Below are 144,179 nucleotides of genomic sequence, written 5' to 3'. Positions count from 1 at the left end.
AGCCAATTTTAAGCTGACATCTAAAATTGAAATATTGCAACAGGAAATTGAAAAGGCAGAGAGACAACTTGTTATGACAAATTATAAAAAGACTGCGTTTGCAATAAGAGTTAGGGGATTGCGTGAAAACGAACAGGAGAATTTGAAGCAGACCTTTTTTGAGGCTCTCAGTCATGTGGTGGGAGGTCCGGGACTCAACTTCGATTGGCAGATCCCAAAAATTTACCTCCATAATTCGTGGACAGCAAAACAGAGACAGCTTCCGAGAGATGTGGTTATATATTTTGCTACAAAAGAATCCAGAAACGCGACACTACAAGAGTTCTACAACAACAGGCTGCGAATTGATGGACAGGATTTGATCGTTTTTAAAGAGGTGCCACCCCAGATGTTAAAAGTCAGGAGAGACTATGCTTTCTTAACTAAAGAACTTAGAGACAATCAGATACAGTACAGATGGGAGGCACCATTTGGTATTACAGTCACACTTGACGATCAGAAACATCGCCTCAATTCAGCTTGTGAAGCCCGAGACTTTTACCATAAGATTTTAAAGGCGGGACTTCCTGAATTACCCGGACTTGGACAAATACAAGGAGAAGTACAAGAGAAGCAACCAATCACATAACTACAAAGCGGGAGCTACCTTTTTTCTCCTTCGGAAGGGCAGCAGAGCGGAGAACAAGGATTTAGTTATGCTTCCAAGACATTTGCTTAACCTTAACTTGAATAATACTCTGTGACTATATCTTGTAGAAAATGGCATAGTGGTATACCGATCAAGAGATATTAAGGCTGTAAGAAATGACGCTGATCTTCTCGGAAATTATATTGTATTGTAAAAAAAAGAAAAAAGACTTGATGGACAACGTGGAACTTTTATATAAACTGTTTATGTTTTATTCTCTAGGGTGAGGAAGGCGGAGATTGTGATGCTTCCGGATTGTGGTTTAGGTTGAATTGAGTTGGGAAGGGTGGCGCAGATGGGAGGGTAGTGAAGGTTTAATTAGAGCTTATTTTGAGCCAGAAAGTAAGTTGACTTTTATAGTAATTTTTATTTGAACATAATGTTTGGAAGAATATACTCAGGGAGCTTGAAGGAAGGCGGAGCAAATATGGGAGGTGTACGAATGATAATAAAATATATATATGGACACGGGTAGAGGCAGGATGAGAGGAGTTGGAACAGAAACCGAGAGAAATATTTGAGGTGTTTAAGTTGCTTTATAGAGAAAGAGGTAAAAGGGATATATTAAAGGTTTGGAAATGGATATATATTTAGATAAAGAGATAAGGTCCCTAGCTAGAGTAGAATTTTATTTGACTAACTCACTTGGTCTCAACATAGTTTGAAATCCTGCAAGTAACAAATTAATTGAGATTAGGAATGAGGCACATTGCTTAAGTGTTAATAATGATGGGAAGCTGAGCTTAAGGTAGAGAGTTTATTGATTTCTCTTTTTGGGGGGGGGGGTCTTTTTCCCCTTTACCTTTTTTTCTTTTTTTTCATTTATCATTTCTTTCTTTTTTTTCTTCTTTTATTTTTTATTTTTTATTTTTTTTAGCTTCTAATCTATTTGGTTTCAATATACTCCAGACTTTGCTTGATAAAGAACGATGTCAGGAATGGGATCTGGGAAGTCGGAAGGAGGTCTGGGAGGGGGGTTCATGCGGGGAAGGGGGGGAGGGTGGAAATATAGATTCAATTCTTAAAACAATGAATGCACTTGGATACTGTTGCTTTTTTTTTCCTTTCTTTTTTTTCCTTTCCTTTTATTTTTTTTTCTTATAATTTTAGTGTTAATTACAAAATGAATAGACCAATGAATAGTAAAAATACACCGAAGTGAGGAGTAGAGGGAAAGAAGAGGGAGGAACTAAGAGGGAGTGAGAAGGGAATGTAAGGAGGGTGAGATGGTGGGAAGGGGAGAAAGGAATGGTTGAGGGGGAGGGGAAGTAGAAGAGGGGATTGTTGGAGGGGAGAAATGGAAGTTGGAGGGGTAGAAGAAAGGGTGTGTGAAGGATAGAAGTGTGAAGGATAGAGCCAAGGTGGCGCAGTGGTTAAATGCAGCACTGCAGGCTACTGCTAGATCAGCAGGTCAGCGGTTCAAATCTCACCGGCTCAGGGTTGACTCAGCCTTCCATCCTTCCGAGGTGGGTAAAATGAGGACCCAGATTGTTGGGGGCAATATGCTGACTCTCTGTAAACCGCTTAGAGAGGCCTGAAAGGCCTATGAAGCAGTATATAAGTCTACTGCTATTGCTATTGCTATTGCTATTATGAGTTGTGTTTATTGCCCTTTTTTTAACTGCACAGTATTTAAGTGATTGTATAAAGAAAAATGAAAATGAAATAAAAGATGTTAATGGTAAAAATATATTATTTGAAGGTACAGGTTACAGACAATTTTTGGAAGAGATTAACACCTTACTATTTTTTTTTCATGGTTCTGTAGAGAAAATTGTAATGGTTTTCCTGAGGTGTCATGCAAATTATGTCTTCTATGCAGCATATAATCAAATATATCCTTGTTCTGAATGTTGATATTGCACAGTCATAACCTCCATATGGGAGCTGCTTCCTCAGACAGATTCAACATTTGTGTCTTAGATAGATAGATAGATAGATAGATAGATAGATAGATAGATAGATAGATGGATGGATGGATGGATGGATGGATGGATGGATGGATGGATGGATGGATGGATGGATGGATGGATGGATGGATGATAGATAGATAGATAGATAGATAGATAGATAGATAGATAGATAGATAGACAGACAGACAGACAGACAGACAGACAGACATACTTTTCTAATTTTTTGGTGTTTTGAGACTTTAATTAATTTTCCTGAATCAGATATTTTATTTCATTTCATCCTATTGCTTTGTTTTTGTTTGGTTTTTTGGGTTAATGAGATGTATTTTATCAGCTTTCTTATTGATTCTTTTATGTACTGTCAAGTCCCTGAAGGATTGCTTAGGAATATCTGATGATGGGATATAAATGTCAAAAATAAGCAGAACCTCCCAAATGGGAATAGATGAATAATTTGAATTCACAAAAAAATCTTTTGCATTTATATGTGCATAATACGACTAAGTAGCATTCCGTAGATATTTTATTAACCACAGTTAATTGCAGGGAGGGTTTTCTCTCTATCATGCTGTCTTTTGTTTTGATTCAAAGATTTTCTTTGACTAGCTTAAAGTTCTGTTCCACTTAACTCTTTATTTAAAAATAACAATTTCAATTTATAAATAGTATTTGTCCTTGCATCTTCTCCTTTTCTCCATTTAGTTTGAAATTTTGCTGTAAAGAGCGGGATCTTGATTTATTTGAACTAAATACCTAAAGATGATTAGTATAATCATAGATAGTAAGGTACACTTACATTCCTAAAATCCAAATGTATGCACCTAGAGAAATAATTTCCAAATGAATAATCATTTTAAATCCTTTCAGTGACACGAGAGAAGCTTTCAATTGTTCTTATGTTGTCTTATGTTCCATTATTAGTACCATACAATGTGAAAGTGTTAGTGACTCTTAACTAATTCAGAGGTCTTTATTGAACCATATATAGTACATTAAATATTGTTTCACTAAGCACATTATAATTATTAAGGCTGACCATTAAAATGTTCATTTTCTGAAGTTCAATAAAAGGTTTATGCTTATTTTTCTCTTCCTTTCACTACGAAAGTGCAACACGCAAGATCAAATCTTTCCTGAAGATAAAACTATACCTAACATTTAATCTGACAGAGATGTAGGATCTGTTTACTAGAATAAGATTTTCAGATTGGTAAAGAGGGACACCTTTGACCGGGGGGGGGGGGGGACTTGATTAAAAATTTTATACGGAGCAAAATTTTCATATAACGCAAAAATAGTATTGTAATATTTTTTTATTTCAACATAACTACAATTTACAAATATAAATTGTAACTGTTGCCAAACATCAAAATTTTGATCACATGACCATGAGGATGCTGCAACAGTCGCTAAGTGTGAAAATGGTCGCTAAGTGTGAAAAATGGTCATCAGTCACTTTTTTCAATGCCATTGTAACTTTGGGCACTATACCACCTTTCTTGCCACAGTTCTTAAGTGAATACCTGCAGCTGATAAGTTAGTAACAAGTAAATCTGGTTTCCCCATTTGACTTTGTCAAAAGGTCACAAAAAGCAATTACATGACCCCAGGACACCGAAACCATCATAAATACGAATCTATTGCCAAACATCAAAATGTTGATCGCATGACCATGAGGATGCTGCAGCGGTCGCTAAGTGTGAAAATGGTTGCTAAGTGTGAAAAATGGTCATCAGTCACTTTTTTTCAATGCCATTGTAACTTTGGGCACTATACCACCTTTCTTGCCACAGTTCTTAAGTGAATAACTGCAGCTGGTATTTTGTATTTTGGATAGAATCTTTTTTTAAATAGTCTAAGACAATTTAAAAAAAGAATCCACACAGAATAAATTGAAGTAAAACATTTCATTCTATTCCACACATAATAAATTGAAGTAAAATTATTTTTAAAAATTCTATGCACAATATATTTCAAAGTATTGTGCATAGAATTTTTAAAAATGGTTTCACTTCAATTTATTTTGGATAGAATCTTTTTAAAGACAATTTAAAAAAAGAATCCACACAGAATAAAACTATTTTAAAAAATCCTATGCACAATAAATAAAATATTATTTTAAAATACATTTAAAAAATAAAAGAAAAAAATCCAGCTTACTTACCAGCAGGCAGGCATTCCAAGTCAATCCAGAATGATGTAGCTGTTAATACAAAGAACTGAGCAAATTAAAATGGTGAAATTATTAGTCCCAGGGAAATATTTTTCAAAGAAACTTTGCCACCATTTTTTCCACACGAGCCAACCTCCAACCTCCGTGCCCCTCCCCTCTGGGAAATCCAGGAAGAAACAGTCCTTACTTCTCTAGCCAAGTATTTCCTGCAGCTCTATGGTATTGGGTCATCTTTTCTTATAAAATGAGGTAAAAGGGGTGCGGGGGGGTTCCGTTTTCTTGCTTTAACGTTTTAATATCTTCAATGAAATTACTGAGACAGAGACAGAGAGGGATTAGACAGGGTGTCTTTTGTCTTGCCCCGGTTAGGATTTCTTAAGCAAATCCACTGGGCTTTCAACATGAAGCCAGAAAATCGGGACTTTTTAAAAACGCCCTGGGACACGGGACAAATTGTTATAAATTGTGACTGTCCTGCCGAAATCAGGACGTCTGGTCACCTTATACTAGAATAAAAACCTTGAAAGCAATTTTTTTCAGAAGTACCATTTGTGGTAAAATGAAACCACACAAACCAACAAAATTCTTACGAAGACGGATATTCTACAGATTTAAATTCAAAACACTCTTCTATAATACAAACAAAATGAGAGGAGTCCTAGGCAAAGATACATATCAGATTGATATCTAAAACAATTTTTTTTCAAAAGGAGGCCAATATGTATTTAGCAATTGGCCACTTGATTTAAAATAAAATATAGTGGCATTTCTTGACTCCTGGTCCACCAAGTGACAGTGTCAAGGAATTGTCCTGGAGCCTGGAGGTTGTGGAGGGGAGAAACAGACTTGGGTTCAACCATAGTATTTGGAAAGCTAGTCTCAAGATTTTTCATCTTTAATCTTAAATGGAGTTGTACTTTCCTATTCGGGACTAGGTAGCAGCTGTGGACAAGAAAACCTTTGCACAGATTCATTTTCTGCAGTAGTTGTGCCCATTCCTGATCCTGGAAGTTTTTCAGACGATCATTCAGGATTGGTCACCTTCACATGTGCTATACATGTGGAGGCATGGGCAGTTAGGTCCATGCCACAATATGTTCATATAACCCCTTTGTTTTGTGAACTGCAATGGTTATCGAATGCTTCTGAGTACAGTTGAAGGTGTTGGTTATGATTGCTAAATTCCTCATCTCATAGGGCATGGCTCTCTGAAAGATTGTCTCTTATACTTACACTGCCAATCTCATACAATCAGACCTGCATTGGCTTCCTTTGCTTCAATTAATTAAACAGTGTCATCTGATCAGATCCAGGAAGAGGGGCTTGTCTGGCATAGCACCTGCCCTCTGGAACAACATCGCCCCAGAGAGCCATATAGCCCCCGCCTTGACTTCTCATTTAAACAGGCCCTAAAATTTCCAAAGCAGCATATTATTTGGCAAAGGAGATTTCACTATATTAGCTTCACACCCAGTCCAGGGTCTATTGGTAGATCAAGGGGAGAACATTTTTAGTTTAGCACAGGGATGGCAAACTCAAGGCCCCTGGGCCAAATCCGGCCCACAGGGTGCTTAGATCTGGCCCATGGGAAACAAAGGACCGGACCACAGTTCTTCTGCTAGTAAAAATGGAGCTCAGGAGGGCTACATGTGGCCCTCCCAAACTCCATTTTTGCTGGCAGAGGGTTACAGAAGGCTGTTGCACCTGAAAACAGAGCCCAGGAGCCCGTTTTCACTGACAGAGCACTCAGGCCACCACCGGTGCCCCTGACACGAGTGACGTTGAGCTGGCCACACCCACCCTGTCCCCTCAAGGTCAAATGTGATGCGGCCCTCAATGCAATTGAGTTGGACACCCCTGGTTTAGCACATCAGTCTATTCTACCCTAAATGCTTTATTTAGGATTTGCCCCATTGGAAAATTGCCAGTGATCGACTGACTCCCGCAGAGCCTTCTGTATTTGTTTAGTAGGGAACACTCACGACAGATGTGCCATCCTGCACTGATTTCTGTCCTCCTAGTCCTGGTTTCAGACTGTAGTGGATTGAAATTCTTCTATTTTTTACCTAATATACAAAAACACAATCCATCAAAACAGGAAATCCTGGTCTCAAACAAATATTGTATCCTATGAAGATGCCTAAATGCCAGAGGCATTGATGCCATTTACTAAAGGTTAGCCATCTATTCCTTATTCTGAGTAGTGGTTTCAAACTGAGTATGACTACACAAAGAACCATTCATTCCAATAAACAGGTGATATAGGGCCTAAAATGTTGGGCCATTTTTTTGTTACTGAGCTATCTCTTTGATTTGATGGCTCACCAACTTATCAGCCTTGAAATGAAATCTTTGTTTACTGTAATAAATAATGAACCTTTGACAAGTGGTATATAAACAATAATTTTATGTAGCATTCATTAGAGATTTGGGATATACAGGTAGTCTTTGCTTACCAATGGTAACTGGGACTGGGAATTCTGTCATTAAGCAACATGATGCATCACATGATTGCCCTGTTTAAACAGTTCTGGCAGTCCCTGTTTGTGGCAGTTCTGGCAGTCCCTGTTTGCCATCATTAGGTGAATTCCACACAGTTGCACCATCCCATGATCTTGTGATTGCAATTTGTCACCTTCTGCCAGTTTCTCCATTAACTTTGCTTGTCAGAACTCAGCAGCAAAAGTCACAAATGGTGATCACATAATTTCAGGACTCTGTAATGTCATATTTGTGAGCCACTCACCAGACACCTAAATCAGAATCATGTGTCCATGGGAATAGCAATAGCACTTAGACATATACCATTTCACAGTGCTTTACAGCCCTCTCTAAGCAGTTTACAGAGTCAGCATATTGCCCCCAACAATCTGAGTCCTCATTTTACTGACCTTGGAAGAATGGAAGGCTGAGTCAACCTTGAGCTGCTCAGAATTGAACTCCTGGAGTGAGCAGTGAGTTAGCTCTGCAATACTGCATTTTAACCTCTGAGCCACCATAGATGCTGCAACATTTGTCATTACAAGGACCTATTATAAGTACTCCTCATTCAGCACCATCATAATTTCAAACAATTACTGAACAGTCATATGTTAAACAAGTAATACATGTTTTAAATATCTGATTTGTAAAGAAATGCATATAACAAAAGCTAATTCTGTTTTATCACTGCAATTTGATGAGACTTAGTTCAAGTTGTGATTGCAGAAACTGGCACAAAACATCAGAAATCATGGCCTCATGACTGTAGGGATGCTGCAACCGGTCAAGTGGGGTGGGTGATATCTTACAATAACTATAATTGGTTTACAGGCTGTAAAATACCCTTTTAAGGCTGATCTAATTTCAAACGTCCATTAAGCAGTCAGTTGTAAGTTGAGGACTACCTGCAAAAGATTTTTGCCAGCTCCTAAACCTGGCAAGAAACATAAGCAGCCACTGAGTAAGCTATTCCTGGTGGTATATATTTTGGATAGCTCTAGGACACAAAATCCAATGTTCTGTTGAAGGATACTTGAAACTGCCTTGCTAAGGTGTACTATAATTTAAAATATGACTCAAGAAAATGGGGAAAACAGTTTCATCTATTGCTTTGTTGGAAACAAGCCGACAGCAAAAAGAAAATAATATCATCACTTTGACTGTGTTCTGCTTTGTGTCTGATTATTGGCAACCTTATGGGCAACCTTGTCAGACATTTGGAGCTGTAAAAGGAATGACAATTGTCTCAGTTACAGAGACAAACTATAATAGGGGCCACTTGGTGCCACTAAAGTATTATGGTTCCAGTTTTTCCTACTCCCGATGACTTTCAGATGTGCCTGAACTGTAATGTCTAAAATTCCTTGGCTAAATAGATTCCCGATTCCAGATAAATGAACTAAATATTGTTACATATTTATAGTTTTCTGTTGCTTCCCCTATCACACCTTATTATTAAAGTTCAATTTCTGCAGGTAAAGTGAATTACTAAGAGCCCCAGGTGGTGGAGTGATTAGAATGCAGTATTGCAGGCTGATTCTACCGACTGCCAGCAGTTTGATCCTGACCGGCTCAAGGTTGACTCAGCCTTCCAGTCTACCAAGGCTGGAAAAACAAGGACCCAGATTGTTGGAGCAGGGGGGGGGGGGGCGGCAATATGCTAACACTGTAAACCACTTAGCTTTAAAGCACTAGGTCAGTGATGGGCAACCTTTTTGGCGTGGTGTGTCAAAAATCGGCAAAAAATCGAGCATAACTCGCGTTGTGTGTCATTTCGACAAAAACATAATTTTGCACAATTTATAGTTTAAACTACAAAAATATATAATTGCAATATAATTGTATTTAATAAACCAAAAACAAATTATTTAACATACCTGCTTAGTAACTTCTTTGTTCATCAGTCACTTTTTTTCAATGCCATTGTAACTCTGGTCACTAAATGTTTTCCCCCTCCTCGAGACTCCTCACTTCTTCCTTCATTCCTCTTGCTTATCTACCTTCACCTTATCTGTCTTCTGCTCTTTCCCTCTCTTCCTTCCTTTCTCCTTCCATCCTCTCTTCTTTCCTCACTCACTCCCTTCCTCCTTTCCTCTTCCTTCCTCCTTCCATTCTTTCAGCTTCATTTCTTTTGCCTATCTACCTTCTCTGTCTTTCTGCTCTTTCCATTTCTCTCTTCCTCTTCGCTTCTGTTCCTTCCTCCTTCCCTCCTTCCCTATTTCTTCCTTCTTCCTTCCTTCTGCCTATCTACCTTCACCTTCTCTGTCTTTCTGCTCTTTCCCTGTCTTCCCCTTTCCTCCCTCCCTCCCTTCTTTCCTTTCTAGTTCCATCTTTTCTTCTTTCCTCTCTCCCTCCCTTTTTCTTTTTTCCTTCCTTCCTCTTTCCTCTTGCCTATCAACTTCATCCTCTTTGTCTTTCTGCTCTTTCCCTCTCTTCCCCTTTTCTTCCTACCTCCTTCCCTCTTTTCTCCCTCCCTTCTTCTTTTTCTTCTTTTTTTCTTCCATCTTCCTCCTTCTCCTCCCATTCTTTCTCCTTCCATCCATCTTTTCTCCTTCCATCTTCTCCCCCCTCCCTTCTTCTTTTCCTTCCCCCCTCCCTCCTTCCTTCCTCTCCTTCCCTTTCTCGCACAAAGGAAGGGGAGGGGCGGCTTTCTAGTCGCTTTCACAGCATAATTTCTTTATCTAACTTTTAAAAAACAGTGTGCAAATCAAACTTGAGATTTTCGTAACCTGCGAAGCACCAAGTTATTATCTTCTGTTGTTACAAATTCGCAGCTACTCCATTCTTTCCGATAGGGAACTGCATTTCCCAAGATGCCTCAGGTCCTCAAAGCGCTGAACGCGGTTTTGCAATTGACTCCAGCGAGGCCCGGTAGCCGCTGGCTGGGGTGGCTGTCAAGGCGCTGACAGCAGAGCAGACGCGCCGTTTGTTACTGCTTCCAGCAATCGAGACGGACGAGGGAAGCAGCGGTGGCGGACATCAGCAGCGACTGTAACGACCGCGCGGGCGAGGTGTGGAGGAAGAACAGAAGGTCCCTCCCGCCCGCGACGATGGCTCCAGCCATGGACGAGCAGGCTGGCCCCGGCGTCTTCTTCAACAACAACAACAACGCGCTGCTCTTGCCGCCACCTCCGGGTGGGAAGCAACCACGCCTTGCCGACTCGCTTCCCACCTCAGCACAGGGGCCGCACAGGCGTGGTTGCTTCCCATCCGGAGGTGGCGGCAAGAGCAGTGCGTTGTTGTTGTGGTGGCGCAGTGGTTAAATGCAGCACTGCAGGCTACTGCTAGATCAGCAGGTCAGCGGTTCAAATCTCACCGGCTCAGGGTTGACTCAGCCTTCCATCCTTCCGAGGTGGGTAAAATGAGGACCCAGATTGTTGGGGGCAATATGCTGACTCTCTGTAAACCGCTTAGAGAGGCCTGAAAGGCCTATGAAGCGGTATATAAGTCTACTGCTATTGCTATTGTTGTTGGGGCCAGCCTGGTCGTCCATGGCTGGAGCCGTCATCGCGGGCGGGAGGGACCTTCCGTTCTTCCTCCGCACCTCACCCGAGCAGTCGTTACAGTCGCTGCCGACGTCCGCCACCGCCGCTTCTAATTAATATAATTCTCCCTCTCTTTTTCACTCTCTCTCCAGCACACAAACGCAAATGCATAGGGCAGCCCACCTCACACACAGGTAACTCCGGGCAGCTTACAACATTATGATGCACGTCTCCCCATAGGAGAGGAGATGGGGAAGCCGGGGGCCCGGAGATCACCCGGGGGATGCCGAGGATGCCTTACCAATCGAAAGCCGGCGTACCTCGTCATAATGGGGGATGGATTTCTTGCCAGGAAACGCGAGGGTTGGACAACGGCGGAGGCTCGGGTTTGTTTTTTTCCCCGGGAATAAAAGTGAACATAAGACTTCTAAATCCCCAGCAAGAAAAGAAATGCAACTGTAGTGATCTCTCCCCCCCTTCCTCTAAAGAACAAATGTTATCCTGCCGCAGAAGCGAAGAAATCTCAGATTTCGCCCTTCTGCAACAGCCTCCCTCGGGATCCCGCTCCTCCGCTACAGATGCATCGCGTCCCAACAGCGGAACGTCTGGTCACCTTAGGGATGAATCCTGTGCGTGTCACCCCAAATGGCTACGCGTGTCAGCACTGACACGCGTGTCATAGGTTCGCCATCACTGCACTAGGTAGTGATTTATATAAATTTAAATACTATTGCTATTAGATAAAATCTTTAGAGTCAAGGAGAATTCAACCAAATATTTCATTGTTTAGCCTGATGATGACTTTTTACACACCGCTTTAAAAACAAAAACAGAAAATAATTACTTTATAGTAAAAGAAACATGTTGCAGAGCATATCGCTATAATATCACATGATCATTTTTTTCTGGATTAATCCAACAACCTCCTTATCTAATCTCAACCTAGTAATGGCACAGACTAGCAACCTATTTTCTATGCTAGCAGTTTATTCTTTCCTAACAAAAAATCTAATAAAGACAATTCTATGACACAAAACTCCTGGAACCAATTAGACAAATGTTCATGATTAATACGGATGTTAAGAATTCAGCAAGGTACTTATAGTTCTTAAAAATGATACAATCATGCTGCCCTTTATAAGATGTAGAGAGTGATGTCCCCATTAAATCATTGATGATACACTCTCACTAATCACACTGTCATACTTCAACTTGATTACATGTGGCATGAAAGTTATGGATTCACAATCTAGCTCCTTCACAAAAAGGCTAGGTTTGATTAGTCCAAGAACAAAATACCACAGCATATGGATCTATCAAGGGAGAGCAGGAGCATCAGACATAGGGAAAGAGGATAAATTTCTCCAGCAACTTTACTTACTTACTGTATTTTCACGACTATAAGCCGCACTGAAAATCCTAAAATTTGATCCAAAATCGGCAGTGCGGCTTATAACCCGGTGCGCTTTATATGTGGAAAAAGATCTCCCAGCTGCTTTGCTCCTCGCAACTGCAATAGATGTCCAGAAGCGGCTTTTGGGGCTAATGGGGATTGGATTTCCAGCTCGATAGCCCCTGCCGCTTCTGGACGTCTATTGCAGTTGTGAGGAGCCGAGGAGAGTGTGGAGAAGAGCGCGCGATGGTTCTTGGCACTCCGGGAAGCGGGAGAGGCGCGCGGTTTGGTTTCTCCTCCCTGGACGTCGCAGCAGCAGCCCCAAGCGCACCGATCCCTGTGTTTTTCGCATCGGGGCATGCTCTTGCAGCACACCCCGATGCGAAAAACACAGAGATCGGTGCGCTTGGGGCTGCTGCTGCGACGTCCAGGGAGGAGAAACCAAACCGCGTGCCTCTCCCGCTTCCCGGAGCGCCAAGAACCGTCGTGCGCTCTTCTCCACACTCTCCTCGGCTCCTCACAACTGCAATAGACGTCCAGAAGCGGCAGGGGCTATTGAGCTGGAAATCCAATCCCCATTAGCCCCAAAAGCCGCTTCTGGACATCTGTTGCAATCGCGAGGAGCGGCACGAAGGTTCTTGGCGCTCCAGGAAGCCCCGAAAGCAGCTGGGAGAGGCGCACGGCTTGGTTTCTCCTCCCTGGACGTCGCAGCAGCAGCCCCAAGCACACCGATCTCTGTGTTTTTCGCATCGGGGCATGCTCTTGCAGCACACCCCGATGCGAAAAACACTGAGATCGGTGAGTTTGGGGCTGCTACTGCGACATCCAGGGAGGAGAAACCAAACCGCGCGCCTCTCCCAGCTGCTTTCGGGGCTTCCTGGAGCGCCAAGAACCTTCGTGCCGCTCCTCACGACTGCAACAGATGTCCAGAAGCGTCGGGAAACGTGCGGCTTATAACCCGGTGCGCTTTATATGTGGAAAAAGTTTGAAAAATTAATGTTAATTGATACTGCGGCTTATAATCCGGTGCGGCTTTTGGTCGTGAAAATACGGTACTTACTTATTTAATAGTAGCAAGTAAAAAAATTATATTTCCCCCTACTGCAATCTAGCATTCCCAACAGCTTACAAATACAAAGGAGCCCCAATGCAAGCAAATAATAAAACTACAAAGGTACAGAAAAAATAGAAATGTTATAAAGCATAAAATGCCAAATACAAAAGCATCACGATCTAAATGCCCTCCAGAACAACTTGATCATCAGCCTCTTCCCAAAGGTGGCCAAGGTAGGAATACATCTAACATCAATTCCAAAGAATTGCCACCCATACCAAACCCCAAAAATTTAATACTCCTACAATGCTTTAAGTGATGGCCCCCCTAACTTCCCAAATGTCAGTTTCTCCTGTTGGATGAAAAATCTGGTCCAGTTCCAAGCCGGGAGAAAGGCACTGTAAACAAAATGGAGGTTGACTGGCTGCAAGAAAAGAAAGTGTATTTATGAGCAGAACCAACAACAGCATGTAGTTCTAGGACAGCTGACAAATTGGTTTGATGAGTACATGGATTTGTATAGGTTTCTGAGATGCTGTTAGGGGATTGTGCAATGTCTGAAATACTCCTAGTGGGTTGTGCAATGTATTGAGCCTTAATGATGGTGGGATAATCCTATGATGTCCTAAAAGTCATGTCCTGACTTTCTTAATCCCATCAGCTGGAGCTGAAGGTGTTTTGTTTGTGAATAGATTGGTCCAGTCTTTCTTAATGAGCACAAAATATCCATCTTCACACATCTGCTGGAAGCTGTTTCACTATGCAGGAAGACTGGGGCTGCTTTCTGCCTTTAAGAACATGTTTCTCCATTTCTTCTTTGGGGAAATATAATATTCCATCTCTTTTAATATATTCCACAAAATATTTCATTCGGGGGGGGGGGGCTTCCTACCCTCCTGACACATATAATGGCAGGGTTGACTTCCCTGGGGAAATTAAATTTATAGGTAGCCTGGCATTAAGCCATAAACACCTGTTTACAGTAGAGCTTGCTTATTTAAGTTAACTTTCTCTTTTGAGGTTAATATTCAAATGATCTAGTAAATAAATGGCAAACTTACACATTCTGTAGAAAACCAATTTTCCACATTTCTATAGAAAACCAAGGTTTTACCTGCAAAGAATCAGGAAGGAATAATCAGAGCAGAGAAAAGAAAGTAGTTACTTAATAATTGGAACACAGAATTTGTACTTAATTAATAATATAACATCTGAAAGTCCTTCTTGCAGCTTTGCCGGCTGGGTCTTTGACAAATAATATATTTCTATGAAAGGAAAAATGGGAAGGGAGACTGGAGGGAGAAGGGTCCCTCTAAAAAAGATGAGACTTTTTTATGATGAGAAAATTTTCTTACTCAAAATTGCCCTCCTTTGGGGTAATTGGGATATTTACTCTCAGGAAAGCAGACTGAGGGGACCGCAAATAGGTTAAGCAACGTTTTTCCTTTGTAGTTGTTATATTTGGACAGCTGTAGCTTGCGTTAAAAACAAAGGCCTACATTCAGTAACTAGAGCTTTCATCCACCATTCCAGTTTTGTTCACAAGATATGTTCAAAGGACCTCACCTTGGCATCAGATGGGAGAGTACATAGTATGAAAAGAGACTCTTTTCTTAGGGAAAAAAGGTAAATTCACTCTTACAACACAAATGCAAGTATTTGTTACAGCAGACATGAAATGTGTAGAATCTTTGCCACATCTTCTATCCAAAGGATTGGATGGGACTCCATCCTTCCCAGAGGTTGCTTCTGAATGTTTGGTATGATAGAGCAGAAAAATAAGTATGTTCATGCTGAGCAAGAAAGAGTTGTGTTATTTAAATTTAAATCTACTTTAAATTTAAAGTAGTTTACTGATGCCCTTATTCCATCCTAACCTGTTTCTAATAGTGAAAAACATTTCCCAATATGTCTTCTTGATAGAGGCCTCTGCCTGAAAAATGTGTATCCCTGAGATAAAATGGATGTAAGTATCCCTTTAGTGGTTGCATGACATACTTTACTGGGATGGGAGCAGTATAGAAAATTGATGTAATGGGTGAAAGGATGTTGAAAAGTAGTTGAGGGAATTACACATTTAGATATACCCAAGATTTCAAATGAGAAAGGATGAAATTACCTCATTCAAGAATGCCTTTAAGTGGAGAAAAATAACAAGTTCTAGGAAGATCAGAGTAATCTTAGGAAAATTTTAGTTATACCAATATAATCATGAAAGAAATATAATACAGGAAAATGAGCTTTTAAAAAATGGACAGCATATATGGAAAGGAGATGCAAGATCAAATGCATTTCATTGAATCAGTACGCAAATTTTTCACTTAGAAAAGTTTGGCTTAACATTTTTGACTCTGTAGACCAAGGATCTCCAACCTTGACAGCCAGCAGGAAAATTCTGGGAGTTGAAGTCCACCAGGCTTACAGTTGCCAAAGTTGGAGATCCCTGCTAAAGTCCATGTCAGAATATGGAATGTATTAAGATTCGATTTGATTTGATTTATTCAGTTTGTATGCCGCCCTATTCCCGAGAGACTCGGGGTGGCTAACAATCAAAAAGGGAGGGGATACAGAATAAAAATAAAAAGACAAACACATTTAAAAAACCACAATAGTCATAACCTCGGATGGGGCTGGAAAATTCAACAGCCCCAGGCCTGCCGGAACAGGCAGGTCTTAAGTGCTTTGCAGAAAGCTGGAAGGGTGGTGAGGGTCCGGATATCAACGGGGAGATCGTTCCAGAGGGCTGGAGCTGCCACAGAGAAGGGCCTCCCCCGGGGAGTTGCCAGTCGACATTGGCCGGCAGATGGAATTCGGAGGAGGCCTAGTCTGTGGGATCTAATAGGTCTTTGGGAGCTAATTGGCAGGAGGCGGTCTCTCAAGTACCCAGGTCCGATACCATGTAGGGCTTTAAAAGTAATGACTAGCATCTTGAAGCGTGTCCGGAGACCAATGGGCAGCCAGTGCAGCTCGCAGAGGATAGGTGTGACGTGGGTGTACCGAGGTGCACCCACAATCGCTCGCGCGGCTGCATTCTGGACAAGCTGAAGTCTCCGAATACTCTTCAAGGGCAACCCCATGTAGAGCGCGTTAGAGGAGTCCAGTCTTGAGGTGACGAGGGCATGAGTGACTATCCAAAGGGCCTCCCAGTCCAGATAGGGTCGCAATTGGTGCACCAGGCGAACCTGAGGCAAAGGCCCGTCACAGCCGACAAATGGTGTTCTAAAGTCAGCTGCGGGTCCAGGAGGACTCCCAAATTGAGAACCCTTTCTGAGGGGCATATAATTTCGGCCCCCAGGCTGAGAGATGGAATAGCTGGACCATCTCTGGGAGGGAGCATCAATAGCCACTCGGTCTTGTCGGGATTGAGCGCAAGCTTGTTCGTTCTCATCCAGACCCTGACAGCCTCCAGGCACTGGCACATCACTTCAACCACTTCACTGAGTTGGCACGGAGCGGACAGATACAATTGTGTATCGTCCGCGTATTGGTGGTATTTGATCCCGTGCCGTCATATGATCTCACCCAGTGGCTTCATGTAGATGTTAAATAGGAGGGGGGACAGGACCGAACCCTGCAGCACCCCATACTTGAGGGGCCTAGGGGTCGATCTCTGCCCTCCGACCAACACCGAGAGGTAGGAGGAGAACCACCGAAGAACAGTGCCTCCCACTCCCACCTCCCGTAACCGTCGCAGAAGGATACCATGGTCGATGGTATCGAAGGCCTCTGAGAGGTCAAGGAGCACTAGGATAGAGGTGTGGCCCCTATCCCTGGCTCTCCAGAGATCATTGATCTGCACAACCAAAGCAGTTTCCATGCTGTAGCCAGGCCTGAATCCGGACTGAAAGGAATCCAGATAATCGGTTTCATCCAAGGACCACCGGAGTTGAAAGGCCACCACTTTCTCAACAACTTTCCCTACAAAGGGGAGTTTGGAGACTGGACGATAGTTACTCAAGATGGTTGGATCCAGAGATGGTTTCTTCAGGAGGGGTCTCACCACCGCTTCCTTTAGGAGGAGCGGGAAGGACCCCTCCCGGAGAGAGGTGTTAACTATCATCTGGATCCAGCCGCGTGTCACCTCCCTCCTGGTCGAGGCCAGCCAGGAGGGGCATGGGTCCAGTATACAAGTGGAGGCACTCACCGCTCCCATGGCCTTGTCCACTTCCTCAGGAGCGACAAGTTGAAACTAAGTCCATAAACTCCGCTCAAGACCTTCCCCCGGTACCTCGGCTGGCACCGAGCAATTGGAGTTCAGGTCCGTCCGAATCCGAGCGACTTTATCCGCTAAAAACTGAACAAATTCCTCAGCTCTACCTTGTAAAGGGTCATCCGCTTCCCTCCCTTTCAAGAGGGAGCAGGTTATTCTAAACAAGGCAGCTGGGCGCGATTCAGCGGACGCAATAAGAGCGGCAAAATGTGCACATTTCGCCGCCCATATTGCCACGAGATAGGCTCTGACATAAGCTCTCATCTGGCTCAGAGTTAGAATATGGAATATGTGGTTAGACTACAATAGGAGAGATTTAAGTTCAAATCTATCCTCAGCTATAAAATATGTTTCTCATCTTGATCTTTAATCTCTTGTAATGGTGTTCTAGAGCTTGATTCTATGACGTTAGAAGGACATGAAAGATTCCTGCTTCAGGGACATCTAGTTTGCCTTGAATGCACAACAGAAGATAACTTTTCTTTCTAAACAGTCTGCAAAACTTCTCTTCTCAGAACAAAGGTCCGAGGGTAGATTCAGCCTAACCCTGCCAAGTCCTCAATTATTCAGGGAGCAAAACTGACAAACATTGACTGAGTCTCATATTTATTTCTGAACCTATTTGATAAAGGCATCATTTGCAATAATTCAAATCCTCCACTCTGAATCAAGAAAAAAGGGAAGGGAAGGTGGAAGTGTCAAGAACAATTTCTAATAAGCAGCTTCTTCACACTAAGTTGTCCTCGCTTACTTCCTTCATATGAAAGAGATTTTTTTTTAAAAAAAGTTGCATTAACAAAATTACATTTATGTTAGAATTATCCTTGCATTATTAAAAATATATCTGCTGCATCACTCAGACTTAAAATGTTGCTGGCATAGAAATGGAAAATACCAGTCTTTCAAACCTTGCCAAGAAATCCTTGCAATTTAGATCTGTTCTAAACTGTTCACTATTTATTCATCCAATAGAAAAAGTTGTCCTATTCCCCCATTAATTACTTATTTGCTCAGTATCCAATTAAAATAGAATTTGGCAACTTCCAAAGCCTAAACCACATACAGCCCTTAAACAAATCCACCGTGGCCTAAAACTGACTCAAATAAAAATCAAGGCAGGATAAAGGCAACATCATCTTTGCTCAAGCCAGAAGAGAAGAGCTCCCTAAAAATGAAGGCTTTTTTCATGCTTCCCAAAAAATTTCCTGCCCAAAAGGGAAATATTGATCATGTATACTTCCCCACTAAAATGGCATCCAAGTGGATGTTATATAAATATGTGTACAAACTTTCAATCTAAAGTGATTTTGTATATACTTGTAATGGGCAAAAAATGAAAATTGTTTTTGTTTTAATTGATTAGAAAGTTTGTGGTTAAAGAAATGGCTAATTAGTATATGCTACTGTATAAAAGTAAAAAAAAATGAGGTTGTAATGTTACTATCTTCTATTGTTTTTTTTCTTGGTATCTTATATTTTGTTAAAACTAATAAAACTGGTTTCTTGCCTGAGCAGGAGGTTGGACTAGAAGACCTCCGAGGTTCCTTCCAACTCTGTTATTCTGTTCTGTTCTAAAATTTGATTTTAAAAAAATGATTCTGTATATTTGAATGGATGAATGTAAAGTGCACAGGGGTGAACTTTATTCTTTATCTACAATAAAGAATTGTAAATTCTAAATGCGAATCAAGGCATAGGCTTTTTTCCTCTACTCACCACTGCCTATACTAGACTTTTATGCTCCGCTTATTCATGCTAAATAAGGTGGGTTTTTTTAAGGTAAAGTTTTCTCCCATCTGACCCTAGGAGGCAGTGTTCATCTCCATTTCCTGGTGGAGGGAGCCAACATTGTCCAAAGATGCTTCTGTGGTCAGGTGATCAGCATGGCTATACACTAGGTGCACAGAACATTGTTACCTTCCCAACAAAGTGATACCTATTTATCTACTTGTAGTTGCATGCTTTAAAACTGCTAGGTTGACATGAGTTGGGCCAAGAATGGAAGCTCCTCCTGTCACAGGGTACTTCGGTCTCAAACTGCCAATTTTCCTCTCAACAAGCCCAGTGTTTTAGGCCACCATGTCCTCTCTTATACATGCTACCATTCCATTAATGTTTCAGAAATCCTCATAATTCAAGTAAAAATTTCCCAAACCAATTTTAAAACTAATTTTAAAAAGTAGAAAAGGCCATCTTGAACATATGCTGTACTTCTGCATCAGTTTAAATAAAAAAGGGAGTGCCCTATTAAATCAGTCATTAAATCAATTGTATCAATTCAACACATAAAACTTTGAGGAAATCCAAAATAAATACAACTCACCGTAAAAAAAATTTTTATAAACTTTTCTCCACATTCAGAGAAAGAAAATGTCAGAAAAACATGCTGTAATCTATTAGCCCCCGTAGCTAGTAAAGCCTTGGAATCCAGCTATGTCAAAGAAATAGGCTTGTAATTAGAACACAGAAGTATCCATTCTAAGCCCAGCTTAGAAATATTTATCATGGAAGAAGGATCTGAGCTCAGCACTTTATTGAATAAAGTATTGTTGGATTCCAAATTACAGAGAAAGTGAAATATTATTACAGAAAAGAGTAAGTTTAAATTGAAAATGAGAGTACAATGTGAAGTAGCAGGATATCTATTAGCTGCTATATTTAGGAGTTCCAGGGCTTGCTAATACACTAACTGGTTCCTGTTTATAGCTGGTTTGGGATTGCCCTGATTTGATCAGGAAAGGAAAAAATAGCAGTAGAAATTATTTGCCTTGATCCAATCTAAGATGCAAGGACGTGAATAGAAAATAATGTCTCTCTTCTGCCTTTTGGCTCATGTTTCAATGTTGCGCTCTTTTGCATTGTACTATTTCCCTAGTGCCTGGGGAAGCAAGGTGATAAAAAAATTACAAAACAAGTTTAAGACGGTTGTTCCATCTGACTACCTCCTTAAAGATGAAGTTATTTATTGCTAAAGCTCCTGAAAAATATGAAAAAGTAACTGTCAATAAAATATATCTGCAGGGAAAAGCTGGTGGAAACAAGAACTTTAAAAAATATGATTGCTCAGCAGACAGAGCACAGCAACAGTTGACACAGCCATTGTCTGGCAGGAGTTTTCCTTTCTCAAAGAAAGAAGTTTTAAAAAAGGGAAACAATTCTAAACATCAGAGAACAATATGAAATGGGCCCATCCCCTTCCTCTTTGCCCACTTGCCCCTTCTCCAAAATGGCAGGCAACTGTTTTTTGCTAAAGGTTAACCTGTGAACTTCAACTCCCAGAATTCTATGAATTTTTATCACAAAGTCTTAATTACTTGATGGAAAATCTGATCATGATCTTTGGAAATATTTGCAGCAATAACAGCTTGTGTGTGTGTGTGTGTGTGTGTGTGTGTGAGAGAGAGAGAGAGAGAGAGAGAGAGAGAGAGAGAGAGAGAGAGAGAGAGATCCCATTTATATGGCCAAATGTTTCCTCATTTTGTTGTTTTTGTTGAAATACTTCACTAGAAGACTAGCTCAAATGGAAGATGGTGGAAACAAAACCTTCCCCAAGGAGGTATTAATATGCATAGCCATTAGGTCTCTTCATCTAATTTTACCTGCCAATATCTATCCTTCTTATCAAGGATAAATATCTCTCCTGCCAAATGACCCCAACTTGTAGAAATAAGACTGTCTATATACAGTCTTATTTAGATTATGAGAATCCAAACATGATACTAACCTAATCTGGGAGTCCTATGATATTATTCCCGCTTTTTCAATGTAAGATAGTCTTTTACTCTATCCAGTATAAGAAATGGAGCCTTTCTACAAATGTATATGACTATCTGCCAGATCAATGTGAATTCAGTGAGACCCTTCAAGTTCACCCAAGACCTTAGAAATAGGAGTTTAATCTGTTTGATAATGTGATAAAAATAGTGGACCAGAGGAATGCCGTCAATATAGTTTATTTAGACTTCAGTAAGGCATTTGATAAGGTAGACCATAACCTACTACTAGATAAAGTAGAAGAATGTGGGTCAGACAGCATCACCACCAGATGGATTAGTAACTTGCTGACTAACCGCACTCAAGATGTAATCCTCAATGGAACTGCATCTTCATGGAGGGAAGTATGCAGTGGAGTACTCCAGGGCTCTGTTTTGGGCCCAGTACTCTTCAACATCTTCATCAATGATTTGGATGAGGGAAATGGGGAACTCGCCAAATTTGCAGATGACACCAAGCTGGCAGGAATAACCAACACTCCAGAAGATAGGCTTAAGATACAGAAGGATCTTCACAAACTTGAACATTGGGCACTTTCTAACAAAATGAAATTCAATGGTGAAAAAAATAAGGTTCTACATTAGGCAAGAAAAACAAAATGCACAGGTAGAGTATATATGGTATCTTCCCCAATAGTAGTAACTGTGAGAGGGATCTTGGAGTTGTAGTGGACAACCATTTAAATATGAGCCAGCAGTGTGCAGCAGCTGCCAAAAAAGCCAACACTAGGCTACATAAACAGAGGAATAGAATCAAGATCACATGAAGTGTTAATACCACTTATAATGCCTTAGTAAGGCACACTTGGAATACTGCATTCAGTTTTGGTTGCTAGATATAGAAAAGATGTGGAGACTCTAGAAAGAGTGCAGAGAAGAGCAACAAAGATGATTAGGGGACTGGAGACTAAAACATATGAAGAACGGTTGCAGGAACTGGGTATGTCTAGTTTAAGAGAAAGAAGGACTAGGGGAGACATGATAGCAGTGTTCCAATATCTCAGGGGCTGCCACAAAGAAGAGGGAGTCAAGCTATTCTCCAAAGCACCTGAGGGTAGAACAAGAAGCAATGGGTGGAAACTAATCAAGGAGAGAAGGAACTTAGAACTGAGGAGAAATTTCCTGACAGTTAGAACAATTAATCAGTGGAACAACTTGCCTCCAGAAGTTGTGAATGCCTAAGGTGACCAGATGTCCCGATTCTTGCGGGACAATCACGCTTTCAGACAATTTGTCCCTTGTCCCGGGGTGTTCTTAAAAAGACCTGATTTTTGTGACCGGACCCGGAAGTAAGCCTGCCCCCAGCCCTGTATACCCGTCCAAGCCGGCCAGTATTTTGTCCCTTCTGTCTCCCCGTTGCTCAGAAAAGCAACTCTGGGAAGGTCCTTTGCTAGCAGGCAGGTTCTAGGATGCCTGCCACCACCAAAGGACCTTCCCGGAGTTGCTTTTCTGAGCAACGGGGAGACAGAAGGGACACAATCTCCTTTCATTCTCCCTCTGCCTCATTCACTCGTTCGGGCAGCAGAGAACAAAAGAAAATTGCATAGCCAAGGACAAAGGAGCCTGCAGCCTCCTTCATTCAAACGTTCAGGCAGCGGGGATAGGGGGGGGGGCTTTCTCGCACGCCTTCATTCTCTGAAGCCACGCCGGATTCAGCAAACCGGGCAGCGCGTGCCCTTGGGATTGTGCAACAGCTGAAGATTGCCTGGTTAAAAAGGAGGAAGAGGAGGCTCTGCTAGTCCGGAGCCCATCCACGGGGGCAGGGATCCACACACACACACACATACAGGGAGGGAGGAGAGACACAGAGAGAGACAGACACACAGAGAATGACAGAGAGAGAGACAGAGGGAGGGAGGGAGGGGGGAGTGTGTGAGGAGGGGGGATTTTCTAAACCCCATTGAATCCAGAGGAGGGGAGAGAGAGAGAGAAAGAGGGAGTGTGTGCACAGGAGTGGGGATTTTCTAAAAGTCCCATTGAATCCAGAGGAGGGGAGAGAGAGAGAGAGAGAGAGGGAGTGTGTGCACAGGAGTGGGGATTTTCTAAAAGTCCCATTGAATCCAGAGGAGGGGAGAGAGAGAGAGAAAGAGGGAGTGTATGCACAGGAGTGGGGATTTTCTAAAAGTCCCATTGAATCCAGAGGAGGGGAGAGAGAGAGAGAGAGAGAGAGAGAGAGGGAGTGTGTGCACAGGAGTGGGGATTTTCTAAAAGTCCCATTGAATCCAGAGGAGGGGGGAGAGAGAGAGAGAAAGAGGGAGTGTATGCACAGGAGTGGGGATTTTCTAAAAGTCCCATTGAATCCAGTGGAGGGGAGAGAGAGAGAGAGAGAGAGAGGGAGTGTATGCACAGGAGTGGGGATTTTCTAAAAGTCCCATTGAATCCAGAGGAGGGGAGAGAGAGAGAGAGAGAGAGAGGGAGTGTGTGCACAGGAGTGGGGATTTTCTAAAAGTCCCATTGAATCCAGAGGAGGGGAGAGAGAGAGAGAAAGAGGGAGTGTATGCACAGGAGTGGGGATTTTCTAAAAGTCCCATTGAATCCAGTGGAGGGGAGAGAGAGAGGGAGAGAAAGAGGGAGTGTGTGCACAGGAGTGGGGATTTTCTAAAAGTCCCATTGAATCCAGAGGAGGGGAGAGAGAGAGAGAGAGAGAGAGAGAGAGAGAGGGAGAGAGAGAGAGAGAGTGAGAGAGAAAGAGGGAGTGTGTGCACAGGAGTGGGGATTTTCTAAAAGTCCCATTGAATCCAGAGGAGGGGAGAGAGAGAGAGAGAAAGAGGGAGTGTGTGCACAGGAGTGGGGATTTTCTAAAAGTCCCATTGAATCCAGAGGAGGGGAGAGAGAGAGAGAGAGAGAAAGAGGGAGTGTGTGCACAGGAGTGATTTTCTAAAAGTCCCATTGAATCCAGAGGAGGTGTGTGTGTGTGTGTGTGTGTGTGTGAGAGAGAGAGAGAGAGAGAGAGAGAGAGAGAGAGAGAGAGAGACTATCACTAAGTGTTGTAGCTTATGATTCTTGATGAATGTATTCTATTTTTTTTTATGTACACCAAAGACAAATTCTTTGTATGTCCAATCACACTTGGCTAATAAACTATTCTACTCTACTCTACTCTACTCTACTCTACTCTACTCATTTCTATTTCAATTCTAATAAGGAGTTTAGCTTCTCTCTCTTGAAAATGTAAGCTAGCATAATGCAAGCTAGCTTTAGCTTTCAAACAGTTCATTTAGTGGCCAAAGTTACAATGGCATTGAAAAAAGTGACTGATGACCATTTTTCACACTTAGCGACCATTTTTCACACTTAGCTACCATTTTTCACACTTAGCGACCGTTGAAGCATCCTCATGGTCACGTGATCAAAATTTTGATGTTTGGCAACAGATTCATATTTATGATGCTTTCAGTGTCCTGGGGTCATGTAATCGCCTTGTGTGACCTTTTGACAAAATATAAATTTTTTAATCAAGCCGCCCCCCCTGCGTCCCCCCCGGTCAATGGTGTCCCTCTTTACCAATCTGAAAATCTGGTCACCTTATGAATGCCCCAACACTGGAAGTCTTTAAGAAGATGTTGGATAGCCATTTGTCTGGAACAGTATATGGTTTCCTGCCTAGGCAGGGGGTTGAACTAGAAGACCTCCAAGGTCCCTTCCAACTCTGCTATTGTATTGTATATAATATCAAAATAAACAACAATTAATTGATGTTGATTAATGGTTTGGCTATATTCATTATATCAATCTTCTGAATAAGATGTAAAAGTTTTCAGGCTGCAATATTTTCAATATTGGAATTGATGAATAATCTGTTACATGAAATAACAATTTTGTTTTTTGCAACCTGACATTCTGAAAGAATCCTTCTTAAGAAGTAAATAGGGGTTCTTCCATACCAATAAGACACTGCTCTTGGTTAGTATGTTCTTTCCTGGAAATTCACAAAATGTTTTAAATAGCGAGACATTTATCTCAATGTCCCAATCTCCAATTTAAATTTCACTCCTAGGGCTTTTTTAATCACATCAGCACAAATGTCCTACAGCGTGAATAGGGGTGTTGCACCAATTCTGAAAAGAATCAACTCAGTCATGAATTTGATGTTTCTTTTGTTATTTATGCACAGTTGAAATCTGGTTTCCACACATTTTAACAAAACAATTTCTCATGCTACAAGACTTTCCAAATGAAGGACGGCATCAAGGCTGATGCACTGTTCCATCAAAAGAGCACGAGTTTTATTTCCTCTTAGATGTTAAATTCAGTTTCAGACACACATACTGAGGCTTTATGATATCCCTTTTTTTGCAGCATCTACTGTATTCAAGTCATGAAGTAATTGTCATGGCCTGTAGTTGTGCTTTAGTTAGTTCTGCTGCGGGACATATATCAATGGGATTTTTTTTTTCAAAATAAGGTCAAGTTTCCTTAAAAGTTTTTCCTTTATTTGATGATCTAGTATCCTAAATACAGTCTGCTCTCTTACATGAGTCATTAACACAAGCCAAGCTCTCAACACTATGCCCAAAAGTCTTAAATAGTAATAATAAACAACAGAAAGGCCACAAGAGCGAACTGATCTGGGAATTTAGGTGAGGAGCCCTTGAAATAGCTGTACAGTTACTGAATGGCTGTGCTTTCCTGGTGATTGTACTGTATAACTTTTAATAATATAACTCTTTTTAAGGCTTAATATTGTCTGTGGGTCTGTTTTATTTTTTTATTCTTGTTCCTGTTTATATTTTAATTGCAAGCTACCCAGAGTCACAAAGGTGAGATGGACACCTAGGGTGTGTCAAATTTTTCAACCTTTAATTTCCAAACATTAGGGTTACTCAAAGGTTGTGGCATGCCTTGGAGATTGTAAAGATATTTTGGTTAGTTTAATATCATTTAGATGGGCTTGGTAAGTAACTACATCAATATCATAACTTTTTAACGTTTTGTTTGTTTCAGTTGGGCGGCTAGATAAATTAACTGAAGAAATAAATAATAAAAGGTTCAAACACAGCATTTCAGTGGGGAGTGCAATATATCCTAAACTTCAAAAAAACATATTTAATATCTTCAGGGCCTGCAACATAAATATCTGAAGCCTCTTCCCCCGTGTACTGTAGCAAAATGGCATTTTGACATTTCTTAGAAGCGTTGTCTGCTCCAAATGCACCTAAGTACAATCAAAAACTATTCTGAGGTAAAGTTCCCTGTAGTATCGATGGAGCACGGTCCCTAAGAAAATCCATACTCACAAAATCTGACATCATCTTGGGTCCATCACTTGCAGGAACCAACAAAGGCTGAATGACTGTAGAAGATTCTGTAGGCCTGGCACAGAAATAGGTACAATGGTTTCGATTGGATGGGCTGGCAGAATTGCACTAATATATTGGTGAATCTGAATTGCTAATACTTCCGCATGACTATAGCTAAAGGAACAAAAACTTAGTTTACATATCTGGACAACAGACACACAGACCATTTGCAAGGAAGCATTAGCAGCTTCAGGTCACGTTGGGTAATTGAGGAGTAAATGATTATTTAAAGCAAGTTTTCCCTGTTTCTCTAAAAAGAAGCTCTCCTCTTGCATTTCTCTTTGGACCGGATGATTATTTAACTATAGAAATTCAAGGTAATAAACATTCTGGCAGAATAAGCAAGGCAGTAATTTTGAGAAATTGAGGTTTCAGGATGCTGGCCCTTGCTTTTTGGATTCCCATTAATGAATCTTAATGCACTGTGAACCTCATTAGCAAAAAACAGGTTTAAAAGCTCCCTTGGATTGTCATCGTTCAGTCTGTGTGCCCTAGAGTCAGAGATGCCAGCTTTTGAGCTGTTGCTCTTTCAAAAAGGGAAGCTGCCAGTCTTTTTCCTCAATCTTGTTGGCTGGATGTCTTCTGAAGGCTTTCAGATCAACTGCTTCTGGGAATAGGTTACATCCAGAACAATTCTATTTTTATCAGGATTATTACTCTCTCCTTAAGAAGCATGACACATATCCCCAACTGATGGAGTAGCTTTGAGGTAGTAATTATTCATTTCCCCTTCACTTAAGTAAGAAAATGGAATAGACAGTTAAATATGTACAGATGTTTTCACTTAAAAATAAATAAAGGTATCTATACAGACGTATCTATATCTATGTTATTTATATCTATATCTTCAGTATCTCTGTCTATCTCTAGATATAGGAATAGGGGTAGGGGTAGGGGTAGGGGTAGGATAGGATAGGATAGGATAGGATAGGAGGTAGGTAGGTAGGTAGGTAGGTAGGTAGGTAGGTAGGTAGGTAGGTAGGTAGGTATTTATCGACTTTTAATTTAGGATGGCAAACCTATGAAACCTACTAGACATTAGGACTCATTCTGCTTTTGGGACAAAAGATCATTCATTCATTCATTTATGTTGAGAATTCAAAGTGAAATGAATCTATCTCTTTTCTCTATATTTTTTCCATGATATCTCCCTCATTTTGTTTTTCTTCTTTTCCCTTCCTCTTTTCTTCATTGTGTGTGTGTGTGTGTAACAAAATGTGTTTTTTGTTCTTTAATTTATTCACCATTAATTTAAAGAATGTCTGAATGAGAAGAATCGCTTCCTTTTTCTCCAAAGAGATCTCTCCTTCCATAACTTAGTAGGATTATATACTATGTACTCCAAGGTTGATGAATGTATATTGCATTTTTTTTAATTCAAAGGAGTATTTTTTAGTTATTGTTCAGCTTTGCCTTCTCCCCTTGCTAGCTTTCATTCTGCTGTGATCTTCTTGTCAGCTACTTTATTCAATAGCTTCTCTTTTAACTGATACCATGTTTACAATGCTAAAACTATTAGTTATCTTTATGCAAGGATCAATCTTACATTCCACATGTACTTATATTGTAAAGAGTCACAAGGATGATTTTAAGGAACTATGCAGTGATAATTGCTAAAATATGATTAAGCCTAGGAATGAAAAATGAGGCAAACTTGAAAAGAAGCTCAAACTGACTTAACCCTATTAGGCATTAGAGGGAGGGAATAGAAAAAAAATAGGATTTCAAAATTCTATTACTATCAGTGACGTGCAGTCACTAGAGGCAAGGGAGGCGGGGCCTCAACAGTCTCCTGAGGAAAAGGAAACTATTTTTAAAATAATTAAAAAGGCCAAGGTAGTTGCTCCCAGACTCTAAGTCACAGTGACTCTGAGTCTCCTTAGTGCAGTTAGTAGGAGGAGGCTAGAGAACTATGGGCCTCCTTTGCATAAGGAATTTTTCGCCTTTTAAGAGTCAGCCAAGGGTTAAAATGCAAAAAATTATATATGCAAATGAGGCACATGATACTCCCGCCTCTTCCTGCAAAGGGCACTTTGTTTAGAGCCTATTTTAAAACGTTTAAAGCAGAGTCATCCACGTGGTGACTCTAGCAGCAACTAGCCTAGCCTGCCTGGCCCTGGCTAGACCAAATCTAGCATTTTCGACGCAGCTGGAAAGTATGTGGGTCAGAGCGAGGGGGCAGGGGAGAGGAATTCAATTTATTTGTAATGTAAGTAATTGTAATTTGTTTTTATTATGTGTGTATGGCTATTGGTGGTATCTTGTTTACTTTAAACCACTTGCGGGTGAAAACTGATGTGTGTGTGTGCGCGTATCATATGAGTGAGTGTTAAACTTTACAAGGCATCCCAGGTTTAAAAACAGGTGCGCTGATTATCCGCTTGGTACACTTCACAACAGTGACGTGCGGTGAAGCTTCTGCCTGGTGAGGCAAAAAGAAAGAAAGCGGCTCCCCCCCCCCCCCCGCAGCAGGCTGGAGCGAGAGCCGCGGTCTCCCAGCCAGCAGCCCCAGGAGGATACGGCGAAGAGGGGTGGGGGGTGTTCCAAGAATCCCCCTCCCTTTTTGGCACTCCGCAAGGTCTGCCTTGCGGAGTGCCAAAAAGGGGAGGGGGATTCTTGGAACACCCCCCCACACCCCTCTTTGCCCTTTCCTCCTGGGGCTGCTGGCTGGGAGATGGAACCAGGGCTGCAAACACCCTCCCCACCCCTCTTCGCCTTTCGCCTCCACGGTTCCTCCTCGCCCCCCACCTCCTCCATCCCCAAGTCTGTGTCCGCCAGGCGTCTATGCCTGCCATAAACGTGAGACGCCTGGCGGACACAGCTGCTCCTTCCCTCTCTTCTCAAGCAAACTCTCTCGCAAATTGAGAGAGAGTTTGTTTGAGTGAAGTTAAAACACACACACACACACACACAGAGACAATAAAAACAAATGACAATTACTTAAATTACAAATAAATTGAATTCCTCCCCCCTGCCCCCTCCCTCTGACCAACATACCTTCCAGCTACGCCAAAATTCCAGATTCGGTCTAGCTAGGCTCCAGGGCCAGGCAGGCTAGGATAGTGGCTCCTAGAGCCACCACGTGCCCTCTGCAGGAAGAGGCCCGAGAACTATGGGCCTCATTTGCATACTAATTTTTTGGCTTTTAACCCTTGGTTAACCCTTAAAAGGCAAAAAAACCCTTATGCAAAGGAAGCCCCGAGTTCTCTGGCCTCCTCCTATACTTAAACACTATGTACACTTCAAATCACTGTGAGTTGAAGTCTGGTAGCAACTAGCTTGGCCTTAATTATTTTAGAAAAAATCTTTAAAATTCCTTCCTTTTCCTAAGGAGACTGGTGAGGCCCAGCCTCCCCTGCCTCTAGTGAGTGCACGTCCCTGCTTCACAATTAGTTCATGGGGAAAGGAATCGCTATTAAACAAAAGGCTGTGGGGGGGGATGTCAGAAGGAGCCCGTGAGGTACTCTGGATTTGAGTCGTTTGACTGGCTTCCTCGATGGTGCAAAAAGAGCCTTTTGTCTTTAACTTTCTTTGGGGAACCACTGAAATTCCTCTTTGAAAGGACAATCTGCAGGTGGGGGGGGAGATTTCCTGCACTTCGGCAGCAGCATCTCCTCGCGGGGCTTTTTCCAATGTCCCAAGTGTATGGATTTTCATGCCTATAAGAGGTGGCTTCTCATCTGCATATTCACACTGAAGGCTCGAAATGGGGCGTTTTCAATCCTGCAATCCTGGATAATGTGAAGGATCGGAATGGGGCGTTTTTGCAAACCACTTGAAAATGGGGAGGGGGGATTTTAATAGCAATAGCAATAGCAATAGCAATAGCAGTAGACTTATATACCGCTTCATAGGCCTTTCAGGCCTCTCTAAGCGGTTTACAGAGAGTCAGCATATTGCCCCCAACAATCTGGGTCCTCATTTTACCCACCTCGGAAGGATGGAAGGCTGAGTCAACCCTGAGCCGGTGAGATTTGAACCGCTGACCTGCTGATCTAGCAGTAGCCTGCAGTGCTGCATTTAACCACTGCGCCACCTTGGCTCTTCGAGATTTTGTCTCTTATCCTGTTTTCAGTCTGTGCTGACCTTCAGATCAGGGAGAGGAAGGAATATCTCCCTCCACATTTTCAAGCCGTTCGCAAAAATGCCCCATTTCGAGCCTTCCACATATTCCAGGATTGCAGCATTTGAAGGGTCGGAATGGGGCATTTTTGCGAATGGCTTGAAAATGTGGAGGGGAGATTTTACTTTACATTGTGATGTCACCAAGGCCAGCCCTTTTCAATCTCCCTCCCGGTGCCTGTTTTCAAGAAACAGGCTTTTGGCCGCTCCGGTGCTTTGTCCGACTCCATGTCGGAGTTGGACAAAGCGCCGGAGTGGCCAAAAGCCTCTTTCTTTCTTTTTGCCTCACCAGCAATAAACCTCACCACACGTCACTGATTACTATAAACTTTAACAGATGTCAGTCCCTCTAAATAACCAGATCCTGAAATTAACTCCACAGGAAAGTTAAAACTGTGTGTTTATTGAGACTGTCTATAGATATTGTAAATCTGACTGTGTATCTCCTCCTCCTTATAATGTAGTGAATTTGGGAAGTTTCTATCAGTTTCTAAATTTTATCTACATATTTGGACCTAAAAATGTATGCCACATAGAGACCCATATTGTTCTAATGACAAATCTTGCTTGTCTCCATTAAGATTATCTTCTTTACTCTTTACAATATGGCATAATTCCAAACAAATTTGTAGAGCTTATTTCCTGACCTGGACAATCTTGAAGGGTTGACATATATCTCAACTTACAACGGTATCAGGAGAATATCAAAATGATTGAAGAACCATCTAAAGAATTAATGCTGAGGGTTTAAGTAGACTAATCACAAAATTCAGACAAAAAATGTTGACTGATACTTTCTTCACTTTTACTTGTAACCTTTTTTCCCCTTTTTCACTATTGTTATTCAGTGTTATTCAGATTTTCTACTGATCATTTAATTTGTTGTAAAATCCCCATATATATAAAATACCAAAATACAAAAAGGGAAAAAAGAATTTCTAAGCAAACTTGAATTTTAAAAATCACAAAAAGAAAAAAAAACCTATATGAAATAAAACAAGTAAACTATTGACCTATAGAATGATATTGCTTGATTTTTCTATTATGTCAATAAAGGTCAATTAATATATTGGAATAAATCTAATATATTGCAAAAATAAATATTGATAGTTGAAAAGAAATAGGAACAAGGAATTGAAGCAGCCAATTTTAGCAAATCAATAGTCTCATACGGTATTAAAATGTTTCTTATAATCTCAAGATAAATCCAACTCATAAAAAAAATATTTTTCAGTTATACTGGATTTTGCTAAATCAACATTTTTATTATTTTTTTATGATTTGATTATTTTTCATTATTTTTACTATTACTCTGCTACATCTTGTGCGAAGAAGATTGGCCAACTATTCCATCTCTCAGGCTGGGGGGTGAAATTATATGCCCCTCAGAGAGGGTCCGCAATTTGGGAGTCCTCCTGGATCCCCAGCTGACTTTAGAACACCATTTGTCGGCTGTGACCAGGGGGACCTTTGCCCAGGTTCGCCTGGTGCACCAATTGCGACCCTACCTAGATCGGGAGGCCCTTCAGACAGTCACGCACGCCCTTGTGACCTCAAGACTGGACTACTGTAACGCGCTCTACATGGGGCTGCCCTTGAAGAGTGTTCGAAGACTTCAGTTAGTCCAGAATGCAGCTGCGCGAGCAATTGTGGGTACACCCAGGTACACCCATGTCACACCTATCCTCTGTGAGCTGCACTGGCTACCCATTAGTCTCCGGACCCGCTTCAAGGTGCTGGTCGTTACCTATAAAGCTCTACATGGCATTGGACCTGGGTACCTGAGAGACCGCCTCCTGCCGATTATCTCCCTTAGACCGATTAGATCTCACAGGTTAGGTCTCCTCCAGATTCCATCTGTCAGCTAATGCCGGCTGGCGACTCCCTGGGGGAGAGCCTTCTCTGTTGCAGCTCCAGCCCTCTGGAATGACCTCCCCATGGAGATCCGGACCCTTACTACCCTCCCAGCCTTCCACAAAGCCACCGAGTCCTGGCTGCTCCAGCAGGCCGGGGGGGCTTGTGAAACATCCTGCCCCACGGAAATTGTGAATGTTGTGTCTTTTTTTTTAAAGTGTTGTCTTTGTCTATTTATTCCCCTTCCCTTGTCTGTTGTGAGCCGCCCGGAGTCTTCCGGGAGTGGGCGGCATACAAGACAAATAAAATGAAAAAAAAATGAAAAAAAAAAGAAATGGAATGGCAGCCAGGGCTTTTCCGTTTTAGGACAATCCAGCGAAAGAGCGCTGGGAGCCCTTGAAACCGGCTTCTTACCACCTTTGTCGAGGTCCCCCGGGATGATGGATATTCAGGGGACATGTGCAGAACGAGGATTGAGGGGGGGGGGGCAATGCCTCCCACCAGCCTAGGACTCCAGAATCTCCAGCACAGCTTGGCGTCCTTGGCGGTGGGAATGGCGGCCCCGTAGCGACAACAGAGGTGATCGAGGGCATTTTGCGGCGGCTCCAGCGACCATGGGGTTTTTTAACCCTTTTCATACAGCTTTTACAACTTGGTGAGCTTGCAGTGACTGTGTTGGTCAAGCATTGCCATCCTTTAGAACGGGGGAGTTCGAACAGGGCTTCTGTTCGGAGCAGGCGAATCGGGTGGCTGGCTGAGTGCGCCGAGGCCGTAGCCTTTTCCGGATGCCCCCCCTCCATATTTGGCTCAGTTTCTCCATCGATGTTACCTTCTCCAACAGCGCTGTTTCTTCCACCAACGCTGTTTCCTTTACCAACTCTGCCTCTTTTACCAATTCTGCTTTTTCCAACAATATAGCCCCCTCCATCAGCACTATTTCTCTTACCAATGCTGCCTTCTCCCCCAACGCTGCCTTTTCCATCAACATTGGTCTCCTGCCTTTCTGGACTTTGACCATCTGACTGTCCTCAACTATATGTTTAGGGCTTTTGGACTTGTTTTCTTAGCCCTAATTGCTGCCACCATTACTATCTTCCACGGCCTGTGGACTACCAGTATTGCCATCTTTATTACCTCCCACTACGACCCTTGGACTGCCAACTGGGATAGCGCCTATTTATTCCATCTAAGTCTCTTTATTATGACGCTATGGACTGTGGTCGCTTGGAGGTATTTACGGCACGTGAGAAGGCTTACACACTTGTTAAGGACATTCAAACCCTCCCCTTTTCCTCTTGATCCATCCCTGCTACTTGGTACCTTTGGACCTTTGGACCTGGCTTATAGGAGAAGAGAAGTCGGATTTTCTCCTACTTACCACTCATTGCAATTGCCGGTTCTCAATTGTTCCGCCTATTTCCGGACTCTTAGACTTATATTGCACACTATTTAAGATCTGACATCTGTGCAACTGTTTTTGTATGAGGAGTGTGTATGTGCATATGTTAATGAATAAAAAGTGGGCACTTTTTATTAATTTTTAACTTACTCCCTGTTTTTATTGTACCTATTGTTTTTATTGTCATAGTGGGGCATGTATGTTAGTATGGTTGCTAGTATGGTTGCATATGAGGGGATTGAGTGTGCGGCCTAGGCCCCCCCTCTGCTGAGTGCAGAAGCAGAAGTGGACGGGGGTCCAAACCTGCCTCTCATCCCAGAGTGTTTGGGGTGAATGGCCTGCCGAGTAATGTGGGGGCAATGGGTTGGGTAGAGGGGTCTACGGATAGGGGGATGAGCCGGAGCATCCCGGATGAGCCGGAGCATCCATTTGGGAGAGGGAGGTATGACGGGAGCTTCAGGGCTGGCCATTACTGGGGAAGGAGGGTTCGCTATGTCACAGTGATCCCTCATTCCGGCCCCGATAGCTCATCTGAAAGACCATGTGGCAAGAATGATCAGGGCCCTGGTCTCAGGTTGTTGTTGCTAAATGCCAGATCTGTGATTCACAAAGCTCCCCTTGTCCGGGACCTCATATTAGATGAGGGGGCAGATCTGGCATGTATTACTGAAACCTGGTTGGGCCATGAGGGAGGAGTCCCCCTCTCCGAAATGTGCCCTGAAGGGTTTCAGGTGCTCCACCAACCACGACACCAGAGAAGGGGTGGAGGAGTGGCTGCTATCATCCGAAGGTCACTAGCTCCTCGTGGGATCCCTGCTCCGGAGATTGTCAGATGTGAGTCCCTTCTGGTGAAGTTGGACATTGGGGGTCAAGTGGGCTTGTTGTTAACGTACCTACCTCCCAGCTGCATTGCAACAGCCCTGCCTGCGCTCCTGGAGTCAGTAGCCAGACTGGTGGTTGAGTTCCCCAAACTTATAGTATTGGGGGATTTCAACCTACCATCTCTTGGCGAACGCTCTGATGGGGCGCAGGAGTTCATGACTTCCATGACAACCATGGACTTGACCCAGGTAATTTCGGGCCCAACTCATACAGCGGGACACACGCTCGACCTCGTGTTTCTCTCGGGGCAGTGGAGACGTGATCTGAAATTAGAGGGCATTGAGATCTCGCCCCTGTCATGGTCAGATCATTCCCTTCTGAGGCTGGACTTTCGAAAACCACTCCCCCACTCAGGGAGGTGGAACCAATTAGGTGGTTCCACCCCAGGCGCCTGATGGACCCTCTGGGATTTCAAACAGAGCTTGGGGATATACCTGACTCTCTTGCCCGCAGCCCGACAGAGTCCTTGGTTGCTGCTTGGAATATAGCGGTGGCTGGGGCTCTTGATCGGATTGCGCCTTTGCGGCCTCTCCATGGCAGTGGATCCAGGAGGGCTCCTTGGTTTACCGAGGAACTCCGGGAGATGAAGCACCAAAAGAGACGCCTAGAGCGACGTTGGAGGACTAGTAACTCTGAATCTGAACGAGCACTGCTAAGAGCCTATATTAGGACCTATCTCGTGGCGATACAGGTGGCAAAATGTGCGCATTTTTCCACTCTTATTGCATCCGCAGAATCTCGCCCAGCTGCCCTGCTTAGGATTACTCGCTCCCTTCTGAAGAGGAGGGATGCAGAGGAACCCTTGCAGGGCAGAGCGGAGGAATTTGTCCAGTTTCTGTCAGATAAAGTCGCCCATATTCGGACGGACCTGGTTTCCACTTGGGCAGTTCCTGCCGAGATGCCGCAGGTAGGCCTTGAGCGGATTCCTTGGATTGAGTTCCAACCTGTTACTCCTGAGGAAGTGGACAAGGCCATGGGAGCGGTAAGTGCCTCCACCTGCTTATTGGACCCATGTCCCTCCTGGCTGGTTTCTCCCAGCAAGGAGTTTACATGAGGCTGGTTCCAGAGAATCATTAACACCGCTCTACAGGAGTGATCCCCCTCCTTAAGAAACGTTCTCTGGATCCAGCTATTCTTAACAACTATCATCCAGTCTCCAACCTACCCTTCGTTGGGAAGGTTGTTGAGAAGGTGGTGGCCTTTCAACTCCGACAGTCCTTGGATGAAGCTGACTATCTCGATCCCTTCCAGTCGGGTTTCAGACCTGGTTACTCCACCAAAACTGCTTTGGTCACGCTGACCGATGATCTCTGGTGGGCCCGAGATAGAGGATTGTCCTCTATCTCGGTGCTTTTTGACCTCTCGGTGGCCTTCGATACCATCAACCATGGTATCCTTCTGCGAAGACTGGGGGAGGTGGGAGTGGGAGGCACCGTTTTACGGTGTTTCTCCTCTTACCTCTCTGACAGGTCGCAGTCAGTGTTGGTTGGTGGGCAGAGGTCGATCCCGAGGCCCCTCAAATATGGGGTGCCACAGGGTTCGGTCCTGTCCCCCCTCCTATTTAACATCTACATGAAGCCACTGGGTGAGATCATTCGCTGGCATGGGATCAAGTACCACCAATACGCAGACGATACTCAACTGTATCTGTCCGCCCCGTGCCAACTCAGCGAAGCAGTGGAAGTGATGTGCCAGTGTCTGGAGGCTGTTAGGGTCTGGATGGGAGTGAACAAGTTGGCCCTCAATCCAGACAAGACCAAGTGGCTTTTGATGTTTCCTCTCAAGGATAATCCGGATTTTCCATCTATTAGCCTGGGGGGTAAAAGTTTACACCCCTCAGAGAGGGCTCGCAACTTGGGTGTCCTCCTGGATCCGCAGCTGACTTTAGAACATCATCTGTCAGCTGTGACCAGGGGGGCCTTTGCCCAGGTTCGCCTGGTGCACCAGTTGCGACCCTATCTGGACCGGGAGGCACTTCAAATGGTCACTCATGCCCTCGTCACCTCAAGGCTCGACTACTGCAATGCACTCTACATGGGGCTGCCCTTGAAGAGTATTCGGAGACTGCAGTTGGTCCAGAATGCAGCCGCACGAGCGATATCAGGGGTACCTCGGTACACCCGTGTTACACCTATCCTCCGCAAGCTGCACTGGCTCCCTATTAGTCTCCGGACACGCTACAAAGTGCTGGTGATTACCTTTAAAGCCCTACATGGCACTGGACCTGGATATCTGAGAGACCATCTCCTGCTACACACCTCCCAATGTCCGATAAGAACTCACAGGTTAGGCCTCCTACGGGTGCCGTCTGCCGGACAATGCCGGCTGGCGACCACTCGGGGGAGAGCCTTTTCTGTTGCTGCTCCGGCTCTGTGGAACGAGTTACCAACAGAGATCCGGACCCTCCTCACCGTTGCAGCCTTCCAAAAAGCCACTAAAACCTGGCTGTTCCGGCAGGCCTGGAGTTGCTGACTCAAACCAGGTCAACCCCCAATTAATCCGGATGTATGTTGTGTTTTAAAATGTTTGTATTGTTTTATGTTCTTCCCCTGTATGTTATTTTATTTTATTCATACTTGTAAGCTGCCCTGAGTCCCCCCTGGGATTGGGCGGCATATAAACCCATTAAATTGACAATTGAAATTGACAATTGATCTTTACCCAGTTCGTGAGAATGTACAATTCCACCGGCAATCTGACCTCATTAATCTGCTTGTAGACTCATATCTGATTTTTCATTTGTCACCTTGAAAGATACTTCATTATTTCATACTTAACAGGTAACATATCAAAATCCTTTAGCATTCTTTTCATTAAATTGTCATAATATTACAGGAGCTTGGATGCTCATTTTTGAAGTTCCATCCAGGTTGCTCTAAGAATCTTTGTTGAAGCATCCTGGTTACATTACTATTTGCTAGTTTTCTTGCCAAGTTCAGTCTGTGATGTCATCTTTTCTGTTATCCTTGTAAGAATTTATGGAAGTAGCATTTTAGCCTAAACTTTGAAAGAGAGAAAGCAGAATCACACTAAAAGTGTAAGCTCCAGAATGGAATTTGATAATGTGTTAACTTGCTAGCTCAGCTTTGTATTATGTGTGGCTCCTTGTTAAAATTATATTCAAGGTCTGAAGGATGATATTTTTTGCATGTTGCAGATTATCACTGATCTCATCTCATAAATAATGACAACCTTTTTAACCTCTCCAGTAAGAAAAGGCCATTTCATGGATGATAACTGTTCCAATTCTAAATATATTTTAAGTCTTGCTAGGTTGATTATTATATAAAGATATTAAAGAGAACCCTTCCCATAATCTAATTCAGCTGAAACTTTTGATTTACAGTACATGGATGTAAGGTTCACAAGAGTCATGTATTCCAGCTTTATGAAACTCTTCAATGTTTTATTTATTAGCAGTCCTCAATGGAACTGCATCTACATGGAGGGAAGTATGCAGTGGGGTATCCCAAGACTCTGTTTTAGGCCCAGTACTCTTCAACATCATCAATGGTTTAGATGAGGAGATAGATGGGGAACTCATCAAATTTGAAAAGATGTAAAGAACAGTTACTGGAATTGGATATGTCTAATTTGATGAAAAGAAGGATTAGGCATGACATGATAGCAGTGTTCCAATATTTTAGGGGCTGCCACAAAGAAGAGGGAGTTAAGCTATTCTCCAAAGAACCTGAGGATAGGTCAATGGGTGGAAACTAATCAAGGAGAGAAGCAATCTAGAAATAAGGAGAAATTTCATGACAGTTAGAACAATTAATCAGTGGAATAACTTGCCCTCTAGAAGTTGTAAATGCTCTAACACTGGAAGTTTTTAGAAAGAGATTGGATAACCATTTGTCTGAAATGGTATAGGGTTTCCTGCCTAAGCAGGGGGTTGGATTAGAAGACCTCCAATGTCACTTCCAACTCGGTTTTGGTATTCTATTATTCCAATTGTGAATTTTAGACATTTATCTTCCCAATAGGAGATACTTTCTACCAGTTTAGCTTTTTTTCTGCTATGATTTTATCTTGGCATTCTGTGAGATAGGTTTCCTACCTGAACCAAACAAAAAAAAGGCCATTTTAATTTTTAATGTATATTATTTCCCTGGTGCACATATACAGCTTAGCATATTAGAATCTAAAACAGAGGAGGCAGACAACAAGACTAGAAAAATACAGGCTTCAACCTATTAATATGTCTGCTTTCCCTGTAAGTCCAGAAATGCTGGCAGAATAGGATTCCATTAAAATATCACCAAAATAATTTCTCACTAAATCCATCCATACCCTATTTTGTCACAGTTCACTCATTTTAATTCTTTTTCTTAGAAAGCTCCATCCATGACAATCACACCTAGAAACAATCAAATTCACAGTTGTAGGTTGTATGAAATAACACATTACTATGCTGTTATGTTTTGCACAAAAATATAATGAAACACATTTTGGCATTCTACGCTTAAGTGCATACAATGTGTTCTGATTATAACATGACAGTTCTGTGTCATATGCCACAGATTTCATAGATTCGCAAGTATTAAATAGATTTAAAGCTATTTTAAATCAGTGTGGAAGAACAACATAGGAAAAAACTTGCACTTGAACTAAAATTGCACTTGGTGTGATGTATGATTTTTTAAAAAAAAGCAAGTTAGAGGTTGTGGTTAAGGTGATGGCCTAGAAACCAGGAAACAGAGTTCTAGTCCCATTTTAGGCAGGGAAAAAACAGCAGGTTGACTTTGGCCATCTCATCTCACAGGGTTTCAGATCTCACCTGTCTGTAGTAAGCAACTTTCTCTTCCGTTATTAACCTGTAATTATCTTTATCATCTCTCTCATCTTCTCATTTCTCATCTTTTGTCTTTTTCTCACCTTTCCTACTATCTTATCCAAATTATCACTTGTTGTTTATATCTTATGATTGATGTTTATAGCTATGATTTATGATCACTTTGTTGTCCCATGTGTATGGAGGTACACCTAGAACTTATGCACTGGAGACTCACACTTGGCCAATAAAGAATTCTATGCTATTCTGCTCTGCTCTGCTCTGCTCTGCTCTGCTCTATGAGGTAATAATACCACTCTATAAAGTCTTAGTAAGATCACACCTAGAATACTGCATCCAGTTTTGGTCAAGACACTATAAAAAGATGTTGACAATCAAGAAAAAGTGCAGAGAAAAGCAACCAGGATGATTAGGGGACTGGAGACTAAACGAATGGTTACAGGAACTGAGCATGGCTAGTGTAGTGAAGAGAAGGACGACTGCTATCATGTCAGAGGGGACATGATAGCAGTGTTCCAATATTTGAGGGACCGCCACAGAGAGGAAGGGGTCAAGCTATTTTCTAAGGTACCTGACAAGGAATATTGGATGGAAACTGATCAAGGAGAGATTCAACCTAGAAATGATAAGTTTTCAACAGTGAGAACAATCAACCAATGGAACAGCTTGCCTTCGGAAGTTGTGGGAGATTCATCACTGGAGGCTTTCAAGAAGAGACTGGACTGCCATTTCTCAAAGATAGTGTAGGGCAGTGATGGCTAACCTTTTTATTGTTGAGTGCAAAAAATGTGAGGGCCCACGCGTGTGTGCTGGCACCCATAATGCAAAGCACCCCCCATGTGCATGCACACACACACACATGTACCACTATTCGCCTCCAAGCTGAGCTTGGTATTTCCTCTGGGGGGCCATGGGAGGCCGTTTTCGCCCTCCCCCAGCTTCATGAGAGCCTCCAGAGCCCGGGGAGGGCAAAAAACAGGCCCTACAGACCAACCAGAGGTTTTGTTGGCCTGTCCCATGGCCCTCTTGAAGGGTGATAATCAGTTGGCTGGTGTGTGCATGTGTGCTGGAGATTACGGCTCACGTGCCAGCAGCTATGGATCCACGGGCCACCTGTGGCATCCGTGCTATAGGTTCACCATCATGGATGTAAGGTCTCCTGCTTGGGTGGGAGGGTTGGACTAGATGACTTACAAGGTCCCTTCCAACTCTGTTAATCTATTCTATTCTGTATGATTATTAAGGTCTGCAGACAAGTAAGCAATCCCATTTTTAGGATTTACAAAATCTGTAAGGATGCATCGTTTTCACCAAGATTTAATTTTTAAAAGCTTTTAGTAACCATTTCTTCTTAATTTGAAACTGCTTAACATTTCATATTATTTCTTCTTTTCTTTTTTTTAATTGCTTAGCTATGTTGAATATTTACTAGCTGAGAAGAACATAATATAAATCAAGTAAAAAAAAGTACCAAGATCCTAAGCCAATGCATATGGTATGTACTGTAGGTTTTTCCTTTCTAACATTCACATGTAGTTATGGATGGCTTTTTCCACCTTCCTCTAATGTAACCAAAATACCTTTTCACCCCAAGAAGAATGAACAATCAGTCGAGGCTAACAGGTGTCAGTTCTTCTGCACAGAATTTAACATAATATTTGACAAGGACACGTGTATTTAAAAGCTCTGACAAACATCAGTCTCTTTTTGCTTTCTTTTAAATGTATGAAAGGAAAAGGATTAGGCTGAAAGAATGAGTGATAGATTGGAGGGGGGGGGTTCAAATGAACCAGAAAGAATGTTTGGTCACCCTTTCTCTGGTCTTTGGCCGTAAGCAGGCACCAAGCTGTCTGTTGACTGACAGCCTTTGCCCATTTTGCTAAATTAAACTAGCTAAATGGAAATGCATATCTTTCCCCAGCACATGGAGAAAACAGTTTTTGACCGTAATACTTGACTTTATGAAGTGCTTATGCAGATAACTTTTAAGCACCCAAGAAATCCAATACAACAGTTTATCTTGTGGAGTTCACAAGACAAAACAACCAACATTGGGAACAGACTTTGGCTGATGCAGATAATTTTCTAATGCCCTAATTGTGCTCTTTTAAAAAAGGCAATGTCAATTTGTTAATCCCAAACCAGAATGATTAAAGCTGACATGCCATCATTGATTTTGTTCATTTTTGGTTCCTTTTTTAGCAGGCTAATTACAGAAGTCCTGATCTCTTAAGAAGTATGACTCTGCCTATCAATTTCTAAAGAACATTCTAGTTATCGGTTGGCTATGATGAAATGAAGCATGCATGAAGAGTCACTCTGCATAACAGAAAGCCAGAGAAAAAAATTAATTACAGTGGAAACTCAGTATTTTTGTAGTTGATGTTTTCTCATCAGTGTATAAAAAAGGCCCTGTTGCACTAGTCAAGATTGGATACTTGTGGAACTGCTTTTCTCTTTGAAAAACTTCCAAAGTTCATCCAAGGCTTTATAAATTCTAAACTAGTTCATAACTAACATTTATGAAGATGAAGGTGAATGTTGAAATATGGCACCTCAATCTTATTCAAGAAACAGCATGCAAAGTATTAATTTAAAAAAAAACTCATAATACATGAATAAAGTAAATGTTAAAAGTATGGACTGTACATGTTGTCCTTTAATTAAATGACCCACAGCTTTGGGGATTTGGTTTAGATTGCTGAAGGGTTTGACCACTCATAAAATGTTTGCTATAAGATTCCAATAATGCCAATTTAAGAGAATGCTTCCTGATATCATGGTTATAACCTCCTCTGCACTACAATGGACTCTCAGTATCACACTTCCTTATATTTATACCTTTCTTGGTCATAAAAAGACAGGTCTAAGCTGCAGTGTAGATGAGCTGAGTTGAGCTGAGCTGAGCTGGGTTTAGTTTAGTTTAATTTAGCTCAGTTTAGTTTAGCTTATGGTAATTCCAAGAAAGCTTATACACCTTTGTGCTGCTATTGGAGAAGATGCTTCATTTTGAAACATGACACTTTCCCAGTTTAAAATCTAAAGGTGAGTCTGTCTGTCTATATGTACTTATCCAGTTGCTGGATAGGAAATACTTTCTGGAGAATAGAAACAGACATTGTTGTCCTGTATTAGTCCTTTTGAAGCAATCTTAGCAGTGTTTTAATCCTAATTCCAGACAAATCTATGGGCTAGCTAGGACAATAACAAAAAAAAATGTTAAAAAAACCCCACAGCCATAGGAAGAAAGCAATTAGAAAGAAAGGAAGGAAAATAAGCAGGAACTATTCAATGGGAGGACATAGTAGTTTACAATCCAGATTAAATCTCTCCCAGTGTCTCAATCTGGACATGATTTTTTATCAAGCTAGTTTAGAGTCAAGCTGACATGAACATGGGGCAGGAGCAGTTTAAATAATAAAGATTCTCTCCTCCCCTCCCCTCCCCCCCTTAAACTTAATCCAATATCTGAAACCCGACTGTCTTTACAGCAATGGTAGATATCTCAATAACTGTAGTGGATTGGCAAAGATTATCAATTTTTCAATTGTTATAATAAATACTTGCTGATGACTATATTTGTTTGTGTGATTTTTCTCAGTTGAGGATTCCAATTTTAATCAGTAGCTCATTATTTGAAGAGGGGGATACCCAGGTTCCCACCCTGAAGGCTGATTTACTCAATTTTTTATGTTCTAGCTCTAGATTTGCCCATGATGTTGTTTTGCTTCATTCTTTGTAAAAGTTTTATGTGTTGAGGATGACCTCTGGAAAAAGAGCTAATTGAGATACATTCTGTAATATTTCTGGGAGAAAGAAGATAGTGTCTAAATGGCATTTCTCTGCCTATCAAGCTGAGAAAAAGGCCCTGTCAAATCAAATAATTTGGATAGGCATATAGTCTGACTTGTAATCGCTTGAGTTGGAGTAGCAAATAATATATATTGAACTCTGTCAGAAGACATTTTGCCTCAGGTGGCTTGGCAAGAAAGTTTTTAAAAGACAATGTACATGAATATCAAAATATGAAGGTATATTATGCTAAACCTTAATGCGTACTACAGTATAACACTACAGAAAAAAATTGACTGAACACTGCCTCCAGATTCAACTGCAATTTAGATGGCCATACATCATTTACCTATGTATTTATTGCACATCAAACCAAGGACAGCCTTGTTATAACTTCCAGGATCCCTTTAATGGTGTGATAATTCATACAAGTATGGAGAAACTATGTGTGTTTGGAGGAAGGAGACAAATGTCACAGAAGGAAATTACAACCCATTCAGAAAAGGGTCATATTCGTTTGAGGCATCATTACCAGGAAACCATTGTCCTTTTTTTTCATAAGTATTATGATAGTTTTGTCATGATTGTTCTTCTTTCCACCAAGGTCAGTTTTCACTGTTCTTTATTTCATTCTGAAAAGATACTTTTGAAAACCAAGGGGAACATTTTTGTCACCCTATCACAATTTGTCACTTTTGGGACAACAATAAATAAAAATAATTTTAAGTCTGGGAAATTCACAATAGTGTTAGGAAATAAAGACAGACATGCTTAACACGTCCAAGTTCAATTACTTGAAAAGATTGATAGTAAATCAAAGGACCACACATAGTCAGAAATTCAGTACTGTTGGGCAACTGAAATGTAGGCACTTAAAGGATAAGTACAGGTAGTCCTTGACTTAAAATAGTATATTTAGTGACCGTTCAAAGTTACAACGTCATTGAAAAAAGTGACTTATGGTGAATCATTTTTTTTCCAGAAACTGCCTGAGGACCACCTACGTGGCACCCAAAGGTGTCTCGGAAATAAAGATGAGGCCAAAAGTTGGTACTTGATCTTGCAGCATGCTTTGTCCCATATTATTTGTTTTAATTGAAAGACTGTTAACCCCCCAAAATTAAGGTCCGTCAGGGCAAGGGAGCATAAACCAACTTTAGAGAACAATAGGAAAGAAATCAGGTATTTCTTTCTATAACTAACAATATCCAATTTACAGCAGCTTAAATAGATCTACAGCTCCAAAGTTCTAAACTCTTTCCAAACCAAAGGTCATATTATGTTCTGTGTGTACTTTCCACTTTCTCTAAGTGTTGGATGGTGGTGGTAATGTGTGTGTGTGTGTGTGTGTGTGTGTGTGTGTGTGTGTGTGCACGTGCGCGTGCGTGCCTCGCAGTTCAGAAAGTTTCTGAAATCACTCAGCCATAATGGCAATAGCCAGGTTATCTATCACTTTCTGAAAGGCCTTTAATTTCTTGTTAGCAGCTTCTTCCAAGTTTTATTTTATTTCATTGCCTCCTCTCCTGAGGTTCTGTGACCCTATCAATAATGCATTGGGAAAAACAAGTCTTCCTCTAACATGGCCCTATTTTCTTCATTGTCTCTTTATTGACCCACCTGCCCCAGGCTCTCTTCCAGATTCCATTTCTCATATTGGCATTCATACCAAGGATCCCAAGAGAAAAAGCCACAAATTAAATTGGCCATTCCTCTCTTCATGTCCCCCACCCTCACTCATCTTCTTTCAAAACAGATTTAGAGACCCTCTGAGTTACATCACTCAAGTAGCTTCTGCCAGAGTTCCCATCTACATCTTGTGGAAATTATGGTTCTACCTACCATTCAACTGACTAACCCTGTTCATTTCATCCATGCCCTTGCTTCATTCCATCCAGTCTGTTATATTTACTATCTTTTATTAGTTGAATTGTAATTTCTTTGTTTGGCTGTTGTAAACCACCCAGAGCTGTTGAGAATCAGGTGGCATGCAATTTTAATAAATTATAAGTAAATAAATTATTATGTTCACAGGATTGGGGTATAACTAATAGCCTGATCTTACAGACATTTATTCTGAAATCAGTCCTACTGAATTCATTGCTGATTACTTAAAATAAGAGAAACTTGGTTTAGTGGTATAAAGATTGAAGGCTTCAGACTAGAAACAAGAAGATTTTGACTACTAGCCATATTTTCGGCACAAGAGCCAACCATGTAACCCTGAATCAATCCTCCTCTCTTAACCCTAGAAAGAAGGCAATCGCAACCCACTTCCAAAATACCAAAAGTACTGTGGATTTGTCCAGGCAGTTATCAGGAGTCAAGACTGAATCAAAGGAACACATATAAGCTGTAAGTAAACAAACAGAAGAACCAAATATTCATCACTTTGTTTCTTAATGTTTGCAATGTTCCACCAGACAGGGTCAATGGCAAGAAGGCTCTCTTCCTCGACCCCACTAGAATAATGATTTAACTGATAGAGTCCATAACATACCTCCCCTGCCTGACTTTACTGGTTTCAGATAGAAGATTTTGACTGAGTTGGATTTCTGGGCCACCTCTTGTCTTCTCGTTGGGCCCAAAAATAAAAAACTGACGGAAGAAGGAGAAACTCTTAAGCATTATTTTAGACTACTCTGATTTTGAAATGCTGAGGTAAAACTTTGGGAACCATTTCTTCAAGATGATCTAGGAACTGTGTCCTTTGCTTATCTCCTCTGGGCAAGAGTTTGGAATCAATTCTTCCAAAACATATCAGGTGCCTTGATATGGCAATGGCACTAACTTTCCTTAGCCTTGTTCCTCCTAATGTATGGTAACGGTTAAGCTATTTGCCTTGAACAATTTTTTCATTTTCCAACTGTGAATGGTCTCTCTAAGAATTCCCCAACCAGACACCAGTAATCAAGGATTCTGCTTTGTCTGACAGTACAACTTCTCCTATCACATGCTTCCTAGTATGTCTGCTCTCGCCTCAAGGAGAATGAGCAAGTAGATACTGCTATGAATTTAAAGGAAACACAGACAGATGCAAAACAGTATCTGGATTGGTTCCAGAGGAGAGTTTACTGAGGCTAAGAGAAAGGAAAGGGTGGGTGACAAAATGTAATAGAAATGAATTTACTGTAACTGAGGGAAAGAATAGGGGGGCAGGGGAGAGAGAGAAGGAGATGTAATGGAAATGTCTTAAAATGGATGGGGGCCTACCCTCTAGAAATAGGGGAGAGAATCATGAAGCTTTGGTAGGTGAGCAAGTATTTCTCTCTCTTAATTAAAAGGCTCTCTTGTTTGAAAATAACTTTCATTTCTTTTTCCAGCAAGAGCAGAAGGGACATGAAAATTGTTATTCATTAAGTCCAATTCTTCCTTGAAATAAGCCAGTGTAATGACAAAAGTTGCAATTCAGCTGTAGGCAGAAAACAAAGGTGGTTGACTTATTGAGTGCCTTATAAGGAAAACTCAAATTATTAAAGCCAAGAGAATTATTTGCATCTACTATAACTAAATGAGTCTCCCTGTATGAGCTGAGAAAAGCTTTGTTGAGAAGATTCATTTAAAGCCAACCCAGTTGACTTTCCATCTTGAAGCAAATCTATTTGAAGCAGCCTAAGTTATTAATTACTGGATCAGAGCAGTCATACTGTTCACTTTAGCTATTCATCTGCTTTCATGGTGACAAGAGTGTATTTAATTTAAAGATACTTAACTTGAAGATTCAAAATAATTGTGGCTTCCGGGGGAGGGGCCTGCCGTCGCTCAACGGAGCTGCCCTCAGAGTTCTGGTCTGTATATCTAAAAGATCTATAGATATCTCTCCTTTCAGGCAAGAAAGGAGCAGGGAGGAACTCAGTCGTTAGAATCCTCTTTGCAGTTCACAGCTTTTTGTTTTTCGCTGTGAACGGAGAAGAGGTTCAACAAAAGCTGAGTTTTTTTTTTTACTCCAGCCAGATCTTCTCAGCTGGTTTTTTTTCAGCTCAAGGCAGGTTGCCCCCCCCTCAGGACAAAACTAAGCTATTTAAAATCAATCCGAGCAGCGACCATTCCTGAGAACCCTTTTTTTATTATTATTATTCAAAATACCAGCTTCAATTTTATAAAAAACTCCTTTGTCTAACTGCTTTTCAAAATGGCGATTTTATAGCTTCCGCATTTGATATATGATATATTTAATTAGCCCTGTTTTCCTGAAGACTTCTCTTTATTAATTGCCAAAAGTTTATTGAAAGTATTTTATCTTAAATCAAGGCGAGCAGAGACTTTGTTTGTTTCCTTTTTATAATGGCTCCGAAGTCAAAGCAATCTAAACGTTTTTTCAACAATACATCCCAAGCAATTGCTATAAAGCCGCAGCTCTTGCCTTCTACGCCCTCTACTGGAGATTTGTTAACGAAAGAATTTCTTTTTGAAACCCTTAAAGAATTTAGAGAGGAAATGAAGCAACTTATTTCGGACTTATGTGACAAACTTGATGCCAAGATTGCTCAAACAAAGGAGGATATGATCGGGGTTATAACTGTAATGACAGATTATATTGCTGGAATGGAGGATAAACTAGAACTTTTGGAAGAAGCTAATTCTAACCTGACATCTAAAATTGAAATGTTGCAACAGGAAGTTGAAAACGCACAAAAACAACTTGTTATGACAAATTACAAGAAGACTGCGTTTGCAATAAGAGTTGGGGGATTGCGTGAAAACGAACAGGAGAATTTGAAACAGACCTTTTTTGAGGCTTTTAGTCGTTCGGTGGGAAGTCCGGGACTCAACTTTGATTGGCAGATCCAAAAAATTTACCGCCATAATTCGTGCGTAGCAAAACAGAGACAGCTTCCGAGAGATATAATTATATATTTTGCTACAAGAGAATCCAGAAATGCGATAATACAAGAGTTTTATAATAACAGGCTGCGAATTGATGGACAGGACCTGATTGTTTTCAAAGAAATACCACCCCAAATGTTAAGAGCCAGGAGAGACTATGCTTTTCTAACTAAAGAACTCAGAAATTCTCAGATACAGTATAGATGGGAAGTGCCATTTGGTATTACAGTTACATTTGATGACCAAAACATCGCCTCAACTCTGTTTGGAAAGCCCGAGATTTTTATTACAAGATCCTGAAGGCGGGACTTCCTGAATCACCTGGACTTGGAGAAAGACAAGGAGAAGTTGAAGAGAAACAACAAAACACACAACTATAAGGCGGGAGGTATCGCTTTCCCCCTCCGGAAGGGCAGAAGAGCAGAGAACAAGGATTTAGTTATGCTTCCAAAACATTTGCTTAATTTTTAACTTGAATAATACTTTGTGATTTCTGTCTTGTATAAAATGGTATAGTTGCATACCGATGAAGAGACATTAAGGCTGAAAGAAGTGATGCTGATTTCCTCGGAAAATATATTGTATGGGACTTAAAAAAGACTTGATGGACAACTTTGAATTTTTATTTAAATTGTTTATGATTTATTCTCTAGGGTGAGGAGGGCGGAGATCGTGATGTTCTTGGATTGTGGTTTAGGATGAATGGAGTTGGGAAGTGTGGGGTAGATGGGAGGGTAGTGAAGGTTCAATTAGAGTTTATTTTGAGCCAGAAAGTAAGCTGATTTTTGTATAAACTGTTATTTGAATATAATGTTTGGAAGGATATACCCAGAGAGTCCGCAGGAAGGCGGAGCAAATATGAGAGGAGTACGGATGAAAATAAAATATATATATGGACACGGGTAGAGGCAGGATGAGAGGAGTTGGAAAAGGAAACCGAGAGAAGCATTTGAGTTTTTAAATTGCTTTATAGAGAAGGAGGTAAAAGGGACAAATTAAAGGTTTGGATATTTAGATAAAGAGATAAGGCCCCTAGCTAGAGAATTCCATTTGATTAACTTACTTGGTTTCAACATAGTTTGAAATCCTGCAAGTAATAAATTAACTGAAATTAGGAATGATGTACATTGTTTAAGTTTTAATAATGATGGGAAGCTGAGCTCAATGTAGAGAGTTTATTGATTTTTCCCGTTTTTCTTTTTTTGTTTTTTTTATTCCCTTTTTTTTTTCCTTTATCTTTTATCTTTTAATTTCTAATCTATTTGGTTTTAATATACTCCAGACTGTGCTTGATAAAGAGTTATGCCGGGTATGGGACCTGGGAAGTCGGAAGGGGGTTAGGGAGGGGGGGTTACAGGGGGGAGGGGGGGAGGGTGGAAATATAGTTTCAATTTTCAGAACAATAAGAACGCACTCGTATACTGTTGCTCTTTTTTCTTTTTTTTTCTCTTTTCCTTTTATTTTCCTTTTTTTTCCATTTTTTTTTAATTTTAGTGTAAAATATAAATTGAATAGATTAATGAATAGTAGAAACACACCAAAGTGAGGAGTTGAGGGAAAGAAGAGGGTGAAATAAAGAGGGAGTGAGAGGGGAATGTAAGGAGGGTGAGATGGAGGGAAGGGGAGAAAGGAATGTCTGAGGGGGAAGGGAAGTAGAAGAGGGGAATGTTGGAGGGGAGAAATGAAAGTTGGAGGGGGAGAAGAAAGGGTGTATGGAGGATTGAAGTGCTATGTTGGTTTTCCATTGTGGAAGATGAGTTGTGTTTATTGCTTTTTTTAAATGCACAGTATATAAGTGATTGTATAAAATGAAAATGAAAATGAAATAAAACAGTTTTCAACGTAAAAAGATTCAAAATAATTCTATTTGGATGAGTAAAATACAAAATAGATTAAAACATTAGGGCACCTGACACTGTTCATCTCATGCAAATTCTTCTCACCCAAAGAGTGATGCCAACCTATCTGGAGTTACATTGCCCATCTAATATAAAGATGATGTTAGGTCTACTTATGGTGTGGTTTTACATATTGTATTGTTCTTGCATTCATACATTGCTTCAGAGCAACGTAAAATATATTGTACAATAAGCAAACTGGCCAATCTCTAATAATGCCCAGAAATAATGCTCACATCAGCAAGAGAAAACTAATCTGTAGTCCTACATATCAGCAATTGCTCCATCTGGAAACTTGCTCATGTGAAAGATGTCACCTGATGTTTAACATCCCGTACTGAGGTGGACCATGTCATTTCTGCTACTGAAAGCAAAGCACAACGGTACACACCTAATTGAGTCTTCAGTTCCCCTTGTGTTGCAGGCCATTGGGAAAGCAAAGATCAAAAGTGTTACTTGGAACTCTTGGAATTGCTTTTTTTTTCTCTTCCATGCTACAGTTCTCAGCAAACTGTGGATCAGAAGAGTCACCAGTTAAGGTAGATTGGTCATAAAATATTTCTCAAAGAAGGTTCCATCTGGCAGTGCAAAGATATATGTGTCCTTTAAAGACATCTAACATTAGCTAGACATCTTTGTTTAAATAAGCTATTTCCTTATTCATTTTTGGTGAGTATTGCCCATTAGTTGTATATTGGACAGCTTGAGGTGAGGACATTGAATTGTGTTTCTTCTCCATGAAAGTTCTCAAACATACCAGTAAAATCCAAATCTGTTTTCTTATTTTTCTGAAGATATGGTGTTTACACCTGACACATTTTGATTATCTTGGCATTTACTGGTATAAACCAGTAATAGGAAAATGAGAAATGCCACCATAAACTACAAAACCTATCAACCTTTGGGTGTGTATTGTTGATTACCCATTGTAAACTGAATCTTCGTTTCCAAATGAAACAAGTCCAACATTCTATAGTCTGCAAATATTTATGCAAATACATTTTATAAGTAAAATTCTCAGTTATCAAAAATGACCATTCAGAAATTCACTGACGGGACTATTGTTTTTGCCATGTTGTGGGATCAGCTACGATTAGCACCAGTCTCACACTGTAACAATAGGGACATTCTCAAACCATAAGAGGTTACAACACTTATTATAAACTACATCTGACTTGTGGGTGACAATGCAACCAGGTTTGTCCCAGACTACAAAGCATAAAAGAACCTTCCAATACTTTTCCTTTCTAACTGGTTACTGCTTTTAACATGCCTTCACCCAATATATCAATCTATAAAACTGATATTAATCCCTGAAAGTGATTCTTAAACCCTGAGTTTTTAGTTCTGTATTGTAGACTGCGGTAATGGATTTTTTTTCTTACCCACTGTAGATTGAAAGGTAATGGAAAATGTGTTGCAGTGCCTCTTTAATGGAGCCCAGAAATAATGGTCACGTCAGCAAGAGAAGATTAATCTGCAGTCCTACATATCAGCAAACATTATGCTGTTCTAAAATAAGAATTATAGCTTTATTTGGGTTGGTTACTGTCCAATATTGTAGTATTGTTCAAAGTCAGCTGAATCTCCTGGAACTGTGTCAACATATTTTGACACAATATTTGAGACTCCGTTCCAGCTTGAGAAAAATAAAAAGAAACTCTCTAGTCATCTCAGCAGAGACCTAGCAATGAACACTGGATATTGATGCTTCTTTTTCTAATTAAGTTAGGACTAACAAAAATACTTGGTGGAATTATTCCCAAACTACAGATAGTCCTCAACTTACTACAATTCATTTAGTGATGTTGAAAGTTACAACTGCACTGAAAAACGTGACTTATGACCATTTTTCATAATTATGACTATTGCAGCATTTCCATGATCAAAATTCAGACACTTGGCAATTGGTTCATATTTATGCCCTTTGTAGTGTCCCATGGTCATGTGATCCCTTTTTGCAACCTTCTGAAAAGCAAAGTCAACGGGGAAGCCAGCTTTTGCTTAACAGCCAGGTTACAACCTTATCAATTGTCATGATTCACTTAACAGCTGTGGCAAGAAAAGACATAAAGTGGGGCAAAATGCCCTTAACAAATGTCTCACTTACAAACAGAAATTTGGGGCTGTATTGCAACCATGAAATCTTCTTACCTTCGCTGACGGTTGGAACCAGGAGCATGTGCATGCGCAAAGCATGCTCAGAACCTTCTGTGCATGCGCAAAGTTTCTGAGATGACTTCCGGGAGGCTCCCGCCACTGCCACTACTGCTTCGCCCAAACCAGGGTGAACTGGCAGAATACCACCTCTGCTCTATTGTTGTCGTAAGTTGAGACCAGTGTTCCCTCTAAGGTGCGCAGCTGCGCAGCCGCGCATGTGACAAGAAAACGCCGCGCAGAAGTTTCCAACTGCCGTGCAGTTATTTTTAATGTCACAGCTCCGCCCTGACCCAGGAGGAGGGAGAATTTATTTCACTGACCTACCGCTTCGGCTGCCCTTTTTTTAAAAAAAGAAAACCACGTGCAACTTCCCTGCGTTCTATCTCAGATCCCCCCGAGCCGCCTTTTTCTTTTAATTTTCTGCAGGCTTTTGTATCGAATCCTTCCTCCCGATCCCCAATAAGCGATGCGGGAAGGGGAGGTGCGGAGAGGGAAGAGAGATAGAAAGTTGTGGTTTTATTTAGCTGCCTGCTTGCTGGGAATGGTTGGGGGGGGGGAAGTTGCCCTCGCCGATGTCCTGAGTCATATATTTTGGGTCGTGCTCTTCCCTTTTTGCACTCTCATCTTTTCTCTCTCTCTCTCTCTCTCTCTCTCTCTCTTTCTGTGGCCAGGCGTCCAGGAGATTCTTGCTGGAGCTGCTTTTACCGGCCGCTGGAGTCCATCACGCCCCGGGGGCTGAGGGCGCCCCAGCTGCCTGGGGGGTGGCCCCCAGGGGCTGGGCAGTTTACCTGCTCGCCTGCTCGCCGGGAGGCGCCGGAGCTGACATCAAAGCCGTTGAGCCACTGATTAGCTGTGGAGCCGAGGGATTAACCAGGTTCCCGGGAGTTGACTGACTGTTAAAGAGTGGCTACTGTGTTATGGGAGTTGCTGAGAACGCTGAGAACACTGAGAACACTGACAACATTGAAAACATTGTGAATGCTGAGAATACTGAGAGAATACTGAATACTGAGATTAGAGAGAGATCACTGAACGTTTGTGGAGTTTTTGTGGAGTGACATCGCTCAAGTAGCTGGGCGACGCTGAACCATCTTGCGAATTTTGCTGTGCCATCTGTGGCGAAACGCGGGCTGGGACTACCTGACCACCGGGACCGAGGGGGCCTGTTGGAGCCTGGAAGAGCTGGCTGAGACTGTCTTGGCTACCGTGGAGACGGCTATCGGAGACTGTTTTGGGGGGAACCAACCCCCTTGGTTGTCTGACGCCTCCATCCGCTGTCTGTGTTGCTGCAGGGTCAGGCTAGGGACAGGGTAGGGTTAGATTAGAATTATAGGGTGGGGTTAGTTTAGTTTAAGATTAGGATTAAGGTTAGGGTTAGGGTTAGGGTGAGGGTGGGGGTGGGGTTGCTAGCCTGACGGACTACTGACTGGCTGCCTCCACTGGAAGTGTTATGGTACAGCTGGGAGCGGGGCTTTTTACTCCCCCCCTTTATTGTGGGGTTTTCCTGGCTCCCGTGTGTCCTTTTGTTCCCGAGGGAAGGGGTGTTGCTGGCCTGCCGTCGCCTATGGCTGGCTCCACAACTTTCACTACTATATTCACTGCCTGTGGCCTACTTGCCTCCCAGACATTTCCTGGCCTTTCTCTCTGGACCATCGTTGGGGCGCAAATTGGGGCCTATGATTTTACTGCCATCCTGGGCTTCCTGTTCATCCCCCCACTGACTTTCTACAGTAATGAGAGAGAGGACTGGAAGTGGGACTCTCTCTTTATTGTTATCATCATATGTCTCTTTAATTACTCCCTGGATCTCGGGTGCTCGTGTGGGAGGTCTTGGACACTAATCCCTCCTCGGCTTTTTCGGACTATATTCGATCAATTTGCTATATTGCGCAATTTTTATAATTTTTATAAATTTGTAATTTTTGTGATTTTTAATTGTATGGAGAGTGTGTGGTATGACTGTGGTTGACTGAATGTTCCACTTTTACTATGATATTGTTGTTTCCCTTGTTTTAACTTGTTTGTGGGGATTGATTGATTGTATGTGTGTGTGTGTATGGTGGGCCGGGAGCATAGCTGGGTACCTCCTGCACTGAGTGCTCTAGCAGAAGTGTTAGGGGGGCCCAGGCTTAATTCCAGCCCTTGGATGTGTGTGTTGAAGGGCCTGCTGGTGAATCCGGTGGCCTGGGGAGAGGGTGGAGGGGCCATAGATGCGGGAGTGGGCCGGAACATTGGGGTCATATTGGGGAGGGGCAGATATGGCGGGAACTTCAGGGTGAGCCATTACTGGGGAAGGAGGGTTCCCTACGTCAGAGGGATCCCTCCTTCCAGCCCTGTTAGTTCCACTCCAAGGCCAGATGGCGTGAGCAGTCAGGACCCTGGTCTCAGGTTGTTGTTGCTAAATGCCAGGTCTGTGGTTCACAAGGCTCTCCCTTTTCCAGGACCTAATTTTAGACGAGGGGGCAGACCTGGCATGCATTATTGAAACCTGGCTGGGCCCGGAGGGAGGAGTCCCCCTCACTGAAATGTGCCCAGAGGGTTTTCAGGTGCTTCATCAACCGCGACCCCAAGGAAGGGGTGGGGGAGTGACCTGGACTCCAATTGCGCAGAGCCAGCCGGGGTACCGGGGGAGGGTCTTGAGCGACATCTCTGGACTGACTTTCAACTTGTTGCTCCTGATGAAGTGGACAAGGCCATGGGAGCGGTGAGTGCCGCCATGTGTGCACTGGACCCGTGCCCCTCCTGGCTGGTCGCGAACAGCAGGGAGGTGACACGGGGCTGGATCCAGGCGATGGTGAATGCCTCCCTTCGGGAGGGCTTCTTTCCTCCGGCATTGAAGACAGCAGTGGTGAGACCCCTCCTGAAGAAGCCATCTCTGGATCCAGCCATTTTGAATAACTACCGTCCAGTCTCCAACCTCCCCTTTGTTGGGAAGGTTGTTGAGAAAGTGGTAGCCTTTCAGCTCCAACGGTCCTTGGATGAAGCCAATTATCTGGATCCCTTTCAGTCTGGATTCAGGCCTGGCTTCAGCACGGAAACCGCTTTGGTCGCACTGACCGATGATCTCTGGAGAGCCAGGGATGGAGGTCATCCCTCCATCCTAGTGCTTCTTGACCTCTCAGTGGCCTTCGATACCATCGACCATGGTATCCTTCTGCGACGGTTACGAGAGGTGGGGGTGGGAGGCACCATTTTTCGGTGGTTCTCCTCCTACCTCTCGGACAGGTTGCAGTCAGTGTTGGTCGGGGGGCAGAGGTCGACCCCTAGGCCCCTGAAATATGGGGTTCCTCAGGGTTCGGTCCTGTCCCCCCTCCTGTTTAACATCTACATGAAGCCGTTGTGTGAGATCATTTGGTGGCACGAGATAAAATACCATCAGTACGCGGACGACACCCAGTTGTATCTGTCCGCCCCGTGCCAACTCAGTGAAGCAGTTGACGTGATGTCCCAGTGCCTGGAGGCTGTCAGGGTCTGGATGGGGGTTAACAAGCTTGCGCTCAATCCAGACAAGACCAAGTGGCCGTTGTGTTTCCCTCCCAAAAATTTGGCTAGTACTCCATCACTCAGGCTGGGGGGTGAAATTTTACACCCCTCAGACAGGGTTCGCAATTTGGGAGTCCTCTTGGACCCACAGCTGACCTTAGAACATCATTTGTCGCCTGTGACCAGGGGGGCATTTGCCCAGGTTCACCTGGTGCACCAATTGCGTCCCTACCTGAACCGAAAGGCACTCACAACAGTCACTCATGCCCTCGTGACCTCAAGACTGGACTACTGCAATGCGCTCTACATGGGGCAGCCCTTGAAGAGCATTCAGAGACTTCAGCTTGTCCAGAACGCAGCCGCATGAGCGATTGTGGGTGCACCTCGGTACACCCACATTACACCTATCCTCCGCGAGCTGCACTGGTTACCGATTGGTCTCCGGATACACTTCAAGGTGCTAGTCGTCACTTATAAAACCCTTCATGGTATTGGACCTGGGTACTTGAGAGACCGCCTGCTGCCAATCACCTCCCAAAGACCCACTAGATCACACAGAGTAGGCCTCCTCCGGGTTCCGTCTACCAGCCAATGTCATCTGGCCACTACCCGGGGGAGGGCCTTCTCTGTGGCGGCTCCGGCCCTTTGGAACAAACTCCCCGCAGAGATTCGGACCCTCACCTCTCTCCAGGCCTTCCGAAAAGCCGTTAAAACTTGGCTGTGTCGGCAGGCCTGGGGTCGATGAGTTCCCTTCCCCCCTCGAATCGTGTGGCTGTTGGTTGTTTTTAAATGCCCTGTACTTTTGTAGTTTTTGTGTTTTTCCCTTCCCCTCCTTGGGTTTGTGCGCCGCCCTGAGTCCCGCCGGGAATAGGGTGGCATATAAATAAAATGAAACTCGAAACTCGAAACTCTGTGTGTGTGTGTGTGTGTCATACTCACTCTTGTTTTCTTTCCGTGTTTAGAACTTTATGCTTCGGAAACTGGGAAGGAAAAGGAAGGGGTGCATGTGTGTTTGCGCGCTCACGCCTGCCTGCCTGCCTGCCTGCCTGCCTTTTAAATCACACACACATTATTTTTTACAAGGACAAGGGAATTGCAAGAATAAGTGAGGACCGGCGAGATTTTTGCAGGAGGGGGAAAGAGCCACGCGATTTGGAGGGGCTGGAGAGAGAAGCCGAGGGGGGCAAAACTTAAACAATGAAAGCAAAGAGTCCCCCTCGGTTTTGCCCCTTTCTAGCTGAGCAGCCCTGCGCTTCCTTTCCTCCTCCTCAGCCTTGCAAAGAGCCACCAACTCTTTCTCACCTCTCTTCTTCATCCACCCCTATTTTACAGTGTTGCATTTATAACCAAGCATGCATTAATGGGGGAGGATGCTGTTAAGCCTTTAATGCATTCCTTCTTGCAGGATTGGGGAGGGCTGTGAGTTCTGCAGAATGAGGAGGCTGGAATCTGGGGAGGCAGTTGTAGGGAATTTGGGGGTGGGGGTAGGAAGCTGGTTTGATCGTGAGGTGATCGAGAGCTCTTCCTTACCCACCCACCCAAAAGCACTTCTGAGAAATCTATGCGGTCTGCGAAGTATTTGAGCCAGCGCTGCATGGGACGGCTTCATCAAATCCATAATAGAGAGGGGGAGATTAATATATATATAGGTTTTTTTTAAGTGGGAGGGGGAGTTTCCCAGGGAAAATTCAGCATGGAGTCTATCATTTGCCAGGTCCTATATAAATCCCCCCTCTATATATTCCATTGCAGGCTGGCAAGCGACTCCAGAGTTGCATGGTTGCGTGGGTTACGTGTGTCCCTTTCCAACAACTCATAGCCTCCCCCCCCCCATTTCCCAAAGCAGCGGCCACCACATTGGGGTCCCTTGGACACCCTTGTTGTCTTGGTGACATCTGTGAAAAAAATTCAGGTGCTCAGGCATGAAAATATACCGCTCAAACACTATACTTTTCCTCGCACACTGGAAAAAAATTAGAGGGAACATTGGTTGAGACTACCTGTATACATTGAAAATACTGTCTTAAAAGTTCTGTTGTATCTCATTGGACACAGGTTTTTTTCCCCTCCGTTGTATTTAGTTTCAGTGAATAAACTGAAGCATGAGCATATAAGCAAACAGCCAGTTAAACTAATAGTTAGGACCATTAGGAAACTCTCTTTTTTCCTATAAGAAAAATTGCAATCCTTTCTTCTTGCTTCCAGTATATTCTCTCAAAAGTTTTAAGTTATCACAATTTGTGTTAAATTCATTTAAGATTTTTAACTCGTGCCTTGCTCTGCACCTTTACATTTATATTTTAATTCTTTGTTAACATAATCCACTTCCTAAGCACCTTTATCCAAGTTTTACCAAATCTAGGGATTGCTCAATATTCAGCTTTAATAAAGATCCTTCAAAAGCAGAGGTGGTATTCAGCCAGTTCTGACAGGTTCTGGAGAAACAGTAGCAGAAACTTTGAGTAGTTCAGAGAACTGGCAAATAGGTTGGCCCCGCCCCCCGCTGCCTCCCAGCTGATCTTCTGTTGTTGCCCTGAACAGGTGAATGGAACTGGAAAGCAGGTTAGTGGGGTGCGGAGGGAATGGGGATTTTTCAGTATCCTTCCTCTGTCATGCCCACAAAGCCACAACCACAAAGCCACTTCCACAAAGCCACCACCCCCAAAAAGCCATGGCCACAGAACCAGTAGTAAAAATGTTTGAATCCCACCACTGTTGAAAACGTATGTATCCGGACATACTTAGCTTCATGATTGTGAACCTATGGTTCACGTGCCAGAGATGGCACACAGCGCCCTCTCTGATGGCACGTGAACCATCACCCCAGCTCCAACACATGTGTGTGCATGCCTCCTGCCAGCCAGCTGGACTTCAGGTCTCTAAAGCCTGGGGGCAGGGTGCAAATGGGGAGTGTAATGTGTGCATGTACTGGTGGAGCACAGGGGGTCACACATGCATGCACAAGAGGTGGGGCATATGCAGAGGAGTTGCACATGCGTGCTTGGGGGCAGGGCACTTGCAGGGTGGTCATATGTGCATTCACGGGAGGGCGAGGTGCGTGCACGGCACGTGTTTAGGGGGGGCGCACATTGCATTTTGGGAGTTTGGATGTGCACACTTTGGGCACTCGATCCAAAAATGGTTAGCCATCACTGACTAAGCTTACTTTGGCAAATTCTGGGAAACTGCTGAGAAACTGTGTTAAAGACAGAAGAAGCAAAACTACGGTTAACTCTGCTGAGAAGCCAGCTTGATTGCACTCCTCTCACCCTCAAACTTCATACTTCAGGAGTGATTCTATCAGGATTTCAACCTATAGCTAACACAAAGTCAGGAATTAAATTTATTCCACCAATATAGCTGTAATCCTTAAGAAGTGGTCCCTGGATTTCTATTTTCTTTATCTTTTTATCCTGCTTTCTTTTTTTGTCTTATCTTTTAGTTTATAAATAAGAGAGAGTGAAATTCTGTTATAAATGCAATGGATTAAATGGGTCTCTACTGACTCTTGGGGTTCAGTCCAGTCCTGACTCAGAATTTCAATACTACCCTTCAATTTTACAGAGAGCTAATGCCATAATTTAGAATCCAGTATATCTCATGGCTTCAGGGAATCATGGTCATTCAGTCCATGCTGCTGAAGCCCTACTTTAAACTCCATGAAGCTATATAAATTACACATTTAATGTAAAGTGATCTCAGAGTTATCGTATTGTATGAAATCAGTGAGTTGCCACATTCCATTTCACTTAATATTTATACCTAGAAGAGAATCCAGTCAAGATGTATAAGCCTGGGAAAAGCTGGGCTTCTGGACATACGTTGTGGACATTAAATTAGGCTGGCTGCCTTTTCAAAGCCTTACTAGTGCAATCACTCTTCTTAAGGACGGCTTGCTGTGCAGTATCTTTGTGGAGCTGATTTATTACGCTTTATGTAGAGACCCCATTATTGTGGCAGCAACATCTGACCCAATTCCATGATAGGGATTTAGCTTTCAGCAATGGTGGATAGCAAAAAGTTTGAAATCTCACTAGAAAAAATGTATAGCAACCCATTCGACCTGTTATTTATGGGCAATCTTTGAGGATAGTGTTCTGGAACAGTTGTTCCCCTACCTTTGAGCCCCGCTATAATTGTTGGTTTAATGGAGGGGGATCATTCCGTAGATCCTTCCTTTGTAAGATGCCTCAAGGTTTCATTATCTTTCTTTTACTTCTGAATATCTACATAAAAAGGAACCTGGCGGTTCAGTGGCTAAGATGCTGAGCTTGTTGATCAGAAAGGTCAGCAGTTTGGTGGTTCGAATCCCTGATGCCACATAAAGGAATGAACTCCCATTACTTGTCCCAGCTTCTGCCAACCTAGCAGTTCGAAAGGACGTAAAAAATGCAAGTAGAAAAATAGGTACCACCTTTGGTGGGAAGATAACAGTGTTCCGTGTGCCTTCGATGTTTAGTCAAGCTGGCCACATGACTACAAAGATGTCTTCAGACAGCACTGGTTCCTCGGCTTGGAAATGGAGATGAGCACCGTCCCCTACAGCCAGAAACAAATAGCATGCATGTGGGGGGGGGGACCTTTACCTTTATCTACATGAAACTGCCAAATAAGGGCTTCAGAGCATCTTTACCAAATCAACCTGGACAATTAGTATTTGGAATTTGAACCTGACGTAATACAAGCATAATGTCAAGAGTGATTTGCTTTTTAACCTAGTTGCTTCTTCGCTCTCAGCTTGACCACAATCAAGAGGGGGGGTGGTTGGAATGCCAGGGAGGGAATAGACTGTCTGCAGATTGTGAGAGCCTGATGCCAACCCTGTGCAGGTGTTTGAATGATCTAGACTGTTCCCATAACAAAAGAAGCAGATTTAATTGGACAACACAATGAACTGAAGAGAATGGCCAAAGGAAAAAGCTGGACAGCGGACACATACATTCTTGGTTTTCTGTTACAAGAACAACGTTTACTCTGATATAACAATAATTTCTCAAAGTACACATCGCCATAATCATGGATAGTATAAATCTGGCATAAATCAGGGTAGCATAGTGTTGAATTAAGATTAAGGAAATTAAGATTACCAACCATGGAAATTCTCTGTTGGCTTTGGGTTAGTCTTAATCTTTTAGTCACATCTATTTCATAGTATTTTTGTAGGGGAAAATGGGAAGAAAGAGGGTGCTGTATACGACCCTCAAGAAAGACAGAACACTAATCTAATCCCCCAAAATAAACCATCAGAAATATTTCCATTCCTGCTAATATTCATGCCACATTGAGATGAAAATCCAAAGCACTGGGAGGACTGAGACAACATGGCAAATGCTACTAATAAGACATATAAGATGATTTTTTTTTCAAAAATCCTTTCATTGTTCCTTCATTTTATATCTGTCAAATCAGTTTCAGAAAAGCAAGTTGGAGGGATACCATTCCTTCCAAATGTTCCACAAGGTTTTTCAGCTCAATGGGAGGCAAAATATCTCCCTTCTGAGAAACTCATATTAATTTCTTAAAGAAGAGAACCTCCATGATAACCCATTAGAGGTTATCTGTTACCATAGTGATCAAAAACTATGGAGAGTGAAGTATCTGTGGCATGAACATCTATCAGATCAGCAGAGGAGGAAAGAGAAACAATGGTCAAAAGGTGTAAACAGGAAGTACAATAAATAAGTACAATAAACAGATATTTTAAAAAGAAGATAGGGTTATTGTCAGTTACTTCTAGCTGTCAAGGGAGTAGGAAGAGTACTTTAAGTTGGAGCAAGCTTTCTCACTCTGAAAACTCTTGTATGATAAAGAAAAAAGTACAAACTGAACCAGGGTACATAAAAAATACTTACTATGTAGAGAAAAACCAAACATTTGTATTAAGAAAGAGATTGAAAAGATTGCATTGTGTGAAAATCTTTGGAAGCAATGAAATGGAAGGTTTCTCTCTTTCCCCTTTCTTTTTACAGAAAATGTCTGCTATCATCCATGAACCATCCCTCAACATCAGGGAGGTGAAAGCTGTGCTCCCTGAAGAGAGATATCCCCCAAATTCCTCCAAGAACTAACAGCAAATCAGTGGCGGGTTATGACCAGTATGCTCTGGTACTGGCGTACTGGTACCTGCCTGGAGCACCAAGTACCATTCTGGTATGGTGCATCGGAGGACCCACCCACTCGCCTGCACTCCTTACAGGTATTTAATGTTTTTGGGGCTTCCGGACAGGTGCATGGAGCATATGGCACTTGCGCGATGCTTTGCCGAGCAGCTGGAGCATCGCAGAGGCGTCAGGGAGTGTCGTGGGCAGCACGTGCATGCACGCTGCACATGTTCATGTGGTGGGCGCCCAGCCCCTTGCACTGTACCAGTTGCAATGTGATCTGGAACCCACCACTGCAGCAAATGTTAATTTTCCATGCAGTAAATGAGGAAAGTTAGAATAACAGTAAAACAGAGTTGGAAGGGATCTTGGAGGTCTTCTAGTCCAATTCTCTCCTCAAGCAGGAGACGATATACCATTTCAGACAAATAGTTGTGCAACTTCTTTTTAAAAACCTCCAGTGGTGGAGCACCCACAGTTCTTAAAGACGTGAGGAGGAATCATATTTATTTTGTTTAATTAAGCAAATGTTTTTATTTCAATTTAGAATAGAATAGAATAATAGAGTTGGAAGGGACCTTGGAGGTCTTCTAGTCTAATCCCCTCCTTAGGCAGGCAACCCTACATCACATTTGATTTTCTGTTTTGTTCTAGCCCCACCAACTCTTTTGTCTGAATTTGAAATCTCTCAACCAAATGCCAGATTCAATCCTTGGTCCCCAAACTATGCACCACTATTCTACATCTCAGATCTAGAAATGGTATATCTCTTTATTTTAGGGTTAGGGTTAGGGCTGGGGGTAGAGTTAGTGTTGGGGTTAGGGTTGGGCTAAGGCTAGGGTTAGGATTAGGATTGGAATAGGGTTAGGGTTGAGTCAGGGTTAGGGTCAGGATTAGGGCTGGATTAGGGTTAGGGTTAGGGCGAGGGTTAGGGCTTGGGTTAGGGTTAGGGTTAGGCTTAAGGGTTATGGTTAGGGTTAGGGTTAGGGTTAGGGTTAGGGCTAGAATAGGGTTAGTATTAGGGTGAGGGTTAGGGCTGGGTTAGAGTTAGAGTTAGGGTTAGGCTTAAGGGTTAGGGTTAGGACTAGGGTTAGGGTTGGATCAGGGCTAGGAGCGGTAGATGATGGCAGCCGTAGGGGCGAGGACTTGGCAGCGTGAAAACCGGTGCTCTCTCTCCCGCCTTCTCGAGCAGCTTAAGCCAGTCCCAGTCTTTGGCCCCCCAGACTTTGGACCTTGTGGAACCTCTGGAGAGGGGGAAGAGCCATTCCCCTGCACGTGGTCTGTTATTCTTCATCTGGATCTGGAGGGTGTGAGACTGCAAAGCTGCTGCTTGCTAACATCGGACGTCTATTCTTTGCCCTCCTCCATTTACAATTACCCTGTACATTATCGACCTTTGGACCTTTGGCCTTGGACGTTTTTCTGGGGCATAGAGGAAGGGAGAAGAGCGGAGCAGCTCTCCCTTCATCTTCACACCATCGTTTTTATATTGCACTAGTGCAGTGCTCCTCAAATTTTAATGTATGGTGAGTGTTTGTGGTATTATTGTGGTTGGATGAATGTACCCACTTTTATCATTTATATTGTTGTATCTGTGTTTCTTAAATCGTTCGTGGGGATTGTCTGATAGAATGGTTGTGTATATTTGAGAAGGCTGGGACTACAACCGGGTACCTCCTACACTGAGTGCTTTGCAGAAGTGTTAGGGGGGCCTAGGTTTAATCCCATCCTTAGAATGGATGATTTGAAGGGCCTGCCGGGGAACACGGCGGCTATGGGGGAGGGTGGAGGGACCATGGACACGGGAGTGGGCCGGAACATAATGGTCTTAACTGGGAATGGCAGATATGGCGGGGACTTGAGGGCTAGCCATTACCGGGGAAGGAGAGTTCACTATGTCACAGAGATCCCCTCTTCCGGCCCTATTAGTTCCACTCCAAGGCCAGATGGCGTGAGTAGTCAGGACCCTGGTCTCAGGCTGCTGTTGCTAAATGCCAGGTCTGTGGTTCACAAGGCTCCCCTCGTCTGGGACCTAATTTTAGACGACAGCGTTACAACAGCTCTCCCCTTGCTCCTCGAGTCAGTAGCCGAGCTGGCAGTTGAGTTTCCCAGGCTTATGGTGCTGGGGGATTTCAACCTGCCTTCGCTCGGCGAGCACTCTGATGGAGCGCAGGAGTTCATGGCTTCCATGACAGCCATGGGCTTGACCCAAGTAATTCGGGGTCTGACTCACTCAGTGGGTCACATGCTCGACCTCGTATTTCTCTCGGAGCAGTGAAGTTATGATCTTGGTTTGAGGGGTATTGAGATCTTGCCCCTGTCATGGTCGGACCACTGCCTACTGAGGCTTGACTTTCGGAGGCCAATCCCCCACTCTAGGGAGGAGGAGCCGATTAGGTTCCACCCCAGGCGCCTTGTGGACCCCTTGGGCTTTCAGACGGCGCTTGGTGTTATACCTGATACTCTCGCCCACAGTCTGGCTGAGACCTTGGTCGCTGCTTGGAACTCGGCGGCGGCAGAGGCTCTTAACCGGATTGCGCCTTTATGGCCTATTCAAGGCAGTGGATCCAGGAGGGCTCCTTGGTTTACTGAGGAACTCCGGGAGATGAAGCACCAAAAGAGACGCCTAGAGTGCCACTGGAGGTCCAGTAAGTCCAAGTCAGACCAAGCACTGTTAAAAGCCTGCATCAGAGCTTACCTTCTGGCAATTCGGACTTCTAAAAACACATACATTGCCGCTCTGATTGCATCCGCTGAGTCGCGCCCAGCTGCCTTGTTTAGGATAACCCGCTCCCTCCTGAAAGGGAGGGATGCGGGCAACCCTTTACAAGGTAGAGCTGAGGAGTTTGTCCAATTTCTCGCGGATAAAGTTGCTCGGCTTCGGACAATCCTGGACTCCAATTGCGCAGAGCCAGCTGAGGTACCGGGGGAGGGTCTTGAGCGGCATCTATGGATTGACTTTCAGCTTGTTACCCCTGAGGAAGTGGACAAGGCCATCGGAGCAGTGAGTGCCTCCACATGTGTACTGGACCCGTGCCCCTCCTGGCTGGTCGCGAACAGCAGGGAGGTGACGCGGGGCTGGATCCAGGCAATAGTTACTGCCTCCCTCCGGGAGGGGTTCTTCCCCCCCTAAAGGCGGTGGTGGTGAGACCCCTCCTGAAGAGGCCGTCTTTGGATCCAGCCATCTTAAATAACTATCGTCCAGTCTCCAACCTCCCCTTTGTTGGGAAGGTTGTTGAGAAAGTGGTGGCCTCCCAGCTCCGGTGGTCCTTGGATGAAACCGATTATGTAGACTTCCTTCAGTCTGGATTCAGGCCTGGCTACAGCACGGAAACTGCTTTGGTCGCACTGACCGATGATCTCTGGAGAGCCAGAGACGGGGGCCATTCCTCCGTCCTAATGCTCGTTGACCTCTCAGCGGCCTTCGATACCATCGACCATGGTATCCTTCTGCGACGGTTGCAAGAGGTGGGGGTGGGAGGCACCGTTCTTCGGTGGTTCTCCTCCTACCTCTTGGACAGGTCGCAGTCGGTGTTGGTTGGAGGGCAGAGGTCAACCCCTAGGCCCCTTAAGTATGGGGTGCCACAGGGTTCGGTCCTGTCCCCCCTCCTGTTTAACATCTACATGAAGCCGCTGGGTGAGATCATTCGGCGGCACGGGATAAAATATCACCAGTACGCAGACGATATACAGTTGTATCTGTCCGCCCCGTGCCAACTCAGTGAAGCGGTTGACGTGATGTGTCAGTGCCTGGAGGCTGTTAGGGTCTGGATGGGGGTAAACAAACAAACTTGCTCTCAATCCTGACAAGACAGAGTGGCTTGTGTTTTCCCCTCCCAATAATTGGCCATGTATTCCAACTCTCAGGCTGGGGGTGAAATTATACGCCCCTCAGAGAGGGCTCGCAATTTGGGAGTCCTCCTGGATCCACAGCTGACTTTAGATCACCACTTGTCAGCTGTGACCAGGGGGGCATTTGCCCAGGTTCGCCTGGTGCACCAGTTGCATCCCTACCTGAACCGGGAGGCTCTCACAACAGTCACTCACACCCTTGTGACCTCAAGACTGGACTACTGCAATGCACTCTACATGGGGCAGCCCTTGAAGAGCATTTGGAGACTCCAGCTTGTCCAGAATGCAGCCGCGTGAGCGGTACACCCACGTTACACCTATCCTCCGCGAGCTGCACTGGCTGCCTATTGGTCTCCAGATATGCTTCAAGGTGCTAGTCGTCACTTATAAAGCCCTACATGGTATTGGACCTGGGTACTTGAGAGATCACCTCCTGCCGATCACCTCCCAAAGACCTATTAGATCCCACAGACTAGGCCTCTTCCGAATTCAATCTGCCGGCCAATGCCGATTGTCGACCACCCGGAGGAGGGCCTTCTCTGTGGCTGCTCCGGCCCTCTGGAACGATCTCCCTGTGGAAATTCAGACCCTCCCTACCCTTCAGGCTTTCCGTAAAGCCATTAAGACCTGGCTGTTCCAGCAGGCCTGGGGCTGTTGAGTTCCATCCCCACTCGAACTGGTGTGTTTGTTGAGATCTTTTAAACTGGTTTTTGTATTGTTGTTTGTCTTGTTTTTTTTTTCTTTTGTATTGTTCCCTCCCTTCCAGTTTGTTCGCCGCCCTGAGTCCCTTTGGGAATAGGGTGGCATACAAGTTGAATAAAACTTCAAACCTCAAACCTCCTTCGCTTCACCTCCAACCTTATTCATAGTTTGGCTAATGAAGGTGCAGTGGGAAAAACTATATTATTAGTTGACTGTATCATTGACTCTATAAGTCTCTTGCATTTCTCAAGGACAATGTGGGATGCTTCCTTTGTTTCTGCCTTGCTATCCATTACTTTTTGCCTTATTTATTTATTTATTTATTTATTTCATTTTTAAATCAGTTTTTCCCCTTGATCTGGTGAGGGAATGAACAGATGTTCAGAAATCATAGAAAATAAGGGTTCAAAGGACTCTTGAAAATTATTAATCCAAACTCCTGCCCATTGCAAGAATCCTTTCCTGCAACATCTCCTACAAATGACCATCCAGCCCCTTCTTCTAGAGAAGGAGAGCTCATGCCTCTTATGACAATTTGTTCCACTGTTGAACAGTTTTTAGGAAAATGTCCTGAAGTCCACCTGAAATCTACTTCCTTAAAAGTCAAACCCATTGTTTGTTTTCTGGAAAAATTCTCTGAACTTTGAAAATAGCTTTTATGTATTTGCTGAGACAGATTCCCAGTGTGCCTACCTTAGTCAATGGAGCTAACTGGAAGTGGCCACCCTAGGTTTTTTTAATAGTCATTCCTAGGACTACCAAGGGATCCTGGGGATTAAAATTGGGATGTTCGGAATGCTATGAACTCAATCAAGCCTTCTATCTCTTACTTATGGAATCTCCCACTTATGAAATGATTCATGAACTATTTTAAATAATTTCAGGTTTCTTTTTTATGTAAAGACTAGTTTAAATTTTGAAAAGCCTAGTCTTTATATTTTAAAAAAAATCTTCCATTTCCAAACTATTTTTAGTATTGAATAATTAAGTAGAGAAACACATCTTGTACATACACTTTGGCCATTTCACACCTGCAAATTAGGTATAAGAGACAAAATGGAAACTAATAGAAGTCTATAAACAGATGTGTCATCCAGAAACATACATTATAAGTCTAAATTATCACATATTCAGACTACGTTTTTAATGAAATGATAGTGGCAATTATGCAGAAGTTATTAAAACATCTGCTTTAAATATCCAGATTCAAATCTCGGGTTACAGGTATCTACACGTCTACTTCCCTAAACTGGCCTGTTTTCTCTGGACTGCTGGATTTTGAGAGCTATTGAAAGTAGTACGTGAACTGGCTGGCAGGGAAGTTATGTGACCTTCAAATAACCTCAGCTTCCACAAACAGGAAAAGCATTCTTGCAATGCCTGCACCATGCATCTTCAGCAATTTCAAAATGCAAGCTTTTTTTCTGCTCTTGGCACTTTTGGAAGTGAACAACTAAAACTTTTCCTTATACTAATCAGGAGAGATCTGATAAGATAGAACTGTCTGATAATGACTGTGAACTGTCATTATCTATTAATCAGGAAAGTGTGGTCTACCTCAAGTTCTGAAACACACAAACCTCTGAAGTGATGTGTTTGTGTGAGAGAGGGGAGGGAGGAAGGGAGGAAGGAGAGAGTGATAGAGAAGAAAGAAAGAAAAAAAGAAAGAAAAAAGAAGTTACATAACTTACATTATATTTGCAATAATATCCAAATTTACTTGAAAAATTCTTTTATTTGAATCATCAAGATATATAGTTATTTCATTCCCACAACATATGTAACCTGTCCAGGACAAGAAACAACATACACCAGTAATAACAGATCTCAGTTTGTAGTTTAGGTAGCTACAAAGCTTGTTACCTAAGAATCCAGTATTTGAAAAGACTGGAAGTCTTCTATGTTTGCAACTTTATAAGAAAGACACTTAATAAGACTTTGAATTAAAGCACCATTAAAAGGCTCAGCCTCAAGGTGACAGTGAAACTCCTGATGCAATAACACTGCTCCTTCAGAAGAATTCCAACTTTTTAATAGCTCATGGCAGACCAAAGAGGCCACGGTAGATTGAAAGCTCAGGAGATCAGTGAGTAATTCTAAAATAAGAGTGTAAGCAGAAGGGCTTGATATTACAATTTGTTCAGGATGGGAGGAGACAAGAAGTATATGTGATTTGTTCTTTATGTCCATTTTGTCATTCTGCAAAAATTAAAACACTCTCCTTCCTGTCCCTGCTACTATTAGGAGTGTGTAGAAAAGCTATAAACCTTTAAATGGTTGATGCTGTGATTTCATGTCATTCAAACTTGTTTGAAAAACCAATCCATTGTTTTATTTTGATCCAAAACATTAAACTAGGTTGAATCAGGCCCCTGAACAGCAGAACCAAGGATTCAGTACAAATCACTGCTTTGATTCAGAAAATCAGTTCAATAGGAAGATTGATTCGAAGTTCAATCAGATAACAGAATATCAGAATTGGAAGAGACTTTGGAGGTCTTCTAATCCAACTCCCTGCTCAACCCTATGCCATTTGAGACAAATGGTTGTCCAATCTCTTCTTTAAAACTTCCAGTGTTGGAGTACCCACTTCTGGAGGCAAGTTGTTCCACTGATTAAGTATTCTGTCAGGAAATTTCTCCTTAGTTCTAGATTCATTTCCATCCATTGCTTCTTCCAGTGCTTTGGAGAATAGGTTGACACACACACACCCTTGTTATATAATGTTTCATACATTTACATGAAGGGGGGATTAATTAATGGTTAGTTAATATGACCTTTTTAGGATTGTGCATGATTAAACTTTGTATTGTGTTGAATTAGTGACAGATTGTAGGGTTTCTAAATTTTTCAGATTGATAAAATAATTTGGAATTTTAAAAAGGGACTCAATAGGATCATCAAACATTTTTTATAGAAATGAAGCTTTCAGAAGAATGCTACAGGGGACATTTTCAAATACAAAAATCATGAATTTTTCCCTCACTTTTTCACAATTTCTTTGACTATCTGCACAATTATTCTAAAGTTTTTTGTTGATATAAAAGTTTATGATTTTTCCTCCATTTTAAAATTATTTTATTTTCTATTCCCATTATATATTTATGTCTGCCTACCTGCCTGCTTGTCTATATCAATTTATATTTATCATCATGCTTCAATTCAACAAGGGAACCATATCATGGTTAATACACAACTGTATAGTGTTGCTCACATCTGAATTTGTTAGCTGATACTTTTATCAAAATAACACAAGGCATTAATGACTTTTCCTAATTTTATGATTTTCATAGTTGCTTTGATTCCAATTCTTACAACTTGCAAAAGAAAAAGAAAAAAAGTACAGCATTTGGAAATGTGTTTGAATCAACTGATTTAACATAACTTGACAAAGTTGTCTTACACTAAACTGGACTTACTTATCATTTAATGTTTATTGATAACTTCCAATCTTATTGTGTAATGGACTTACTTATCATTAATGTAAACTATCTTTAAAAAATATACGGAAAATAGTAGGCACACATACTATATCTGCAGAGTTACATTAGCTTCAATGGTAGTTGTTCATTCCAGTGGTGGGATTCAAAATTTTTTACTACCGGTTCTGTGGGTGTGGCATGGCTTAGTGGTTGTAGATTGGTCGGCATGGATTGGTGGGCATGACAGGGGAAGGATACTGTAAAATCCCCATTCCCTCCTCACCATACTAACCTTCTTTCCAGCTCCATTCTCCTGTACAGGGCAACAAAAGAAGACCCAGCCAATCACCTGGGAGGCAATAAATAGATGGGGGTAGAGCCAGCCAGAGGTGGTATTTGCCAATTCTCTGAACTACTCAAAATTTCCACTACCGGTTCACCAGAACCGGTCAGAATTGGCTTAATACCACCTCTGGTTCAATCAGAATCTTCCGTGGAATGTTAAAATCTTCACCCAACAATGTATGAAATGTATTGTTTTGTCCTCTACTGCAGTGAATTCTCACTCTTTTTTTAATAGCAGCCCATTGTTCTCATTCGTATGCAAAAGAACCTGAAAGCATGTGAAACGCAATGCCAGCTGAACCTGTGGTCACAGGAGAACATCATGGCTGCCAATCTGACTTAATATGCAATTAAGAAATGCATGGATGGATCCAAATCTTAGAAAAGAGCTACTGACTAGCTATAGTGAAGTCTGGCACAATTACCCTTAGTTCTGCTTAATGCACTTTTTATAGCCATCTGGGTTCCATTAGGAATTGGAAAGGATTGGGGCAAATCTCTTAGCTGGATGGATGCATAATAGTAATGCAGCATATGGTGGTTTATTTCTTCCTTAATAGGTAGTTAAACTCCAAGACCCAAATTTTCTGTACAGTTGTAGTTGATTTTTCTGGCAATGAACATGGGGGCTTATATCTCATGTGGCCTGAATGAGACCACTTTGAGATGTCTACCTCAATCCAAATCAGCTCCAGCTCTTTATGATCCCACAAAAGGGGTATTTATTTCTGGCTGAGCTGTAATACACATAGGAAACCACAGCAAAATCAGTGTTTTCTCTGAAATACTGTAGCTTTTTAGGGCTCAGTAGATAATCTATCTCTGGGCAGTATTTGCAAGACCTTTTACAGGTCATCTATCTCTGCTTTGTGGGCAAGGGACAAGGACTGCTGAATTCAGAGAAATGTCCTCCTTTTGAGATTTCTGAGTGGATATTCCATGAATTGCCTGATAACTTTATTGTTAAGAAAGTGTCTGGAATCAAGTCTATATCACAAAGTCTTTATTCCTGCTTCATACTCATACCAAGAGAAATGTTGGAAAATTAAAGTTGATCCTAATAACAGAATTCATAATACTGCTTTAAAGATTAATTTTGCATGAAGACCAGTGGTGGAATTCATTTTTTTTTACTACCGGTTCTGTGGGTGTGGCTTGGTGGGCATTGCATGGCTTGGTGGGCGTGGCAGGGGAAAGATACTGTAAAATTTCCATTTCCTCCTGATCAGCTGGGGCTCGGGAGGCAGAGAATAGATGGGGGTGAGGCCAGTCAGAGGTGGTATTTCTCCAAACTACTCAAAATGTCCACTACCAGTTCTCCAGAACTGGTCAGAATCTGCTGAATACCACCTCTGATGAAGGCACAATTGTTGAAAAGCTCATATAGGACTGTGCAGCATTTTTAGACTGGATAACAAAAATTGCTTTGAAATATGCAAGAGCATATTTACTGCATCTGATAGTATCTTATTAAAGTAGCCATTGTTGGCTGTATTCCTGAAAAAGAGTACCATTATTTTAATCAGTCACAACTAAGTGCTGTGTTTATGCTTCTGCGTACTTCCGAGCAACTTTTGAAGATCTCACTTTAAGTGTTGTATAACCCCAATACTTTATGTTTAATTCAGAAATACGCAAAACTCCATGTTAACTATGTGCCTTCCATAGTATATACAGTATATCTACATAGTATATATATCTACAATATGTCAAATAAGAATAGACTTATTGTGTTGTCTATTATCACTGTGGTGCCTTAGGACAGTTTGATAATTCTACAATATAGAACTGTTCTGGCCTCCCTCAGTCTGGTAATGAACGCAGACACAGGCTTAGCTGTTTGCCACTCTTTATTCACAGCAATTATAATCTTGTTGGCTGAAAGCCCAGACACGACTCACTGGCAAGACGTTGGCAGCAACCCAGACTCCAACAGACATGGGAACACAAGGCAGACCAGACAAGGAGTTCTCCAGATTACTACGAATGGTTGTGTCCTACAAAAGGACTCCTCCCAAAGTATCTTCTTATATACTCTCTTAGAAGGGGCCAAGCCACAACCACCTGGGCTTGATTATCTCTTATGAGTCTGTCTCTGTAACTGCTGCCTTTGTTTCTCCGCCCTTCGTTGCCTGGCATCAGGGACAAACTCCCTTTGATCTTCCCCACTGCTCCATGCCTCAGGTGCCTCCTGGTGGCCAACCAGCCTCTCTGGTCCCTGCTCTGAGTCTGAACCCTGCCCAGGGTCCTCCACATCTTCCCTAGCAGACTCATAGGGTTCCTCGCTATCGGAGTCCATCGGCAGCTCCAACAGCTCCTGCTGGGCCATAACATAGAACAATGATGAATCAGTAATAATAAATAATTTCATGATTCAATTCTGATGACAAACCCAGGGCCATAGTATCAACATAAGCTTCATGACCTTAGCAGCTGATTTTAACTGAGTATATACAGTAGATGCTATATATTATTGCTTGGCAATATTAAGATAAGTGTATTTTAGATCTGGGTAAAAATCGGATGCCATCATGGCTTTATGTTGTTCTCTGCTCTTGCCTTGTTAAAATTACTACAAAGGTAAGATGTTCCATATCATAACCAAGAAATATTCATAACAGGATGAAATCTTACAATACCAGCATATATTGCACTTATGTTCCTCGTGAAGTTTTAACTATTTTTGGCATATCGCCATACATGTAAGCCAATCCTTGGTGTGATAATTATCAAGTTACTAAGTTTTTAATGACCTTGGGCAAATGGATTGAGGTGTACTTTGTTAACTTTTGTTTGTTTTATCATAATGTGTGACAGAGTTGTGTAGTGCTGACCAGCAGCATGTTTGCCACTATAAGTTCTCAGTTACTTCTGCTGAAGCTCTGGATGATCACTCAGATGGTACAGAGATGCAGTAACACAGCAGAAATGGGTGTCAAAGCAACAGCAACTGTTGCAGTTAATGGTGTACAGCCCATTCTAACTAGAGTGAAACTTCAGAGTAAAAGGTTAATGGATGTATAAATTTATTGCACTGGTAGGTTATTGACATGGATCTCTATAATTACATTTTTATTAAGAGCTGTCTTGCTGCAAAGCTGCCAAATGGCCCATCTAGCCCTGTACATTCCATAAAATGTAAGACTTGGTTTGGAGTGGTAGAGTGAGTAGGTTGATGTGCAAAAAAAATTCTCAGATTATATTCCCCGTTATCTCCTATCATTTAGAAAAATCAAAGGTTGTAATCTGCTGTAAGGAATTTCATATTTAGAATGTATTTAGGACAGCCTGCCTGAAATTGGGTTCTATCACATCAATTGGGATAGGAACTTCTTGAATAGGCTGCTGCAGGTTGCCATGATACATAAGATTGACTTTATCAAAATGGCAGCTCCATCAGCCAAGAGCCAAGGTGGCGCAGTGGTTAAATGCAGCACTGCAGGCTACTGCTAGATCAGCAGGTCAGCGGTTCAAATCTCACCAGCTCAGGGTTGACTCAGCCTTCCATCCTTCCGAGGTGGGTAAAATGAGGACCCAGATTGTTGGGGGCAATATGCTGACTCTCTGTAAAACCGCTTAGAGAGGCCTGAAAGGCCTATGAAGCGGTATATAAGTCTACTGCTATTGCTATCAGTCAAACCCCAGCAAGAATATGGACGCTATTTCACCATTTGCATTTCCTTGACTGATGTTAGTAGAAAGGGGTGATGTAGCTCCAACATTAACATTGCTACGAGTAAAGAAAAACACCACATAATTTGGTGTCTAACATCAGTATAATATAAGATCAGCTACATTCCTTCATTTTCTCCATTCTACTATCACACACATATACAAACACATATACAAACTCAAACACAAATTGGATGCTGAGATCAGTTAGAGGCCACACTGACTATTACAAGCCCAAAATGAGGGAGATAATAGACTTAAATAGTTTCAACTTTAACTGCAGGATGCCTATTTTTGTCTTTCAACCTCATCTACATTTAACAAATGGTACCAAGAAATAATCTGCTCTTACATCAGTAATAAAAATTGCTGTAAAGATACATGTTGGAGAAGGAGGAGATTTACACATTTGTCTCTTGTTAATTTCTTGCCCAGTCAACAAGAAAAGCTGGAAGCATTGGTTATTATTATAGGAACTAGATGAAGAAAGTTCATTTTGTTGAAAAAATGTTTTTAATTAAAAGATTTTAGAGGTATAATAAGAAATACATTCAGAAAAATAATAAATAAGAAGAGAGAGAGAGAGAGAAGGGAGGGAAGGAGGGGAAGGGAAGGAAGAGGGAATAGAGAGGGGAGAGAGAAGGAAGGAAGAAAGGAAGGGAAGAAAGGACATGGGAAAAAGAAAATGTATGAGCAAAACAGAAACCATGAAAAAATATACAAAGAAATGACTTCCAATCTTCCTCTCACTAATTATACATTATCATCAAACCTAAGATCACATTATACTTCTCTTATTTTTATAACCTATCACTTTTAATTATGAAAACCATAAATCACAACATATTTTTCTTTTTTTATGCTAAAAATCCATAAGGGGCTCCCGGTCATTGATAAATGTCAATAATGACCTTTCTCTAATCAAAGAAGTCAGTTGAACCATCTCAGCAAGTTCAGTCAATTTCACCCACCATTGCAGAATCTTCCAATAAACTTCAACTCCAAGGAGCAGATGTTGTTCTCATTGCCAAGCCCAACAAAGTAATTAGTCATCTTTACCATTCCTTTAACACTTGCAGTAATAAATGAAACATGCCTGCCAAAAATTAGACAAGTTGGAAGAGAAATGCTTTCTGGTCAGCAGCTGCTGCCTAAGGTAATTTACCCAAAGGTAATTTGACTTCATTCTGAGGAAACCCGCAGGGGGATACTTAATCTTACTTCAAAGATGGAGATAGCAGGACTGATGGGTGCAGAAAGAATCAAACTTTGCAGCCAAACAAGTCGATCTGCATTGATTCAATTATTTTCTCCCACTCTAGAGCAGAAACAAAGTGCTAGTTCATTTCCTCTCAATACTAAATATAGTTTCCAGATTTATCCTCTCCAGGAGTGCCTGATAATGAGTGATTATTATATAACACTTAATCGGATTGAATATATCCAAGGTAATGGATGTGGCTAATATAAGGCCGCAGCTTTATTTACAGGAAGATGAACTCCGGCTTAATCAAGTGATTTAACTGGGCCTCTGATCTACAAAGTCATACAAAGTGAGAAAGACTCTTTTGCACTTGCCTACGTTGGATAATTTCACTGTGACTTCAAGCACAGAACTACTTAAGCAATGATTTGTTGCCATACATTTCAATGTACGCCAAGGAAATCTGCTAATTCTACCAGATGCTTCTCCACTGGAAAGAAAATGATCAAATATGGCACTTCTACATAATTTTTGGTTATAGACAAGGTGTCATTGAGAAGATGAGTTTTGAAAGTTGGTATTAAATAACCCTTCCTTCCTTATTTTGCAATCCTCACCAGCTTTAATGTCCTTGTCACACCTGTACTGTACATTTTAACTGTACAGTCTGCCTGGAAAGAAGTCAAATTATTCTTTTCTCCAACTCTCAACATAATGCCAGTTTTAAAAAGGGATCTAAATGGTTCTTATTCAAGCAAGCATCTTCCTGCAAATATATAATTTTATGTAAATGTGCACTTTAATTTTAGCAGTACTTTTTCCTACATTCTTTAAGTCATATTAGATGTTAAGGAATTTGTGTCTTCAAAAGTGACATGTGTTTATAAACATTTATCAAGTTTGTACAGCCATTTATCCCATCAGTAGAGATTCTGGGGTATTGGTTTTAATAAATAAAAAAAACAGGTATGATCTTGTAGAAGCAAAGAATGCAACAGGAGAGAGACATTGCCATGGATGGGGTATTTCTTCCAAATAACAAAAAATTACCTAAGTACAACCAAAAAAAAGCTATTTTTTTCTGGACTTCATATGTAGTATTACAGATTATAGGCAGTAATCTCATCCATCTAACACAGGATTTTCTAGTCTGGAAAACATCTGGATAGGTTGACTTCCATTCCCATAATTTTCAGCATTGTCATGCCATGCTGGCTGAGGAAGTCCACAGACTTAAAGTTGCCCCAATTGGGAGTAGCAATTTAAAGAAAATATTTCTCTGATGCAATAGTATTCAGCTGTATTGGCTCATTCACACATACACTTTGCCATTTTTCAACCCATCCCAGAACGAGGAGGCAATCATGTTGACCTAAACTGTCCCCATTGTCTGACCATAACGTGCATCTGGATTGAGCTGTGCTGCTATACTGACATGCAGTTCTCTGTGGCTAAAATTCAATAGTTTCCAACGATGGGAAAAGCCATCAACTGCTGTGTGTGCCAGGGTATCATTGATAAGTTATATGTGGTACATTTGTGACATATATTAATGGCAAGGGTAGAGTAGGCAGTTTCAGGACTTTGCATTCTCAAAGTTGCAAAGTTGATTGGTCAGGTAATCTATTTTATTTTTCCAACAAAAGTAGTTAGAGAAGCCAGGATTCTGGTCTCTCTTGCAGCTTACACATTAAATGCAGAATAAGCATCAGGATCTGGGACCAGATGGAAGAAGCCAGCCCCACATTAGACCTACTGGGCCAAATATAGTTGAGCAGATGACTAACCCTAGCTGAACAAGCCATCTCCTCCATCTGTTATGGATTGTCTAAATGGAACATCTTCCATTTTCCCATGCCAGAACAACTTGAATTAGCTAAAGTCTGCCTCAACAGCAAACTATAAACAAAATGGAAGATTGATTGCAAGGACATTTCCGCAACAAACAGTATGTGGGGTATTTTCACACCATGGTAGGTGAGTTTTGGGGGATGAGCCCTATATCTCAATAATGGAAAAATACTGGCAAGCATTCTCTTTCAATTCTGGCTCCAGATTTTGAATTTCCAAATATTCCAGATACAACACTGATGAAAGTGTTCAATTGGAAAGGTTAACATTTATCTGTTTGCCAATAGTACTAAATAGTACTTTAGCTGAAATTTGAAAGATCCCTTGAGAGGTTTCATCTGGTTATTGTGAAGTAACAGAAAAAGCCAAGAAACTGTTTGAGTTGGATATACAATTAGCCTAAGTGTTTACCAGCATTTGTGCAAAATAGAAAACAAGCAAACATAGATACTGTTCAGCAAACAATTCACTTATTGGGCAGATTTACAATAAACTTTGCAGATCAGTGTTAGAAAATTGCATCCCTACATTCCTAATATGTAAAGTTTAACTCATATTATTATAAGCTTGTCCAAAACACAAAAAGACTATTGCCCTCAGGTCAGTTTTTGGGAACCTAAAAAGATCTTGTGGTTTGCGTTTGGACATGGAATATTGGACTGGAAGACAATTAATTCAATTAATTAATTAAGTCTTCAATGGCTATGAGAAAATAATGAACCTTCTTCAGAAGGTTACCAAATGGTGACTTTTTCACCATTCCAATATTTGGATCTGTACTAATCATTTCAAACTATCTGAATATCTATGAGAAACTGTTGATTAGACATGAGAATGGATAGATGCAAAAGCCAGTAGGATAATAAGCTACTAATTTCAGTTTTCATCCATCTAGTTCCTTATGGAGATCATCATTCAAAAGGGATCGAAGCAATTGCAGCCAATATCCTGGTTGAAAGTCAAATCAGTCCAGATAATTGATGTCACAGTTTAATTTGGAATTGGGAAGCTACCATTTTGGCCTACAATTGCTGTGAAGTAATTGGTGGGATGATGACAATCAACTTGGCACAAAAATTGAAAGGGTGATGATGCTCCATCTGCTCTTGCTTTGTAATTCAGACATCTAGCCCATCTAAAGAGATGCACAGGCACACTTAGTTTGCAATTCTGTGTGTGGAAGCAAGAGTTTGTGGGAGGTTTTTTATATATTAATACTGAAATGGGAAATCGAGAAGGTTTTGCAAGCATTCTTCATTTTTCCATTATTTTTACATTTATGCCCTCACGCACCCAATTGATGCTGGGAGTTTTCTGTTTAAACTCAATGAATCTGATGGTCGTTGCATATTGACGATACCCATCTAATGGTTTCACTATTGAAGACAACTCCTGCTGAACTCTTCAAAGCAGTTGCTGCAGAGGAAGCAATCAGGGTGAAGCAGACAACACTGTGGGATAACAAAACTACAACTGTGAAAATTAAGGCTCTCTTCACAGGCTGTTGATCAAATAAAATGGCAGGTTGCTTCTTTGTGTAGAGAAAAAGATAGTGCTAAAGCCACAATTTTCCCCCAGTCTCTACACAGGGGTGCAGCAAGGTGGCTTGCAGATGGAAAATTGGAAGTTTGGAAGCCAACTATGCTTGCATTGCTCTCATCTGTACTTATTTTGCAAAAAGAAAACAACAACAAAGTAGAATAAAGATTATTCATTTGGATCCCTTGTGTTTTTCTTACAGAAATAAGGCATCTTACAAGGTTTTCTTACAGAAATAAGGCATCAATAAAATGACTGAATTATATAAAAGAGTCGGTGACTTTCACATAGGTTCAAATTTATTGTAGGCAACAGTGGTGGGTTTCAAAAATTGTTCGAACCTACTCTGTGGGTGTGGCCTCCTTTGTGGGAGTGGCTTGCCGCCCATGTGACCGGATATGAAGATGCCGACGACACTTTTCAGAACCACCTTAAATTACCTCACACACAGCACTGGCATGCATAAGAATATGATGTAAACTTGTTTTTTAAAAGGCATATTTGGTTTGCGTTAAAACAACTTCAACACACGCAATGTTCTGATTGCACCACAAACGCAGTAGTCATCATTACCTTTCACAGAGGCACTGAGTTTTATAAATATGAGCATGATAGTGTAGAATAATCATATCCAAGGACCAGTGGTGGGTTTCAAAAATTTTTGGAAGCTCTTCTGTAGGTGTGGCCAGCTTTCCCGGTCCACTTGTAGAACCTCTTCTAACCGGTTCGATAGATTTGACGAACCGGTTCTACCGAATAGGTGCGAACTGGTAGGAACCCATCTCTGGTAGGCAAGGGAAGAGGGCTAATTTCTTAATCCAAGAAGATCCAAAAATTCAAAGGCTGATTTTTCAGAATGAATTTTTTTTGTTACTAGAAATCTACCAACCACAATGATGAACATCAGAGAAAGATAAAAATACTCCAATGAAAATAAGTAGTACGTCATGATCCCCATTTTCAGATAAACTGCATCTCTGAACCTTAATCTACATCTGAATTCCTACATAGCAGAAAATTCTATCAATCTGATTTGGGCAAATGATATTTTTATGTGACTAACTGGAAGCAAGACACATTTACAAATCTATTATTAAGAGACTTGAGGATACCAATGCAGTTGGATGGATCCCATTTCATCTTCAGAATAGACTTGAGAAGTAAGTTATAATGAGAGAAGGATCTGAACCTAGAGCACTCAATTTGACCATTCTCCATACAGGAGCTTCTTGGTTAACAACCACTTGTCCAGCAACTGTGTTAATTTGTGACAGGCTTGAACATAGGGGACTCACAAGTGGTATTCAAAGTTCTGGACATTGTATCATCCTCATGGTCATATGATTGTGATCCAGGTGTTTCAACTGGTCTGCATTTCTGATCATCATGGTGTTTCTTAGTCACACGTGATCTAAATTTGCAAACTTCCCTGCCAGCTTCCCACAGGCAAACTCAATGGGGAAGCCAGCAATGAAGTCACTGTTACTATTGCTTAACAATAGTAACCGGACACTACTGAAATCGCCATTGTAAAGTGACTTTGTACTTTACAACTGCATTGCTTAGGGATGCAAATTCTGGTCCCAATTTTTGTCATTAAACAAGGACTACCTGTACTGTGTCCAGATTACAAATAAATCCCTTTACACAAAGATGACATATTAGGGGGAAAGGATATTGATTTACTTTTTTCTAACACGGTAGTATTTTATGTGAAGGGATCTTTGTAGAGGCATTGGTGAAGAAACAGTGGTGTGGATCCCTTTTTTCCTTTGTGCATATAATACCTGTGTAGAAAGGATTACTTACCCACTGAGTAAACTTTGTACAGTAATACCTTGGTACTCATAGTTAATTGGAGGTATGATGAGTACTTAAAACCATGTGATTAACATGTCACCCTTCATTTCAGCTGAAAAGAATCACAAGTCATGAGACAGGTGACACCAACAAGTTCTACCACACACGTCGAGTACCACAAACAACAAGTATGGGGTAAGGGGGGAATTGTATCATAATGTGTTGAGTACCAAATGAAGTTTCAATGAAGTTTCAAAGAAGTTGGGTCCTGAGGTATGATTGTATTATAAACTCTCCACATGTGCACATTATAGAAAAGTTATTTTACAAGGTTTGCAGATTGCATCATTGTATGGTAAAACACTTTTGACTTTCTGTAGTCAAATAAAGAAGACAGCCTGAACTCCCTATCTAATACTTCTGGGCGAGTGGGGAGGAGGAGAAGCAGCTGATACTACAAATATTGCTTCCCATAAAATATTATTACAAAATGATCAGCTGTTGCTGATTTCCCAAGTTATTGACAAGATACAGTGTTAAACCATCTCCAGGTATTGTCTGCTAGAGATAATGCCTTTCTTAAAACATCCCTGGTTGAATATTAACTGTCTGAAATTGTGACTCAAGGACTGAAAAGAGCAGCTAGAAGAGTCCAAATAGAATGAAGTAAGACCATGCATATGACAAGGAACTGGGAAAGCAGATCAGAGAAGTTCTATTTGTCTCCTTGCCAAGCAAAGAAGTAAAGCTTCTGATTGAACTAGAAGATCTCCAAAGTCCTTCCCAACCCTATTATTTTTATTTTATCACCAGCTTCTGTGGCCGAGGGTGGATTTGAATCTGGGTCCCCCAGTGATTTACCAGGCCATTGTCTGAATTTCCTGTCCTTAAGAAAGGTATTAAATGATGGTAAAAGCACAAACACTTTGAACCTTGTCATATACTAAAAGCAGAGTGCTTCAGAACTGCTTGTTCCAATAGACCTGTCCGCTATTTCTGGGGTTCCTGCCATAGATTGAAATACATGTCTTTCTCTGTAATTGTCATAATATTTACTCACTAAGATCCTTTTTCCAATTTCATTCTGCTTTGAGCCATTGTCTTCAATTGCTAAGGACCTATTGGCTCCCACTGAATAGCTCCCACACTCCTTTGGGTGTTGTTCAGTCATGTGGACACATCCAAATTTTTGTAACTCCATGGAGAACAGTTTGATTGAATTCCTTCTTTATCTTCCTAAAAGTTCATATTTGTCATAGCATGAAATAGCATCAAACCATTTGTTGGCCTCTTATTCTATAACCCTAGATGTTTCTAGGTAGAATATAATGGAATAGAATTCTTTATTGGCCAAGTGTGATTGGACACACAAGGAATTTGTCTTTGGTGCATATATCCTCAGTGTACATAAAGAAAAATAAAATAGAATACATTCATCAAGAATAATAAGATACAACACTTAGTGATAGTCATAAGTTACTAATAAGCAATCAAATTATACTAGGAAATAAATAAAACAATATAAATCTTAAAGATACAAGCAACATAGTTATAGTCATAAGTGGAAAAAGATAGATACTAGGAAGGAAGAGAAGAATAATAGTAATAAATTTTTAGTAGGTAATTTGACAGTGTTGTGGGGATTAGTTGTTTAGCAGAGTGATGTCCTTGTGTCTAGTTGTTCTGATGTGGAGTGCCCTATAGCATCGTTTTGAAGGTAGAGGTATTGTGGTTTTCTCCAAAAATTCTTATTTCAGCCACCAAAATGGTAATATCAGCATAACTGAAATGATTAGTATTTCTTCCAACAGTTCTATTTCCAACTTCTATTTCTCCTAGTCTATCATTTCTTATGATATAGTCTGCATATAAATTAGGTGATAGCATAGAATTGATTCATTCCCAATTTGGAACCTACCTATTGTTCCATATTGCACTCTAATTGTTTCTTACTGGACATCAGACAAATTCTTTGATATAAGGTGATCTACTATAACCCAGTTGTAAGATCTATCCAGAATTTGCTATGGTCAATGTAATCCAAAAGCTCATAAATCCACCTCCTGGCTCTGTTGATAATTGGTTGAATGATGCCAGTTTGCTGAGTATTATTCATATTTTATACTATATCTTTTATGATACTGTAAGTTGCCCAGAGTCATGTCAAAGTGAGATGAGCAGCTTTATATAAATCATATGAAGCACAAATAAATGACTTTTTCAATTTTCATTATCCTCTGAATGTTTGCAATGTGATTATGGGTACTTCTGCCTCTTTTGAATCCAACTAATACCTCTCTAATTCTCATTCAGTCTGCAGTTGAAGTCTAAATTTCAAATAGCTAAGCATTGCCTTCTTTAGCATATGAAACACGGGTAGTCCTTTCATTTCACGATTTATTTAAAGACCATTTGAAGTTACAGCCCTGAAAAAAGTGACATACAGCTGGTGTTCATATGGTGTTCAACCATCACAGCATCACTATAACCACTCGATCAAAATTCAGATGTTTAGCATTAGTATTTACAACAATTGCAGCATCCTTAGGTTACATGATGGCCATTCAAGACCTTCCCAGCCATCTTCCAACAAGAAAAATCAGTGGAGGGAGCCAGATTTGCTTAAATGACCACATGATTCACTGAACTGCAGTGATATGCTTAAGAACTGGGGTAAAAAAAGGTGGGGTCCTAATATTGGGCCCAACTCAATTAACAGACACTTGTCTTAATAACAGAAATTCTAGTTTGAGGACTACCTGTAAGCATGATTGTTCAACACTTTAGCATTATTTAGTACTATAGCTTTAGCTTTACTTGCCTCTGGCCAGTGCTGTGTTTTCCTTACCTGCTTACAGCTGCAAGCAGGGATTAACTGCATATAATTTCCTGTAATTATCTTAATAATTTTATCTGATCTTCCTATAGCTCACATCATAATTGGGATGTGCAAGGCCCCAGGAAAAACATGTACTTACAGGAGTCATCACTATAATCTTTTTAGTTAGATAATTGAGTTTTAATCTTAACCATGGCTGGTTTTTTTTCTTTTCTCATCGCCATGAGTCATGAGAGGTATTAGGATACAAATCAAATCAAATCAAATCAATAATTAAGTATTAAGTAGAGATTGCACTTCTATATTAAAGCTAGGCTTATAGGAACTGGGAATCATTCGGAGGCACGGGATAAAATACCATCAATATGCGGACGATACGCAATTGTATCTGTCCGCCCCGTGCCAACTCAATGAAGCGGTGGATGTGATGAACCAGGGTCTGGAGGCCGTTAGGAACTGGATGAGCGCTAACAAACTGGTACTCAACCCGGACAAGACCGAGTGGCTGTTGTGTTTCCCTCCCAACAATTTGGCTAATGTAATATCAGGCTGGGGGGTCAAATTTTATACCCCTCAGATAGGGTTCGTAACTTAGGAGTCCTGGATCCACAGCTGACTCTCGATCATCATCTGTCGGCTGTGACCAGGGGGGCATTTGCCCAGGTTCGCCTGGTCCGCCAGTTACGACCCTACCTGAATCGGGAGGCTCTCACAACAGTCACTCGAGCCCTTGTGATCTCTAGGCTGGAATACTGTAATGTGCTCTACATGGGGCTGCCCCTGAAGTGCATCCGGCGACTGCAGTTAGTCCAGAATGCAGCCGCGCGAGTGATAGTGGGTGCACCGCGGTTCGCCCACGTTACACCCATCCTCCGCGAGCTGCACTGGCTACCTGTCGATCTCCGGGTGCGCTTCAGGGTACTGATGACCACCTTTAAAGCACTCCATGGTAGTGGATCTGGGTACTTGAGAGACCGCCTTCTGCCGATTACCTCCCTCCGACCGATTAGATCGCACAGACTGGGCCTCCTCCGAATTCCATCCGCCAGTCAATGTCGACTGGCGACTACACGGAGGAGAGCCTTTTCTGTTGCAGCTCCGACCCTGTGGAACGACCTTCCCGTCGAGATACGCACCCTCACCACCGTCCAGGCCTTCCGCGCAGCCCTCAAGACCTGGCTCTCCCAACAGGCCTGGGGATAAGTCCTTAATTTGCCCCACCCGAGTGTTGAATGTAGAATGCATGTTGTGTTTTTACTACTTATCTTGTTTATATATTGTTTATTTTGTATTGTACCCCCTCCCTAATGGTTGTAAGCCGCCCTGAGTCCCCTCAGGGAAAAGGGCGGCCTATAAATTTTAATAAAATACCTAAATACCTAAAAAAAAAAAAAAAACCTAAATACCTTTTAGGCTTGGATGGGGGGGGGGGGGCAGGATCACTGAAGCAGCTGGTTTTTCACAATGGAGCCACCATAAATGGCAAGGTTTCCAGCATTATCAAAACCAGGACCTCATAAAATCTCCTTGCTCATCAGGTGACCAATTTTATTTCGTACTGCTAGATAAGCAAGGAATGGTCGAATTTTTAAAATATGTATACTGAGAGATGGTTTCATCAGGACAAACTGGGAGCTTTTGCTGGGTGTAGGGGTATGATCCTACCGGTTTAACAACCGGTTCACTGCGTGCACATGCACAATTTACAGAGAAATCAGCTTCCAGAGCAGGAAAATAGCTGAGGCACAGCAATCTACCCTGCCGCGCCTATCAGCTGGGTTTCAGAAAAGGGAATATAGATAAGTAGGCAGGCAGGCCCAGCTGAAAGTTGGAGCGAACCTGTTTGCTCCCAGCTGATGGTCAGAGCTACTGGTTCATCCTAAATGGTCCGAACCAGTAGAATCCCACCCCTGGGTGGATGTGAAGACAGTTCTTGCCTTGAGAAGGAAATGGGAGAGAGAAAATACATTCTTAGTCTTGGGAAAGTAAAAAATTTGGAAAATAGAAGACTCGGGACCTGCAATGGTCCATAGGAATGACTTCAGGATCCAGAAGAAGAGCCACAGACTAGACAATGGTCAGGTGAGTGGTAGCTTAGATCTTAGCACAGTGATGGTGAACCTTTTCGGCACCAAGTGCTGAAAAGGTCACATGGAATGTGCATGCAGGCTCGTCATGGCCACGCTCTGGAAAAGATGAATTTCTGGGTTCTAGCACACATGTGCACCCGATGATCAGCTGGCCAGCGTGCATGCTGGTTTTTGGCACTGTCTTGCACACAAAGGATCATGCTACAGAAAGCCAAACTTACAGATTCTGGCACACATGCGCACCCGACAATCAGCTGGCTAATGCACCTGCGCACCCCGGTTTTCGGCACTGCCGTGCACGCGAAGGACAGCTGATCGATGTGTGCACATGCGTGCCAGAAACCCATAAGACAAACAGGCAAGGCTGTTCATGCTGAGCAACATAGATTTGTGTGCCACTTTGGGTACGCGTGCCATAGGTTTGCCATTACAGCCTTAGCAGGAATGTGGGTGTGGCAAACATCTCAGAAGAGACTATGCATAGTTTCTTGGGCTGTAAAAGTGAGAGAGAGAGACTGGCTTTCAGACTTTCAAGTTTCTCTTAATATAACCTTCTAATAAGATTCAAGCTAGTACTTCTGGGTGCGCTTTTTTGTATGGCTACCTCATAAGGCTGATAAAACAACTTCAACTTGACTTCGTGGTCTTTAGAAAGAGCACTGAAGATTTTGGACAGAAGATTCTGTTAGATACCCTGTGACAAAAAGGTTGCATTCCTAGAACCCCTACAGTGTCCATCTCTTGACCTGGCCTGCTTCAAAGGAGATGAATCCCCCATATAATACATTTGTTAAAAAATATTTCATAGAATGCATCATTTGTACCCATGCTCACTAGTCATTGCACTGGCAAGCAGCTGCCTCTTTGAATTTGATAGTTATTACTGGCAAATATAATCAATAGGATAACTGAGGATAAATGATGTGGGATAAATTATATATAAATTACATAAATTAGAAAGAGGATGTTTCAGAAAATCTGAAAGTTACAGACACTTATCTAGACTGCTCCTCCAAGCAGGAATAGTTTTAAAATTTAAATCCAACTGTCCATAATACAGTTAGCAGGATATATTTAACTTTCTGCCTTTAATCCCTTTTAACATTCAGTGCCCACTGTTTTAATGTTTTTAACTTTATAATTATTTTGCACTGTTATTTAAGGCACTGTAAGTTCCCCAGAGTTGCGTGATGGGGAGGGGAGGGACATATAAATTTAGTTTAAAAATACATATATTGATATGTGGTTTTTTAAAAATCCACATTTCCATTAGCATAGGTCCCAAGCCAGCCTTGAAAACTGGTGCTTTCTTCTGACTCTTGGATGTAATATTTCCCCAGCTCACTCTTGAATTTTAATATTCCCTTACAAATTGGTGTGGATTTTACCCTGCCTTTTGACCAGAGGTGGGCTGCTGGGGGTTCGCAGGAGTTCCGAAGAACTTCTAGTTAAAATTCTGTGCAGTTTGGACAACCCCCAAATCCCACTCCCGGCTGACCCTGACCCTCCCAGGAGTCCCCACCCAGCCCATTTTGGATGCTGAGATGTGCAGGGCACGCATGGAGGCTTGGGGAGGGTGAAAAACGAACCTACCAGAAGTTCAGGAAACAGAAACGGAATGGAAGTTTGGGAAATGGGCCCGTTTCCAGCCTCCAGATGGCCTCCAGAGCCTCCCAGAGGCTCAAGGAAAGCCTATGGAGCTTGGGGAGGGCAAAAATGCCCTCCCTGCTGTGGTGGTGCAGAAGGCCACCCATACTATGGCCATGGCCATGCAGTAACCAGGAAGATAACCCCTTGCTAAAAAATTTGAAGCCCACTCCTGCTTTTGACCCCATATTAGCACTCCACCTGGTCCCCTCCTACAATAGCTAGTGTAAATAAATGTAGATAAAAACTTTAGAATTTACCTCAGGTGAAAATTCTTCCTTTTCCCGTGGAATAATGAGTAAAGGCCTCAGCATCCCCATCTGACAAGATGCAATTATTGGATTTTGTACTGGTTATGTGCCATTAGCGACCTCATACTGTCAATAGATTTTCTCCATGGTGGTCTGTTCTTAACCTGGACTTTCAAATCTTCCAACAGTGCACCCCTTGCCATTCTCGATCTTTCTGGCTGCTGTGCATCATTTTCTCTTTCCTTCCACCTTTCCCAGCATTACAGGTTTCTCCAGGGAACATTTGGTATTGACAACACATATATTATTTTTGCTGCTAAACTAAGAGCAGGGGAAAAAAACACCCCACAATGGTCTGTGCATGTTGAAAGAAGCAATCCTTAAAAATTCATTAAGCAGCATGCGGAGTGAAATCCATATTTCATATGCATTACAAACTGCCTTTGACGGACTACACCAAACTTCTGAGTCATTTGTTATCAAGGTTTGCAAGTACTTCCATATCTACCCTGTTTCCCTGAAAATAAGACCTCCCCAGATAACAAGCCCAATCGGACTTTTGAGCACATGCACTAAAACATGCCCCCCCTCCCCTGAAAATAGGACCTCCCTGAAAATATTGCAACACAGCAGAAGCCATGAGGTGACCACGTTTGCCGTCTCCTGCAACTCAAAAATAATAAGACCTCCCTGAAAATAAGGCCAAGCGCTCATTTTGGGGATCAAAAGAAAATAAGACCCTGTCTTATTTTTGGGAAAACACAGTATACTGTTGGAGCCACACAGTTATAAGAGTGTAGCAATTCTGTCAGTTTAGAATCCCATCAATTGCTCAGCACAAGGTAAACTCCAGACTCTCTCTAATACCTGCAATGGATAGAGTTTGAAAGCTCTTTCCGCCTCGCTTATCCTTCTTCTCCTCATCAGAATTGGTCCCAAACAGTGATTTCTGTGACTTTGAGAACCTTTTGGTGTGAAATCCAGTTCAATTCCTACACCAACAGTTCACACTGCTCAACAACTCATTAAAAAAGCAAGCATCCATGTAATAAATATTGTTATGAAATGGAAAGAAAAGTTGGTCTAAAGAGCAGATGGTGCTGCCAGTTTCTTCTTAAAGAACAATAGACACAACAAAGTGTTCCAGAAATAGAGTTTCTATGATAGTGGCACTGTTTACCTAGAGGACTGTGGGACATAGCTCAATAAACTTTATAAGCTGTATTGGACGCAGTCGGGCAAGATCCTCATCTGAGAAGCAGGAGAGTACTCTTCACAGTTTGCAACTGCAAAATTTCAAAATTAATGAAACAAAGTGATTTGAGTAGCTGATAGGTGTAAAGAAATACTGTGCCAACAAAATAACAGAATGGAACGAATGGGAGGAAGAAACAGCTGTAATTGCAGCTTTGTGATATACTCTTAAAGAACAAAACTATTTTCCCAAAATGTCATCCTACTTTCTATAGAATACTCAAGGGTGTATTCTGGACCGGTGCTTCCCAACTTTATCATAGCTACTCTGTTCTATTTAAAGTGTAGAATATGCCCGTGTCAACTTTTTTGTTTTTCATAATTTTTGCCTGGGAATTAAGTTGTAGATTAACTTCAAAATAAATGTGTCAATGTACACAAATTAATGTCTCTTAGTACTTCTTCTCAGCAATCCAACATGCACCACTGAAAACAGATAGCAATAGCAATAGCAGTTAGACATATACCGCTTCATAGGGCTTTCAGCCCTCTCTAAGCGGTTTACAGAGTCAGCATATTGCCCCCAACAATCCGGGTCCTCATTTTACCCATCTCGGAAGGATGGAAGGCTGAGTCAACCCTGAGCTGGTGAGATTTGAACAGCCAAACTGCAGAACTGCAGTCAGCTGAAGTAGCCTGCAGTGCTGCATTTAACCACTGCGCCACCTTGGCAAGAAAAATTCCCAAATTAAAAATCATGAAGAATTTTGGGAAGGAAAGAAACCACAGTCTTGTTCAGATGTTACCAGCTTCAATTGGCCCAGAAGCTTCATGAGCTGTACTGAGTGCCTGGTTGCTTCTGGATGTGATTCTACTGGGTAGGTAGTAATATTCTAGTACTTGTGACTATCTATAAAGCCCTATAGGGCATAGGGTTAGGGACCACCTGTCTCCCATACCAACTGCCCAGCTGACACAATCTGACAGGGTTGGTATGCTCCAGTTCCATCAATTAAAAATTAATACTTATGGAGACCCCAGAAGCACACTGTCTCTGTAGCAGTGCCTGCCCTCTGGAATGAGGTTCACCTCAAGTTTCAAACAGCCCCACACTACTGATATTTCAAAGGGTTCTGAAGATATAGCTCTTTGAACAGATCTTAAAGCACCATGTTTTTCTTATTCTTTGCTTCCCCCATCTGGGTTTGTTTTCTCTGCCATCTTTGTTCCTTTTGTGTTGTGGCATTTCCTTGTTTTGAAATGATTTTAACAATATGTAAACAGGGGTGGGCTTCAAAAATTTTAGCAACGGGTTGTCTGCTCAGTAGCTAGGTGGCCATGGCCATGGTGGGCGGGGCCTAGTCAGCCTCCTGCACCGTGGGGGGGGAGCATTTTCGCCTTCCCCAGACTCCAAAGGCTTTCCTCAAGCCTCTGGGAAGGCAAAAACTGCTTCCCCCAGGTTCCCGAGGCCCTCTGGAGGGTGGAAACAGGCCTGTTTCCAGCCTTCTGGAACTTCTGGGAGGCCCATTTTTCCCCCTCCTCAAAGCCTCCCCATGGGCCCTGCACTTACCTCACATCCAAAACGGGCCGCATGGAGACTCCTGAGAGGGGAAGTGAGGTGGGTGGGGTGGGCAGGCCAGCCAGGGGTGGGATTTGGAGGTTCTCTGAACCAGCCATAACATTAGTGAACCCATAGCAGCCCACCCCGTATGTAAACCACCTGAGTAGCTAGGGTGTTTGGCAGCATATAATTTAATACCTTCTTGTTGTTGTTGTTGTTGTTGTTGTTGTTGTTGTTATTATTGTTGTTGTTGTTATTATTATTATTATTATTACATGTGAACTTGAAATTCAGTGGGGGTGAATTCTCCCCCTGCCCCCCCCCCCAAAAAAAAACAATACACTCCATTCAGAGATAATTCCTAAATGGAAACTAAATCTTCCTTGGGGGGAAAAACCCAGTACTGCTTCAGCTTCTTACTTAGTGGGCGCTGACAACACCATTCCCTGGCTGGGAAACTAGAGCCAACAGTTACTATTTCCTTTCGCCCCTATATCTCTCCAGGTGTTTTTCTGATAGAAAGAGTTTGAGACAGTGAATTAAGCTGAAGACATTTATTTTCGTGATATAACATAACTGAGTGGGAAGATCTGGGCGAATACATTAGATTTGCCTTCTAATTCTTTCTGGCTTGGATCTTTATCCATGCAGAACAAAACTCTGAAAGAAGCTACACAACCACTTTCAGATTTTGCAGATGAGATCTTTTATGAAGTCCCTTTCAAATGAATAGGAAGACAAAAAGGGTGTGGTTTACAGATACACCAAACTTGTGAAATCATTTTCTGTTTTTAAACTATGTTAAAAACTATAGCAAATGACTATATCGTGTTTTTGTCTCACTGGAGAAGATTAGTGAAGATTTGGTTTTCCTAAAAGTTGGTTTGATTCCTTGTTGAACTCTCTAAAATAATTCTGAATTATCTTGATTTGGAATAGGATTGATCAGACCTGACCTAATGCATATTTTATATATTTTTACATACAATCACAAGCTCTGGGCAAAAAATAGTTATATCATTTAAATGTGTCATGTTAAAAAAATGTAGTTCACAAAATACTGAACAAGTGATCGTATAGCATTGCCTAGCTCCTACAATTTAAACAAGAATTTTATCTTCATCAAATAATATCATTTTCTTTTTATTGTTGTTGCCAAATGACCTTCTAAGAAGTTCCAGATCAACTTTATGTAACATTTGCAAAATCTATTTCTGAGGAAATATTTCAAAGGAACAACAACAAAAAGATTCACACAAGATACTAATCTAATATAGACCAGGACAGTTTATATTTTGGGAAACCGCCTTTTGAAGTTTGCAGATAATCACATTGGTCCTACTATAGTTGATTGGTAAGGGCTGAAGGATTAATATGTTATGGGAATATGGAGGTCAATGTCAACCAGTCCATGTAGGCCTCTGAGGGTTATTTTTCATCTCCTTTTTTTTAGTTCCATCATTACTGAACTATATTTGGAATTATATATTCGGTATGGAAATGACTTCTGCTATGTTGGATTACAGACTCTATGCAATCTGCTTGAATCACACTGACCATTAACAGTATATTCATGACCAAGTACAAATGAAGAGCCAATGTAGTGCCAATTAAAATTAAACAAAACATTGGACTGAAAGATCTAGATTCTCTATGAGGCTGTTTTTAAGATTGCAACTGGAAAAGATGAGAAAAGGGGCAGTAATAAAATGGTAACTGTTTCTTCTTTGATCGAAATGTTCCTGCCAAGATTATAATTAACTTTACAAAATAAATTATCCAAATGTCACGAGTTTCACTTGGGCATCAGTGCTAAAGGTAGCATGCTTTGTGCTCTTATAGAGTTGCTATGGCCACCTCAATACTACAAAGGCTTTGTTGCCCAATCCCATTATTTATTGAGGTGTCCTAACAGTATCTTTTCTAACTCTCATTCCAAGTTCTTTCACACATTATCTTTTCTCCTTAAAAACTGCTTAAGCTCTTTATCATTAATGTTAAAGCTCACTGATCATTGAAATGGAAGGTCATTCAGAAATGGTTCGGGCAAGAGATGTGCAGTTATTTAGAACTGATGCAGGATAATTGCACAGACATAAGTATGTATGTGATTGCATTTAGAAGGTGTCAAAGGATGTTATTCCATGCTGTTGCTGTCTCTTTAACCAAATGTACATTTTCCTTGGATTGTGCATCCATTTTGCAAATCTAGGAAAAGATGTGGCCTCTGTCAGAAAGAGGACTATAAGTACACTTGCTCTTCAGTCCTAAATAGCTGCACATCCCTGGTTTAGCCACTAGGAACCTCTGACATCAGAAAGGAATATTAGCAATAGCACTTAGACTTGTATACCGCTTCATAGTGCTTTTACAGCCCTCTCTAAATGGTTTAAAGAGTCAGCCTATTGCCCCCAACAATCTGGGTCCTCATTTTACCCACCTGGGAAGGATGGAAGGCTGAGTCAACCTTGAGCCTGGTGAGATTTGATCTGCCAAACTGCAGCTAGCAGCTGAAGCAGCCTGCAGTACTGCACTCTAACCACTGCGCCACCTCGGCTCTTTAACTTAAATATTCCTTAACTGAGCAAAGCAATGTTCACGCCTACAATTATCATTTGCATTTATCACTAATTTCTGCAACCAGGAGACCATTATTCTTCAGGAGAAGAAAAATAAAAGAAAACAAGATTGAGCTATTTATGCATTCATTCAATTGTTTATTGATCATACACTATATTGCCAAAAATATTCGCTCACCCATCCAAATAATCAGATTCAGTTGTGAGCAAATACTTTTGGCAATATAATGTATTTCTATTCTTTTTCATGAATAAAAACTATCTCAAGTGAGCAAATTTAACAATATCTAAGCTGCTGACTGAAATGCTTATTGTCTCCTGTTTTATACTCTCTTCAGTGACTTCTCCAGAGAGTCTAAAATCCAATCTACCTTTTTTTCCCCTTCTCTGAGAGAAGCTATAGGAAGGTATTCTTTACTCAGGAAACCTTCCCTCACTAGATAAAAGTACAGTCTGTATTAGTCTGTAGAGATTCACAGTCATCCAAGCAGGGCTTTCTTAATGCATGGGCCTGATGGGCACTTTCCTGTGGGCCCCACGAGCATAGGGGCCCCATATCAAAACCGATTTTGTTATTTTATCGACCATTTACATTTTTATTCCTGTGAGTAGTTGAAACAGCGATGTCTATGCTGGCTTGGGCATGTGGCGAGAATGGTTGATGGTCGGATTCCAAAAGATCTCCTGTATAGAAAATTAGTGCAGGGAAAGCGTCCCAGAGGGACACAGCTGCAATATATGGATATCTGCAAGAGGGATCTAAAGGCCTTGGGAAAGGACATTAACACCTAGGAAATCTTGACCTCTGATCATTCAGCTTGGAGGCTAAAGATGCAGCATGGCCTTCTCCAATTCGAAGAGACACTTGTTCGGCAGACTGAGCAAAGAGGCAGTCCCGGAACCAGCGAAATCTGGGCGCTGGGCAGTATTTGCCTGCAGTATGGAAGGGATTGCCACTCCCAAATTGGCCTTTTTAGCCACACCAGATGCTGCTTTAGGACCTCTTTCCAGAGCATGATACCATAGTCTTTGGGGACTGAAGGATGGCAATTCAATTCAACATTTTTATTCCTATGAGTAATTGTCATAGGGGGCCCAGTACACTGCTTTGCCTGGGGCTTATAATGCTGTTAAGATGGCCCTGCATCCAGGTCATGGTGTCCCAAAGGTGCTTTTTCTGGAGGCAATTGGACTTTCTTGTTTTTTCTTTTGAAGACATTTTGCTTCTCATCCAAGAAGCTTCTTCAGCTCTGATAGGATAGTGGGGAATGGAAAGATGTATGCTCCAAGCGCTTCAACTACCCTGTAAAGGATCCAAATGACCAGGTGTCTGCAAAGAATATGAATCCTTCCTGTTGTAAATGTGTTGTGTGAGGGATAGACGCAGGAGCCATGGATGCAAGACAGATCTTTATTATGACAGAGATGACAGCGATTCAAACTTTCCCTGAACGGCCAGGGTATTTATACTAGAACTCAGACCAACTGTCAAAATGACCAGCCAATCAGGCCGCAGCTGGTATTTGCATATTCAATATTCAACACTCCTTCCCCCCAGTTCTAAAGACCAAAATGACCAGCCAATCAGGCCGCAGCTGGTATTTGCATATTCAATATTCAACACTCCTTCCCCCCCAGTTCTAAAGACTATTTGCATATTCAAACTCTCTCCTTCCACCCAGTTCTGCACATGCGTCGTTGTTGCTGGATTGCTGGTGAGTCCTACGTAGCGAAAATTGGGAACCAGGATAGAAATCAGGTCCTTTGGGGTCTTTGCGGCGGGGGAGGCTCTCGTTGTGTTTTAGGGAGGCTCTCGTTGGGTTTTAGAGTCTCGGACGGCTCTCGCTGGGTCGAGAGGCAAGCGGTGGCCGCGTAGAGAGAGCTTCAGTCGTCCTGGGCTCCTCGAGTGCTCTTTTGGAAGAAGCGGCGCGGAACTAGGCTTTGGAGAGGCTAGCGGCGGAGCTGTAGATGGAGGCAAAGCGGAGGCAAGCGGATTGCACAGGTGTAGAGGTGTGCTCAGGTGTAGAGGCGTGCGAGCGGCTTTATAGTTAAGGCGGCCAAATCCAGAGGAATAATTCAGGTCTGATAGTGTAACGAGGAGTGGCCAGAGGAGTAGGTCAGCCTGGTGTATATAGTGAGTGTGCTAGCGAGTGTATATAGCGAGACAGCCGTGTTGGAGAGGCTGTGCGGTTGTGAGCGGGGATCGGTCGAGCGGCTGCTACCAGAGGGCAGACTTCAGAGGCGCTAAAGACGGTTACTGGTGGAAGCTTCGGGCTGCTCTTCAAATTTATGTAGGCTGAGCCCCTTCAAATTTAGACAGGCTGAGCGAGCGTAGCCGGTGCATGCTAGGTGCAGCTTGGAGAACGAGTCGGTTTGTTGAACGCGACGGTTGGAACGAGGCGATTGGTTGAACGCGTCGGTTGGTTCCTTGGGCCTCTCGACAGCCATGTAATGCTGAGAGTGCGGTTTAGCCGTCGCGGTCCATAGCTTGTCCCTGAGTAGCGGCGCGGCTCCAGTCGAGGTTAAGCGTAGAAAGCCCATCCCTCGGACGGATGGAGGCCACGCCTGATTGCTTACTCAGGTTGGCTAAAACTTGGGCGGCTCTGACAGGCCCTCAATGGAGGAAAGAAAAGAATTTTTTTCCTGCGTTCACGTTGGCTGATGTTGTTCCCTCGCTTCTGTCTTAGGCTCTGCGGGAATCGCATATCCCATCCTCATCGCCAGTGTTGTAAATGTATTGTGTTAGGGATAAACGCAGGAGCCATGGATGCAAGACAGATCTTTATTATGACAGAGATGACAGCGATTCAAACTTTCCCTGAACGGCCAGGGTATTTATACTAGAACTCAGACCAACTGTCAAAATGACCAGCCAATCAGGCCGCAGCTGGTATTTGCATATTCAATATTCAACACTTCCATTCCCCACTATCCTGTTAGAGCTGAAGCAGCTTCTTGGATGAGAAGTGAAACATCTTCAAAAGAAAAAACAAGGAAGTCCAGTTGCCTCCTGGAAAAAAAATAGAGTTGCATTGCAAACTCTTCCTCCCCACGATGAAACTTTTCTTTGCTGCATAGCTCTTTTGGTTGTTATTGTTGTTGATGATGATGATGTTCTCAAACACTGCAGGAAATTTGTATAAAACACACAAGTTGCCTTAGCCACCACATAGGACAGAAATGGCTGGTCCATGGGGACCCCAGGTCCATGAAGCAACTGAAGACAACCTTCATCTATTAGGCAGAACATAGGCACCAAGCCTGACCGCAAACCTCTCTGGACTTTCAAATGATGGTAGCTTTCTGTCTTCTGGTGAGACTTTCTTGTCAGTAGCATTTATCTTTACTATTCTGAAACCAGCATTAGATGAAAATCCAGGGCATCTGTTATGTCCCATGTTTTGATGCTGTAAGATTAATGGGTCTAGTGTTATCCCCTCAGTGTATGTCAGGGTAAAGAAAAAAGAAAAAAAGAAAACACAAAGTTATGCTTCTTCCATAAATGTGTGTACGGTTGCTTTTTTTATGATTTGGTGAATGCAAACATCAGATAAAAGTAAAATAACGGCATGGCCTGTTTGTAGAAAGTTTGATCCTGCGCCTTGTAACTGCAATTAGTACTTTATAACAGATCAGTGTGCTTGCTTTAATGCTAATTTTAAAAGGCCAAATTGGAAGTGTTGTTTCATAAAAGAGAGCCTTATCCCCCTGCTCCCTTTTTTTTCAAGAAAATTACTGCTAATTTGAAATTCTTTGCAGGAACTGAAGCAACCTTTCCCAAGCCCAGCTAAATTTTCTACGTCTCCCATGATCTTAATAAAATAAAGTCTGTACAGTTGAGCTCATTAGTTGGGGATTTTGTGAACTCATCTCTGTAGGGTTTTTTTGTCATGACCTGGTCTAGCCCTGCTATTCTCTGATGGTGGCTCAGTGGCTAAGACACTGAGCTTATTGATCAGAAAAGTTGGCAGTTCAGCAGTTCCAACCCCTAGTGCTGAGTAATGGAGTGAGCTCCCGTGTTACTTGTCCCAGCTTCTGCCCACCTAGCAGTTCGAAAGTATGTAAAAGTGCAAGTAGAAAAATAGGAACCACCTTTGGTGGGAAGGTAACAGCGTTCTGGGCACCCTCGGTGTTTAGTCATGCCGGCCACATGACCACAGAGACATCTTTGGACAGCACTGGCTGTTCGGCTTTAAAACGGAGATGAGCACCACCCCCTAGAGTTGGGAACAACTAGTACATATGTGTGAGGGGAACCTTTACTTTTACTTATTATCTAATAATTGTTCAGATATTAACTAAATTTATGCGAGCTCAACTTCATATCCCAAACGTCAATCTGATGCTGCCAATTATTGGGCATATTTACTGAGCAGTATTGCTTTCTTTTGTTCCTACTGCAGGATTTAAAAAAAGAGGGAATAGTGGAAATTAACTTTATGCCTAGAGCAAGGACAGATGCCAGTCTAGGTACTTTGGAAGCTATTAACTGTATCATGCCAGGAATGAAAATAGCTAATCTGGCTGTCTTGCTTTTGTCTGAGAAAAAAAAATAGATTCAGAACTATATTGAGAATTCCCTGAAAAACCAAATATTTGGCACTGTTGCCAGTTATGTGGTTGAATGGCATATCTATCAGCTAAAGACCCAAATTATAAGATATACAAATTTAAATTCTCTATGCTGAGATTGTTCCCTGCCTTATAGCCATGAAATGGATTCAGGCGTAGAATTGAGCAGGGCTGGGTTTGGTAGGTCTGCCAAAACATTGCACCCCTGGTTGAACCCAGCATCTTAACCTGATTCTGCAAACTTTTGTCAGTTTGGGTTGAATGGAGAAATAAACTTGTAAAAATTCTGATGGGTTATTTTTTATAATGTTTCCGAATTTGCCTTATCCAGTGAAGTTATTGGAGAATTTTGTGTGGTCCACAAATTTTCATACTATGGTGCAGATAGCAATAGCACTTAAGACTTATATATCGCTTCATGCTTTATACTTCTCTCCAATTGATTTAAAAGATTCAGCATATTTCTGCGCAATCAACAATCTGGGTCCTCATTTTACTGACTTTGAAAGAATGGAAGACTCAGTAAACCCTGAGCCCTCAGGATTGAACTCCAGACCTTAGGCAGAGTTTGCCTGCAATATTGCATTCTAACCACTGTGCCACCATGGCTCAAGAATAACATCAATATACTTTGGTTTTGTTACTTAATCAATTGATTGCATTGCAATTTATTTATTCATTCAATTATAGACTACTGACTCTGGCTATCTCTGTTACATTTAAAACATTAGAACAGTTAAAAAGAGAAACAGATCACAAGGACTCAGAAGACAAACTCTAAACAGTGATAAAACAAATTATATTCTTCAGTTCAAAACTTAATTATATATTTAAATGTGTAACTTATAGATAACAAAAATGCATAATTGAGAAAGTTATATACAAAATTGTATTCATTTTAGCAAGAACCATATCAAAATAAACTTGAACTTTTTGAAAAATGAAATGGAAATTTGGTATACCACTTCATAGTGCTTTACAGTCCACTCTAAACAGTTTACAGAGTCAGCATATTGCCCCCAACAATCTGGGTCCTTATTTTACTGACCAGAGAAGTTGGAAGGCTGAATCAACCTTGATCCAGTCAGGATCAAACTCCTGGCAGTTGGCAGAATTAGTCCGCAATACTTTATTCTAACCACTGTGCCACCACGTGGCACGACAAAACCGCGCTCGTCAAAATCGCAGTGATAAAATCGCGGCGCTAAAGCCGCGATGTCATCACCACGCGTCATCACTGCCGCGACAACAGCGCAGCAACAGAAGGGCGCTTTAAAACGGCGCCGCGGCAGAAAGCCGACTTCAATTAAGGTAAGGGTTAGGATTAGGTTTAGGGGTTTGTTTTAGGGTTAGGTTTGGGGTTAGGGTTAGGGTTAGGTTTAGGTTTAGCGTTAGGTTTAGCGTTAAGTTTAGGGTTAGGTTTAGGGTTAGGGTTAGGGTTAGGTTTAGGGTACTGAGTGCTTGGGAATGCGCGAATTTGCTCTCCGTGATTATGTCATCGCGGTAGGGTCACGTTTTTCCTTAGCACTTAGAATGGCGCGAATTAGTCTTCGTACTTATGTCTCCGCGGATAAGGGCTTCGCGGATTTGTGGTGGAACCGTGCCACCATGGCTAATGAACCATGGCTCTACTCTAAATATAATAGTGCCTTCATTAGCCATGGTGGCATCGTGATTGGAGTACAGAATTGCAGGCTACATCTGCTGACTGCTGGCTGCCTGCAATTTGGCAGTTCGAATCTCACCAGGCTCAAGGTTGACTCAGCCTTCCATCCTTCCAAGATGGATAAAATGAGGACCCAGATTGTTGGGAGCAATAGGCTGGCTCTTAAACTGCTTAGAGAGGGCTGTAAAGCACTGTGAAGCAGTATACAAGTCTAAGCACTATTGCTATTGCAAAGTCAAGGCTGATTCATAGCTCAGGCGTATGATTCCAAGTTACAAGGAGGCCGATTTGCCCATCCCTTCTCCTGATTTAATTTCTTCTTTAATTTATATGTCCTATATTTATAGTGTTCGTGTGGATTTACTTGTTATTATTATTGCTCTTATTGATATTGAGTTTTTAGACTGTATTGGGAAGGTTGTGCTTAACACATAAATACATAATTGATATAAACAACTATCTGTCAGATGCTGGTATTCAGGATCCATGCTGGATGTGCAACATGTGACCTCTTGTTCATCTCTTTTCATAACGCACGTTGCACTGACCCCGAGTTGCTATATAAAATACCAAACAGTTGGGACAGCTTTTTTTTAAGTGCTTTTGTTCGCTATTATCCCAGCAGGCTTTTTTTTTCTTTTTACTGCCATGCAACTTGTAATAAAAATCATGTTTATCTGCCATCTATCTCTTTGGCTTTGAAACAATATGTAATAAATCTGCAGCTCATCTTACGGGCTGCTCCCTCATTTCTGAAAGTAAGAGAATCTCTGGGTTTTTTAGGTGTGACTCAGTCAGAGGCAAAGCTGTTGATGATGTCATTTTCTATCTCCAGAAGAGGCTTTTCTTTAAAAAGATGAAGTAGCACCGACTCCCCCATCTGGAATACTGTAATGTTTCCAAAAAAATGACAGATAGTAAAAATGCTAGACAGAAAGGAGAATTTTTCCCAGTAGTGTTTCTCTTAAAGTAGCAGAATGTAGCTTCCTCCTTTTTAAAAAAACATTTATTCAATTATATATGTAAATGGTGTCCAAAAACTGTGCCACACCTGTTCCTTCCAGCTGTCTGGTAAATAGGAAGACAGATATCTGCATGAAGCTACTATCCATGCATTCAAATCTGTGGAAAGGTCGCATGGGAGTTTCTATTTGCAAGAAACAAGACTGTGTTTATTTCAAGTGAAATAAAATATAAATCTATATCCATTGTGAAAGAAATGATTGCTATGAGTTGGAAGTATTGCAGTGGTGGGATACGACCGGTACGCCCTGGTATGGGCGTACCAATGCCTGCTGGGACCACCAGGTACTGTTCTGGTACGGTTCTCCAGAGGGCCCGCCCGCCCACCCACCCTCCTTACCTATATTTGAGCCAATCAGGGCTTACGTGCACAAAGCACATGGCGCCTATGTGATGCTCTGCCAAGCATCCTTCCCAATATAAGTTTAGACTTACTCAAGGACTCAGTGGGGGAGAATTTGAACGTATCACTCAGCTTTTGGTTGATACATCATCCACCTCACCATTCTGGCCAGATTTTAGAACTGCCACGAACATTCAAGTTATAGAGCCTGTCGGCAAGGGCAGCTAGGCAACAAGACCCTAAGTGCACATCAACCAATGTATGTGAATGTGGACATAAACACATGCACCCTTGGACAAAAAGTATCTGGCAATTTAAGTTCATAATAATAGAATGGAATGGAGAAGTTCTAAGGAGGTAGCACTTGTTGTCTTGACTGACGTAGACCTTTTAGCCAAGAACAGGGACTACTACAATGTGAGATATATTAAATTTAGATAGTTGGTTTCCTAAGCAACCACCAATTAATATGATTTCTTCCCACCCATCCAAGCTGCAACGTAAGGAATTATCCATTCAAGGATAATTGCCAATGGGTGGATGGATAGATGGATGGATAGATGGACAGACAGACAGATGGACAGACAGACAGATGGACAGACAGAAAATCATTGCTAGGAATGATTTTGGGGCGGTCAGTTTATCAAATCAATTTTCCCAATCACTTTAATCACTGCCTCATAAACTAGAGTATTTTCTCACGGTATCCAAATCAAAGTATTTATATTCTTTACTATGGGGAAAAATAATAAAATCATGTTGTAAAACTTAAAATATTATAAGTAACTGAATCGAGAAAAAATTAAATCAACTGCCCAGTGTACAACAATGTGCAGGGAAACCCCCAAAATATTGAAATAACTCTTAGACTTACATTTTCACTGATTGGCTTTATTTATCAAAAGTATTGATCTTTCTGATCAATTTAGATATTGAAATGTGTTTTCTGTGTCCTTCCATGAATGGGGTCTCAGATAGGTGCTGTTCTCCATACAACTTTCCCTCCCCCTGCAAAAAAAAACCCTCCTGAAATTAAACCATGTAATTCAGGTGAAACGCAGAGATCAATGAGATTTCTCACCTAGTGAATCAATTCTTCACTGTCATTTAATCAGTTGAAAAACAACTCTGGCATGAATTTTACAATTTTTCCACTGTTTCACACATCCATCTTCATTACTTATTGATGAAGGCAACAAGTATTGCATGTATTCATAAATGAATACATATATGAATACACACCCTTTTGGATCTAGACCCAAGCTAAAACCTCGGTATTCCTCTTTATCACGGCAATTTTTTTCAGTAACCCTGATTGGCACATTCAAGCCATTGATCAATAAACACTAAGAAATCAAGAAATATTTAAGTACACATGAACCATTCCATGATTAATGCTGGCAATGATTATTATTTCCGGGGAATACCTCTCATCCTTGCTTAGCGACTTTTCAAAGTTATGACAGTCCTTCCAAAAGGTATTTTTCAACATTTCAACATTCCAATGACAGAGATGACACCCACACATATACTCACGTGACCACATTTTGGGTGCTTTGTCAGTAGCTCACCTTCATGGCCAGTTGCAGTGTTCTGCAATCACATGATGTGATTTACAATATTTTTTGCCAGAACCAAGTCTTTTTGGCTGATGTCTGGCAAAAATAGGTCCGTAGGAATGCATTCATTTTATGACCTCCACAAAAAAAATCAAAAAATTGGGTCACAACTTACAACAGACATTCCAAGCTCCATTACAGTCATAAGTCAAGAACTTGCTGTGTAACACAGTGTTTCTCAACCTTGGGAATAGCACTTAGACTTTTATATACCACTTCACAGTGCTTTAAAGGCCCTCTCTAAGCACTTTACAAAGTCAGCATATTTCTCCCAACAAGCTGGGCCCTTGTTTTATCAACCTCAGAAGGATGGAAGGCTGAATCAACCTTGAGCCAGTCAGGATTGAACTGCTGGCAGTGGGCAGAATCAGCTTACACTGCATTCTAACCATTGCACCACCATGGTTCAGTGGTTGGCAAATTTAAGATGTCTGTACTTCAATTCCCATAATTCCCCTTGCCTGGGGAAGTCTGGGAGTCATAGTCCTCCCAAATTACAATTGCTAAAGTTGAGAAACACTGATATAACAATTAACATTGTCCTGTCAGTGTTTTTCATTCCCTATGCCCATGCAGACAACAATCATCTTTTCATTTTCTATAAGAGCATTGGAGGCTCATGAGGTCTTTGTAATATTAGTTTGGATTACAAATTAGCATGCTTTGTGGTTGAAACAAGATACTCTTTCAGAAGCCAAAAAACAGTGGTACTTGTGCAAATTCCCCAAACTATAATGCAGAACTACTCTCATTGTCCTTCGTTCAAAAATCTGAAGGATGTGATACATTTCCAAGGTTAAAGAGAAGTGAAGGACCATTTTGTTTAGGTCTCTAGCCACTTATTAGTTGTTCCATGCTCAACCCTCCCACAGTCATCAAGACAATCGGTCTCAAAACACAATTATCTAGAACAAATAACCAGACAAGCGACGTAATAAATAACAAGACGCATAACAACTCAGTGGATGTTATGCTAAACACATTTTGAGGGCAATTGTTTCTCATGGGATCTTTTCATAATCTATCATCCATTCTCATTAAGGAATAATATAAAGAACAAGGACATCTTTTAACAAACATGAGTTATTTGAGCAGGCTTTCAAGAATGGATTTAGCGGAGCAAAAGATGAAATAATCAACCTTAAAAAGCCATTCCTGAATTAAACATTTTTTATGGGGCTTTGGGGCAAAAAGTCATTAATCCATACACACATAAAAAGAAACACTGATAAGAGAAATGGCAATAATAAGAGAAAGCAGGGGGGGGGGAGTTTTTCAGTGAAAAATAATTTAATAAAGTATACCTAATGCAGGACTTCAGCCTGGCCCCTTCTTGCTCCCATATCATCATTCTGCTCCATGCAATGTGAATCATTTTTCCTTATTTTAATACTGGAATGATATTGTCTGCATTTCAGAAAATACACATTAGTCCTTTTCTCATGCTGTTCTCAGAATACAGTAGTGTCTAATGATATTCCTGCCATATATATCTGTTAACTGATTGCGTTTCATGATCAAGGGATAAATCTGGGGTGGATAAACCAATACAGCTGCAAAGCACAGGTTTTTGTGTAACCTGTACTTGTTTACTTCAGAGTTTGCTTATTAAAAGCACATTGTAGCTGGTTTCATATACATGTGGCCCTCGACTTACAACAGTTCATTCAATGACCGTGCAAAGTTACACCACTGAAAAAAGTGACTTATGATGGTGTATCACAGTCACAACCTTTGCAGCATCCCCATTGATCATGTCATCAAAATTGGCAACTGCTTCATATTTATGACTGCTGCTGTGTTCCAGGGTTATGTGGTCCCCTTTTGTGACCTTCTGACAAACAAAGTTAATGGAGAAGCCAGATTCTCTTAACTGGGTTACTAACTTAACAACTGTACAGATTCACTTAACAACTTAGGCAAGAAAGGTCATAAAATGTGTCACTTTAAAAAATGTCTCATTTAACAACAGAAATCTTGGGCTCCATTGTGGCCATAAGTCAAGGATTACCTGCATCACATTATGCTACATATATTGTGGTTTTATTTTATTTTGATTTAGAGTAAAATGTGAACACCTTCTTCACCATTGGTAATTGTGGTTTATAGCATAGGTGAACATGGGTGAACATGGTCAAAAAACAATTGTAAAATTGAACAATATCATAGCACAATGAACTTAGCATCTTTATCAAACCTATTGTATTTGTGTTGCAGAACTCCAGAGAATTATTATAGTAGATGCCAGCAAAGAGATTCAGAGAATTCTAACTTTGCTTTATACAGACAAGTTTGTAATCTGGGACATTCTGTATCTACTATTGGAAACTTATTTCATTAGTCTAGGCCACAATTGACAATTCTGTGTCCTTGATGTCCATCTGCTTACTTGTCGTTATTGCAGAGTTACAAAGTAAAAGGGGCCTCCTGTGGTTAGGACGCGGAGCCAAAAGACCACTGAGAGGTCAGCAGTTCGGCAGTTCGGCAGAAACCCAAGAGCGAGCCATGTGACAGAATGAGCCCTCTGTCAGTTTACCTTTGCTCCTGCCCACCTAGCAATTTGCAAGCATGCAAATGCAAGTAGATAAATAGGTACCACTTCAGTGGAGAAATACCAGATATACGAAGGAAGCCCCCTTGGGTGTTCCCTGGTCAATGTTGATGTCTCCGGCTTATCCCTTCAACCCGCAAGCGCCTTGGTAGGTGCTTTCGATGTGAATGCAGTGATGTAGTAATAGTAGAAAGCAAAAACTACAACATCTTAAAATTCTGGTTAATTGTGAATAAGGTTGTGCGATGCCTCGGAATAGGTGCTTTAGAAGATACAGTAATAAGAACATAGCATGTGTCTGTGACTTATGAAAAGTATTTAGTGTTCCCCCAAAGACAAGTAGCAGTAGCTGCTTTCATAATCCACAGACAGGTAATGTATTTATATTCCCGAATCTTCCTGCTTCAGGCAACTTAAACACAAATTCTGTATTTGAACATTATTAGATAGACATCAAAATCAAAGTGACTGCATAAGGACAAATAGAAGATGGAGAATTACAATCACATTAGACAAGACACTCCCAGGTACAGATAATGAAGTATGCCATGAGTTATTGGTGTGAAGAATATGAGTTAAACATAGAAAATTAAAGACAGTAGCTCTGGCAGCAAGATATAATCATGAGAGCATACAGTCAGAATTAAAGATCGATGTATGGAACAGTTTCAGTATATTTATCTTATGAAAAAGAGAACCTAAGATATAAATAAAAATAATGTTTCCAAGCTGAAGGCAACGCTTAGTGTTTTTATCAACTTGTCTATGTAATTTTTTGGCGATGTTCTAGAAGTGGCTTGGCTTGTTTATTATATTCTGACAATGAAGAAAACCTTGCAGCGGGAACAAAATATTTGCTTCCCTAGATCAGGGGGCTCATACAAATAATCTTGAGGACATATTTATCATTTGGGGAGAGAAGAATTTATCTTTGTGGATGGTGTCTACTTAACTCATCATACTTATACCAGAAGCTCAAGAGCAAAGAGGCAGGGAAAACAAGATGCATAAGCTTAAATCTGTTTACTAAACAGCAGCACTCACAAAGCATAACAGTCTTGCTCATTAAGATAAATTAAGTGAAAACTTCTTGCTTGCCTTATAAAACAGTGAGAGGTTGTTGTTGTTGTTTTTCATTGAGAAATTGGATAAGAAATAATTCCCACCAAACCTTCTTTTCTTCTCTTGGTCTCCTGAACTCACATAAGTTTCTCATCTTTTGTTACCAAACTGTTTTCAAAACTCACAACCAAACTACCTCATTGGCATGATACAAAACCTAGCCAAAAAAAAAGTCAAAATATGGAAATACTAATCTTCTAAAGAAAGCCAGCAATTGTTAAGCTAGCAAGGAAATACAGAAAATTGTTATCCAGTTCCCCCCAGAATAACACTGATTTCATCTAGGTTCCATCACAACACCTCATATTCTAAGGAGTACAAAGTTAGCTGAATAATTGTTATACAATCATCAAGATAAGAAAGTAGAGGTCTCACCTTCTAAAGATGGGAGTCTTCTTCACTCAGAGAAGAAAAATCTCAACATTTAAGCAAAAGCTTCTCAAAGGAATGGATGTCCTGAAAAGGACCCCTTCATAATGCTAAGACTTTAAACTATATATATATAAATGGCTCTGTGTGTATGTTCCAGCATAACTCTGGAACACCTCGAGCAATTTTAACCAAACATGGTACACAGATGACTTACTCTCTGGAAACAAATACTGTGGGGTAAGACACCCCTAAAACCCCTCGGTGTGTGTGTTCTGTTAAAATACAGCCTGTTGTGCCTTAAAATGACTTCTACTGTACTGCCATAAAATGGCTTCTGCTGTGCAGCACAGTGGAATTGTCATGGTAACAGCTTCACAGTACTCCACAAGAGGGCTCCTTCTGGTAAGGGGAAAATCAAACATTAGAAATTATGTTTGATCTGGACATTATATGTTGCTGTAGAACAGCATGTATGTAGAACAGGAAGTCTCACTTTGGTTTGGTAACCTGAGTAATAAATGAAATTATTCATCCAATGTTATATGAATCATTATCCACATTCCTCCTTCCTTATTTAGACACTCTTGATATGGAAAGACAGCACCTAAGGATGCCAAGATGTTTTAAGGGTTCCCATTGGCTCCAATTTATAATTCAGTGATAGGGCATGGGAAAAGGGATGAAAAGCATCTCTCTTGTTCTTACACAACCTTTCCTTCAAACTTGGCTGGGTTTTCAGATAGAAAAGCAAAATTTCAGTCCAATGAGAACAAAAATGATAAGTCGCAGAAGGAGATGGGAGGAGAAATCACTGTTTCTAACCTACGGGACTTTGTTTTAATGTGCTGAGTCTCACATCACAGCAATGTCAAAGATGACAGAGTTCAGTTTTACAGTTTGGAGAGAATTTGGCAGTTCTACCTCATAAAGCTGTTCTAAAAGAAAACCTCTAAAATCCATTTTTTAAAAGATAATATTTAAATGTTTTAATATATTAAAATATTGATACAGGGCTTGCTAATATATAACACATAAGCCTGTTAAGCAGATTTAAGGTAGTCTTAACTAGAGACAGGAAGGAAAATCTATTTAGCATATAAGCGACATCCTCTCATCCTGCAAAATTTGTATTGCATTAATTTTTTGCAATGTAATTTGCCAATTTTTTTAAAAAAGCATATGCTTAAAAATGCATACTAACAAAATTCACGTGCATAAACAAATAACTATAGGGAAAAAAATAATTGTTAACTACCTTGTATTGGATAAAATTGTTGCCAAAATATGCAAGTCTGTGTGTGTGTGTGTGTGTGTGTGTGTGTGTGTGTGTGTGTGTGTGTGTGTGTGTATTTCAAAAAAAATATATTCATATTGATATCTATGAAAATGTGAAAGAAACCATTTATTATGTTGAGTTATTTACTCCATATTAAGTGATAATTTGAGGAAGAGTGATCATATATAGAATTGTGTATTACACAACATACAAACTAATGAAAGGTTGTCTGAGATGGTCCACTTCTATTCATGAAACAGTATTTCCATTCATTAAAGGTCATAATTGGATTAACCTCAGTGGTGGGATTCACTTATCTTTGCTCTTGGTTCGCAAATGTGAGCATGCCGAAGGTCATGCATTACATCAGGGCATGTAGTCGGAGCCTCCAGCAGCCGCTGCTACCGGTTCACCCAAACAGGTAAGAACCAGCTGAATACCACCTCTGACTAACCCTCTGCTTTCAATTTAGTGTACAGAATGTACATATTCACCTTAAACACTTTAATGTAAGATGTAGCTCATTAAAAATTACAGCAGTTACTAAATGTAATGGGTTCCTTATCAAAGCCCAAAACTCATCATCCCAACCAAAGCTTTAAGTAAAAATTTCAAGATAGGTCTTTAGGGTCTGCAAAGGGTCCTTGGTAATGTATTTTCCCCTGAGAGAGGAAGATAATAATCATCTTGGAAATATATGTCTACAAAACAGAAACAGATGGGTGAAAATGAATTTGACATGATCATAAAATTCATTGTTTAAGCATAGTATCAGGCATTGTAAGGACAGCAACGTCTCAGCCAAACCAATTTTCTGTTTGTTCATTTCTCTGATTAGAAAACTTTGATTGGAGAGGGAGGATGAACTCAAAACAGCTTTCTGAAATCCATGAAGCATACCTCTTAGAATAAAGTTAATACTTGATTTCCATAAGAGAATATAATATATTTTGATTATGTTCTTGAGAGCCACTGAAGGGACTGACACTTAGAATAAACTCAGCTAGAAATAGTTTGTACTTCCTGTCTACTGCAATCAATAAACCTTAAAAATGCTTAACTATTTATATGTATAATTTTATTCTAACCTTGGCAAGAAATATACGGTGACTCAGGATCATCCAGTAAGTTTCACAGTTTGACAGTGATGCAATTAGAAAGGATAAGTAATCAAAAAGCCTTCATTTGTGATTACAGTTCCAACTCATGCTCTAAAAAGCACAGAAATTGCAAGCTAAGATAATCATCACACTTTCCACACCACGAAAGCTGGGGAGAAAAAAACGTTCAATTTCATACACTAGAATGGCCTCGCAAATTACATGTCTACCCAAAGTTTGCCTTGAACTTTTAGCTCGGCATTGGGCAGGAGACGCATACATTGAAAAAGTTGTTCTTCATCTGTAGTATCTCCAAACATTTGTCTCCAGAGTTATCTCTGATACACCTCAACAGAACATAAGGATTCCCCCAGATTTCTTCTTCTAAAGCAAATGGACAGACATGTCCACAGCCTATTCAGAATCCTTCCACAGATATAACTTATTTCATGAATGAGATTGTAATATTGGTCTCGCTACAAATGTAATTCAATCAGTGGGCATTACTGCAGTAAAGTAGAATGAGAGACAGTTTGGTACAGCGGTTAAAATGCTAGGCTAGAAAATAGGAGACTGTGAGTTCTAGTCTTGCCTTAGTCATGAAAACCTGGCTCAGTGACTCAGCCATTCTCTCAGCCCTAGGAAAGAGGCAATGGAAAACCACTTCCAAAATCATGGCAAGAAAACTGCAGGGACCAGTCTAGACAGTCACAAAAAGTCAACACACAATAGGCAGGGGTTAGTCCAGGGAGTCACAAAAAGTCAACACACAACACTGACTTAAAACAAACACACAGAAACACCAAAAAGTACAACAAAGCTCTTTATTATTGAACCTCACAGTAGAAATCTGTGAATACAAATTAAAGCAATTACTTGCTTATGGGAAAGGCAAATTCACCCAATTTCCACAATCCAATTGCAACTAGAGTTACTGAATATACATACAGCACAAGTGGAAGTCACATATTTTAGTTGCCTAATTATCCTGACAGATACATTTGGAAAAGGAATCTATGAATTAGGAACCATAACTACAAAAGAGAGTCAGAACATAATTTTACACAATTTCTTTACTCAGAAATTCTAGTGAATCAAACTATTTTTTCTAGATATGTAAAAGTAGGATTGCAGCTTTGGGAGCTATGTATGTTTGACTTTAAAAAGTTGAGGATGGCACAGCCGGAAATTGGAATTCAAGGAGAAATATTCAGTTTAAAGTACTGTTACTTTCCATTTCCCTTTATCAAAAACTATGCTATTGGACATAAGGAGTCTCAGAAGTGCTTTCTGCTTTATGTGTGACAATGGCCAAGTCAATTTTGACAGCCCCAATAAAATCTGAAAGTATAAAACAAGTGCCCTGAAAAAAATAAAGCACTTTTTTTGCCTCTGTTTTTTTTTAATGAAGGTTGTAGGATTATTCACTTGTCCAGCTAAATAAATTTAAATGAAAAATAAATGAAATCTCAAATACACTTCTACAAAAATATGGCCAGATTGTTGCATTCACTTTTGCCTTTTTCACTGTTGCTACCCTGCTAATATCACTTGTAACATCTGTAAATATGGGGTGTGAGAGCCAATGTGTTGCAGTGGTTTGTGTGTTTGATGGACATCATGAAGGTTCAGGGTTCAAGTTCATCCTCAGCCACAGAGGTATTCTGGGTGATTTGGGGTTAATAATTCTCAGATCAACCTACACTATCTCATGTGGGGGGGGTGGAGAAAAAAGAGGAGGGAGCATAGACTACCTCTCCATGATCACTTGAAATACACAAACATAAGCAAATGATATCAGACAAATAATATCAAGTTTTAAATCAATTCAGTTTGATTTGATTTGATTCTGGGCAATCAAGTCAATATCAACTCTTAATGACCACATAAAATTACATAATTATTATTTAGTAAGCGTATGGCATATGATGTGCTAGACATAATACAATCCTGACAGCCTAGTTTCCGAGTTAATCATCCCATCTCGTGGAGCTGGGCTCAAGTCACTGAAGTGCAGACCATTTTTGGCCAGCAATTCCAGCATCATTAAGCCACTGTGTCATCTTGTCCCCCCCATTGTTGTATTAAAATATTGTCTATAAAATCTAATTGAGAGACTGCCTGCTGCCAATTACCTCCCACAGACCCATTAGATCTCACAGGGTTGGCCTCCTCCGGGTTCCATCTACTAGCCAATGCCATCTGGCTACTACCCGGGGGAGGGCCTTCTCTGTGGCAGCTCCGGCCCTCTGGAATGAACTCCCCGCAGGGATTCGGACCCTCACCTCTCTCCAGGCCTTCCGAAAAGCCGTCAAAACCTGGCTTTGCCGGCAGGCCTGGGGGTGATGAGTTCCCTCCCCTCTCGACTTGTATGGTTGTGTGACTTTTGTTTATTTTAATTATCTGTATTTCGTTTTATGTTCCCCTTTTCCCCTTTTGAATTGTTCGCTGCCCTGAGTCCTCCCGGAGAAGGGCGGCATATAAATAATAAAATTCAATTCAAATTCAATTCAATAATTATTATTCAGTAATTATTCAGTTCTGTCATTTCTGACCCCAAACAACAAAATTTGCATAATACAATTTTGCATATTTTGCATAAAAAAATTAAAGAAATGGGGAAGAGAAGGGAGAGAAAGTGCAAGCCACCAGCAGCAGTGCAATTAAGTCAAAGAAAGACATTGTGATAAATCCTTCTTTGAACTGAACTCCAATCCCAGTAACTTTATTAACATATTCAGGTAAAATTTTTGGCATCAATGCAGATCACCTTGTCTACTTACCTCTTTTTTTCAAAACAAAGGTGGGTTTTTTTTGCAAATAGTTCTTTCTTTTCTTCTTAGAAAACACATTTAATAGCACTTAATAGCAAAGCAAATTGGATTGTGACGACATTGAAATGCAATTTTAATATTAAAGAAACCAACTTACATACAAGGGAAATGCTAAGTCAAGCCTAAGCATACTCTTAAGGCTTATATATAAATTATACCCTGTTTCCGTGAAAATAAGACCTCCCGCCTATATTTTAGTACACAGTATTATATTGTGCACCATGTTTATATGAAATGATGGGAAAAGACATGAGAATTAATTAATTTAGTGGCACAATTAGCTTCACAATCTGTCTTAGTTGCTTATGCCATTCAAATCCCTCCACACTAGTCACATTTCAAGATTCACTATATTGTTGCCAAGAGTGGCAAATAATGGTATAATTCTTCATTCACGTCAGAGGTCACACAAAATTGAGCAATGACTGTGAATTATAATCCTCTTCGATGAAATATGTAGTATCTTATCATTTTGCATGATAGGATGGACAAAATACTACTTTCTTTAAAAACTAATTTTGAGGATGGGGACATATTTTAAATTAAGCATAAAATAAAAATCTGTCTCCATGAAGCACACAGCCTCTCTTGCAGATTTATAGGCATTGGATCTGAAAATAAGAAATGTTGGAGATCATCTTCATAAAGGACATATATCATGAACCTAGAATGCAGTGATGGCTAACCTTTTTATTGTCGCATGCCAAAAGCGCACACATGTGCCTACACCCACAATGCACCCCAAAATGCAATGAGAGTGCCTGCCACACATGTGCCCCCTCCCCACATATGCACGTATATCCCCGCATGCACCCCACCCTCCTACGCATGCACAGCAGAGACACGAAGACCAGCTGGCTGGTGGGAGGCACACATGCATGAGCAGTGAAACTGGGCTAGGGCAATGGCTGGCGTGTCCGCAGAGAGGTCTCCATGTGGCACCTGTGACACTTGTGCCATAGGTTCGCCATCACAGCTATAATGCATAAAATGGCAAGATCAAGAAACAAACATAGACATACATAAAACAGCATGATTTTCTTCACTATATATATAGTCATTCTACATAGTCTATTATAGGAATATTTCTCAACTTCAGCAACTTCAAGATTTGGGTTGTTTTAACTTTTTAAAACATTTTACTAGATTATAGAGTAAAATACAAAAATATGAAAGCAAATAATGGGGAGGAGAAGGGAAAAGAAAAGTGAGGAGGGGAGTGTTGACTTCCAGCTCCCTCTGTTGCAGTAGAATAAAGCATTAACACTGAACGGCAACTTTTTACTTTTCCATAATAACATAAACTAGACATTTCTATAACAACAAATCAATCAGTAAAATCCAAAATCAAAGTTTCATGTTTTTCCATCTCAAGCACAAAGTCCAGAAACTGTCTCCATGTAGCAACAAAAGTACTTATATTATTTTCTTTGATCGAAACGATCAATATAGCCATCTCTGCCAACTCCATCAGCTTCTGTAGCCATTCATTCGTAGTGGGAATTGAAATGTCCTTTCATTTTTGTGCATAGGTTTGCTGCAGCAACTTCAAAATTTGTGGACTTCAGCTCCCAGAATTCCCCAGCCTGCACATTGGTTGGGGAATTTGGAAGTTGAAGTCCATACTTCTTAAAGCTGTTGTAGTTGAATAACTCTGCTGTGTATTGAATAGGCAAGCAGTGCTTCCCCTTACTCATTGATTTCACAATGCTCCAGATCCAGAAGTTTCAAACCCAGACAAATCCATTACACAAAATTCTCAGATAGATTCTCCCTAAATGTTACATATTCTGCTCACATAAGCAGGCAGAAATTTCCTCAAACCTCCTACTGTTGAGTGACCTTTACCTTTGTTCCAAAATTAACCAGTAACTAATTAACCAGTAATTAACCAGTAATTAATATGTTTCACAATTAATCAGTGAAATGGTTTGCCTTCAGAAGTTATGAGTGTTCCATCACTGGAGACTTTTAAGAAGAGACTGACAGCCATTTGTCTAAAATGTTATAGGATCTCCTGTTTGAGCATGGGGTTGTACTAGAACACCTCCAAGGTCCCTTCCAACTCTGTTATTCTGTTTTCTGTTCTGAAAAGTTGAAGATCAAACTCTAAAAATTGATGGAGGATAGGTTGGAAATCCTAGCCTCAGGTTTCAGCCTGGAATCTCCAAAAATCCCAAAAGCAAGTTGAATTATTCTTTTCCCAGTATTGGGTCACAGCTTCTGGATTCCTTTAGATTGGGAAGCAATAACCACCTCAATATGAATACTTAAAGTTTTGTTCCATTGTATGCGTGTAAAATAACCACAGAATCACATAATATGATATTGCAACCAGATAACATATAGGTATGCTGATAACCCAATGCTGCAGAGAATATTAATACAATACAGTGATTAAAATATTTAAAAATATTTACATTCAGAGAACTCCCAGAGAGATTATGGTGAATGAATCCCTTCAAACCCAGGAAAGATGTGGTCCCTTCCAGTTAGGTCTGCATCAAAAGTTACATCCTAGGGGAGGTTTTTGACCAGCTTGTAAAGGCTCCATATCCCAAGGACAATGAGGACAAGCCTATCTTGGAATGCTTTATCTTCTGCCAAGAGTGAAACCCTCAAGGATCAAGGTTCAGGAGTCCTGCCAAAATGAGACCATCAAGTCTTTCTTTATAACAGATGGTGATGACACCGTTTCAAAGTTTCTCAAGGTTAATTGGATTGAAGATGAGAAAGATACCCTACCCAACAGAGGTTTCTCATCAGAGAACAGGGCGAAATGAAAGATTTCCCCTATTGGGCATGCATGCCAGAAATAGGAAGACCATTCCAGCGAGCATGAGCATGCTGGAAACTGGAAGTGCACCAGGCAGCAACTTTTCTGGTTTCTGACAATCCCCCACATGGACGTGCTCCAATTTCAACACTCAGTGCCAAAAAGGTTCGCCAACACTGTCCTAGGCTCTCTCTCTCTCTCTGTCTATCTATCTATCTATCTATCTATCTATCTATCTATCTATCTATCTATCTATCTATCTATCGATCGATCTATCTATCGATCTATCTATCGATCTATCTATCGATCTATATACCACTAATAGGCGTTTGTTGTTCGAATCTGAGCTCTGGGTCAACAGTAACGTTTTCTAGTTGAATTGAGTTATTCTGCCAATTCTGATATTCACTTTGGTGTAACTCATCAGGGAAACCTCAGATCAACGAATGGAGTGATTTTTTTACCTTTCCCACCTCAGGACAACACTAATATGTGTTTGTTGTTCGAATCTGAGCTTTGGTTCAAAAGTAACTTTTTTGGTTGAATTGAGTTATTCTGCCAATTCTGAGATACGCTTTGGTCTAACTCCTCAGGGACACCACAGATCACCAAATGTAGTGGGTTTTTTTCCTTTCCTGACTCAGGATACCACTAAAATGTGTTTGTTGTTCGAATCTGAGCTTTGGTTCAAAAGTAAAGTTTTCTAGTTGAATTGAGTTATTCTGCCAATTCTGAGATACACTTTGGAGTAACTCCTCAGGGAAACCTCAGATCACCAAATGTAGTTTATTTTTTTGCTTTCCTGACTTAGGACACCACTAATAGGTGTTTGTTGTTCGAATCTGAACTTTGGTTCAAAAGTAACGTTTTCTAGTTGAATTGGGTTATTCTGCTAATTCTGAGATACACTTTGGTATAACCCCTCAGGGAAACCTCAGATCACCAAATGGTGTCCTTTTTTTAGCTTTCCCGAATCAGGACACCACTAATATGTGTATTTTGTTCAAATCTGAGCTTTGGTTAAAAAAAAACATTTTTTGGTTTAATTCAGTTCTTTTGCCAAGTCTGAGATTCGCTTTGGTCTAACTCCTCAGTGAAACCTCAATTCAAAGAATGGAGTGGTTTTTTTAGCTTTCCCGAATCAGGACACCACTAATATGTGTATTTTGTTCAAATCTGAGCTTTGGTTAAAAAAAATTTTTTTGAGTTTAATTCAGTTCTTTTGCCAAGTCTGAGATACGCTTTGGTCTAACTCCTCAAGGAAACCTCAGATCACCAAATGGAGTGGTTTTTTAGCTTTCCTGACTCAGGACACCACTTACAGGTGTTGGTTGTTCGAATCTGAGCTTTGGTTCAAACGTAACTTTTTTGGTTGAATTCAGTTCTTTTGCCAATTCTGAGATACGCTTTTATCTAACTCCTCAGGGAAACCTCATATCACCAAATGGAGTGATTTTCTAGCTTTCCCGTCTCAGGATACCCTTAATATGTCTTTGTTGTTCAAATCTGATCTCTGGGTCAAAAGTAACATTTCCTAGTTGAATTGAGTTTTAATGACAATTCTGAGATACACTTTGGAGTAACGCCTCAGGGAAAGCTCAATTCACCAAATGGAGTGATTTTCTAGCTTTCCCAACTCAGGACACCACTAATATGTGTTTGTTGTTCGAATCTGAGCTCTGGGTCAGAAAGTAACATTTTCTTATTGAATTGAGTTATTCTGCGAATTCTGAGACACACTTCGGTGTAACTCCTCTGGGAAACCTCAGATCACCAAATGCTGTGGTTTTTATTAGCTTTCCCAACTCAGGACACCACTAATAGGTGTTTGTTGTTCGAATCTGAGCTTTGATTCAAAAGTAACATTTTTTGGTTGAATTGAGTTCTTTTGCCAATACTGAGATACGCTTTGGTCCAACTCTTCAGGGAAACCTCAGATCACCAAATGGAGTGGTTTTTTTAGCATTCCCGTCTCAGGATACTACTAATATGTGTATGTTGTTTGAATCTGAGCTTTGGTTCAAAAGTAACGTTTTGTGGTTGAATTCAGTTCTTTTGCCAATTCTGAGATTCGCTTTGGTCTAACTCCTCAGGGAAACCTCAGATCACCAAATGGAGTGGTTTTTTAGCATTCCCAACTCAGGACACCACTAATAGGTGTTTGTTTTTCGAATCTGAGCTTTGGTTCAAAAGTAACGTTGTTTGGTTGAATTCAGTTCTTTTGCTAATGCTGAGATAAGCTTTTATCTATTTATTTATTTATTTATTTATTTATTTATTTATTTATTTATTTATTTATTTGTCTTGTACTCCCGGAGGACTCCGGGCGGCTCACAAAGGACAAGGGAAAGGGGGGAACGAGACAAAGACAACATATTAAAAACAAAACCAACATTCACAATTTCCGTGGAGGTAGATGCTTCTCAGCTCCCCCCAGCCTGCTGGAACAGCCAGGACTTGGTGGCTTTGCGGAAGGCCGGGAGGGTAGTAAGGGTCCAGATCTCAACAGGGAGCTCGTTCCAGAGGGCCAGAGCTACAACAGAGAAGGCCCTCCCCCGGGGAGTCGCCAGCCGACATTGGCTGGCAGATGAAATCCGGTGGAGACCCAACCTGTGTGATCTAATTGGTCTGAGATAGGTAGTCGGCAGGAGGCGGTCTCTCAGGTACCCAGGTCCGATGCCATGTAGGGCTTTATAGGTAGCGACCAGCACCTTGAAGCGGATTCGGAGACTAATAGGTAGCCAGTGCAGCTCGCGGAGGATAGGTGTAACGTGGGTGTACCTTGGTGCACCCACAATCGCTTGCGCGGCTGTATTCTGGACTAATTGGAGTCTTTGAACACTCTTCAAGGGCAGCCCCATGTAGAGCGCATTACAATAATCCAGTCTTGAGGTCACAAGGGCGTGAGTGACTGTCTGAAGGGGTCCCAATCCAGGTAGGGTCGCAATTGGTGCACCAGGCGGACCTGGGCAAAGGTCCCCCTGGTAACAGCCGACAGGTGGTGTTCTAGAGTCAGCTGTGGGTCCAGGAGGACTCCCAAATTGCGAACCCTCTCTGAGGGGCGTATAATCTAACTCCTCAGGGAAACCTCATATCACCAAATGGAGGGGTTTTCTAACTTTCCCGTCTCAGGATACCATTAATATGTCTTTGTTGTTTGAATCTGAGCTCTGGGTCAAAAGTAACGTTTTCTATTGAATTGAGTTATTCTGCGAATTGTGAGACGAACTTTTAGTGTAACTCCTCAGGGAAACCTCAGCTCACCAAATGGTGTGGTTTTTATTAGCTTTCCCAACTCAGGACACCACTAATAGGTGTTTGTTGTTCGAATCTGAGCTTTGGTTCAAAAGTAACGTTTTTGGTTGAATTGAGTTCTTTTGCCAATGCTGAGATACGCTTTGGTCTAACACCTCGGGGAAACCTCAGATCACCAAATGGAGTTTATTTTTTTGCTTTCCTGACTTAGGACACCACTAATAGGTGTTTGTTGTTGGAATCTGAACTTTGGTTCAAAAGTAACGTTTTCTAGTTGAATTGAGTTCTTTTGCCAATGCTGAGATACGCTTTGGTCTAACTCCTCGGGTAAACCTCAGATCAACGAATGGAGTGGTTTTTTTAGCTTTCCTGAATCAGGACACCACTAATATGTGTTTGTTGTTCGAATCGGAGCTTTGGTTAAAAAGTAACTTTTTTGGTTGAATTCAGTTCTTTTGCCAATTCTGAGATACGCTTTGGTCTAACTCCTCAGGGAAACCTCAGATCACGAAATGGAGTGGTTTTTTAGCATTCCCGTCTCAGGATACCACTAATATGTGTTTGTTGTTAGAATCTGAGCTTTGCTTCAAAAGTAACGTTTTCTAGATGAATTGAGTTATTCTACAAATTCTGAGTTACACTTTGGAGTAACTCCTCAGGGAAACCTCAGATCACCAAATTGAGTGGTTGTTTAGCTTTCCCAACTCAGGTCACCACTAATATGTGTTTGTTGTTAGAATCTGAACTTTGGTTCAAAAGTAACGTTTTCTAGTTGAATTGGATTATTCTGCTAATTCTGAGATACACTTTGGTATAACCCCTCAGAGAAACCTCAGATCACCAAATGGTGTGGTTTTTTTAGCTTTCCCAACTCAGGACAACACTAATAGGTGTTTGTTTTTTGTTGTTCGAATCTAACCCTAACCCTAACCCTAACCCTAACCCTAACCCTAACCCTAACCCCAACCCTAACCCTAACCCCAACCCTAACCCCAACCACAACCACAACCTTAAACGCTAACGCTAACCCTAACCCTAACCCCAACCCCAACCCCAACCCTAACCGTAACCCTAACCCTAACCCTAACAAATCAAAGCTTTAGTTCAAAAGTAACACTTTCTGGTTGAATTGAGTTCTTTCGCCAATTCGGAGATACGGTTTGGTCTAACTCCTCAGGGAAAGCTCTGATCACAATACGGAATGGTTTTTTAGCATTCCCGTCTCAGGATACCACTAATATGTGTTTGTTGTTCGAATCAGAGCTTTGGTTCAATATTAACACTTTCTGATTGAATTGAGTTCTTTCACCAATTCTGAGATACACTTTGGTCTAACTCCTCAGGGAAAGCTCTGATCAGCGAATGAAGTGGTTTTTTAGCTTTCCCAACTCAGGACACCCCTAATAGGTGTTTGTTTTTTGTTGTTCGAATCTAACCCTAACCCTAACCCTAACCCCAACCCCAATCCCAACCATAACCCTAACCCTAACCCTAACCCTAACCCTAACCCTAACAAATCTGAGCTTTGGTTCAAAAGTAACACTTTTTGGTTGAATTGAGTTCTTTCGCCAATTCTGAGATACACTTTGGTCTAACTCCTCAGGGAAAGCTCTGATCAGCGAATGAAGTGGTTTTTTCGCTTTCCCAACTCAGGACACCCCCTAATAGGTGTTTGTTTTTTGTTGTTCGAATCTAACCCTAACCCTAACCCTAACCCTAACCCCAACCCCAACCCCAACCCCAACCCCAACCCTAACCCTAACCCTAACCCTAACCCTAACCCTAACAAATCTGAGCTTTGGTTCAAAAGTATCACTTTCTGTTTGAATTGAGTTCTTTCGCCAATTCTGAGATACACTTTGGTGTAACTCCTCAGGGAAAGCTCTGATCAGCGAATGGAGTGGTTTTCTAGCTTTCCCGTCTCAGGACACCACTACTAGGTGTTTGTTGTTCGAATATGATTTTTGGTTCAAAAGTAACATTTTTTGGTTGAATTCCGTTCTTTTGCCAATTCTGAGATACACTTTTATCTAACTCCTCAGGGAAACCTCATATCACCAAATGGAGTGATTTTCTAGCTTTCCCGTCTCAGGATACCACTAATATGTCTTTGTTGTTCGAATCTGAGCTCTGGGTCAAAAGTAACGTTTTCTAGTTGAATTGAGTTACTCTGCCAATTCTGAGATACACTTTGGTCTAACTCCTCAGGGAAACATCATATCACCAAATGGAGTGGTTTTCTAGCTTTCCCGTCTCAGCATACCACTAATAGATGTTTGTCGTTCAAATCTGAGCTCTGGGTCAAAAGTAACATTTTCTAGTTGAATTGAGTTACTCTGCCAATTCTGAGATATACTTTGGTCTAACTCCTCAGGGAAACCTCAGATCACCAAATGGTGTGGTTTGTTTAGCTTTCCCGACTCAGGACACCACTTATAGGTGTTTGTAGTTCGAATCTGAGCTTTGGTTCAAAAGTAACGTTTTTTGGTTGAATTGAGTTCTTTTGCCAATGCTGAGATACGCTTCGGTCTAACTCCTCAGGGAAACCTCATATCACGAAATGGAGTGGTTTTTTAGCATTCCCGTCTCAGGATACCAGTAATATGTGTTTATTGTTAGAATCTGAGCTTTGCTTCAAAAGTAACGTTTTCTAGATGAATTGAGTTATTCTACCAATTCTGAGTTACACTTTGGAGCAACTCCTCAGGGAAACCTCAGATCACCAAATTGAGTGGTTGTTTAGCTTTCCCAATTCAGGTCACCACTGATATGTGTTTGTTGTTAGAATCTGAACTTTGGTTCAAAAGTAACGTTTTCTAGTTGAATTGGGTTATTCTGCTAATTCTGAGATACACTTTGGTATAACCCCTCAGGGAAACCTCAGATCACAAAATGGTGTGGTTTTTTTAGTTTTCCCAACTCAGGACAACACTAATAGGTGTTTGTTTTTTGTTGTTCGAATCTAAACCCAACCTTAAAAGCTAACCCTAACCCTAACCCTAACGCTAACCCCAACCCCAACCCTAACCCTAACCATAACCCTAACAAATCAGAGCTTTGGTTCAAAAGTAACACTTTCTGGTTGAATTGAGTTCTTTCGCCAATTCTGAGATACGGTTTTGTCTAACTCCTCAGGGAAAGTTCTGATCAGCGAATGAAGTGGTTTTTTAGCTTTCCCAACTCAGGACACCCCTAATAGGTGTTTGTTTTTTGTTGTTCGAATCTAACCCTAACCCTAACCCTAACCCCAACCCCAATCCCAACCATAACCCTAACCCTAACAAATCTTAGCTTTGGTTCAAAAGTAACACTTTTTGGTTGAATTGAGTTCTTTCGCCAATTCTAAGATACACTTTGGTCTAACGGCTCAGGGAAAGTTCTGATCACCGAACGGAGTGGTTTTTTCGCTTTCCCCACCCAGGATACCCCTAATAGGTGTTTGCTGTTTGAATCTGAGCTTTGGTTCAAAAGGAACACTTTCTGGTTGAATTGAGTTCTTTCACCAATTCTGAGATACACTTTGGTCTAACTCCTCAGGGAAAGCTCTGATCACAAAACGTAGTGGTTTTTTAGCTTTCTCGATTTAGGATACCCCTAATAGGTGTTTGTTTTTTGTTGTTCGAAACTAACCCTAACCCTAACCCAAACCCTAACCCGAACCCGAACCCGAACCCGAACCCGAACCCGAACCCGAACCCGAACCATAACCCTAACCCGAACCCTAACCACAACCCTAACAAATCAGAGCTTTGGTTCAAAAGTAACACTTTCTGGTTGAATTGAGTTCTTTCGCCAATTCTGAGATACGGTTTGGACTAACTCCTCAGGGAAAGTTCTGATCAGCGAATGAAGTGGTTTTTTAGCTTTCCCAACTCAGGACACCCCTAATAGGTGTTTGTTTTTTGTTGTTTGAATCTAACCCTAACCCTAACCCTAACCCTAACCCTAACCCTAACCCCAACCCCAACCCCAACCCCAACCCTAACCCTAACCCTAACCCTAACAAATCTGAGCTTTGGTTCAAAAGTAACGTTTTTTTGGTTGAATTGAGTTCTTTTGCCAATGCTGAGATACGCTTCGGTCTAACTCCTCACGGAAACCTCATATCACGAAATGGAGTGGTTTTTTAGCATTCCCGTCTCAGGATACCACTAATATGTGTTTGTTGTTAGAATCTGAGCTTTGGTTCAAAAGTAACTTTTTTGGTTGAATTGAGTTCTTTCGCCAATTCTGAGATACGGTTTGGTCTAACTCCTCAGGGAAAGCTCTGATCAGCGAATGAAGTGGTTTTTTAGCTTTCCCAACTCAGGACACCCCTAATAGGTGTTTGTTTTTTGTTGTTTGAATCTAACCCTAACCCTAACCCTAACCCTAACCCTAACCCTAACCCCAACCCCAACCCCAACCCTAACCCTAACACTAACCCTAACAAATCAGAGCTTTGGTTCAAAAGTAACACTTTCTGGTTGAATTGAGTTCTTTCGCCAATTCTGAGATACGGTTTGGTCTAACTCCTCAGGGAAAGATCTGATCAGCGAATGAAGTGGTTTTTTAGCTTTCCCAACTCAGGACACCCCTAATAGGTGTTTGTTTTTTGTTGTTCGAAACTAACCCTAACCCTAACCCAAACCCTAACCCTAACCCTAACCCTAACCCTTACCCTAACCCTAACCCTAACCCCAACCCTAACAAATCAGAGCTTTGGTTCAAAAGTAACACTTTCTGGTTGAATTGAGTTCTTTCGCCAATTCTGAGATACGGTTTGGTCTAACTCCTCAGGGAAAGCTCTGATCACCGAATTAAGTGGTTTTTTAGCTTTCCCCACCCAGGATAACCCTAATAGGTGTTTGTTCTTTGAATCTGAGCTTTGGTTCAAAAGTAACACTTTCTGTAGAAATGTGTTCTTTCAGCAATTCTGAGATACGTTTTGGTCTAACTCCTCAGGGAAAGCTCTGATCACAAAACGGAGTGGTTTTTTACCTTTCTCAATTTAGGATACCCCTAATAGATGTTCGTTGTTCGAATCAGAGCTTTGGTTCAAAAGTAACACTTTCTGGTTGAATTGAGTTCTTTCGCCAATTCTGAGATACACTTTGGTATACCTCCTCAGGGAAAGCTCTGATCAGCGAATGAAGTGGTTTTTTAGCTTTCCCAATTCAGGACACCCCAAATAGGTGTTTGTTTTTTGTTGTTCGAATCTAACCCTAACCCTAACCCTAACCCCAACCCCAATCCCAACCATAACCCTGACCCTAACCCTAACAAATCTGAGCTTTGGTTAAAAAGTAACACTTTTTGGTTGAATAGAGTTCTTTCGCCAATTCTGATACACTTTGGTCTACCTCCTCAGGGAAAGCTCTGACCAGCGAATGAAGTGGTTTTTTAGCTTTCCCAACTCAGGACACTCCTAATAGGTGTTTGTTTTTTGTTGTTCGAAACTAACCCTAACCCTAACCCAAACCCTAACCCGAACCCGAACCCGAACCCGAACCCGAACCCGAACCCGAACCCGAACCCGAACCATAACCCTAACCCGAACCCTAACCACAACCCTAACAAATCAGAGCTTTGGTTCAAAAGTAACACTTTCTGGTTGAATTGAGTTCTTTCGCCAATTCTGAGATACGGTTTGGACTAACTCCTCAGGGAAAGTTCTGATCAGCGAATGAAGTGGTTTTTTAGCTTTCCCAACTCAGGACACCCCTAATAGGTGTTTGTTTTTTGTTGTTCGAATCTAACCCTAACCCTAACCCTAACCCCAACCCCAATCCCAACCATAACCCTAACCCTAACAAATCTTAGCTTTGGTTCAAAAGTAACACTTTTTGGTTGAATTGAGTTCTTTCGCCAATTCTAAGATACACTTTGGTCTAACGGCTCAGGGAAAGTTCTGATCACCGAACGGAGTGGTTTTTTCGCTTTCCCCACCCAGGATACCCCTAATAGGTGTTTGCTGTTTGAATCTGAGCTTTGGTTCAAAAGGAACACTTTCTGGTTGAATTGAGTTCTTTCACCAATTCTGAGATACACTTTGGTCTAACTCCTCAGGGAAAGCTCTGATCACAAAACGTAGTGGTTTTTTAGCTTTCTCGATTTAGGATACCCCTAATAGGTGTTTGTTTTTTGTTGTTCGAAACTAACCCTAACCCTAACCCAAACCCTAACCCGAACCCGAACCCGAACCCGAACCCGAACCCGAACCCGAACCCGAACCCGAACCCGAACCATAACCCTAACCCGAACCCTAACCACAACCCTAACAAATCAGAGCTTTGGTTCAAAAGTAACACTTTCTGGTTGAATTGAGTTCTTTCGCCAATTCTGAGATACGGTTTGGACTAACTCCTCAGGGAAAGTTCTGATCAGCGAATGAAGTGGTTTTTTAGCTTTCCCAACTCAGGACACCCCTAATAGGTGTTTGTTTTTTGTTGTTTGAATCTAACCCTAACCCTAACCCTAACCCTAACCCTAACCCTAACCCTAACCCCAACCCCAACCCCAACCCCAACCCTAACCCTAACCCTAACCCTAACAAATCTGAGCTTTGGTTCAAAAGTAACGTTTTTTTGGTTGAATTGAGTTCTTTTGCCAATGCTGAAATACGCTTCGGTCTAACTCCTCACGGAAACCTCATATCACGAAATGGAGTGGTTTTTTAGCATTCCCGTCTCAGGATACCACTAATATGTGTTTGTTGTTAGAATCTGAGCTTTGGTTCAAAAGTAACTTTTTTGGTTGAATTGAGTTCTTTCGCCAATTCTGAGATACGGTTTGGTCTAACTCCTCAGGGAAAGCTCTGATCAGCGAATGAAGTGGTTTTTTAGCTTTCCCAACTCAGGACACCCCTAATAGGTGTTTGTTTTTTGTTGTTTGAATCTAACCCTAACCCTAACCCTAACCCTAACCCTAACCCTAACCCCAACCCCAACCCCAACCCTAACCCTAACACTAACCCTAACAAATCAGAGCTTTGGTTCAAAAGTAACACTTTCTGGTTGAATTGAGTTCTTTCGCCAATTCTGAGATACGGTTTGGTCTAACTCCTCAGGGAAAGATCTGATCAGCGAATGAAGTGGTTTTTTAGCTTTCCCAACTCAGGACACCCCTAATAGGTGTTTGTTTTTTGTTGTTCGAAACTAACCCTAACCCTAACCCTAACCCAAACCCTAACCCTAACCCTAACCCTAACCCTTACCCTAACCCTAACCCTAACCCCAACCCTAACAAATCAGAGCTTTGGTTCAAAAGTAACACTTTCTGGTTGAATTGAGTTCTTTCGCCAATTCTGAGATACGGTTTGGTCTAACTCCTCAGGGAAAGCTCTGATCACCGAATTAAGTGGTTTTTTAGCTTTCCCCACCCAGGATAACCCTAATAGGTGTTTGTTCTTTGAATCTGAGCTTTGGTTCAAAAGTAACACTTTCTGTAGAAATGTGTTCTTTCAGCAATTCTGAGATACGTTTTGGTCTAACTCCTCAGGGAAAGCTCTGATCACAAAACGGAGTGGTTTTTTACCTTTCTCAATTTAGGATACCCCTAATAGATGTTCGTTGTTCGAATCAGAGCTTTGGTTCAAAAGTAACACTTTCTGGTTGAATTGAGTTCTTTCGCCAATTCTGAGATACACTTTGGTATACCTCCTCAGGGAAAGCTCTGATCAGCGAATGAAGTGGTTTTTTAGCTTTCCCAATTCAGGACACCCCAAATAGGTGTTTGTTTTTTGTTGTTCGAATCTAACCCTAACCCTAACCCTAACCCCAACCCCAATCCCAACCATAACCCTGACCCTAACCCTAACAAATCTGAGCTTTGGTTAAAAAGTAACACTTTTTGGTTGAATAGAGTTCTTTCGCCAATTCTGATACACTTTGGTCTACCTCCTCAGGGAAAGCTCTGACCAGCGAATGAAGTGGTTTTTTAGCTTTCCCAACTCAGGACACTCCTAATAGGTGTTTGTTTTTTGTTGTTCGAAACTAACCCTAACCCTAACCCTAACCCTAACCCTAACCCTAACCCTAACCCCAACCCTAACCCTAACCCTAACCCTAACCCTAACTCTTACCCTAACCCTAACCCTTACCCTAACCCTAACCCTAACCCCAACCCTAAGAAATCAGAGCTTGGTTCAAAAGTAACACTTTCTGTAGAATTGAGTTCTTTCGCCAATTCTGAGATAAGGTTTGGTCTAACTCCTCAGGGAAAGCTCTGATCACAAAACGGAGTGGTTTTTTAGCTTTCTCAATTTAGGATACCCCTAATAGATGTTCGTTGTTCGAATCAGAGTTTTGGTTCAAACGTAACACTTTCTGGTTGAATTCCGTTCTTTTGCCAATTCTGAGATACACTTTTATCTAACTCCTCAGGGAAACCTCATATCACCAAATGGAGTGATTTTCTAGCTTTCCCGTCTCAGGATACCACTAATATGTCTTTGTTGTTCGAATCTGAGCTCTGGGTCAAAAGTAACGTTTTCTAGTTGAATTGAGTTACTCTGCCAATTCTGAGATACACTTTGGTCTAACTCCTCAGGGAAACATCATATCACCAAATGGAGTGGTTTTCTAGCTTTCCCGTCTCAGCATACCACTAATAGATGTTTGTCGTTCAAATCTGAGCTCTGGGTCAAAAGTAACATTTTCTAGTTGAATTGAGTTACTCTGCCAATTCTGAGATATACTTTGGTCTAACTCCTCAGGGAAACCTCAGATCACCAAATGGTGTGGTTTGTTTAGCTTTCCCGACTCAGGACACCACTTATAGGTGTTTGTAGTTCGAATCTGAGCTTTGGTTCAAAAGTAACGTTTTTTGGTTGAATTGAGTTCTTTTGCCAATGCTGAGATACGCTTCGGTCTAACTCCTCAGGGAAACCTCATATCACGAAATGGAGTGGTTTTTTAGCATTCCCGTCTCAGGATACCAGTAATATGTGTTTATTGTTAGAATCTGAGCTTTGCTTCAAAAGTAACGTTTTCTAGATGAATTGAGTTATTCTACCAATTCTGAGTTACACTTTGGAGCAACTCCTCAGGGAAACCTCAGATCACCAAATTGAGTGGTTGTTTAGCTTTCCCAATTCAGGTCACCACTAATATGTGTTTGTTGTTAGAATCTGAACTTTGGTTCAAAAGTAACGTTTTCTAGTTGAATTGGGTTATTCTGCTAATTCTGAGATACACTTTGGTATAACCCCTCAGGGAAACCTCAGATCACAAAATGGTGTGGTTTTTTTAGTTTTCCCAACTCAGGACAACACTAATAGGTGTTTGTTTTTTGTTGTTCGAATCTAAACCCAACCTTAAAAGCTAACCCTAACCCTAACCCTAACGCTAACCCCAACCCCAACCCTAACCCTAACCATAACCCTAACAAATCAGAGCTTTGGTTCAAAAGTAACACTTTCTGGTTGAATTGAGTTCTTTCGCCAATTCTGAGATACGGTTTTGTCTAACTCCTCAGGGAAAGTTCTGATCAGCGAATGAAGTGGTTTTTTAGCTTTCCCAACTCAGGACACCCCTAATAGGTGTTTGTTTTTTGTTGTTCGAATCTAACCCTAACCCTAACCCTAACCCCAACCCCAATCCCAACCATAACCCTAACCCTAACAAATCTTAGCTTTGGTTCAAAAGTAACACTTTTTGGTTGAATTGAGTTCTTTCGCCAATTCTAAGATACACTTTGGTCTAACGGCTCAGGGAAAGTTCTGATCACCGAACGGAGTGGTTTTTTCGCTTTCCCCACCCAGGATACCCCTAATAGGTGTTTGCTGTTTGAATCTGAGCTTTGGTTCAAAAGGAACACTTTCTGGTTGAATTGAGTTCTTTCACCAATTCTGAGATACACTTTGGTCTAACTCCTCAGGGAAAGCTCTGATCACAAAACGTAGTGGTTTTTTAGCTTTCTCGATTTAGGATACCCCTAATAGGTGTTTGTTTTTTGTTGTTCGAAACTAACCCTAACCCTAACCCAAACCCTAACCCGAACCCGAACCCGAACCCGAACCCGAACCCGAACCCGAACCCGAACCCGAACCCGAACCCGAACCCGAACCATAACCCTAACCCGAACCCTAACCACAACCCTAACAAATCAGAGCTTTGGTTCAAAAGTAACACTTTCTGGTTGAATTGAGTTATTTCGCCAATTCTGAGATACGGTTTGGACTAACTCCTCAGGGAAAGTTCTGATCAGCGAATGAAGTGGTTTTTTAGCTTTCCCAACTCAGGACACCCCTAATAGGTGTTTGTTTTTTGTTGTTTGAATCTAACCCTAACCCTAACCCTAACCCTAACCCTAACCCCAACCCCAACCCCAACCCTAACCCTAACCCTAACCCTAACAAATCTGAGCTTTGGTTCAAAAGTAACGTTTTTTTGGTTGAATTGAGTTCTTTTGCCAATGCTGAGATACGCTTCGGTCTAACTCCTCACGGAAACCTCATATCACGAAATGGAGTGGTTTTTTAGCATTCCCGTCTCAGGATACCACTAATATGTGTTTGTTGTTAGAATCTGAGCTTTGGTTCAAAAGTAACTTTTTTGGTTGAATTGAGTTCTTTCGCCAATTCTGAGATACGGTTTGGTCTAACTCCTCAGGGAAAGCTCTGATCAGCGAATGAAGTGGTTTTTTAGCTTTCCCAACTCAGGACACCCCTAATAGGTGTTTGTTTTTTGTTGTTTGAATCTAACCCTAACCCTAACCCTAACCCTAACCCTAACCCCAACCCCAACCCCAACCCTAACCCTAACACTAACCCTAACAAATCAGAGCTTTGGTTCAAAAGTAACACTTTCTGGTTGAATTGAGTTCTTTCGCCAATTCTGAGATACGGTTTGGTCTAACTCCTCAGGGAAAGATCTGATCAGCGAATGAAGTGGTTTTTTAGCTTTCCCAACTCAGGACACCCCTAATAGGTGTTTGTTTTTTGTTGTTCGAAACTAACCCTAACCCTAACCCTAACCCAAACCCTAACCCTAACCCTAACCCTAACCCTAACCCTTACCCTAACCCTAACCCTAACCCTAACCCTAACCCCAACCCTAACAAATCAGAGCTTTGGTTCAAAAGTAACACTTTCTGGTTGAATTGAGTTCTTTCGCCAATTCTGAGATACGGTTTGGTCTAACTCCTCAGGGAAAGCTCTGATCACCGAATTAAGTGGTTTTTTAGCTTTCCCCACCCAGGATAACCCTAATAGGTGTTTGTTCTTTGAATCTGAGCTTTGGTTCAAAAGTAACACTTTCTGTAGAAATGTGTTCTTTCAGCAATTCTGAGATACGTTTTGGTCTAACTCCTCAGGGAAAGCTCTGATCACAAAACGGAGTGGTTTTTTACCTTTCTCAATTTAGGATACCCCTAATAGATGTTCGTTGTTCGAATCAGAGCTTTGGTTCAAAAGTAACACTTTCTGGTTGAATTGAGTTCTTTCGCCAATTCTGAGATACACTTTGGTATACCTCCTCAGGGAAAGCTCTGATCAGCGAATGAAGTGGTTTTTTAGCTTTCCCAATTCAGGACACCCCAAATAGGTGTTTGTTTTTTGTTGTTCGAATCTAACCCTAACCCTAACCCTAACCCCAACCCCAATCCCAACCATAACCCTGACCCTAACCCTAACAAATCTGAGCTTTGGTTAAAAAGTAACACTTTTTGGTTGAATAGAGTTCTTTCGCCAATTCTGATACACTTTGGTCTACCTCCTCAGGGAAAGCTCTGACCAGCGAATGAAGTGGTTTTTTAGCTTTCCCAACTCAGGACACTCCTAATAGGTGTTTGTTTTTTGTTGTTCGAAACTAACCCTAACCCTAACCCTAACCCTAACCCTAACCCTAACCCTAACCCCAACCCTAACCCTAACCCTAACCCTAACCCTAACTCTTACCCTAACCCTAACCCTTACCCTAACCCTAACCCTAACCCCAACCCTAAGAAATCAGAGCTTGGTTCAAAAGTAACACTTTCTGTAGAATTGAGTTCTTTCGCCAATTCTGAGATAAGGTTTGGTCTAACTCCTCAGGGAAAGCTCTGATCACAAAACGGAGTGGTTTTTTAGCTTTCTCAATTTAGGATACCCCTAATAGATGTTCGTTGTTCGAATCAGAGTTTTGGTTCAAACGTAACACTTTCTGGTTGAATTCCGTTCTTTTGCCAATTCTGAGATACACTTTTATCTAACTCCTCAGGGAAACCTCATATCACCAAATGGAGTGATTTTCTAGCTTTCCCGTCTCAGGATACCACTAATATGTCTTTGTTGTTCGAATCTGAGCTCTGGGTCAAAAGTAACGTTTTCTAGTTGAATTGAGTTACTCTGCCAATTCTGAGATACACTTTGGTCTAACTCCTCAGGGAAACATCATATCACCAAATGGAGTGGTTTTCTAGCTTTCCCGTCTCAGCATACCACTAATAGATGTTTGTCGTTCAAATCTGAGCTCTGGGTCAAAAGTAACATTTTCTAGTTGAATTGAGTTACTCTGCCAATTCTGAGATATACTTTGGTCTAACTCCTCAGGGAAACCTCAGATCACCAAATGGTGTGGTTTGTTTAGCTTTCCCGACTCAGGACACCACTTATAGGTGTTTGTAGTTCGAATCTGAGCTTTGGTTCAAAAGTAACGTTTTTTGGTTGAATTGAGTTCTTTTGCCAATGCTGAGATACGCTTCGGTCTAACTCCTCAGGGAAACCTCATATCACGAAATGGAGTGGTTTTTTAGCATTCCCGTCTCAGGATACCAGTAATATGTGTTTATTGTTAGAATCTGAGCTTTGCTTCAAAAGTAACGTTTTCTAGATGAATTGAGTTATTCTACCAATTCTGAGTTACACTTTGGAGCAACTCCTCAGGGAAACCTCAGATCACCAAATTGAGTGGTTGTTTAGCTTTCCCAATTCAGGTCACCACTAATATGTGTTTGTTGTTAGAATCTGAACTTTGGTTCAAAAGTAACGTTTTCTAGTTGAATTGGGTTATTCTGCTAATTCTGAGATACACTTTGGTATAACCCCTCAGGGAAACCTCAGATCACAAAATGGTGTGGTTTTTTTAGTTTTCCCAACTCAGGACAACACTAATAGGTGTTTGTTTTTTGTTGTTCGAATCTAAACCCAACCTTAAAAGCTAACCCTAACCCTAACCCTAACGCTAACCCCAACCCCAACCCTAACCCTAACCATAACCCTAACAAATCAGAGCTTTGGTTCAAAAGTAACACTTTCTGGTTGAATTGAGTTCTTTCGCCAATTCTGAGATACGGTTTTGTCTAACTCCTCAGGGAAAGTTCTGATCAGCGAATGAAGTGGTTTTTTAGCTTTCCCAACTCAGGACACCCCTAATAGGTGTTTGTTTTTTGTTGTTCGAATCTAACCCTAACCCTAACCCTAACCCCAACCCCAATCCCAACCATAACCCTAACCCTAACAAATCTTAGCTTTGGTTCAAAAGTAACACTTTTTGGTTGAATTGAGTTCTTTCGCCAATTCTAAGATACACTTTGGTCTAACGGCTCAGGGAAAGTTCTGATCACCGAACGGAGTGGTTTTTTCGCTTTCCCCACCCAGGATACCCCTAATAGGTGTTTGCTGTTTGAATCTGAGCTTTGGTTCAAAAGGAACACTTTCTGGTTGAATTGAGTTCTTTCACCAATTCTGAGATACACTTTGGTCTAACTCCTCAGGGAAAGCTCTGATCACAAAACGTAGTGGTTTTTTAGCTTTCTCGATTTAGGATACCCCTAATAGGTGTTTGTTTTTTGTTGTTCGAAACTAACCCTAACCCTAACCCAAACCCTAACCCGAACCCGAACCCGAACCCGAACCCGAACCCGAACCCGAACCCGAACCCGAACCCGAACCCGAACCCGAACCATAACCCTAACCCGAACCCTAACCACAACCCTAACAAATCAGAGCTTTGGTTCAAAAGTAACACTTTCTGGTTGAATTGAGTTATTTCGCCAATTCTGAGATACGGTTTGGACTAACTCCTCAGGGAAAGTTCTGATCAGCGAATGAAGTGGTTTTTTAGCTTTCCCAACTCAGGACACCCCTAATAGGTGTTTGTTTTTTGTTGTTTGAATCTAACCCTAACCCTAACCCTAACCCTAACCCTAACCCCAACCCCAACCCCAACCCTAACCCTAACCCTAACCCTAACAAATCTGAGCTTTGGTTCAAAAGTAACGTTTTTTTGGTTGAATTGAGTTCTTTTGCCAATGCTGAGATACGCTTCGGTCTAACTCCTCACGGAAACCTCATATCACGAAATGGAGTGGTTTTTTAGCATTCCCGTCTCAGGATACCACTAATATGTGTTTGTTGTTAGAATCTGAGCTTTGGTTCAAAAGTAACTTTTTTGGTTGAATTGAGTTCTTTCGCCAATTCTGAGATACGGTTTGGTCTAACTCCTCAGGGAAAGCTCTGATCAGCGAATGAAGTGGTTTTTTAGCTTTCCCAACTCAGGACACCCCTAATAGGTGTTTGTTTTTTGTTGTTTGAATCTAACCCTAACCCTAACCCTAACCCTAACCCTAACCCCAACCCCAACCCCAACCCTAACCCTAACACTAACCCTAACAAATCAGAGCTTTGGTTCAAAAGTAACACTTTCTGGTTGAATTGAGTTCTTTCGCCAATTCTGAGATACGGTTTGGTCTAACTCCTCAGGGAAAGATCTGATCAGCGAATGAAGTGGTTTTTTAGCTTTCCCAACTCAGGACACCCCTAATAGGTGTTTGTTTTTTGTTGTTCGAAACTAACCCTAACCCTAACCCTAACCCAAACCCTAACCCTAACCCTAACCCTAACCCTAACCCTTACCCTAACCCTAACCCTAACCCTAACCCTAACCCCAACCCTAACAAATCAGAGCTTTGGTTCAAAAGTAACACTTTCTGGTTGAATTGAGTTCTTTCGCCAATTCTGAGATACGGTTTGGTCTAACTCCTCAGGGAAAGCTCTGATCACCGAATTAAGTGGTTTTTTAGCTTTCCCCACCCAGGATAACCCTAATAGGTGTTTGTTCTTTGAATCTGAGCTTTGGTTCAAAAGTAACACTTTCTGTAGAAATGTGTTCTTTCAGCAATTCTGAGATACGTTTTGGTCTAACTCCTCAGGGAAAGCTCTGATCACAAAACGGAGTGGTTTTTTACCTTTCTCAATTTAGGATACCCCTAATAGATGTTCGTTGTTCGAATCAGAGCTTTGGTTCAAAAGTAACACTTTCTGGTTGAATTGAGTTCTTTCGCCAATTCTGAGATACACTTTGGTATACCTCCTCAGGGAAAGCTCTGATCAGCGAATGAAGTGGTTTTTTAGCTTTCCCAATTCAGGACACCCCAAATAGGTGTTTGTTTTTTGTTGTTCGAATCTAACCCTAACCCTAACCCTAACCCCAACCCCAATCCCAACCATAACCCTGACCCTAACCCTAACAAATCTGAGCTTTGGTTAAAAAGTAACACTTTTTGGTTGAATAGAGTTCTTTCGCCAATTCTGATACACTTTGGTCTACCTCCTCAGGGAAAGCTCTGACCAGCGAATGAAGTGGTTTTTTAGCTTTCCCAACTCAGGACACTCCTAATAGGTGTTTGTTTTTTGTTGTTCGAAACTAACCCTAACCCTAACCCTAACCCTAACCCTAACCCTAACCCTAACCCTAACCCTAACCCTAACCCCAACCCTAACCCTAACCCTAACCCTAACTCTTACCCTAACCCTAACCCTTACCCTAACCCTAACCCTAACCCCAACCCTAACAAATCAGAGCTTTGGTTCAAAAGTAACACTTTCTGTAGAATTGAGTTCTTTCGCCAATTCTGAGATAAGGTTTGGTCTAACTCCTCAGGGAAAGCTCTGATCACAAAACGGAGTGGTTTTTTACCTTTCTCAATTTAGGATACCCCTAATAGATGTTCGTTGTTCGAATCAGAGCTTTGGTTCAAAAGTAACACTTTCTGGTTGAATTGAGTTCTTTCGCCAATTCTGAGATACACTTTGGTATACCTCCTCAGGGAAAGCTCTGATCAGCGAATGAAGTGGTTTTTTAGCTTTCCCAATTCAGGACACCCCAAATAGGTGTTTGTTTTTTGTTGTTCGAATCTAACCCTAACCCTAACCCTAACCCCAACCCCAATCCCAACCATAACCCTGACCCTAACCCTAACAAATCTGAGCTTTGGTTAAAAAGTAACACTTTTTGGTTGAATAGAGTTCTTTCGCCAATTCTGATACACTTTGGTCTACCTCCTCAGGGAAAGCTCTGACCAGCGAATGAAGTGGTTTTTTAGCTTTCCCAACTCAGGACACTCCTAATAGGTGTTTGTTTTTTGTTGTTCGAAACTAACCCTAACCCTAACCCTAACCCTAACCCTAACCCTAACCCTAACCCTAACCCTAACCCTAACCCTAACCCCAACCCTAACCCTAACCCTAACTCTTACCCTAACCCTAACCCTTACCCTAACCCTAACCCTAACCCCAACCCTAACAAATCAGAGCTTTGGTTCAAAAGTAACACTTTCTGTAGAATTGAGTTCTTTCGCCAATTCTGAGATAAGGTTTGGTCTAACTCCTCAGGGAAAGCTCTGATCACAAAACGGAGTGGTTTTTTAGCTTTCTCAATTTAGGATACCCCTAATAGATGTTCGTTGTTCGAATCAGAGTTTTGGTTCAAACGTAACACTTTCTGGTTGAATTCCGTTCTTTTGCCAATTCTGAGATACACTTTTATCTAACTCCTCAGGGAAACCTCATATCACCAAATGGAGTGATTTTCTAGCTTTCCCGTCTCAGGATACCACTAATATGTCTTTGTTGTTCGAATCTGAGCTCTGGGTCAAAAGTAACGTTTTCTAGTTGAATTGAGTTACTCTGCCAATTCTGAGATACACTTTGGTCTAACTCCTCAGGGAAACATCATATCACCAAATGGAGTGGTTTTCTAGCTTTCCCGTCTCAGCATACCACTAATAGATGTTTGTCGTTCAAATCTGAGCTCTGGGTCAAAAGTAACATTTTCTAGTTGAATTGAGTTACTCTGCCAATTCTGAGATATACTTTGGTCTAACTCCTCAGGGAAACCTCAGATCACCAAATGGTGTGGTTTGTTTAGCTTTCCCGACTCAGGACACCACTTATAGGTGTTTGTAGTTCGAATCTGAGCTTTGGTTCAAAAGTAACGTTTTTTGGTTGAATTGAGTTCTTTTGCCAATGCTGAGATACGCTTCGGTCTAACTCCTCAGGGAAACCTCATATCACGAAATGGAGTGGTTTTTTAGCATTCCCGTCTCAGGATACCAGTAATATGTGTTTATTGTTAGAATCTGAGCTTTGCTTCAAAAGTAACGTTTTCTAGATGAATTGAGTTATTCTACCAATTCTGAGTTACACTTTGGAGCAACTCCTCAGGGAAACCTCAGATCACCAAATTGAGTGGTTGTTTAGCTTTCCCAATTCAGGTCACCACTAATATGTGTTTGTTGTTAAAATCTGAACTTTGGTTCAAAAGTAACGTTTTCTAGTTGAATTGGGTTATTCTGCTAATTCTGAGATACACTTTGGTATAACCCCTCAGGGAAACCTCAGATCACAAAATGGTGTGGTTTTTTTAGTTTTCCCAACTCAGGACAACACTAATAGGTGTTTGTTTTTTGTTGTTCGAATCTAAACCCAACCTTAAAAGCTAACCCTAACCCTAACCCTAACGCTAACCCCAACCCCAACCCTAACCCTAACCATAACCCTAACAAATCAGAGCTTTGGTTCAAAAGTAACACTTTCTGGTTGAATTGAGTTCTTTCGCCAATTCTGAGATACGGTTTTGTCTAACTCCTCAGGGAAAGTTCTGATCAGCGAATGAAGTGGTTTTTTAGCTTTCCCAACTCAGGACACCCCTAATAGGTGTTTGTTTTTTGTTGTTCGAATCTAACCCTAACCCTAACCCTAACCCCAACCCCAATCCCAACCATAACCCTAACCCTAACAAATCTTAGCTTTGGTTCAAAAGTAACACTTTTTGGTTGAATTGAGTTCTTTCGCCAATTCTAAGATACACTTTGGTCTAACGGCTCAGGGAAAGTTCTGATCACCGAACGGAGTGGTTTTTTCGCTTTCCCCACCCAGGATACCCCTAATAGGTGTTTGCTGTTTGAATCTGAGCTTTGGTTCAAAAGGAACACTTTCTGGTTGAATTGAGTTCTTTCACCAATTCTGAGATACACTTTGGTCTAACTCCTCAGGGAAAGCTCTGATCACAAAACGTAGTGGTTTTTTAGCTTTCTCGATTTAGGATACCCCTAATAGGTGTTTGTTTTTTGTTGTTCGAAACTAACCCTAACCCTAACCCAAACCCTAACCCGAACCCGAACCCGAACCCGAACCCGAACCCGAACCCGAACCCGAACCCGAACCATAACCCTAACCCGAACCCTAACCACAACCCTAACAAATCAGAGCTTTGGTTCAAAAGTAACACTTTCTGGTTGAATTGAGTTCTTTCGCCAATTCTGAGATACGGTTTGGACTAACTCCTCAGGGAAAGTTCTGATCAGCGAATGAAGTGGTTTTTTAGCTTTCCCAACTCAGGACACCCCTAATAGGTGTTTGTTTTTTGTTGTTTGAATCTAACCCTAACCCTAACCCTAACCCTAACCCTAACCCTAACCCCAACCCCAACCCCAACCCTAACCCTAACCCTAACCCTAACCCTAACCCTAACAAATCTGAGCTTTGGTTCAAAAGTAACGTTTTTTTGGTTGAATTGAGTTCTTTTGCCAATGCTGAGATACGCTTCGGTCTAACTCCTCACGGAAACCTCATATCACGAAATGGAGTGGTTTTTTAGCATTCCCGTCTCAGGATACCACTAATATGTGTTTGTTGTTAGAATCTGAGCTTTGGTTCAAAAGTAACTTTTTTGGTTGAATTGAGTTCTTTCGCCAATTCTGAGATACGGTTTGGTCTAACTCCTCAGGGAAAGCTCTGATCAGCGAATGAAGTGGTTTTTTAGCTTTCCCAACTCAGGACACCCCTAATAGGTGTTTGTTTTTTGTTGTTTGAATCTAACCCTAACCCTAACCCTAACCCTAACCCTAACCCTAACCCCAACCCCAACCCCAACCCTAACCCTAACACTAACCCTAACAAATCAGAGCTTTGGTTCAAAAGTAACACTTTCTGGTTGAATTGAGTTCTTTCGCCAATTCTGAGATACGGTTTGGTCTAACTCCTCAGGGAAAGATCTGATCAGCGAATGAAGTGGTTTTTTAGCTTTCCCAACTCAGGACACCCCTAATAGGTGTTTGTTTTTTGTTGTTCGAAACTAACCCTAACCCTAACCCTAACCCAAACCCTAACCCTAACCCTAACCCTAACCCTAACCCTTACCCTAACCCTAACCCTAACCCCAACCCTAACAAATCAGAGCTTTGGTTCAAAAGTAACACTTTCTGGTTGAATTGAGTTCTTTCGCCAATTCTGAGATACGGTTTGGTCTAACTCCTCAGGGAAAGCTCTGATCACCGAATTAAGTGGTTTTTTAGCTTTCCCCACCCAGGATAACCCTAATAGGTGTTTGTTCTTTGAATCTGAGCTTTGGTTCAAAAGTAACACTTTCTGTAGAAATGTGTTCTTTCACCAATTCTGAGATACGTTTTGGTCTAACTCCTCAGGGAAAGCTCTGATCACAAAACGGAGTGGTTTTTTACCTTTCTCAATTTAGGATACCCCTAATAGATGTTCGTTGTTCGAATCAGAGCTTTGGTTCAAAAGTAACACTTTCTGGTTGAATTGAGTTCTTTCGCCAATTCTGAGATACACTTTGGTATACCTCCTCAGGGAAAGCTCTGATCAGCGAATGAAGTGGTTTTTTAGCTTTCCCAATTCAGGACACCCCAAATAGGTGTTTGTTTTTTGTTGTTCGAATCTAACCCTAACCCTAACCCTAACCCCAACCCCAATCCCAACCATAACCCTGACCCTAACCCTAACAAATCTGAGCTTTGGTTAAAAAGTAACACTTTTTGGTTGAATAGAGTTCTTTCGCCAATTCTGATACACTTTGGTCTACCTCCTCAGGGAAAGCTCTGACCAGCGAATGAAGTGGTTTTTTAGCTTTCCCAACTCAGGACACTCCTAATAGGTGTTTGTTTTTTGTTGTTCGAAACTAACCCTAACCCTAACCCTAACCCTAACCCTAACCCTAACCCTAACCCTAACCCCAACCCTAACCCTAACCCTAACCCTAACTCTTACCCTAACCCTAACCCTTACCCTAACCCTAACCCTAACCCCAACCCTAACAAATCAGAGCTTTGGTTCAAAAGTAACACTTTCTGTAGAATTGAGTTCTTTCGCCAATTCTGAGATAAGGTTTGGTCTAACTCCTCAGGGAAAGCTCTGATCACAAAACGGAGTGGTTTTTTAGCTTTCTCAATTTAGGATACCCCTAATAGATGTTCGTTGTTCGAATCAGAGTTTTGGTTCAAACGTAACACTTTCTGGTTGAATTGAGTTCTTTCGCCAATTCTTTTTTTTTTTTAATATATATTTTATTATGTTTTCATTCTATACAATCACATATTCACTGTGCTTGATCAGGGCATATAACATTGAATAATAAACACGGCCCTCGCTTATATAGAAAATGCCCTCTACAATACAAACCCAGTATACCACCTTGGCCTGCCATACACCCTCTTTCAACCCCCTCCAACTTTCATTCTTCCTTCTCACACACCCCTCTACGCCTACTTCCCCTCCCCTTCTTTCTAACCTTAACCCTATCACTCCCTCTCCATTCCCTCCCTCCCTTCTCCTCCTCCTCTCTCTCACCCTCTCCACCCTCCTTCTTCTTTCACTCGACTCTTTCCTTCGGTATCTATTACCTTCCAGTATATTCGGTTTGTTCTATTTTCGCACTAACATTGAAAAGCCACAGTATACAAATACAATCATGGAATTTAACACATATTGTATTTCCCCCCTCCCCCCTCCCCCTAAATCCCCACCTCCCTTCCCTCCCCCCGACTTCCCAAAGACCATACGTGGTATAATTTTTGAACAATCACAGTCTGAAATATCTCTACATTGAACTCAGCTTCTTACTGTTACCCAAATTTTAAACAATTTAAATTATTACTGATACTAAGCATAAGCTATCTGGAGTTTCTTAGTCCCATATTTACTTTTTATGTAATCAATCCACTTTTTCCAGTCTCTTTTATATCTCTCGTTTGAATGTTCTTTGAGATATGCTGAGATTTTGGCCATTTCGGCTAAGTTCATAACTTTCAAAGTCCATTCTTGAATTGTAGGTAAATCTTTCTTCTTCCAATACTGCGCCACCAAGAGTCTTGCTGCCGTTATTAAATACAGGATCAAATTAGTCTCTGCTACTGTAAAATCAATACATATACCCAGTAAAAACAACTGGGGGGTAAATTTTATCCTTCTTTTAAAGATGTTTTGCAGGATCCACCATATTTTTATCCAAAATGCCTTAACATTACGACATGTCCACCATATATGAAAATATGTAGCATCACAAGAACCACATCTCCAACATTTAGGTTGAACATTTGGATACATAGAGGCAAGCTTTTTAGGATCTAGGTACCATCTATAAAACATCTTATAAAAATTTTCTCTCAAGTTTTGTGCTTGTGTAAATTTCACATTTCTTACCCAGATTCTTTCCCATGTTTCAAGCATTATTGGTTCCTCGACATTCTGAGCCCATTTTATCATACAATCCTTAATCAGTTCCGTTTCAGAATCCATCTGTACTAATACATTATATATCCTCTTTATATGCATTGAGCTTTGATCTCTTATTTGTTTAAACAAATTATCCTCAACTTTTACAAAGCCAATTTTTTGATCTGTTTTCCACCTAGCTTGTAGTTGACCATACTGAAACCACGTTTGAACTACCTTCTCTTCTTTAAGTACCTCTAAAGATTTTAGTACCATCACCCCTCTTTCTGAGATAAGAAGTTGTCTATAGGTGGTTCTATCGTGTTTTTGTTCTACATTCATATTTTCAATTGCATGTCTAGGAATTGCCCACATGGGCACTTTATCATTTAGTTAATGTTGATATTTTTTCCAAACCCGCAATAAAGCATTTCTTAAGATGTGATTTTTAAATTTCTTATCCATTTTTTTGTTAAATAACAGGTAAGCATGCCAACCATATAACAAATCATATCCCTCGATATTCAAAATTCTGTCATTAGTTAGATGAATCCAATCACTAATTGCAGATAATGCCACTGCGTCATAGTATAATTTTAAGTTAGGTAATTTCAATCCTCCTCTTTCACGTGCATCTTGCATTATTTTCATCTTTACCCTCGGCTTCTTTCCTGCCCACACAAATTTGTTGATACCCTTCTGCCATTCTAAAAGATTCGCATCTCTTTTAAGTATTGGTAACATTTGAAAAAGAAATAAAAATTTTGGTAAAATGTTCATTTTTACTGCCGCTATCCTACCCAGCAAGGACAAATGCAGTTTTTCCCACCTTTTCAACTCCAACTGTGTACTATGCCAAAGTGATTCATAATTATACTTGTATAATTTCCCATTTGAGATTAAAATATTAACTCCAAGATATTTAACTTTTTTAACTACCTCACATCTTAGCGTCGCCCCCAGTTCTTCCTTCTGTTTGATAGTCATATTTATAGCTATTATTTTGGTTTTTCCTAGATTTATTTTAAATCCCGAGACTTGACCATATTGATTGATCGTATTCAATAATACCCTACTAGTTTCCTGCGGTTGTTCCAATATTATAACCAGATCATCCGCAAATGCACGAACTCTATATTCTTGCTGTCTAATTTTGATCCCTTTTAGACCGCCCAGGCCCCGTATCTTATTCAACAGTATTTCCAAAGTTATAATAAACAATAATGGGGACAGAGGACAGCCCTGTCTTGTACCTTTTTCAATTTGAAAGGAGTCTGTCAGACTTCCATTGATAATGATCTGGGCTGTTTGCTGCTGATATATTGCACCAATTGACCGTAAAAAGCCATCTCCTATCTGCATTTTTTGCAATGTCTTCAGCAGGAATTGCCAATTAACTCGATCAAAGGCTTTCTCCGCATCCAAAAATATGAATGCGGCCGGGATTTGATTGTTCTTTCCCAGGTATTCTAAAGCGTTGATAATTAATCTAACGTTATCCTTCATCTGTCTGCCCTGTATAAAACCAGTTTGATCGGTATGTATCAGTTGCTGAGTTACCCCCATTAGCCTATTTGCTAATATTTTGGTAAAAATTTTATAATCTACATTGAGTAATGAAATAGGTCTGTAATTTTTTGGTTGGGTAAGGTCTTGATCTTCTTTGGGTATCAACGATATGAACGCAGTCTTCCACGAGGGAGGCACTTTCCCTCCCGATTGAATTTTATTGAATAGTTCTCTGAGGGGTTCTACCATTTCTAACTGTAGATATTTATAATAAACAGCTGTTAAACCATCTGTGCCTGGTGCTTTCCCTAACTTTAATTGTTTAATTGCCTGCAAAATTTCCCCAGAGGTTATAGGTTGGTTCAGCTTATGCCTATGTTCTTCTCTGACTAGGGGGATTTTCTCTTTATCTAGGTATTTGTCTATATCTCCGTCCTTAATTTTATCCCCTTTATACAACTCTGTAAAAAATTCCCGAAATACCATTTGAATCTCTTCCTGTTGAAACACTTCCTTCCCTCTGTAACACAATTTGGATACATTTCGAGCTTTCCTTTTTTTTCTAATCTGATAAGCCAACCACCTACCGGGTTTATTTGCATTGCAGAAAGTATTATGTTTAGCATACAATAAACTAGTAGCTACCTGGTCAGAGATCAGCATATCAAACTGAGATTTTAATATCGCAATTGTTTCCCTAATCTTTGTATCTCCTGGATTCAATGTTAATTCTGACTCTTTCCCTTTAATTTCCTCTTCCAATTCTTTTCGTTTTTGCCCTTGTTTGTATCTATGTATTTTATTTATATTCATTAATACTCCTCTCATATACGCTTTGCTTGCATCCCATACATATTCCAAAGATGTACCCTTGTTCATATTGAAGACAAAATATTCCGATAGCAATTCTGAGATACACTTTGGTCTAACTCCTCAGGGAAAGCTCTGATCAGCGAATGAAATGGTTTTTTAGCTTTAACTACTCATGACACCCCTAATAGGTGTTTGCTTTTTGTTGTTCGAATCTAACCCTAACCCTAAACCTAACCCTAAACCTAACCCTAACCCTAACACTATACCTACCTCTAACCCTAACCCTAACCCTAACAAATCTGAGCTTTGGTTCAAAAGAAACACTTTCTGGTTGAATTGAGTTCTTTCGCCAATTCTGAGATACATTTTGGTCTAACTCCTCAGGGAAAGCTCTGATCAGCGAATGAAGTGGTTTTTTAACTTTCCCAACTCAGGACACCCCTAATAGGTGTTTGTTTTTTGTTGTTCGAATCTAACCCTAACCATAACCATAACCCTAACCCTAACCCTAACCCTAACCATAACCATAACCCCAACTCCAACCCCAACCCCAACCATAACCCTAACCCTAACAAATCAGAGCTTTGGTTCAAAAGTAACACTTTCTGGTTTAATTTAGTTCTTTCGCCAATTCTGAGATACACTTTTGTCTAACTCCTCAGGGAAAGCTCTGATCAGCGAATGAAGTGGTTTTTTAGCTTTCCCAACTCAGGACAGACCTAATAGGTGTTTGTTTTTTCTTGTTCGAATCTAACCCTAACCCTAACCCAAACCCTAACCCTAACCCTAACCCCAACCCCAACCCCAACCCCAACCCCAACCCCAACCCCAACCCCAACCCTAACCCTAACCCAAACAAATCAGAGCTTTGGTTCAAAAGTAACACTTTCTGGTTTAATTGAGTTCTTTCAATTAAAGAGCCAAGGTGGCGCAGTGGTTAAATGCAGCACTGCAGGCTACTGCTAGATCAGCAGGTCAGCGGTTCAAATCTCACCGGCTCAGGGTTGACTCAGCCTTCCATCCTTCCGAGGTGGGTAAAATGAGGACCCAGATTGTTGGGGGCAATATGCTGACTCTCTGTAAACCGCTTAGAGAGGCCTGAAAGGCCTATGAAGCGGTATATAAGTCTACTACTGCTATTTCGCCAATTCTGAGATACGGTTTGGTCTAACTCCTCAGAGAAAGATCTGATCAGCAAATGAAGTGGTTTTTTAGCTTTCCCAACTCAGGACACCCCTAATAGGTGTTTGTTTTTTGTTGTTCGAAACTAACCCTAACCCTAACCCTAACCCAAACCCTAACCCTAACCCTAACCCTAACCCTAACCCTAACCCTAACCCTAACCCTAACCCTAACCCTAACCCTAACCCTAACCCTAACCCTAACCCTAACCCTAACCCTAACCCTAACCCGAACCCGAACCCTAACCCTAACCCTAACCCTAACCCTAACCCTAACCCTAACCCTAACCCTAACCCTAACCCTAACCCTAACCCTAACCCTAACCCAAACAAATCAGAGCTTTGGTTCAAAAGTAACACTTTCTGGTTTAATTGAGTTCTTTCGCCAATTCTGAGAACGGTTTGGACTAACTCCTCAGAGAAAGATCTGATCAGCGAATGAAGTGGTTTTTTAGCTTTCCCAACTCAGGACACCCCTAATAGGTGTTTGTTTTTTGTTGTCCGAAACTAACCCTAACACTAACCCTAACCTAACCCAAACCCTAACCCAAACCCTAACCCTAACCCTAACCCTAACCCTAAACCTAACCCTAACCGCAACCCTAACAAATCAGAGCTTTGGTTCAAAAGGAACACTTTCTGGTTGAATTGAGTTCTTTCGCCAATTCTGAGATACATTTTGGTCTAACTCCTCAGGGAAAGCTCTGATCAGCGAATGAAGTGGTTTTTTAACTTTCCCAACTCAGGACACCCCTAATAGGTGTTTGTTTTTTGTTGTTCGAATCTAACCCTAACCCTAACCATAACATAACCATAACCATAACCCTAACCCTAACCCTAACCCCAACTCCAACCCCAACCCCAACCCCAACCCTAACCCTAACCCTAACCCTAACAAATCAGAGCTTTGGTTCAAAAGTAACACTTTCTTGTTGAATTGAGTTCTTTTGCCAATTCTGAGATACATTTTGGCCCAACTCCTCAGGGAAAACTCTGATCACCAAACGGAGTGATTTTTTAGCTTTTCTGACTCAGGACACCCCTAATAAGTGTTTGTTGTTCAAATCTGAGGTTTGGTTCAAAAGTAACACTTTCTGGTTTAATTGAGTTCTTTCGCCAATTCTGAGATACACTTTGGTCTAACTCCTCAGTGAAAGCTCTGCTCAGCAAATGAAGTGGTTTTTTAGCTTTCCCAACTCAAGAGACCCCTAATAGGTGTTTGTTTTTTATGTTTGAATCTAACCATAACCATAACCCTAACCCTAACCCTAACCCTAAACCTAACCCTAAACCCTAACAAATCAGAGCTTTGCTTCAAAAGTAACACTTTCTGCTTGAATTGAGTTCTTTCGCCAATTCTGAGATACACTTTGGTTTAACTCCTCACAGAAAGCTCTGATCACCAAACGGAGTGGTTTTCTAGCTTTCTCGACTTAGGACACCCCTAATATGTGTTTGTTGTTCGAATCTGAGCTTTGGTTCAAAAGTAACACTTTCTGTTTGAATTGAGTTCCTTCGCCAATTCTGAAAGACACTTTGGTCTAACTCCTCAGGGAAAGCTCTGATCACCAAACGGATTGGTTTTTTAGCTTTCTCGACTCAGGATACCCCTAATAGATGTTTGTTGTTCAAATCTGAGCTTTGGTTCAAAAGTAACACTTTCTGGTTGAGTTGAGTTCTTTCGCCAATTCTGAGATACGGTTTGGTCTAACTCCTCAGGGAAAGCTCTGATCACCAAACGGAGTGGTTTTTTAGCTTTCTCGACTCAGGATACCCCTAATAGGTGTTTGGTTTTGTTGTTTGTATCTAATCCTCACCCTAACCCCTAACCCTAATCCTAACCCTAACCCTTACCCTAACCCTAACCCTAACCCTAACCCTAACCCAACCCTAACCCTAACCCTAACCCTAACAAATCAGAGCTTTGCTTCAAAAGTAACACTTTCTGCTTGAATTGAGTTCTTTCGCCAATTCTGAGATACACTTTGGTTTAACTCCTCACGGAAAGCTCTGATCACCAAACGGATTGGTTTTTTAGCTTTCTCGACTCAGGATACCCCTAATAGATGTTTGTTGTTCAAATCTGAGCTTTGGTTCAAAAGTAACACTTTCTGGTTGAGTTGAGTTCTTTCGCCAATTCTGAGATAC

The sequence above is a fragment of the Thamnophis sirtalis genome, unplaced genomic scaffold (genome assembly GCF_051295495.1).
Source record: "Thamnophis sirtalis isolate CommonGarterSnake01/CBP01778 unplaced genomic scaffold, rThaSir2_p1.2 scaffold_5, whole genome shotgun sequence".
In the NCBI taxonomy this organism is placed as follows: domain Eukaryota; kingdom Metazoa; phylum Chordata; class Lepidosauria; order Squamata; family Natricidae; genus Thamnophis; species Thamnophis sirtalis.
The sequence above is the reverse complement of the archived record's forward strand: the minus strand, read 5'-3'. Positions refer to the sequence as shown.